Consider the following 144179-nt stretch of genomic DNA (forward strand, 5'->3'; position numbering starts at 1 on the left):
GTTCAATTCCTCGGTCACATAGTGAACAAAGAAGGTATCCAGGTGGACCCGGCAAAGATCGAAACCGTTGAAAAGTGGGAAACCCCAAAAACTCCGAAGCATATACGTCAATTTTTAGAATTGGCTGGTTACTACAGAAGATTCATCCAAGATTTCTCCAAAATAGCAAAACCCTTGACTGCATTAACGCATAAAGGGAAGAAATTTGAATGGAAGGATGAACAAGAGAAGGCGTTTCAATTATTGAAGAAAAAGCTAACTACGGCACCTATATTGTCATTGCCTGAAGGGAATGATGATTTTGTAATTTATTGTGACGCATCAAAGCAAGGTCTCGGTTGTGTATTAATGCAACGAACGAAGGTGATTGCTTATGCGTCTAGAAAATTGAAGATTCACGAGTAAAATTATACGACGCATGATTTGGAATTAGGCGCGGTTGTTTTTGCATTAAAGACTTGGAGGCACTACTTATATGGGGTTAAAAGTATTATATATACCGACCACAAAAGTGTTCAACACATATTTAATCAGAAACAACTGAATATGAGGCAGCGTAGGTGGATTGAATTGTTGAATGATTACGACTTTGAGATTCGTTACCACCCGGGGAAGGCAAATGTGGTAGCCGACGCCTTGAGCAGAAAGGACAGAGAACCCATTTGAGTAAAATCTATGAATATAATGATTCACACTAACCTTACTACTCAAATAAAGGAGGCGCAACAAGGAGTTTTAAAAGAGGGAAATTTAAAGGATGAAATACCCAAAGGATTGGAGAAGCATCTTAATATTTGGAAAGACGAAACCTGGTATAGGGTTGAAAGAATTTGGGTACCAAAATTTGGAGATATAAGAGAAATGGTACTTAGAGAAGCTCATAAAACCAGATACTCAATACATCCTGGAACGGGGAAGATGTACAAGGATCTTAAGAAACATTTTTGGTGGCCAGGTATGAAAGCCGATATTGTTAAATATGTAGGAGAATGTTTGACGTGTTCTAAGGTCAAAGCTGAACATCAGAAACCATCAGGTCTACTACAACAACCTGAAATCCGGAATGGAAATGGGAAAACATTACCATAGATTTCATCACTAAATTGCCAAGGACTGCAAGTGGTTTTGATACTATTTGGGTAATAGTTGATCGTCTCACCAAATCAGCACACTTCCTGCCAATAAGAGAAGATGACAAGATGGAGAAGTTAGCACGACTGTATTTGAAGGAAGTCGTCTCCAGACATGGAATACCAATCTCTATTATCTCTGATAGGGATGGCAGATTTATTTCAAGATTCTGGCAGACATTACAGCAAGCATTAGGAACACGTCTAGACATGAGTACTGCCTATCATCCACAAACTGATGGGCAGAGCGAAAGGATGATACAAACTCCTGAGGACATGCTACGAGCATGTGTTATTGATTTCGAAAACAGTTGGGATAGACATCTACCGTTAGCAGAATTTTCCTACAACAACATCTACCATTCAAGCATTGAGATGGCGCCGTTTGAAGCACTTTATGGTAGAAAGTGCAGGTCTCTGATTTGTTGGAGTGAAGTAGGGGATAGACAGATTACGGGTCCGGAGATAATACAAGAAACTACCGAGAAGATCATCCAAATTCAACAACGGTTGAAAACCGCCCAAAGTCGACAAAAGATGTAGTGACCCGAACTTTTCCATGTTTATATATATTAATTGAGATTGATATTTACATGATTAAATGTTTCCAACATGTTAAGCAATCAAACTTGTTAAGACTTGATTAATTGAAATAGGTTTCATATAGACAATTGACCACCCAAGTTGACCGGTGATTCACGAACGTTAAAACTTGTAAAAAATTATATGATGACATATATATGGTTATATATATAGTTAACATGATATTATGATAAGTAAACATATCATTAATTATATTAACAATGAACTACATATGTAAAAACAAGACTACTAACTTAATGATTTTGAAACGAGACATATATGTAACGTTTATCGTTGTAACGACATTTAATGTATATATATCATATTAAGAGATATTCGTACATCATAATATCATGATAATATAATAATTTAAAATCTCTTTTGTTATTATAAACATTGGGTTAACAATATTTAACAAGATCGTTAACCTAAAGGTTTCAAAACAACACTTACATGTAACGACTAACGATGACTTAACGACTCAGTTAAAATGTATATACATGTAGTGTTTTAATATGTATTTATACACTTTTGAAAGACTTCAATACACTTATCAAAATACTTCTACTTAACAAAAATGCTTACAATTACATTCTCGTTCAGTTTCATCAACAATTCTACTCGTATGCACCCGTATTCGTACTCGTACAATACACAGCTTTTAGATGTATGTACTATTGGTATATACACTCCAATGATCAGCTCTTAGCAGCCCATGTGAGTCACCTAACACATGTGGGAACCATCATTTGGCAACTAGCATGAAATATCTCATAAGATTACAAAAATATGAGTAATCATTCATGACTTATTTACATGAAAACAAAATTACATATCCTTTATATCTAATCCATACACCAACGACCAAAAACACCTACAAACACTTTCATTCTTCAATTTTCTTCATCTAATTGAACTCTCTCAAGTTCTATCTTCAAGTTCTAAGTGTTCTTCATAAATTCCAAAAGTTCTAGTTTCATAAAATCAAGAATACTTTCAAGTTTGCTAGCTCACTTCCAATCTTGTAAGGTGATCATCCAACCTCAAGAAATCTTTGTTTCTTACAGTAGGTTATCATTCTAATACAAGGTAATAATCATATTCAAACTTTGGTTCAATTTCTATAACTATAACAATCTTATTTCAAGTGATGATCTTACTTGAACTTGTTTTCGTGTCATGATTTTGCTTCAAGAACTTTGAGCCATCCAAGGATCCATTGAAGCTAGATCCATTTTTCTCTTTTCCAGTAGGTTCATCCAAGGAACTTAAGGTAGTAATAATGTTCATAACATCATTCGATTCATACATATAAAGCTATCTTATTCGAAGGTTTAAACTTGTAATCACTAGAACATAGTTTAGTTAATTCTAAACTTGTTCGCAAACAAAAGTTAATCCTTCTAACTTGACTTTTAAAATCAACTAAACACATGTTCTATATCTATATGATATGCTAACTTAATGATTTAAAACCTGGAAACACGAAAAACACCGTAAAACCGGATTTACGCCGTCGTAGTAACACCGCGGGCTGTTTTGGGTTAGTTAATTAAAAACTATGATAAACTTTGATTTAAAAGTTGTTATTCTGAGAAAATGATTTTTATTATGAACATGAAACTATATCCAAAAATTATGGTTAAACTCAAAGTGGAAGTATGTTTTCTAAAATGGTCATCTAGACGTCGTTCTTTCGACTGAAATGACTACCTTTACAAAAACGACTTGTAACTTATTTTTCCGACTAGAAACCTATACTTTTTTTGTTTAGATTCATAAAATAGAGTTCAATATGAAACCATAGCAATTTGATTCACTCAAAACGGATTTAAAATGAAGAAGTTATGGGTAAAACAAGATTGGATAATTTTTCTCATTTTAGCTACGTGAAAATTGGTAACAAATCTATTCCAACCATAACTTAATCAACTTGTATTGTATATTATGTAATCTTGAGATACCATAGACACGTATACAATGTTTCGACCTATCATGTCGACACATCTATATATATTTCGGAACAACCATAGACACTCTATATGTGAATGTTGGAGTTAGCTATACAGGGTTGAGGTTGATTCCAAAATATATATAGTTTGAGTTGTGATCAATACTGAGATACGTATACACTGGGTCGTGGATTGATTCAAGATAATATTTATCGATTTATTTCTGTACATCTAACTGTGGACAACTAGTTGTAGGTTACTAACGAGGACAGCTGACTTAATAAACTTAAAACATCAAAATATATTAAAAGTGTTGTAAATATATTTAAATATATCTTGAACATACTTTGATATATATGTATATATTGTTATAGGTTCGTGAATCAACCAGTGGCCAAGTCTTACTTCCCGACGAAGTAAAAATCTGTGAAAGTGAGTTATAGTCCCACTTTTAAAATCTAATATTTTTGGGATGAGAATACATGCAGGTTTTATAAATGATTTACAAAATAGACACAAGTACGTGAAACTACATTCTATGGTTGAATTATCGAAATCGAATATGCCCCTTTTTATTAAGTCTGGTAATCTAAGAATTAGGGAACAGACACCCTAATTGACGCGAATCCTAAAGATAGATCTATTGGGCCTAACAAACCCCATCCAAAGTACCGGATGCTTTAGTACTTCGAAATTTATATCATATCCGAAGGGTGTCCCAGAATGATGGGGATATTCTTATATATGCATCTTGTTAATGTCGGTTACCAGGTGTTCACCATATGAATGATTTTTATCTCTATGTATGGGATGTGTATTGAAATATGAAATCTTGTGGTCTATTATTATGATTTGATATATATAGGTTAAACCTATAACTCACCAACATTTTTGTTGACGTTTTAAGCATGTTTATTCTCAGGTGATTATTAAGAGCTTCCGCTGTCGCATAGTTAAATAAGGACGAGATTTGGAGTCCATGCTTGTATGATATTGTGTAAAAACTGCATTCAAGAAACTTATTTTGTTGTAACATATTTGTATTGTAAACCATTATGTAATGGTCGTGTGTAAACAGGATATTTTAGATTATCATTATTTGATAATCTACGTAAAGCTTTTTAAAACCTTTATCTATGAAATAAAGGTTATGGTTTGTTTTAAAAATGAATGCAGTCTTTGAAAAACGTCTCATATAGAGGTCAAAACCTCGCAACGAAATCAATTAATATGGAACGTTTTTAATCAATAAGAACGGGACATTTCAGTTGGTATCAGAGCGTTGGTCTTAGAGAACCAGAAAATTTGCATTAGTGTGTCTTATCGAGTTTGTTAGGATGCATTAGTGATTCTGGACTTCGACCGTGTTTTCTTTAAAAATGATTGCTTAACATTTTTGTTGGAAACTATATATTTTTAACATATGAATATTATGTGATATATTAATCTCTTAACGTGTTTGATATTATGTGATAGATGTCTACCTCTAGAACAAGTCCCATTGACTCACCTAATAATAATGAAGAGTCAAATGTAAATTGGAATGATTCATGGACTGATTCACAAGTTCCCGAAGAGGAACCGGAAGAAGAGTCGGAACCGGAAGAAGAATCGGAACCGGACGAAGAATCGGAACCGGAAGAAGAATCGGAACCGGTGGGGGAAATAATAAAACGGTTAAGTAAAAGAGAATCCTCAACCAACCGACCAAGGTTAATTATGGTCAATGGTGTTTCCGCCAAGGAAGCAAAATATTGGGAGGATTACCAATTCTCCGATGAATCGGATCCCGACGAGAATTCCAATGATGTTATAGAAATTACCCCAACTGAATTTAAAAAGGCAAAAGAAAATAATAAGGGAAAGGGCATAAAAATAGAGAAATCTAATTCCAACCCCGATGAACTGTATATGTATCGTCAACCCCCGAAGTCCTTAAGTTGTAACAATGACCCGGGAACCTCTAAACCACCAGGTTTTTCTAAACCAATGTGGATAACGACGGCTCGTATTAGGGGAACATCATATATCCCTAGAAACTTGGCAAAACGAACCAAAACCGAAGAAGAAGAAACAAGCGAGTCGGAATAAGATAGTTGTATTCGTGTGGTATAATATATGTAATATAGTGTGCTTATGCTTTATGATATATGAAAAAATTGCTTGTATTAATAAGTATTTTTTTTATGAATCTAACTCTTGTCTATTTTACAGTTTAAAAACACAAAATGGATAGACAACCCAATATTTTAAGAGACCTACCCGGAGACATGATTGATGAAATCTTGTCTAGAGTCGGCCAGAATTCCTCGGCACAACTATTTAAGGCGAGATCAGTTTGTAAGACATTCGAAGAACGTTCCAAGAATGTCTTGGTTTATAAGAGACTTTCGTTTGAAAGATGGGGGATATCACATTGGGAAACCCATAAGTTACGATGTGTTTACTTTGACGCATATATTGCGGGGAACCCAAATGCTATTTTACGCAACGGGTTAAGAAATTATTTTGACTCAATATATCCGAATATTGGACTTCGTGATTTAGAAAAAGCGGCTAGCATGCAACATAAAGAAGCATGTTATGCTTACGGATTAGTAATGTTCGCTTCTCACCAAAGTGAGAACAAGAACATCGGGCTACAACTATTAAACAAAACATTTCCACAAGTGACGGAGTCGGTAATTGGGGTAAGAAATGAGGTTTTTAGGTTATTACGAGACTGTTGGACATTACGTAACCCTCGTCCCTTTGACAACGTTACAACACGCTGTCTTATCAACGGCCATAACGGTTATGTTCCACAAGACCAAGGATGGGAAGTAATCCTAGTAAAACCAGAATGCATGACTTGTTTCTGGACGTATGAATTACGTGTCTTTATTGCCTTTGCTGAACGACTTGTGTACTAGCTAGAATTATCTTCACAACCATCTTGTATCAAATTTATTGTGTGCTATATTTCATGCTATATGTAAAATAAGCGGTATTGTAAGTTTGTAAAATATTGTATAAAAGTTTGAACGCGAAATATTATTATAATCAGTTTTTCATATAGAATTGTAGTAGTTGAATTGTATATTAGCTACTAAGTATGAACTTAACGGGTAGGTACTACCCGAATTTAAACTTATAAAACGCTAATATGAAGAAAAAGCTTTTATAAATGAGTTCATATTATGCTACGAAATACTATTAACTACTCTTAATATTCTATATGATTAACTTGTTCCATTTGACTATTTTGAAGGAAATGGCACCGACTACTCGACACACCGTGAATATGAATGAAGAGGAATTCCGTACTTTTCTAGCTTCAAACATAGCCGCAGTACAGGCTGCGCTACATACCAACAATAACCTTGGATCTAGCAGTACAGGAAATCGTGTAGGATGCACCTACAAAGAATTCACTACCTGCAAACCTTTGGAATTTGATGGAACCGAAGGACCGATCGGATTGAAACGGTGGACCGAGAAGGTCGAATCGGTGTTTGCCATAAGTAAGTGTACTGAAGAGGACAAAGTAAAGTACGCTACGCATACCTTCACAGGTTCTGCGTTAACATGGTGGAATACCTATCTAGAGCAAGTGGGACAAGACGATGCGTACGCACTACCGTGGTCAGCATTCAAGCACTTGATGAACGAGAAGTACCGTCCCAGAACCGAGGTCAATAAGCTCAAGACAGAACTTAGAGGGTTACGAACCCAAGGATTTGATATTACCACGTACGAAAGACGATTCACAGAATTGTGCCTATTGTGTCCGGGAGCATTCGAAGATGAGGAAGAGAAGATCGACGCGTTTGTGAAAGGATTACCGGAAAGAATCCAAGAAGATATAAGTTCACACGAGCCCGCCTCCATACAACAGGCATGTAGAATGGCTCACAAACTAGTGAACCAGATTGAAGAAAGAATTAAAGAACAGACTGCTGAAGAGGCCAATGTGAAGCAAGTCAAAAGAAAGTGGGAGGAAAATGGTGATAAGAATCACCAATACAACAACAACAACAATCGCAACATCAATCGCAACTACAACAAACGGTCCAACAACAACAACAACAACAACAACAACAACAGCAACTACAACAATCATCCCAACAACAATAATAACCGCAACAACAACAACAATCAGAAGCAGCTATGCCAAAGGTGTGAAAAGAATCACTCGGGGTTCTGCACCAAATTTTGCAACAAGTGTAAAAGAAATGGTCATAGCGCGGCGAAGTGTGAGGTCTACGGACCAGGGGTTAATAGAACGAAAGGAACAAATGGTGCCGGAACGAGTAATGGCGGAGCAAGTAGTGTCGGAGCAAGTTATGCCAATGTAGTTTGTTATAAATGTGGAAAACCAGGCCACATTATTAGAAATTGCCCGAACCAGGAGAACACGAATGGACAAGGCCGTGGAAGAGTTTTCAATATTAATGCGGTAGAGGCACAGGAAGACCCGGAGCTTGTTACGAGTACGTTTCTTATTGACAATAAATCTGCTTACGTTTTATTTGATTCGGGTGCGGATAGAAGCTATATGAGTAGAGATTTTTGTGCTAAATTAAGTTGTCCATTGACGCCTTTGGATAGTAAATTTTTACTCGAATTAGCAAATGGTAAATTAATTTCAACAGATAATATATGTCGGAATCGAGAAATTAAACTGGTTAGCGAAACATTTAAGATTGATTTGATACCAGTAGAGTTAGGGAGTTTTGATGTGATAATCGGTATGGACTGGTTGAAAGAAGTGAAAGCAGAGATCGTTTGTTACAAAAATGCAATTCGCATTATACGAGAAAAAGGAAAACCCTTAATGGTGTACGGAGAAAAGGGCAACACGAAGCTACATCTTATTAGTAATTTGAAGGCACAAAAACTAATAAGAAAAGGTTGCTATGCTGTTCTAGCACACGTCGAGAAAGTACAAACTGAAGAAAAGAGCATCAATGATGTTCCCATTGCAAAAGAATTTCCCGATGTATTTCCGAAAGAATTACCGGGATTACCCCCACAGCGATCCGTTGAATTTCAAATAGATCTTGTACCAGGAGCTGCACCAATAGCTCGTGCTCCTTACAGACTCGCACCCAGTGAGATGAAAGAACTGCAAAGCCAATTACAAGAACTTTTAGAGCATGGTTTCATTCGACCAAGCACATCACCGTGGGGAGCTCCTGTTTTGTTTGTCAAGAAGAAAGATGGTACATTCAGGTTGTGTATCGACTACCGAGAGTTGAACAAACTTACCATCAAGAACCGCTACCCCCTACCGAGAATTGACGACTTATTTGATCAACTACAAGGCTCGTCTGTTTATTCAAAGATTGACTTACGTTCCGGGTATCATCAAATGCGGGTGAAAGAAGATGATATTCCAAAGACTGCTTTCAGAACACGTTACGGTCATTACGAGTTTATGGTCATGCCGTTTGGTTTAACTAATGCACCAGCTGTGTTCATGGACCTTATGAACCGAGTGTGTGGACCATACCTTGACAAGTTTGTCATTGTTTTCATTGATGACATACTTATTTACTCAAAGAATGACCAAGAACACGGTGAACATTTGAGAAAGGTGTTAGAAGTATTGAGGAAGGAAGAATTGTATGCTAAGTTTTCAAAGTGTGCATTTTGGTTGGAAGAAGTTCAATTCCTCGGTCACATAGTGAACAAAGAAGGTATTAAAGTGGATCCGGCAAAGATAGAAACTGTTGAAAAGTGGGAAACCCCGAAAACTCCGAAACACATACGCCAATTTTTAGGACTAGCTGGTTACTACAGAAGGTTCATCCAAGACTTTTCCAGGATAGCAAAACCCTTGACTGCATTAACGCATAAAGGGAAGAAATTTGAATGGAAGGATGAACAAGAGAAAGCGTTTCAGTTATTGAAGAAAAAGCTAACTACGGCACCTATATTGTCATTGCCTGAAGGGAATGATGATTTTGTGATTTATTGTGACGCATCAAAGCAAGGTCTCGGTTGTGTATTAATGCAACGAACGAAGGTGATTGCTTATGCGTCTAGACAATTAAAGATTCACGAGCAAAATTATACGACGCATGATTTGGAATTAGGCGCGGTTGTTTTTGCATTAAAGACTTGGAGGCACTACTTATATGGGGTCAAAAGTATTATATATACCGACCACAAAAGTCTTCAACACATATTTAATCAGAAACAACTGAATATGAGGCAGCGTAGGTGGATTGAATTGTTGAATGATTACGACTTTGAGATTCGTTACCACCCGGGGAAGGCAAATGTGGTAGCCGATGCCTTGAGCAGGAAGGACAGAGAACCCATTCGAGTAAAATCTATGAATATAATGATTCATAATAACCTTACTACTCAAATAAAGGAGGCGCAACAAGGAGTTTTAAAAGAAGGAAATTTAAAGGATGAAATACCCAAAGGATCAGAACAGCATCTTAATATTCGGGAAGACGGAACCCGGTATAGGGCTGAAAGGATTTGGGTACCAAAATTTGGAGATATGAGAGAAATGGTACTTAGAGAAGCTCATAAAACCAGATACTCAATACATCCTGGAACGGGGAAGATGTACAAGGATCTCAAGAAACATTTTTGGTGGCCGGGTATGAAAGCCGATGTTGCTAAATACGTAGGAGAATGTTTGACGTGTTCTAAGGTCAAAGCTGAGCATCAGAAACCATCAGGTCTACTTCAACAACCCGAAATCCCGGAATGGAAATGGGAAAACATTACCATGGATTTCATCACTAAATTGCCAAGGACTGCAAGTGGTTTTGATACTATTTGGGTAATAGTTGATCGTCTCACCAAATCAGCACACTTCCTGCCAATAAGAGAAGATGACAAGATGGAGAAGTTAGCACGACTGTATTTGAAGGAAGTCATCTCCAGACATGGAATACCAATCTCTATTATCTCTGATAGGGATGGCAGATTTATTTCAAGATTCTGGCAGACATTACAGCAAGCATTAGGAACTCGTCTAGACATGAGTACTGCCTATCATCCACAAACTGATGGGCAGAGCGAAAGGACGATACAAACGCTTGAAGACATGCTACGAGCATGTGTTATTGATTTCGGAAACAGTTGGGATCGACATCTACCGTTAGCAGAATTTTCCTACAACAACAGCTACCATTCAAGCATTGAGATGGCGCCGTTTGAAGCACTTTATGGTAGAAAGTGCAGGTCTCCGATTTGTTGGAGTGAAGTGGGGGATAGACAGATTACGGGTCCGGAGATTATACAAGAAACTACCGAGAAGATCATCCAAATTCAACAACGGTTGAAAACCGCCCAAAGTCGACAAAAGAGCTACGCTGACATTAAAAGAAAAGATATAGAATTTGAAATTGGAGAGATGGTCATGCTTAAAGTTGCACCTTGGAAAGGCGTTGTTCGATTTGGTAAGCGAGGGAAATTAAATCCAAGGTATATTGGACCATTCAAGATTATTGATCGTGTCGGACCAGTAGCTTACCGACTTGAGTTACCTCAACAACTCGCGGCTGTACATAACACTTTCCACGTCTCGAATTTGAAGAAATGTTTTGCTAAAGAAGATCTCACTATTCCGTTAGATGAAATCCAAATCAACGAAAAACTTCAATTCATCGAAGAACCCGTCGAAATAATGGATCGTGAGGTTAAAAGACTTAAGCAAAACAAGATACCAATTGTTAAGGTTCGATGGAATGCTCGTAGAGGACCCGAGTTCACCTGGGAGCGTGAAGATCAGATGAAGAAGAAATACCCGCATCTATTTCCAGAAGATTCGTCAACACCTTCAACAGCTTAAAATTTCGGGACGAAATTTATTTAACGGGTAGGTACTGTAGTGACCCGAACTTTTCCATGTTTATATATATTAATTGAGATTGATATTTACATGATTAAATGTTTCCAACATGTTAAGCAATCAAACTTGTTAAGACTTGATTAATTGAAATAGGTTTCATATAGACAATTGACCACCCAAGTTGACCGGTGATTCACGAACGTTAAAACTTGTAAAAAATTATATGATGACATATATATGGTTATATATATAGTTAACATGATATTATGATAAGTAAACATATCATTAATTATATTAACAATGAACTACATATGTAAAAACAAGACTACTAACTTAATGATTTTGAAACGAGACATATATGTAACGTTTATCGTTGTAACGACATTTAATGTATATATATCATATTAAGAGATATTCGTACATCATAATATCATGATAATATAATAATTTAAAATCTCTTTTGTTATTATAAACATTGGGTTAACAATATTTAACAAGATCGTTAACCTAAAGGTTTCAAAACAACACTTACATGTAACGACTAACGATGACTTAACGACTCAGTTAAAATGTATATACATGTAGTGTTTTAATATGTATTTATACACTTTTGAAAGACTTCAATACACTTATCAAAATACTTCTACTTAACAAAAATGCTTACAATTACATTCTCGTTCAGTTTCATCAACAATTCTACTCGTATGCACCCGTATTCGTACTCGTACAATACACAGCTTTTAGATGTATGTACTATTGGTATATACACTCCAATGATCAGCTCTTAGCAGCCCATGTGAGTCACCTAACACATGTGGGAACCATCATTTGGCAACTAGCATGAAATATCTCATAAGATTACAAAAATATGAGTAATCATTCATGACTTATTTACATGAAAACAAAATTACATATCCTTTATATCTAATCCATACACCAACGACCAAAAACACCTACAAACACTTTCATTCTTCAATTTTCTTCATCTAATTGAACTCTCTCAAGTTCTATCTTCAAGTTCTAAGTGTTCTTCATAAATTCCAAAAGTTCTAGTTTCATAAAATCAAGAATACTTTCAAGTTTGCTAGCTCAATTCCAATCTTGTAAGGTGATCATCCAACCTCAAGAAATCTTTGTTTCTTACAGTAGGTTATCATTCTAATACAAGGTAATAATCATATTCAAACTTTGGTTCAATTTCTATAACTATAACAATCTTATTTCAAGTGATGATCTTACTTGAACTTGTTTTCGTGTCATGATTTTGCTTCAAGAACTTTGAGCCATCCAAGGATCCATTGAAGCTAGATCCATTTTTCTCTTTTCCAGTAGGTTCATCCAAGGAACTTAAGGTAGTAATAATGTTCATAACATCATTCGATTCATACATATAAAGCTATCTTATTCGAAGGTTTAAACTTGTAATCACTAGAACATAGTTTAGTTAATTCTAAACTTGTTCGCAAACAAAAGTTAATCCTTCTAACTTGACTTTTAAAATCAACTAAACACATGTTCTATATCTATATGATATGCTAACTTAATGATTTAAAACCTGGAAACACGAAAAACACCGTAAAACCGGATTTACGCCGTCGTAGTAACACCGCGGGCTGTTTTGGGTTAGTTAATTAAAAACTATGATAAACTTTGATTTAAAAGTTGTTATTCTGAGAAAATGATTTTTATTATGAACATGAAACTATATCCAAAAATTATGGTTAAACTCAAAGTGGAAGTATGTTTTCTAAAATGGTCATCTAGACGTCGTTCTTTCGACTGAAATGACTACCTTTACAAAAACGACTTGTAACTTATTTTTCCGACTAGAAACCTATACTTTTTTTGTTTAGATTCATAAAATAGAGTTCAATATGAAACCATAGCAATTTGATTCACTCAAAACGGATTTAAAATGAAGAAGTTATGGGTAAAACAAGATTGGATAATTTTTCTCATTTTAGCTACGTGAAAATTGGTAACAAATCTATTCCAACCATAACTTAATCAACTTGTATTGTATATTATGTAATCTTGAGATACCATAGACACGTATACAATGTTTCGACCTATCATGTCGACACATCTATATATATTTCGGAACAACCATAGACACTCTATATGTGAATGTTGGAGTTAGCTATACAGGGTTGAGGTTGATTCCAAAATATATATAGTTTGAGTTGTGATCAATACTGAGATACGTATACACTGGGTCGTGGATTGATTCAAGATAATATTTATCGATTTATTTCTGTACATCTAACTGTGGACAACTAGTTGTAGGTTACTAACGAGGACAGCTGACTTAAAACATCAAAATATATTAAAAGTGTTGTAAATATATTTAAATATATCTTGAACATACTTTGATAAATATGTATATATTGTTATAGGTTCGTGAATCAACCAGTGGCCAAGTCTTACTTCCCGACGAAGTAAAAATCTGTGAAAGTGAGTTATAGTCCCACTTTTAAAATCTAATATTTTTGGGATGAGAATACATGCAGGTTTTATAAATGATTTACAAAATAGACACAAGTACGTGAAACTACATTCTATGGTTGAATTATCGAAATCGAATATGCCCCTTTTTATTAAGTCTGGTAATCTAAGAATTAGGGAACAGACACCCTAATTGACGCGAATCCTAAAGATAGATCTATTGGGCCTAACAAACCCCATCCAAAGTACCGGATGCTTTAGTACTTCGAAATTTATATCATATCCGAAGGGTGTCCCGGAATGATGGGGATATTCTTATATATGCATCTTGTTAATGTCGGTTACCAGGTGTTCACCATATGAATGATTTTTATCTCTATGTATGGGATGTGTATTGAAATATGAAATCTTGTGGTCTATTATTATGATTTGATATATATAGGTTAAACCTATAACTCACCAACATTTTTGTTGACGTTTTAAGCATGTTTATTCTCAGGTGATTATTAAGAGCTTCCGCTGTCGCATAGTTAAATAAGGACGAGATTTGGAGTCCATGCTTGTATGATATTGTGTAAAAACTGCATTCAAGAAACTTATTTTGTTGTAACATATTTGTATTGTAAACCATTATGTAATGGTCGTGTGTAAACAGGATATTTTAGATTATCATTATTTGATAATCTATGTAAAGCTTTTTAAAACCTTTATCTATGAAATAAAGGTTATGGTTTGTTTTAAAAATGAATGCAGTCTTTGAAAAACGTCTCATATAGAGGTCAAAACCTCGCAACGAAATCAATTAATATGGAACGTTTTTAATCAATAAGAACGGGACATTTCAAAAGAGCTACGCTGACATTAAAAGAAAAGATATAGAATTTGAAATTAGAGAGATGGTCATGCTTAAAGTTGTACCTTGGAAAGGCGTTGTTCGATTTGGTAAACGAGGGAAATTAAATCCAAGGTATATTGGACCATTCAAGATTATTGATCGTGTCGGACCAGTAGTTTATCGACTTGAGTTACCTCAACAACTCGCGGCTGTACATAACACTTTCCACGTCTCGAATTTTGTAACATCCCGCGTTTTTCCGTTAAATTTAATTTTAACACCGTCTTTTTTTTTAAAACATAATCTTTCGTATTTAAATTAATAGCTTCCGTGAGTAACGTTCATTATATTTCCGCTATTTAATTTTGACATCACCCGTTTACTCGAGCGTTATAAAAATATTCGTTTGGTTAAATCCCGCACCCGCTTTGAAACTCGAGGGACCGGAGTTGCCAAATGGGCAAACTAGTTGACTAGGTCAACTAGTCAACCCATTTCACCACCATTCAATCACCCTCCCTCTCCCTCTCTTTCTTTCTTTTTTTCTCTCAAGAACACAAACATAATTCATCATCTAAATTCGGATCGGGAAGCAAACTTCAAAACAAATTACATATTCGTGATCCTCTCATCATCCTCTTCGATTTGGTACCAATTTCATCCATTTTGGGTAACATTTCTAAAACACTAAATTTCTCTAAATTCGTGTTTTTGATTTGAAATGGTGTTAGTTAGTGTCTATGGCTCAAGTCTAACATGAATATATGTTTGGTTTGCTCGATTTGTTGTTTTTGGAGTAACTAGCATGAACTTGAAATGGGTGTGCTTAATCCTTGATTTTGGATGAGTTAATGTTGTTAGATTGTTAAAGTGCATGTTTTAATTGTGTTACTAGTATCACTAGCTTCGTTTTGATGCGTAGGTTGATTAAGAAAACTTCAAAAACATGAATATTGATTTTGTGATGTTTGACTAGGGTTTAATAGTTCTTGACATGAACTTTTGATGCTTGAATGCCATGGAATGTTAATTGTTAGTGATTAGTTGTAATGTATGCTTAATTACCTTCGAAACGGCATATAGTATGTGTAAATTGGATTCCCGAATCATAAAATACGTTTTACGAACTTGAAACCTTGAAAATAAACCTTTCTTGATCAATTGACGAGAAATCGGTTATGGAAAATGTTGTTTTTGTTTGATGAAACATGTTTAGTTGTGTTCCTTGTCAAAAGAGCTTTCCAACGGTATAAGATACGCTTTCTAATTGTTTACGGTTTGAGTTTTGCGTTTGTTTGAAATTTTATCAAGACTTGAACTTTTGAAACTGACCAGGCACCAGGCCACGCCCATTGTCGCGGCGCGGCCACCATATGTCGCGGCGCGACATTTGCCTTGTTCAGGGGCTGACCAACTTTGCACTTTTTCGTTTAATTCCAACTATGCTACGCACCTCCGATTAACATGTAACTTGGCCAACATGCTCATATATGACTTCTAAGCTTAGAAAAATAGTTTGGGACCCGACCCGAACGTGTTGACTTTTTCGTTGACTTTGACCAAGTTTGACTTTTAGTCAAACTTAACAAAACACTTATGCAATCGTTCTAGTCTTTCTTTTATACTTGTTTCTTGTATGAAACTTGACAACGTGATTCACATGCTATACTTAATCGAGTCGTAACGAGCCATAGGACTAATTGAACACATTTCACCCGACCTTGTGTCGTAACCGGTTAATTGATATAACTTACTTGTTTAGGTCAAGGCTAAGCAACTTTCATGCATACGTTACTTTGTGAAGTACTTTTATACTCGTGCACTCGAGGTGAGATCATAGTCCCACCTTTTCAACAACTTTTATTCTTTTAAATCGTGGGCTGAGAAACATATACATTACATACTTATATACATTTCACATGTATATATACTTTTCATACTTTTATACTTTGAACACAATACGAATACAAGGATAAAGACGAGTTAGAACAAAAGTCCTCAATCCAATTATCATTAGTTCCACTTGCAGGGTGTAAGTGTAAGCGAGTGATTATGTTGTGTGGCCATACGGGTTTAACGAACCCTCATTCAGACGGTTCGCTACCGTTAGTGGATGAAATATAATTTCAACGTGCATAGTGTATGTTCTAACACTATATTCAAAATTCAGAGGGAAGATTCAGTTAAGCTTTGGTAATTGGGTGCTCGCAATACAAACTACATTCTTCGGAATAAATACGATTTGGATAATCAGCTATACAAACTATTGTGGTTCAAAGTATACTTTTACAAATACATTTATGATCTCACCAACGTTTTTCGTTGACAGTTTTCTACATGTTTTCTCAGGTTCATACTTGGCTACTTGATACATGCTTCCGCACTCTGTGATTCTTGCTTGGGGTCAAGCATACATACATACATACGCTAGGGATAGCACTTTTGGATTCAAACTTTTGTTTGCATACTTACGCTATTTATAGCAACTGTGTTTTTAAACTAATTATGTCGCAAGCTATTTCATTTATACTTTATGACTTTGTAAACTTAGACTTGTTGTCGAACGGTTTTGTAAACTAAACTTGCAAGTCTTGTACCTTTCAAATGGATGCGACATAATTTTGGTCAAACGAGTCTCATATAGGGACTACGACCACGCAACGGGACCTAAGTTAACGGCGCCGTCAATAACGGTTTTGGTCGGGTCGTTACAAGTGGTATCAGAGCGTTGGTTGTAGGGAACTAGGACGTGCATTAGTGTGTCTAGCAGAGTTGTTAGGACGCATTAGTGAGTCTAGACTACAACCGGATAGTTAGCCATTGCATTCTGACATACATTTGCTATAGATAGCACTTACTTGACTACTTGTGCATTATATTTGAATCATTCTTAGGCAAACTTCTTGATGGTACCAAGTTTTCATCTTACGAACTCGTATTCCGCCACTTTTTGGTAACACACGTAAATTCATGACTCATACACGTATGGATGACGACGACTTCATTAGTCACACTTGGTCGGGAACTCTGTCTCCCGGATTGTTATTTGCCACCGTTTCAACTTACTATCGGTTTCCCACTGGTGTTTCTTACTATCTACTTTTTGGTGTTACTACCATCACTACTCTAGGTGAGTATCGTCATCAACATTTATCACTACGGTTGCATGCTACTCGTTATCATGACTCGTTACTCTTTTCATACCTGAATACATTTTTGTCTGACTCGAACCGCATTGACGTGAACAATCATTTATACACTTCCCTCGGGGAACGCATCTTCAGAGTTGCACCAATTCTTTCGATTTAATACGAGTCACGTTTGAGACGTCGTTACATTTAGTTCATTTTAGATTTTCGCGATTACACGAACTTGAATCTATAGAGTGATGTGGGAATGGAAGTATGAGTTAGCGTAATATAACGACACTCGATCAACGTGGTTATATTACGGTAAGACATACCAAAGTTCTAGTGACGCGTGATGGTGGTTAGACTCGATCAACCTAAACACCACCATGTGCCATGTACATGACTTCATCTTTTCAGGTTTGGACATCCGAAAACTCCGAGAATATTTATAACAACCATACCGGGGACACACCTTCAATTATTGACAAATTATATTTATGCTTCCGAATGAATTACCGATTCCATTCGACTTCAACCGTATGTCACACGGGTATACTATCTCGTCCTCGCACAGTCTTATTGACTAACTACAATTTACTCGTTATGCTCACATCGGGGCGGAAACTTCTCTTGCATCACCCTCGTACTTCCGGTTCAGGAGGTCCTTATTCTAAATTCTCAATGGAGAGCGACTCTTCACGTCATACAAGTATTCGCCGCGAGGGTGGATAGTCCTAACAATCGTTTTCAGAACCCGATAAGAACTTGCCCCGACGAACGTTTTTGGAAACCGATAAATCTTCCGCGACGCGAATTTTTCTTGAGAAACTTGTCCTAGCTAACGTTTTCAATTCCTAGCAAACTTGTTCAATATACCTTACGGAATGTACTCCGTTTTGGACCGATATCCTCGTTTCACTTCTAGATTTTGGAGTGCCTCACAAAAAGTCTCGGGACCACGTTTAGACATGAGTACCGCACATCAACCATAACCCGACGGACCAAGCAAACATACGATTTAAGTCTTGAAAACCATAATACGAATTTGTATTACCAACTTCAAATTTACTTGAGAAAAGTATTTTCCTTAAACCGAATCCTCGTACTACAATGATTTTCATTCGAGTTTTAACGTCACTCCTTTTGAAACCACATGTGACCGGAAACGTCATTCTCCTTTGTCGAACCAAGTAAACGATGATCAATTCACCGGGGCCGAGGTTATTCATGAGCAACCGAGAAAATTTATTCATATTCAGGTAAAACCCTACGCGACTCGTAATCACCAAGAGCTACGCCGATGTTAGACGTAAACATTTCAAATTCCACATGAGAAACCGCGTCACGTTAAGAGTCGCACCTTGGAAAGGTGCAATCCGTTTCGGGAAAACGTAGGAAGCTAAATCCGCGATATTTTGATCCTTTAAATTCTTGGGGTGTTTTGGACCCGTCGCTAGCCGTTTAGACTTTTCCGACTCATTTTGGGTCTCCGTTTATCCTACATTCGATGTATCAACTCAAAGACGTGTTTTGCGAAACGAGAACTTGTTATCTCCTTTTATGAACTCACTATCGACGATAACCCTCACTTCCTAGGAGGACCGGTTGAAACCATAAATCGTGAAACCAAACTTTAAACCAACGTAAAATCCCGACTGTCAAAATTCGTGGAAATACTCAAGGACGTACCTTCACTTATTCGTAGAATTTACAACGCAAGATCTCGAGTAAGATTCAACAACTACTACTTCCAACTAAATTTCGGGACGAAATTTCTTTTGAGGTGTGGATAATGTAACATCCCGCGTTTTTCCGTTAAATTTAATTTTAACACCGTCTTTTTTTTTTAAAACATAATCTTTCGTATTTAAATTAATAGCTTCCGTGAGTAACGTTCATTATATTTCCGCTATTTAATTTTGACATCACCCGTTTACTCGAGCGTTATAAAAATATTCGTTTGGTTAAATCCCGCACCCGCTTTGAAACTCGAGGGACCGGAGTTGCCAAATGGGCAAACTAGTTGACTAGGTCAACTAGTCAACCCATTTCACCACCATTCAATCACCCTCCCTCTCCCTCTCTTTCTTTCTTTTTTTCTCTCAAAAACACAAACATAATTCATCATCTAAATTCGGATCGGGAAGCAAACTTCAAAACAAATTACATATTCGTGATCCTCTCATCATCCTCTTCGATTTGGTACCAATTTCATCCATTTTGGGTAACATTTCTAAAACACTAAATTTCTCTAAATTCGTGTTTTTGATTTGAAATGGTGTTAGTTAGTGTCTATGGCTCAAGTCTAACATGAATATATGTTTGGTTTGCTCGATTTGTTGTTTTTGGAGTAACTAGCATGAACTTGAAATGGGTGTGCTTAATCCTTGATTTTGGATGAGTTAATGTTGTTAGATTGTTAAAGTGCATGTTTTAATTGTGTTACTAGTATCACTAGCTTCGTTTTGATGCGTAGGTTGATTAAGAAAACTTCAAAAACATGAATATTGATTTTGTGATGTTTGACTAGGGTTTAATAGTTCTTGACATGAACTTTTGATGCTTGAATGCCATGGAATGTTAATTGTTAGTGATTAGTTGTAATGTATGCTTAATTACCTTCGAAACGGCATATAGTATGTGTAAATTGGATTCCCGAATCATAAAATACGTTTTACGAACTTGAAACCTTGAAAATAAACCTTTCTTGATCAATTGACGAGAAATCGGTTATGGAAAATGTTGTTTTTGTTTGATGAAACATGTTTAGTTGTGTTCCTTGTCAAAAGAGCTTTCCAACGGTATAAGATACGCTTTCTAATTGTTTACGGTTTGAGTTTTGCGTTTGTTTGAAATTTTATCAAGACTTGAACTTTTGAAACTGACCAGGCACCAGGCCACGCCCATTGTCGCGGCGCGGCCACCATATGTCGCGGCGCGACATTTGCCTTGTTCAGGGGCTGACCAACTTTGCACTTTTTCGTTTAATTCCAACTATGCTACGCACCTCCGATTAACATGTAACTTGGCCAACATGCTCATATATGACTTCTAAGCTTAGAAAAATAGTTTGGGACCCGACCCGAACGTGTTGACTTTTTCGTTGACTTTGACCAAGTTTGACTTTTAGTCAAACTTAACAAAACACTTATGCAATCGTTCTAGTCTTTCTTTTATACTTGTTTCTTGTATGAAACTTGACAACGTGATTCACATGCTATACTTAATCGAGTCGTAACGAGCCATAGGACTAATTGAACACATTTCACCCGACCTTGTGTCGTAACCGGTTAATTGATATAACTTACTTGTTTAGGTCAAGGCTAAGCAACTTTCATGCATACGTTACTTTGTGAAGTACTTTTATACTCGTGCACTCGAGGTGAGATCATAGTCCCACCTTTTCAACAACTTTTATTCTTTTAAATCGTGGGCTGAGAAACATATACATTACATACTTATATACATTTCACATGTATATATACTTTTCATACTTTTATACTTTGAACACAATACGAATACAAGGATACAGACGAGTTAGAACAAAAGTCCTCAATCCAATTATCATTAGTTCCACTTGCAGGGTGTAAGTGTAAGCGAGTGATTATGTTGTGTGGCCATACGGGTTTAACGAACCCTCATTCAGACGGTTCGCTACCGTTAGTGGATGAAATATAATTTCAACGTGCATAGTGTATGTTCTAACACTATATTCAAAATTCAGAGGGAAGATTCAGTTAAGCTTTGGTAATTGGGTGCTCGCAATACAAACTACATTCTTCGGAATAAATACGATTTGGATAATCAGCTATACAAACTATTGTGGTTCAAAGTATACTTTTACAAATACATTTATGATCTCACCAACGTTTTTCGTTGACAGTTTTCTACATGTTTTCTCAGGTTCATACTTGGCTACTTGATACATGCTTCCGCACTCTGTGATTCTTGCTTGGGGTCAAGCATACATACATACATACGCTAGGGATAGCACTTTTGGATTCAAACTTTTGTTTGCATACTTACGCTATTTATAGCAACTGTGTTTTTAAACTAATTATGTCGCAAGCTATTTCATTTATACTTTATGACTTTGTAAACTTAGACTTGTTGTCGAACGGTTTTGTAAACTAAACTTGCAAGTCTTGTACCTTTCAAATGGATGCGACATAATTTTGGTCAAACGAGTCTCATATAGGGACTACGACCACGCAACGGGACCTAAGTTAACGGCGCCGTCAATAACGGTTTTGGTCGGGTCGTTACAAATTTGAAGAAATGTTTTGCTAAATAAGATCTCACTATTCCATTAGATGAAATCCAAATCAACGAAAAACTTCAATTCATTGAAGAACCCGTCGAAATAATGGATCGTGAGGTTAAGAGACTTAAACTAAACAAGATACCGATTGTTAAGTTTTGATGGAATGCTCGTAGAGGACCCGAGTTCACCTGGGAGCGTGAAGATCAGATGAATAAGAAATACCCGCATCTATTTCCAGAAGATTCGTCAACACTTTCAACAGCTTAAAATTTCGGGACGAAATTTATTTAACGGGTAGGTACTGTAGTGACCCGAACATTTCCATGTTTATATATATATATATTAAATGAAATTGTTATTTAAATGATTAAGTGTTTCAAATATGTTAAGCAATCAAACTTGTTAAGACTTGATTAATTGAAATAGGTTTCATATAGACAATTGACCACCCAAGTTGACCGGCGATTCACGAACGTTAAAACTTGTAAAAACTATATGATGACATATATATGGATATATATATATATATATAGTTAACATGATATTATGATAAGTAAACATATCATTAAGTATATTAACAATGAACTACATATGTAAAAACAAGACTACTAACTTAATGATTTTGAAACGAGACATATATGTAACGATTATCGTTGTAACGACATTTAATGTATATATATCATATTAAGATATATTAATACATCATGATATAATGATAATGTAATAATTTAACATCTCATTTGATTTAATAAACAATGGGTTAACAACATTTAACAAGATCGTTAACCTAAAGGTTTCAAAACAACACTTACATGTAACGACTAACGATGACTTAACGACTCAGTTAAAATGTATATACATGTAGTGTTTTAATATGTATTTATATACTTTTGAAAGACTTCAAGACACTTATCAAAATACTTCTACTTAACAAAAATGCTTACAATTACATCCTCGTTTAGTTTCATCAACAATTCTACTCGTATGCACCCGTATTCGTACTCGTACAATACACAGCTTTTAGATGTATGTACTATTGGTATATACACTCCAATGATAAGCTCTTAGCAGCCCATGTGAGTTACCTAACACATTTGGGAACCATCATTTGGCAACTAGCATGAAATATCTCATAAAATTACAAAAATATGAGTAATCATTCATGACTTATTTACATGAAAACAAAATTACATATCCTTTATATCTAATCCATACACCAACGACCAAAAACACCTACAAACACTTACATTCTTAAATTTTCTTCATCTAATTGATCTCTGTCAAGTTCTATCTTCAAGTTCTAAGTGTTCTTCATAAATTCTACAAGTTCTAGTTTCATAAAATCAAGAATACTTCCAAGTTTGCTAGCTTACTTCTAATCTTGTAGAGTGATCATCCAACCTCAAGAAATCTTTCTTATTTATAGTAAGATATCTTTCTAATATAAGGTAATACTCATATTCAAACTTTGATTCAATTTCTATAACTATAACAATCTTATTTCGAGTGGAAATCTTACTTGAACTTGTTTTCGTGTCATGATTCTACTTCAATATGAAACCATAGCAATTTGATTCACTCAAAACGGATTTAAAATAAAGAAGTTATGGGTAAAACAAGATTGGATATTTTTTATTTTTGTAGCTATGGGAAATATTAACAATTCTATACAAATCATATCCTAGCTAACTTATATTGTATTATACATGTATTCTAATATATTATGTAATCTTGGGATACCATAGACACGTATGCAAATGTTTTGACATATCATATCGACCCATGTATATATATTATTTGGAACAACCATAGACACTCTATATGCAGTAATGTTGGAGTTAGCTATACAGGGTTGAGGTTTATTCCAAAAATATATATACTTTGAGTTGTGATCTTGCCTGAGATGTGTATACACTGGGTCGTGGATTGATCCAAGATAATATATATCGATTTATTTCTGTACATTTAACTGTGGACAACTAGTTATAGGTTACTAACAAGGACAACTGACTTAATAAACTTAAAATATCAAAATGTATTAAAAGTGTTGTAGATATATTTTGAACATACTTTGATATATATGTACATATTTGTTATAGGTTCGTGAATCGACCAGTGGCCAAGACTTACTTCCCGACGAAGTAAAAATCTGTGAAAGTGAGTTATAGTCCCACTTTTAAAATCTAATATTTTTGGTATGAGAATACATGCAGGTTTTATAAATTATTTACAAAATAGACACAAGTACGTGAAACTACATTCTATGGTTGAATTATCAAAATCGAATATGCCCCTTTTTATTAAGTATGGTAATCTAAGAATTAGGGAACAGACACCCTAATTGATGCGAATCCTAAAGATAGATCTATTGGGCCTAACAAACCCCATCAAAAGTACCGGATGCTTTAGTACTTCAAAATTTATATCATATCCGAAGGGTGTCCCGGAATGATGGGGAAATTCTTATATATGCATCTTGTTAATGTTGGTTACCAGGTGTTCACCATATGAATGATTATTATATCTATGTATGGGATGTGTATTGAAATATAAAATCTTGTGGTCTATTGTTACGATTTGATATATATATAGGTTAAACCTATAACTCACCAACATTTTTGTTAACGTTTAAAGCATGTTTATTCTCAGGTGAATACTAAGAGCTTCCGCTGTTGCATACTAAAATAAGGACAAGATTTGGAGTCCATGTTTGTATGATATTGTGTAAAAACTGCATTTAAGAAACATATGTCGATATAATATATTTCTATTGTAAACCATTATGTAATGGTCGTGTGTAAACAGTATATTTTAGATTATCATTATTTGATAATCCACGTAATGCTTTTGAAACCTTTATTGATAAAATAAAGGTTATGGTTGTTTTAAAAATGAATGCAGTCTTTGAAAAATGTCTCATATAGAGGTCAAAACCTCGCAATGAAATCAATTAATATGGAACGTTTATAATCAATATGAATGGGACATTTCACTTTTGGTGAGTTTATTTGTGTTCATGACGAATTCAATCGAGTCGTAGCAGTAACGAGTAATATGTGATTAAAAAATAATGATGGTTATATTCGACCAATCCCATAAACAGAAGAGTATAACAGAAACAGCTGAAATTATGAGGTGTTTGGCCATCTTAATCTTACAGAGAAAATTAAGAGAGAGAGAGAGAGAGAGAGAGAGAAGGAAAGAGATTGAGGGTGATGGTTGTGGTGTTTTTCAAACCGAAACAAAGCAGTTTAATAGATGATGAGTGTGGTGGCGGTAATTGGTAGTGATTGTAGGTTGGTTGAGCAGTTTAGGGTGGCGAGTGAGTGGTGATTCTCGGTCACAACTTAGGAGCGAGAGATATGAAGAAAGAAAGGTGACAGCTTATTATGGTGGTTTCATTTTGGACTGGAAACAGAAGCAAGAAAACACTGTTACAGTAGTTGTAGCAGGTGATAGTGGTTGGTGGTCTTCATCGATGGTGTGGTGGTTTCATGGTTGTAGCATGGTGGTAGTTGGTGATGTTAACGAGGTGGTAAGTCGTGGTTTTCTTACTCGTTTCCCATAAACAGAAAATGAAAGAGGGAAATATAGTGATGCTGGTGGCGTTTGATTTGAAAAGAAGTGTAGTGATTGGTGAAACATGATGATCATGGTGGTGTTACGAGTTAAAGATAGTGGTTAAATGGGTTTCAAATGGTGATGACTCGATGGTGTTTGTGTTAGGTTTATTGTGGGTCAAGGTGGTGATCGAAGGTGTTAAGTGGCGGTTTGTGGTCCAACAGTGTGATGGTTCTTGTGATGGCGAGTTATGGTGATTGTCGTATGGTTGTGATGGCTCACGGTGGTTGTTAAGATGAAGGCGAAGGATGATATAGATTGAAAAATGTAAAACTGATGCATACACAAATGCATGTGAATGAGACGTATGATCCATGCTTAAGACACATAACAAGTAGAGATTGTTTGGGTTGCAAAATAAGGATACGATCATGGTGTTGGAAAGTGTGGTTGTAGGTGTTGGTAACCAAAGGCAGAAATAGAAAAATGGGATATTTGTTGATCGTATAAGAATATGAATCATATATCTAGAGATATAGATATTGAACATAGATATAATATAGAATATAGAATAATCAATATCAGTATACAGTAAGATATATCAATCACTTCTTCAATCAGTGCATATTATAATAATAATAATAATAACAGAAATGTGAATTCAATTTAAAATAGTAAAGCCATCGATGAGTTTGGATTATTCTGAGTCGACATGAATAAATAATTAGATAGATGACGGAGTGTTATATCGTGTCCATTGCTAAAAAGTTAATATATAAAAGTGGTCCTAAAAATCCCCAATTTTTAAATTAAGTCCATTTATTTGTTTTGGTTATTAACTGTTTGAAACCTGATCAAAAAGGTTCGTCTAATATTTATTTTTAGTTCCAAGTAATATGTACGGAGTATTAATATTCAAACTAAAAAGATAAAAAAAATAGTTTTTGTCAAACCTATAATCTTCGTAATCGAATTACAGACCAACTTTTATTTTAATCTTTCATATATATGTATTAAATCTATTTAAACATTAACGAGATGTCAACCGAGTGTTAGAATTAATTAATAAATATATTCAATAAACTTTTATACCTATATATAGATTCATTTTAATAATAAATTTTATTATATCTTATATTATTTTATTTTATAAAATTAATTCTAATAACTAAATAATATAATATTTTAAATTATATTTTGAACTAATATTTATATTTATATTTTTTTTAAAATATTTGTATCTATTTACAAATAGTTGTTCGTGAATCGTCGAGAGCAGTCGAAGGTCAATTGAATATATGAACATCGTTTCAAAATTTTCTAGACTCAACATTACATACTTTGCTTATCGTGTCGAAAACATATAAAGATTAAGTTTAAATTTGGTCGGAAATTCCCGGGTCGTCACAGTACCTACCCGTTAAAGAAATTTCATCCCGAAATTTGAGTGAGATGTTCATGGCTAACAATAAAAATGTTTTCATGACGAATATGAGTTGATAAATAGAGTTTTATCATCATTGAGTGATATAGATAAAACAATTCGATTATTCGAAGCGTACGAGTGAAGCTATTACAAAAGAGTGAAATGAGTAATTGCAGATTTCACTTAACCGGTGACGTAGTCACGGTTAATTTAGAAAAATAAGGTGCGTCTTAACTTTTGACGTTGTCTAGGTTGAATTCCGAAATTCCAGGGATTTTAAAGAAAATCTTCAAAATCTAAAAGATTTGATTCTTCGGCGAATAAGAAAATTAAGATCTCTATAATTAAATACGGTGATCTTCCTTGATTACTCTGTCTGATATTTTCATTATAAATTAAACTTTTTCCGTTCCATTATTTTCACCATTCCTATACCTTCTTTCTTAATTCTTACATCCAAAAGATTGTGAAAATGCTTAATCCAGTTATAATCCTCGATATTTTCCTAATTATTATTTCTGTCATCTTTCTTTTCAATCTTCCACCAGAAAAATATGTTTACTTCTACTATTACCTTGGGTGATACTATTCTTAATTATACCGTGTCTTTATATTGCTATTCGTATTAATACCCACGGTTTGTAACTTCCCTGTTGTTGTTGTTACTGGGCTTTATATTTTCTCTTATATTTTGGAGCTCTTTGCCTTTTTATTCTCTTCTCGACCTCTAGTAAAGCAAGTAATGGTCCAGAATTCGTAAGTATGGAGTTTCGAATGATTAGAATATTCTAAGCAGAGAGAAACGTAATAGCACGATTTGATTTGTTAAAATACCAGAATCACGAAAGTTAGAAGTATCAAGAATATATGTTCTTGATATGTTTAATGATTAGATGAAATGTAAGAGTCGTGTAATATGGCACATGATGACGTTATAATCTGTGAATCATTACGTTCCATTAGAAACTCAGCATGACTTACGGTAATATAATCACGTTGATCAAGTGTCATTATATTATACTAACTCATGCTTCAGTTCCCAACACTTCTTCAAAAACATTCATAATTTAAACTCGAAGGTTTATAGAATATAGAAACTATACAGTTTCCTTTATGATGTAATACTGATAACGCGAGAAAATAGATGATTTCGGATAAGAATATTTATGAAGATATCTCCAGAAATATTGAGGATATTAATATTGAAAGATACGATAATGTCTTAGAATTTTAGAATCAAATTGTGATGAAGAAATTCATTCACGATGATTTAGAGCGATTAAGGAGCAAGGTATTCGCTAAAGATTTCATCAGAAACAGCATCATTAGGATTCTTTATATACAAGTTTAGTCCTTGTGATTTGTTCAGAGTTTCAGAATGAGAGATCATAATTCTAAGAGATAAATGTTATATGTATATATAACTTTTGATGTAGATACGCTGCGAGATTCAAAATACTGATTGCTGATTTCCCGATACTTGGTATGGCAATTCCCGTTGCAAGATGCCGATGAGTTCATGATAAGACTTCAATAGATAAATATAGTGTTTTGTTGAAGAGATTTAAGCCAAGGAGCAACGAGGTTGCTGGTACGTCTGCTGGTAATATGATGGAATATTAAAAGTTCCCCGGTAAAAATAAAAGAGCACACATATATATCAAAGTTATAATAAGGTTGTTTCGAACAAAAAATCGAAGTTGACTTGTTGGAGCTGTGACAAAATTGGCTAATTTGGAAAGAGATTGCAAAGTTATTTTTGGTACAAATAACACTAAAGAAATTAGCATAGCTACGCGTTAAACGTTTACTCAGTTTTCGAGTGTGCATAACTATATGCATCAATCTTTTCTTCTGTAGATGAAGTGCGGTTGTTTCATCCTCTCGATTGAGGTGTTTTTAAGAATCATGAAAGGTTTGAACGCATATTGTAATCGTTAAGATACAAATGAGGTTTAAGATGAAATCAAGTGGCAAACTTGAAGAATTATTTAGTTTCATATGTTATAATCAATATTTTAATTCATTTTAATTGTCCAATGTTGGCAGTCCATAGTCTATAGTCCACAGTTAACAGTCCAATAATTCATATATAGTTTAATATATAATATTCGAATTGATTAATACGTATCGTGACCTGTGTACATGTCTCAGACTCGATCACAACTCAAAGTATATATATTATTTGAGAATCAACCTCAACCCTGTATAGCTAACTTTATCATTACTGCATATAGAGTGTCTATGGTTATTCCAAATAATATATATAGATGCGTCGATATGATATGTCAAAACCTTGTATACGTGTCCCGATATTTAAAATACGTAAATAACCGTAATTAAATGACAATAAATAAAGTGCGTAAAATAAATAACAGAAATTAAATAACGATAAATAAAATTGCGAGAATTAAAATTACGATAATTAAATTGCGATAAATAAAATGTAATACGGAATTAACAGTTAGCTAGGAGCAGTTAGCTAGGATTTCGTTAGCGTGGTTTCTTAACAAATTTTCTCATAGTTAATATGTTTGTTTCTAACAAATTTTATTTTGTCAAATGTTATCTTCATTATGCCACTCGTTGGATTCTGATAGGTCAAAATCCAAATATGAAATTGAAGGAAAATGGTTATTCTGTGGTAAACGAATACGTATATCTGTGAATGTAAGTAGGATAGTAAATGACTGTTGAATCAGATTCGAAGAATGTACAGTATAACATGTTAATATGAAAGTTAAATATTTTCTCGGGTATTACCTACCCGTTAAAATATTTTCACCATTAACAGTTTGTACAAAAGAATTTATAATTACAATCTTTATGAAAACATATATACGTATATATTTTCTTCAGATGTAAATCGTGGATTTAATGAGTTAATATGATATTAAACTCATCTGATTTATGGCTAGAATTAGAGTACATAATCTCTAAAACATTAGAGATTACATAATCCCCATGAAGAACGAAGATAATTGATATAGAACGATACGTAGAATGATGATTATACTCGAGGTACAGAATGAGATGTTGAGGCATGGATTGTTGATGCTTGGGTTGTTGGTGGTACTGGTATTGATATTGGTGATACTGTTGGTGCCGGTGATATTGCTGAAGCTGGTACGTTTTGCACTATATTTTTCAATGCTACAACTCAGGCACGAAGCTCGTTGACTTCTTCTATTATACCGGGATGATTGTCGGTTCGAACGAGCAGATGAATGAGGTTTAGAATCTGAGATAGTATATGATCGTGAAGAGATACTCTGGAAATGAGAGAGAAAATGGTGTCTCGAACAGGTTCGCCGGTAAGCGCTTCAGGTTCATTGTCAAGAGGTGAATTTGGTTGATGAAAAGGATCACCTTCTTTTTGTCTCCAATGACTAAGTAGGCTACGAACCCATCAGATGAATTGGTTGATTCATTTTGGTGACACTGCTTTCGGAGCTTAGGTGAAACTCCATATCAGAATAGCTGTCGGAATCCGAGGAATTCGAACTGGTTGAGGGATTCATCTCGTACGATCAGATAAAGGATTTTCGATAAGAAATAGATTGTAGGATGTAGATTAGTACCCTGCAATACATAGTTTACATAGGCATATATAATACTAAAATCCCATAAGTTACGGAGGAATCTACGGAAGCCGTCAGGCAAAGGTAACAATAACAGATACGCTAAGATATGAATTTATCTATACACTGTCTATGCAATAGAGGTAGTAAGACATGTCTAGACTTTAAGGATGATAAGCAAATAATTTTCAACACTAAATGATAAGCAAAACTTTTGAAATGCAGACACGGTCGAAGTCCAGACTCACTAATGCATCCTAACGACTTATCAGTTAGATACACTAATGCAGACCTGGTTCGCTAAGACCACTGCTCTGATACCACATGTAAAGACCCGTCCTAATCTATAAGAACGAATACAATAACATATGATTACATCGCGAGATATTTGACCTCTATATGATACATTTTACAAACATTGCATTCGTTTTAAAAGACAAACTATTATTACATCGAAAGTTGACAGGCATGCATACCATTTCATAATATCCATCTATAAATGATCTAATCTGTCATTTACTTAATCATAATCTTTATTGAACTCAACGACTCGAATGCAACGTCTTTCGAAATATGCCATGAATGACTCCAAGTAATATCCTTAAAATGAGCTAATGCACAGCGGAAGATTTCTTTAGTACCTGAGAATAAACATGCTTTAAGTGTCAACCAAAAGGTTGGTGAGTTCATTAGTTTAACATAAATAATCATTTCCTTCATTTTAATAGACTACAAGATTTTCATTTCCATTTCTCATAAATATACGTCCCATGCATAGAGACAAAAATCATTCATATGGATTGAACACCTGGTAACCGACATTAACAAGATGCATATAAGAATATCTCCGTCATTTCGGGACACCCATCAGACATGATAAAATGGAAGTACTAAAGCATTTCAAATTCCAGAATGGGGCTTGTTGGGCCCAATAGATCTATCTTTAGGATTCGCGTCAATTAGGGGTGCACTAATTCTCAAAATTAGTGATGTTCCCTAATTCTTAGATTACCAGGCTAAAAGGGGCATATTTGATTTCGATAATCCAACCATAGAATGTAGTTTCGATTACTTGTGTCTATTCCGTAAAACATTTATAAAAGCAGCGCATGTATTCTAAGTCCCAAAAATATATATTGCAAAAGCATTTAAAAAGGGAGCTAATGAAACTCATAATACTGTATTTTGTAGTAAAAATACATATGACGACATTGAACAATGCAAGGTTGGCCTCGGATTCACGAACCTATATCATTTATATATATTAACACATATACTTTTAATCGAACGACTAAATATACATATTATTAGTAATATAATTGTTACATTATATATTTTATAATAAGTAATTTAAATATTTCTATTTTATGTACTTTAACTAAATAATTAGTATTTATTATAAATCGTTAATATAGATAGGTTATATGTTTTAACTATAGTGTTATGTAACTAAAAATCATTTGATAAAATAATATTATTAATAATACATAAAAGGTTGTATTATTGTTACAATAAGAATTATAATTTTGATCTTAACTCTTAATACTAATAATACTTATTAATAATACTAGATAGTAATTAATGTTAATAATAATAATAATAACAACAATATTAATAATAATAATAATAATAATAATAATAATAATAATAATAATAATAATAATAATAATAATAATAATAATAATAATAATAATAATAATAATAATAATAATAATAATAATAATAATAATAATAAGTAATAAGTAAACTACCTCAAGAAGTAGTCCTTAAAAAAATTGTCTGAGTCCGGGTTTGAACCCGCGACATCCCGCTAACCCAAAATACTCTTAACCATTCATCCATCATTGTTATTCTGAAATTATGCCAACTAAAATCTATATAACCTGCTTATTTTTATTTCGGCCCAACAAATTAAACCCTACACGGCCCAACAGAAACCATGTAATATCTCTACCCAACTGCTCGTTTCTGGCCCAACCCTTAACACATCTTTTATTGAAAAAAAAATGTATGCTGATGCCTGGTTTCAAACCTACGACCTCATGTTCAACTTCCACACTCCAAACCGTTCCTCCATTTCTTCTTTTCTGCTTTAGTTACTAACTTAAATTTATCTAAGTTATTCCTTCCGTCATCTCCTTCTTCTTTGTCTTCCCTAGTCACCATCATAATCATTCTTCAATTATAACCGTTATCATCACTATCTCTTCATAATCATACAGTAATCATCGCCTAACATCATATTCTTAACATTCTCATGATCATTATCATGATCATCATCAATCCTTCATCGTCATCGTCATCAACAAATCCACGATCACATCTACCATCATAACCATTATTAACATCTTAACACCATAATCATCCTAATCATGTTCTTCACAGAATCATCATCAATATCATCAAAATTCAACTCATCATCACCCTGATTATAATCATCATTCATCATAACATCATACATCATCATCATTTATCATGTATCATCATATACATCATTCGCTATCACCATAAACAAAATTACTTAACCTAAGATCATAACATCATCTTCATGATCTTTATCATCACTATCTAGTGGTTTCAGTTTATACATGTTTGGATAGATATAATAGCAGCAGCTCTATCAGAAGACCTCGAGTAGTATCACAATCCTTATGGAAATCGAGAAAAGCTGATAGTAACTCAAACTAACAGCCAAAAGTTATTTAAGCCTAGCCCATTTAAAAACCCCACTAGTTTCTTGAGCCCACTTAATAAATAAATAAAAAATATCACGGCTTCTAAAGGGAAACATGGTGGCCTTAGAAATAATACTGTACAGCACGATTTCTTCCCAAATTAAAATCAAGTGGGTTTACATTGTTTTATATTAGCTATATGACTCGTGAATTAAAAAACTGGAAATCATAATCTTGTGGGGTTCGCTTTTTAAACGAAAACAACAAAATCATTCATCATTATCCAGGTCATTATCACTATCATGTTTCATCATTGTCTTCATCACCATAGGAGCAGAAATCAAAGAAAACAGTGGGTACTTTTGGTGAGTTTATTTGTGTTCATGACGAATTCAATCGAGTCGTAGCAGTAACAAGTAATATGTGATTAGAAAATAATGATGGTTATATTCGACCAATCCCATAAACAGAAGAGTATAACAGAAACAGCTGAAATTATGAGGTGTTTGGCCATCTTAAACTTACAGAGAAAATTAAGAGAGAGAGAGAGAGAGAGAGAAGGAAAGAGATTGAGGGTGGTGGTTGTGGTGTTTTTCAAACCGAAACAAAGCAGTTTAATAGATGATGAGTGTGGTGGCGGCAGTTGGTAGTGATTACAGGTTGGTTGAGCAGTTTAGGGTGGCGAGTGAGTGGTGATTCTCGGTCACAACTTAGGAGCGAGAGATATGAAGAAACAAAGGTGACAGCTTGTTATGGTGGTTTCATTTTGGACTAGAAACAGAAGCAAGATAACACCGTTACAGCAGTTTTAGCAGGTGACAGTGGTTAGTGGTCTTCATCGACGGTGTGGTGGTTTCATCGTTGTAGCATGGTGGTAGTTGGTGATGTTAGCGAGGTGGTAAGTCGTGGTTTTCTTAATCGTTTTCTATAAATAGAAAACGAAAGAGGGAAATATAGTGATGGTGGTGGCGTTTGATTTGAAAAGAAGTGTAGTGATTGGTGAAAAATGATGATCATGGTAGTGTTACGAGTTGAAGAGAGTGGTTAAATGGGTTTCAAATGGTGATGACTCGATGGTGTTTGTGTTCGGTTTATTGTGGGTCAAGGTGGTGATTGAAGGTGTTAAGTGGCGGTTTGTGGTCTAAAAGTGTGATGGTTCTTGTGATGGCAAGTTATGGTGATTGCCGTATGGTTGCGATGGCTCACGGTGGTTGTTAAGATGAAGGCGAAGGATGATATAGATTGAAAAACCTAAACCTGATGCATACACAAATGCATGTGAATGAGACATATGATCCATGCTTAAGACATATAACAAGTAGAGATTGTTTGGGTTGCAAAATAAGGATACGATCATGGTGTTGGAAAGTGTGGTTGTAGGTGTTGGTAACCAAAGGCAGAAATAGAAAAATGGGATATTTGTTGATCGTATAAGAATATGAATCATATATCTAGAGATATAGATATTGAACATAGATATAATATAGAATATAGAATAATCAATATCAATATACAGTAAGATATATCAATCACTTCTTCAATCAGTGCATATTATAATAATAATAATAACAGAAATGTGAATTCAATTTAAAATAGTAAAGCCATCGACGAGTTTGGATTATTCTGAGTCGACATGAATAAATAATTAGATAGATGACGGAGTGTTATATCGTGTCCATTGCTAAACAGTTAATATATAAAAGTGGTCCTAAAAATCCCTAATTTTTAAATTAAGTCCATTTATTTGTTTTGGTTATTAACTGTTTGAAACCTGATCAAAAAGATTCGTCTAATATTTATTTTTAGTTCCAAGTAATATGTCAAACCTATAATCTTCGTAATCGAATTACAGTCCAACTTTTATTTTAATCTTTCATATATATGTATTAAATCTATTTAAACATTAACGAGATGTCAACCGAGTGTTACAATTAATTAATAAATATATTCAATAAACTTTTATACCTATATATAGATTCATTTTAATAATAAATTTTCTTATGTCTTATATTATTTTATTTTAAAAAATTAATTCTAATAACTAAATAATATAATATTTTAAATTATATTTTGAACTAATATTTATATTTATATTTTTTTTAAAAATATATGTATCTATTTACAAATAGTTGTTCGTGAATAGTCGAGAGCAGTCGAAGGTCAATTGAATATATGAACATCGTTTCAAAATTTTCTAGACTCAACATTACATACTTTGCTTATCGTGTCGGAAACATATAAAGATTAAGTTTAAATTTGGTCAGAAATTCCCGGGTCGTCACATCAAGCGTTGTCTAAAATGCTAAAAGATATCCTGATTCAAGAAAGGATTGTGAAAACTTTCCCAGATCCACCACCGCTATCAGAAAACAACAGACGCGATAAGTCTAAGTTTTGTGTCTGTCATGATGATTACGGTCATGACACAAACAGATGCCACGATCTAGTTTAGCTGGCTGCAGAAGCAACAACGCAAGGCAAGATGGATCATTTGTTAATTGAAAAAACAACAGGCACCACAGATGCAATGATTGCGCCAATTTTGTCCAACACACCTAAGACGGCAAAATGTTAGCGCAACTGTCCAGCAAGAACGAAAGGCTCCCGAAGTCAAAAATTTGGGCGCAAAGGTTGTTGGAAAGAAAGAAAATCTACAAGAAATCAAAGTAATAAATATGGTTCAAATCAACAATAGGATATGGACAAGTGGCAGTTTGCGGATTCAGATTGTCTGATGAGCCAATAATTATTTCATGCAGATTGCGGATTGTCTGATGAACCAATAATTATTTCATGCAAAGATTGCAGATTCGGCAATTGTTATCAGAAAAAGTACACATTTATACAGGTAGCAGCGTTGATGTCATGTACGAGCAATGTTTCAACAAATTGCCAGAGTACATCAAAGCAAAATTGCTACCAACCGCAGTGTCACTCTCTGGATTTTCTGGTGAAGCAACATGGCCTTTAGGGCAATTGAAACTGAACATCGAGCTGGTTGATGAAGTAGATGCAAAAAGAGCAAGAAAGGCATCTTTGAATTTATATGTTATGCGTTCCATTTCACGCTTCAATGTCTTGTTAGGGCGCACTGCAAGGATTTAACAAGTTTGCATACTCTAGTATCACTTCTATCAAAATAACCTTCAATAAAGACATGTAAACATCTTCTGTTAAGTCACCATAAAGGAAAACATTATTAAAATCAACTTGATATAAGGACCAATTATTTTTACAAGCAATAGATAAAATAAGTCCAACAGTAACCATTTTAACAACATGAGAAAAGGTTTCATCAAAATCTTAACCTTCTCTTTAGTTAAAACCTTTAGCTACTAATCTAGCTTTATATCTATCTATCTCACATGTTGACTTATACTTAATCATATATACCCATTTACTACCAATAGGTTTTCTTCCTTCGGGTAATTAAGTTAAAATCCAAATATTGTTTTTATTTAAAGCCTCCATTCGTCATTCATGGCATTAACCCAGTTTTGATCATGACAAGCCTCTTTGAATGATTTGTTCAAGACCTTTATTTAAACTTGTGACAAAATAGAAATTTTCAGATCCCAATTTAGATTAGTTCAAGTAATCATTGACAATGTACTTAACACTATTGTTAAGTACATAATCTTGGAATTTTGAAGGAAGATTAGTTTTTCTACTTGACCTTCTTGATTGAGGTGTACAGTTATGTATATTATCAGTAAAATTTCCCTCAGGGACAGTTTGTGTCTCAATACCATCAGTATTGGATGTTAATGGTACACCATCACTTTGTGACTCAATTGAGTCATTAAGTAAGGCATGATTTTCATCATCCTTAGTACTGTCTCTCCCTTCATCAATGGGACTTAAAGACTCAGTGGACTCAAAATCATTAATTCTAGTTTTTTGTTTTAAAAACAACAGTAGTATCCTCATAACAGTCAAAAAAGTTTTGATAATTAACATTATCTTCAGTAAAAATAGTTTTGAAAACAGAATCTAACTTGAAAGGAAACATATTTTCATAAAACTTAACATCTCTTGAAAAAACAAAGCTTTTATTATCTAAACAAAACAAATTGTAACCTTTATGAAAATTTGAATATCCCAAGAAAACACATTTTAAAGCTCTACTAGAAAATTTGTCATGGTTATTTAAAACAGTTTCAAAACAAAGACAACTAAAAGTCCTTAAATGGGAGAGATTAGGACACTTTTCATAAATCAATTCATAAGGACACTTGCCAGACAAAACATAAGAAGGAAGCCTGTTAATCAAATAAGTAGCAGTTAGAATGCATTTAGACCATAAATACAAAGGTAATCCCCCCTGAAACATAAGGGATCTGGAAACATTTAGAAGATGCCTATGTTTCCTTTCAGCAATCTCATTTTGTTGTGGGGTGTAAGTACAAGATGTTTGATGTATAATGCCTTTATGCTTAACAAACTACTCATTCTATTATTTAAAAACTCTGTTCCATTATCAATTCTAATGATTTTTATAGTTATACCAAACTGGTTTAAAATTAAGTTGTAAAATATTTCAAAACAACTAAAAACCTCCTCTTTTGTCTTTAACAAGTAAGTCCAAACAGCCTTAGAAAAATCATCAACAATAGTTAGAAAATATATAAGCCCCTCTTTAATTTTTATTTTATAAGGTCCCCAAGTGTCAAGATGAATTAAGTCACCTAAGTTTTTTGTTTTATGATCACACAAAGGAAAAAGATCTCTTGTTTGTTTTGCTTTGCGACATGTTTCACATGGTTCATTACTATCATTACCCTTGTCAAAACCTAGTTTATCACTTAATTCATTTAGAGCCTGATTAGCAGGATTTCCAAGTCTTTCATGCCACAGTTATGTTTAGACAAATTTGAATAAACCATATTGCACTTAAACATCTTACCATTGAAACTTTCATCAAAGAAGTAAAGACCATCAAACTCACTACCATTCCCCATCAGTCTTTTTTGAATTAAATCCTGAATGTAACATTTATTTGCATCAAAACTAACAACTAAGTTGCTATCTGTAATCATTTTATTCACAGACAGTAAACTAACACAGAATTGAGGGATAATCAACACATCATACAGTTCAATATTATCAGACAATTTTAAGTTTCCCATTTGTAAAATTCTAGCAACGGTGCCATTTGAATGATTAACAGTTAAGTTTAAATCAGAAACATCAATCACTTTGTTTAACTTTTGAGAATTTGAAACCATGTGTTGGTTTGCACCTGAATCAATAATCCATCCTTTTGAATCAATTTTATATTGAAAACTAGAGAAAAAATTTTCAAAATGTGAATTAAAAAATACATTATTATTTTGTATACTACCTGACATATTTGACTCCACTTGATTGTAAACATGTTTCTCATTAACAAGATTAAGAAGCTTCATAATCTGATCACTAGTCAATTGAGCATTAGTACCACAAGAATCATGTTTTTCAGTAACACAGTTATTATTACTATTAAACTTAGGAGCACCTTGATTGAATGGTTTCTTAATATAACCTGGTGGGTATCCTATTAATTCAAAACATCTTTCAACAGTATGACCAAGCATGTTACAGTTAGTACACTCAAAGGTGAATTTTTATATATATATTTTTTTGTTATTAGTAGGATTATTACTATTAACAAAATTATCACTTTTAGAATTAAAAGTAGATGATTGTATCTTATTAAAATTTGAACTAGATGCAGTATGCAACCTATGAGACTCATCCCTGAAAATAATTGAAAAAGCAGTGTTAACAGATGGAACAGGATCAGAAGTAAGAATTTGACTTCTAATAGACACATAAACATCATCAAGACCCATTAAAAACTGCATAAGCTTTAGAAATTGATTATGTTCTTGGAATGATTTATTAGCAGATACAATATCATCAATTTTAATCATATCACCAAATTGTCTCCACATAGCATTTCACTTATGATAATAATCAGACAATGGTTGACCAAATTGACTACATGAATTTATTTTTTGACATAGATTAAATGTAACAGAAGCATCTATCTTATCATAGGTTTCTTTTAACTCATTCTAAACAGATTCAACAGTTTTTGAAAAAAAATTTGACCATTGTACACATCTTCAGATAGTGACATTAAGATCTAAGTAAGAACTACAAAATTACATCTATCCCATTGACCTAATAACACTTCATCATTCTCATACTCATATCTAACACATGTACCATCAATGAAACCTAGTTTATTTTTAGTTTGTAAAGCAAGTTTCATAACACATGACCACACATTATAATTTTCAGTTCCTTGTAATTTTTGTGTGATTAAAGATGCACCAGATGTGTCACTAGGATGCAGATACAAAAGGATCATTAAATTCAAGTTTACTAATCGTAGTAATACCAACAGAACTAACAGAACTATCATTAGACATGGTTACAGCAACAAGAAGAGATCAAATAACAATAAAAAGAAATAGTATACACACAAAATATAAATAAATCTAGACAAATAGTAAACAAATAATCATGCAATGATTCAAATAGCACATAAAATCACAACAAATCCACGATTCAGACACCTGTAAGGAAAAAAAAAAACCACAATGGACTGGCTACTTGCCAGGCAACCTGTGGAGATGATTTACAGCAATAATGGTCAAGATCAATCTACGCCTGATCAGGTATTCATAGACCTCAAATGAACTAGATCAAGAGTTGGACGTAGAGATCTGGTCTGGGTAAAATATTAAAAGAAAACACAAATAAACACGAGACTCCCTTTTGAAGATTAATATGTAGCAGAAGAACAAAGAAGAACAAACCCTAATTGAATAAATTAGGGCTCCTCACAGAGAAGCTTTTGATTAACAGCAAAATCAGCCAAAAAAAAAAAAACTTAATCCACATGTCGTTGTTGAACCCAAACACAGTGATAGAAATAAAACCTTCAACCGATCTTGAAAGAAAAAGTCGAAGAAAAGAAACCCTAATTTTCAGATCTGAAATTAGAACCAATTAAACACTGGATCGAACAAAATCAATCGTGTCGCTCTGATACCATGAACAAACACACAGATAAATCTTCCAATCACAGGAAGAAGAAACTTCCAATCACGGGAAGTTAAAATCAACTAAACAAGATTCACAATAAAAAAACGATCATGAACCAAAATACAAACCAAATCACACAGTAATCCTCTCAAAACAGGTTCAACAACTTTGAATCTGATTAACACTCACAATAAATACAAACTTGAAGAATCAAGATCAAAACCCTAAAATGAATCGAGAGAGAATAGAATACAGATGCAGTTCACAATAATAAGTAAATATGAAAAAAATTAAAATATATATATAAATAAGTTAATTTGCAGAGAGGCCCTTGAAGTCTTGATGCTTCAAACACTAATCTTTTCCTTTTTGCAGTTCAGCCACAAAGCTTCAATTTTAGAAATGGCAACTTCAGTCCCTGCACAAACTTAACTCGGAAATAAATACAAAAACAAACAAAAAAACGTTTAGATTAAATTTGTATAATTAAATAATAACTAGTGGGGACAATCTAGCGTTGCGTCGAGTTTGTGAAATATCAATAGTTTGTGTTTAGGTAGACGTTTTGTTGAAGTTTTAATAACTGATTTTTTTAACGTCATATGTGATTATAACTTAGTTAAAAAAGATTTATAGATCATATTATTAAAAATTGTTGTGACATCTTGCATTTGACCCTCATCCGAGGTTTTTTAACACAACCGATCCCGAAGTAAATGGATTTCGACATCGCGTTCAAATCCTAAATATGTGACTTCTAATCGTAATTAACAAATAAATAAATAAACATAATAGTGTAACTTATTACGCTAATAGATAGTAAAAGACCATATTTATATGTTAAAAATGAGCCTTAGCTATTTAATATTATTAGTCATTAGTAAAATAACATTTTTGTATTAAAAATTTCTCATTTATATTTTAATAATCAGCTTTAAATTTTATAATATTCGCCATTAGTACTACATGTATTATTTGTTGTACCATTTTTATGTTTTAGTAATGATGGTAATAGTTGTATATTAGCATGCTAATTAAACTTGTACATCAATACTTTTAATAAAATAAACATCCACCATAAATCTTAAAATTTTATCATGGAAAAAGAATACAATTTACATAATATATCAAACTTATAGATTAAACAAGCAAGAAACATTAACTTTTTCTTTCAGTTTAATTACAGAATACACCATTCGATTGAGTTAGAAAAAGTATAATTGATTGATGATATATAATAATTATTAATATCCGTTATTTTTAATTTTCACAAGTTAAGGTAATTAGAAAAACCTATCAATTGAAGGGCAATGAAAACAATTGACATTTCTATCACAAAACATTATTATTTTTTTTTTTTTGTTGTGGTACCTTTATTTTAAAAGGGATGGGAGTAATACTATACTATCTTAGTTCTTATTTGTCGAATAAAATGAAACAACCTCTAAAATGTTTTTCATGGTAGGAAACTAGGAGTTTCGTTAATATATAATTGTACCCAAAAAACGCAAACACATCTTGACCAAATCTCAAACAAATCTAACATTCATGTATCAAGTAAACCAATCAGAAAACATAAAAACAAAAGTGTGCACATATATGTATGATTACAACTTATCACATTGAGTTGGAATGAATGACAATGTCTCCTTCTCAAGATCATGAACCACCATCATATTGTGTTGTTGTAGATTCCCAAATATTGATATCCCTGCATTTGAACCCCTCATTGCCAAACACACTAAACCACTTTTAGCATCTTCTACCATATAATTCTCTCCAGGCGAATCCAAACTTGCACCATCAAAATGAAACACCAGTTTCGGTATCTCAATCGATATCTGGCCCCAACCATCATCAGCTGGCAACTCAAAACACAAATCTAAACCCGTAATATCCGAATTATCAACATTCAACTTAGTTTGAGCAACAAACTCTTTTTTCACCAAACTAAAAGCCGATTCTTCAAGTATAGTAATTGTGGTGCCTGAATCAATAATCATTCCACCACGTCCATCGGAAGCAATTGCGAAACTAGAATTTTTAATAGGTAAATCAACGTTGCCCACTGATATTCCAATTAGTGAAATATAGTAAGAAGATGGTTCTGAAGGGTTTTTAATCAATGGGGGTGGTGAAAACTTTAATATCATTTGATAATTGTGTTGATAAAGATCCTAACATTAAACTACTTTCACTATTTTCTGATGATGTGTCATCATTAATTGAGGTTAGTCAATAAGACTGTTTCTAACCCTAACGGTGATTTTAAAAGCAAGTTATGTACTTTTTGGTGATTTGAAAGGTCAAAAGATGAAGTTAAATAAATGAGAGTGTCAAATTTGAGGGTTAAATTTGTAAATAGGTGATGTGGTACAATTTTATTGGTAGTTGAGTATATAATTTATTAATTAATAATATATAAAAATAAGTGTTAAAATCTGATTGGCTGAAAAATAGTTGACACCACCGTCAACTTTTAGACTGACGCCCCGGGCGTCAGGGCGTCAAAAAATTGCCAAATGGGATGACTAACGCTGCGTTTGGATCAGTCTAAGAAAAAACTGATGTTTTTAATTGTGACACTAATGATAAAGGTCCTCTTCCTAATCCTACTAACCCACCACTTTCATCAAACCCACCTCCTTCATTATCTTCTCCACAACCAAACCCTACCTCTTTAATACTAATGTTGTTAAAAGTAAACGTTTCAGTTGCTAAAACACCTTGAGTGAACGAATATTCGCCATACGGATGGAAATACTCACACCCATCTTTCCCACAACCAGATATCGGTAATTCTAGACACAAATTATCAGTATATGATCAAGCCAAAATTGACTTGAGTGCAAAGTGGTATGAGATGGCTAACCTTCGGAAAGAGTTCCTCCGGTATGCGTAATGAATATAAAGGGTGTTGTGGTGGTTGACTTTTGCCAAGCCTCCAAGGTGAGCTAAGAAGATTGATTATTGTGGTAAGTGTGTGATTAACCTTCAAATGACTTATTAAGGCCAGTATTTATAGGCATTAAGCGACGGTTATTGAGGATAACCACCTTTAAGCCACTAATCCATGATCACCACTCCTGTAATCTTCTAATCATGCCAACTACCTACTCCATATTCTCCTAAACTCTCGGACAATCAAATTACTGAACAGACCAAGTCAACAACATTATAGCCGGTACACTACGGGTGGCGTAGCGTACGTAGGATTAACTTGGTTTAGAGTTGCATAAGGCCGACTCTTAGTAATGTTAGTGGAGCTAACAGCAAAAGCAGCTAAGTGTTCATCTATAAGATACGCCATGCGCCGTACGTGACGGGCCTGGCGGGATGTACGTCATTATGTTCCCCCAGTTTGGTTAGAATCTAATTGCCTTTGATTGTAACCAAATTAGAATAAAATATCATAAATAATCATCATTACTGACACACCGTAAACATCAAATCATGTTCCCCCGCAGGTCAATTCAAGGGATGATTTCAGCAAACGTCACTTTTACAGCAGTTAAAAATGAAACGTCACGAATCCAACGGTTGTGGTTCGACATTCAAAGGACACGTGTTCGTTCATGATCAGAGCCCAGTGTTCAGGCCCACGGTAAGTTTTTCCTATAAATACGGCGTTTTTACCTCTTCATTTTTCACACCTTCTCTCCGCCTCCCAATTATTAAATAATTTCTTTCCTGCAATTTCTACTACGCGTGCTGCCTATTTTAAAAGGTAGTTTGTTGCTGTAAAAATGTCTAAGGCAAACGTAGCTTACGAAAATACAACCGTTACGTCAGAAATGATTTAAAAGATTATGGATGATTATCCGCCGCTAAAAAACGTACAAACAATGGTTGCGATTCCCGGGGAACGTGCCGACCAACCGCCGAAAGACCACTTTACCTTATATTGGAAGGCGGTTGCCATAGGCAACCTACGTTTCCCGTTGACCCCTTTCATTGTTTCTATATTGGAACACTACCGTGTTGGTGTGTCGCAATTACATCCACACGCGTGGCAGCGTGTTATTATTTTTGAAATGTTCTTCAAGAGTCAGGATAGACCGGCAAGTTTGAACGTGTTTCGAGCAACGTTCAAGCTTACGGTGTCAGGGAAGGGTTGGTACACTTTTGAGAAAAAGTGTAATTTTACGATAAAAAAGTCTCCGTCCCTCCACGATTGGGAAGACATTTTTTTCTATGCTCACACCGACTTACTGCGTGAAGGGTGTGCCCACCTCGCTCAGTGGCATTCTGTACGTCCATCTGATGTGTCGAAGACCCCAGACCTTAACCAAGGTGAACGTGAGTTGTTTGACTTGTGCAAAGACGCGTTGCTTGAAATGCGTCCGTATGGCGAAGTCATGCTGAAACTTTGTAAAGTTCAACATTATTGGCCATGGAATGACAAGGTGCCATTGGTTATATGCGACGGAATGGGTATGCTCTTCTTGCCGTAGGATCATTAATTCCGTAAGCGTTCCTATCTTCAATCTTTTAACTTTGAACAATTGTTTGCAGAGATGGAGTTTAACAGAGTTCTCCACCACCCTAATCTTGACGGCCTATCATTCAAGAGATTCCCTAAAGCCAATCTTCCTGACGGCCATCCCTTGAAGGATGGGGAGGCACGCGTCGAATCCTCCACTAACGTTGTCAGTGACGTGGCAACAACTCATCAGACGATTGGGTCAACTCCCGTTAACAACCCAAATCCGATTTCCATTGCTGCTCTCGAAGTTCCACCGGAGCAACAGCAACAGCAAAAACTCCCCCGTTCTCCCTGATAGTGCTCCAAATAAACATATAATTAGTTACAATATCCTTTCAATATGTAAAGCTTTTAGTTACTATTGTTTTATTTTTATGTAATAATCGTTTAAATAAATAAGTGCGAAGATAAAAGAAGAAAACGACGATTTGAAGATGCAAATGACCAAAAAACTAAAAAGTACAAAGTACAATCCAAGTGGTTCGAATTATTGATTGGAAACGTCTAATACAAGAGTACGAGCCGCGGAACGCAAAGTACAAGATATCTCCGCGTACGAAAGGACGTTCGAAAATCCGGAACCGGGACCAGAGTCAACTCTCAACGCGCGACGCAATGGAGCTAAAATTACAAGTCAACTATGCACATAAATATAATATAATATATAAATAATTCTTAAAATTATATATATATATATATATATATTATATTATATAATAAAACGTCAGCAAAACTAGAAAACAAAAGTAGGTGGCCTGATCCAGCTGGCCATGCGATCGCATGGCCAGGAAGACCATTTTTCATGCGATCGCATGAGCCCAAAAGTATGGCCACATCTATAAATTTCGAAGTTTTCGGCCGAATATCACACACCTTTTTCTTTTCCTTCATATGTAACGTAAATATATATATATTTATAATTTCAAGTTTAATTTTAAGTTAATAATAATAATGTTATTTTAAGAATGTTTTACGGGTTTTAAGTCGAAATTTTGTCCGTGCAACGCTACGCGATTAATCACCACTGTAAGCTATGTTCTTCCTTTTTAAATTAATGTCTCGTAACTAAGTTATTATTATGCTTATTTGAGCCAAAGTAATCGTGATGTTAGACTAAATATTAAGACGGGGATATTAGACTTTGTACCATAATTAAGGTTTGGACAAAAGACCGACACTTGTGGACATTGGACTATTGACTATTAATAGATAGGGGGTATTGTCTAATCGAATGACAACTCATTAGAATCTGTCAAACCTATCTTCAAATTAGTTAATCTAATAATTATTAAAATGATTATGTATGTTCTATTTAGTGACGTTTATACGATATCTTTTACGATCATTTAATTAATTATTCGGGTTGGGTAATTGATTATTCGTTCTGATCAAGTGGGTAAATTAATATTCATATCTCATTAAAACAGGAGTGGATTACATACAAGGATAATTGGTGTAATTGTTAATAAAGTATTAAAACCTTGGATTACACGCAGTCAATAACCTGGTGTAATTATTAACAAAGTATTAAAATCTTGTTACAGTTCGAATCCCTAATTAGTTAGAATATTTGACTTCAGGAATAAGGTTAATTTGACGAGCATTTTATAATTATGACCGATGGACTATTATGGACAAAAACCAGATAGGTATCAAATAAACCAGGACAAAGGACAATTAACCCGGGTAACAATTAATTAAAATCAAAACGTCAAACATCATGATTACGGAAGTTTAAATAAGCATAATACTTTTATTTCATATTTCATCGTACCTTTATTTACTGTCATTTTAATTACTGCAATTTACTTTATCGCAATTTAAATTATATCATTTTTATTATCGTCATTTTTCTTTACGCTTAAAATATAAAATCGACAAACCGGTCATTAAACGGTAAAAACCCTCTTTTATAATAATATTACTATATATAATTATATATATTTTATATAAATATAGTTGTAAAAAATATAGCGTTAAACTCGGCTAGCTCCCTGTGGAACGAACCGGACTTACTAAAAACTACACTAATCTACGATTAGGTACACTGCCTATAAGTGTTGTAGCAAGGTTTAGGTATATCCCAATCTAAATAAATAAATAAAACTTGTGTAATTTGTATCATATTTTGTAGTAAAAATATAGTATATTTCGTATACGCTGCTGCACACATCAACTTTTTGGCGCCGCTGCCGGGGACTCGACGAAACGCTATATCTTTATGCTATATTTTAGTAAAACTATATTTTTGTAAAAATATATTATTTCTTATTTCATAAAAATATTTTTTATTTATAATAAGTGTTAAAAATAATATATATATATATATATATATATATATATATATATATACATATATATATATATACATATATATATATATACATATATATATATATATATATATATATATATATATATATATATATATATATATATATATATATTTTAAGACTTTATTTATTAAATTAAAAAGTACTTTTATTTTTAAGATTTTAAAATATCAGCTAATTATATTTTATATAAATATTCTATAAATATTTTCTTTATTAAAATCAAAAATCAAATAAAAATATAATTTGGGCCGAAACTGGTACCAGCCCGAATCAGTTCTGGAATTCCTGGGCCATGCGATCGCATGACCCCAACGCTAAAAAATCATGCGGTCGCATGAGTCTACCTGACAGGTCACAAACCTGGTACGCATTTATGACGGTAGGGTTTATTAATATTTATTATTATTTATTAATTAGGGTTTAATTATTTATTATTAATTAGCTAGTATTTAGTTTTAATAATAATTAGTAATTTTTAATGTAATTATTATTTTTAATTATATATTTTAATATTTTTATATAATATAAATATAAAAATAATATTTTTATAAAATTTGTATTTCTATCATTTTAGTAATAAATTGTATATTTTAATCATTTAATTTGTAATTTGTATATTTATCGTTCGTAATTAATTTTAAGATTAGTTTTTGCCGTAGTTATTTTTATATTTCTTGTTTTTAGGCTTTGCCGTAAAATCCCTTAAGTGCTTTTTCTTTAGATTAAGATTTAGGCACTTTAGAATTTTGCGACGCCGTTTATATATTTTAGTGCCTTTGAAGTTATTTCCGTTTTGGATATAGATTTCCTTTTAAGCTTTAATACCTTTAGACGCAACTTTTAATATTTAGTTTTTAGACTTTTAAGTTTCGACGTTTTTCTTTCTTATTTTTATTTTTCGACCTTTTATTTTTCGACGTTTTACGACGCACTCTTTTTCTTTCTTATTTCTCGACGCTCTAGTTTTTAGGGCATAGATTTTATTTTCTTTAAACTTCGACGAAAAATTATTTTAAGCGGTTAAATTGATAGACATCCAAAATTTTCTGGTTCGTAGTAATAGTTGGATTTGTTAGTGGCGAGTTGTGGGCTTCCGATTTAAAGGGGCCTGACTACCTGCTGCATCTATTGGCTATTCGAAACGTGGGCAAAATCAGAAAAGTCTATTAATTTGATAACTTATATAATTTTTATCTTTATAACTAATAGGATATTCAGTGAATGCACCGAGCAAAACGTTCACCACCTTTCATACGTTCACCACCTGTAACTCGATCAAGACATCTAGCCAATATTGTCATTGATTTTTCTTTAGAATCGTCATCTAGTCGACCAAGTACTCCAATTCAAATTTTCGATAATCCATTTTTTGAACCCGACTTCACTACCTAACCCGGAGGATATTCAAGGACAATTCCATGATCCTGAACGACTAATCATTCCTCCTGAACCACAAACCGTTAAATCAGAATCCTCTAGAGATTCGTATTCAACAATTTCAATTATGGAAGTAACGGAACCTCTAAGTATGGAAGATCGAATGAGAGCCACACGTACGGGCCAAGGTCACGCCATTATTAAGCCAGACATTAATGTGCCAGATTATGAAATCAAAGGACAAATCCTACACATGGTAACTAATCAATGCCGATATAGTGGTACGCCGAAGGAAGATCCAAACGAACATCTTCGAACCTTTAATAAGATATGTACTCTATTTATAATCCGAGAAGTGGAGGATGAACAAATCTATCTCATGTTATTTCTCTGGACTTTAAAGGGAGAAGCCAAAGATTGGTTAGAATCGTTACCTGAAGGGGCGATTGATACATGGGACGTTTTAGTTGAAAAATTTCTTAAACAATTCTTTCCGGCATCTAAAGCCGTGAGACTTCAAGGAGAAATTGTTAATGTTCGCGCAAAAGCCAAATAAAACATTATATGAGGCATGGACAAGATTTGGAAAGTTGTTGAGAGGATGTCCGCAACATGGTTTAGATACTTATCAAATAGTACAAATATTCTACCAAGGATGCGACATTGCTACACGAAAAGACATCGACATAACAGCTGGTGGTTCCATTATGAAGAAAACCTCAACCGAAGCTCACAAAATTATTGATAACACAGCCTCCCACTCGCATGAGTGGCACCAGGAAAAAGATATCTTTCGTTCATCTAAAGCGGCTAGAGCCGATTCTATCCATGACTTTGATTCCGTTTCCGCAAAAATAGATGCTTTCGAAAGACGAATGGAAAAAATGACTAAAGATATTCACGCAATACGAATCAGTTGTGAGCAATGCGGTGGACCACACTTAATGAAAGATTGTCACATTGAGCAAACTATGGAACAACGTGAGAATGTTTCCTACATGAACCAAAGGCCGGGAAATAATTATCAAAATAATTATCAACCGCCAAGGCCGAACTTTAATCGAAATCAAAACATTCTTTACAATCCAAATGGACCCAACAATAACTCGTACAACCAACAAGGTCCGAATAACCAACCAACTCAAAACAACACTTTCAATCAACAAAGACCTAGCTTGTATAAACCACCACAATAAACCGAAGAGAAAAAGCCAAATCTAGAAGAAATGATGGCAAAGCTAATGGAATCTCAAACACAATTTATTACATCTCAAACCCAAACAAATGAGAGGTTTGATCAGTCATTAAGAACTCAACAAGCTTCCATTTTGAATCTAGAAAAATACGTAGGTACTCTTGCTAGCATGATAAGTGAGAGGGAATAAGGAAAGCTACCGAGTAATACTGAAGTAAATCCTCAGAATGAGAATGTTAATATGGTATCAACAAATTCTGAAAACTAGCTCCAAAAGATGGGAAGGTTTTAGATGTGAGTAACAATGAAGAAGTTACACCAACACCATGACCCTAGTATGTAAAGTCAGTGGTGGCACCCTACAGACCACCCATCCCGTTTCCAAGAAAAGGAGTTGAGTATGAGCAAGTGATATGTAGTGACCCGAACTTTTCCATGTTTATATATATTAATTGAGATTGATGTTTACATGATTAAATGTTTTTCAAAATGTTAAGCAATCATACTTGTTAAGACTTGATTAATTGAAATAGGTTTCATATAGACAATTGACCACCCAAGTTGACCGGTGATTCACGAACGTTAAAACTTGTAAAAAAACTATATGATGACATATATATGGTTATATATATAGTTAACATGATATTATGATAAGTAAACATATCATTAATTATATTAACAATGAACTACATATGTAAAAACAAGACTACTAACTTAATGATTTTGAAACGAGACATATATATAACGTTTATCGTTGTAACGACATTTAATGTATATATATCATATTAAGAGATATTCGTACATCATAATATCATGATAATATAATAATTTAAAATCTCTTTTGATATTATAAACATTGGGTTAACAACATTTAACAAGATCGTTAACCTAAAGGTTTCAAAACAACACTTACATGTAACGACTAACGATGGCTTAACGACTCAGTTAAAATGTATATACATGTAGTGTTTTAATATGTATTTATACACTTTTGAAAGACTTCAATACACTTATCAAAATACTTCTACTTAACAAAAATTCTTACAATTACATTCTCGTTCAGTTTCATCAACAATTCTACTCGTATGCACCCGTATTCGTACTCGTACAATACACAGCTTTTAGATGTATGTACTATTGGTATATACACTCCAATGATCAGCTCTTAGCAGCCCATGTGAGTCACCTAACATATGTGGGAACCATCATTTGGCAACTAGCATGAAATATCTCATAAGATTACAAAAATATGAGTAATCATTCATGACTTATTTACATGAAAACAAAATTACATATCCTTTATATCTAATCCATACACCAACGACCAAGAACACCTACAAACACTTTCATTCTTCAATTTTCTTCATCTAATTGAACTCTCTCAAGTTCTATCTTCAAGTTCTAAGTGTTCTTCATAAATTCCAAAAGTTCTAGTTTCATAAAATCAAGAATACTTTCAAGTTTGCTAGCTCACTTCCAATCTTGTAAGGTGATCATCCAACCTCAAGAAATCTTTGTTTCTTACAGTAGGTTATCATTCTAATACAAGGTAATAATCATATTCAAACTTTGGTTCAATTTCTATAACTATAACAATCTTATTTCAAGTGATGATCTTACTTGAACTTGTTTTCGTGTCATGATTTTGCTTCAAGAACTTTGAGCCATCCAAGGATCCATTGAAGCTAGATCCATTTTTCACTTTTCCAGTAGGTTCATCCAAGGAACTTAAGGTAGTAATGATGTTCATAACATCATTCGATTCATACATATAAAGCTATCTTATTCGAAGGTTTAAACTTGTAATCACTAGAACATAGTGTAGTTAATTCTAAACTTGTTCGCAAACAAAAGTTAATCCTTCTAACTTGACTTTTAAAATCAACTAAACACATGTTATATATCTATATGATATGCTAACTTAATGATTTAAAACCTGGAAACACGAAAAACACCGTAAAACCGGATTTACGCCGTCGTAGTAACACCGCGGGCTGTTTTGGGTTAGTTAATTAAAAACTATGATAAACTTTGATTTAAAAGTTGTTATTCTGAGAAAATGATTTTTATTATGAACATGAAACTATATCCAAAAATTATGGTTAAACTCAAAGTGAAAGTATGTTTTCTAAAATGGTCATCTAGACGTCGTTCTTTCGACTGAAATGACTACCTTTACAAAAACGACTTGTAACTTATTTTTCCGACTAGAAACCTATACTTTTTTTGTTTAGATTCATAAAATAGAGTTCAATATGAAACCATAGCAATTTGATTCACTCAAAACGGATTTAAAATGAAGAAGTTATGGGTAAAACAAGATTGGATAATTTTTCTCATTTTAGCTACGTGAAAATTGGTAACAAATCTATTCCAACCATAACTTAATCAACTTGTATTGTATATTATGTAATCTTGAGATACCATAGACACGTATACAATGTTTCGACCTATCATGTCGACACATCTATATATATTTCGGAACAACCATAGACACTCTATATGTGAATGTTGGAGTTAGCTATACAGGGTTGAGGTTGATTCCAAAATATATATAGTTTGAGTTGTGATCAATACTGAGATACGTATACAATGGGTCGTGGATTGATTCAAGATAATATTTATGGATTTATTTCTGTACATCTAACTGTGGACAACTAGTTGTAGGTTACTAACGAGGACAGCTGACTTAATAAACTTAAAACATCAAAATATATTAAAAGTGTTGTAAATATATTTTGAACATACTTTGATATATATGTATATATTGTTATAGGTTCGTGAATCAACCAGTGGCCAAGTCTTACTTCCCGACGAAGTAAAAAATCTGTGAAAGTGAGTTATAGTCCCACTTTTAAAATCTAATATTTTTGGGATGAGAATACATGCAGGTTTTATAAATGATTTACAAAATAGACACAAGTACGTGAAACTACATTCTATGGTTGAATTATCGAAATCGAATATGCCCCTTTTTATTAAGTCTGGTAATCTAAGAATTAGGGAACAGACACCCTAATTGACGCGAATCCTAAAGATAGATCTATTGGGCCTAACAAACCCCATCCAAAGTACCGGATGCTTTAGTACTTCGAAATTTATATCATATCCGAAGGGTGTCCCGGAATGATGGGGATATTCTTATATATGCATCTTGTTATTGTCGGTTACCAGGTGTTCACCATATGAATGATTTTTATCTCTATGTATGGGATGTGTATTGAAATATGAAATCTTGTGGTCTATTGTTACGATTTGATATATATAGGTTAAACCTATAACTCACCAACATTTTTGTTGACGTTTTAAGCATGTTTATTCTCAGGTGATTATTAAGAGCTTCCGCTGTCGCATACTTAAATAAGGACAAGATTTGGAGTCCATGCTTGTATGATATTGTGTAAAAACTGCATTCAAGAAACTTATTTTGTTGTAACATATTTGTATTGTAAACCATTATGTAATGGTCGTGTGTAAACAGGATATTTTAGATTATCATTATTTGATAATCTACGTAAAGTTTTTTTAAACCTTTATTGATGAAATAAAGGTATGGTTTGTTTAAAAAATGAATGCAGTCTTTGAAAAACGTCTCATATAGAGGTCAAAACCTCGCAACGAAATCAATTAATATGGAACGTTTTTAATCAATAAGAACGGGACATTTCAGTTGGTATCCGAGCGTTGGTCTTAGAGAACCAGAAAATTTGCATTAGTGTGTCTTATCGAGTTTGTTAGGATGCATTAGTGAGTCTGGACTTCGACCGTGTTTTCTTTAAAAATGATTGCTTAACATTTTTGTTGGAAACTATATATTTTTAACATATGAATATTATGTGATATATTAATCTCTTAACGTGTTTGATATTATGTGATAGATGTCTACCTCTAGAACAAGTCCCATTGACTCACCTAATAATAATGAAGAGTCAAATGTAAATTGGAATGATTTGTGGACTGATTCACAAGTTTCCGAAGAGGAACCGGAAGAAGAGTCGGAACCGGAAGAAGAATCGGAACCGGAAGAAGAATCGGAACCGGATGAAGAAATAGAACCGGTGGGGGAAATAATAAAACGGTTAAGTAAAAGAAAATCCTCAACCAACCGACCAAAGTTAATTATGGTCAATGGTGTTTCCGCCAAGGAAGCAAAATATTGGGAGGATTACCAATTCTCCGATGAATCGGATTCCGACGAGAATTCCGATGATGTTATAGAAATTACCCCAACTGAATTTAAAAAGGCAAAAGAAAATAATAAGGGAAAGGGCATAAAAATAGAGAAATCTAATTCCAACCCCGATGAACTTTATATGTATCGTCAACCGCCGAAGTCCTTAAGTTGTAACAATGACCCGGGAACCTCTAAACCACCAGGTTTTTCTAAACCAATGTGGACAACGACGGCTCGTATTAGGGGAACATCATATATCCCTAGAAACTTGGCAAAACGAACCAAAACAGAAGAAGAAGAAACGAGCGAGTCGGAATAAGATAGTTGTATTCGTGTGGTGTAATATATGGAATATAGTGTTCTTATGCTTTATGATATATGTAAAAATTGCTTGTATTAATAAGTATTTTTTTTATGAATCTAACTCTTGTCTATTTTACAGTTTAAAAACACAAAATGGATAGACAACCCAATATTTTAAGAGACCTACCCAGAGACATGATTGATGAAATCTTGTCTAGAGTCGGCCAGAATTCTTCGGCACAACTATTTAAGGCGAGATCAGTTTGTAAGACATTCGAAGAACGTTCCAAGAATGTCTTGGTTTATAAGAGACTTTCGTTTGAAAGATGGGGGATATCACATTGGGAAACCCATAAGTTACGATGTGTTTACTTTGACGCATATATTGCGGGGAACCCAAATGCTATTTTACGCAACGGGTTAAGAAATTATTTTGACTCAATATATCCGAATATTGGACTTCGTGATTTAGAAAAAGCGGCTAACATGCAACATAAAGAAGCATGTTATGCTTACGGATTAGTAATGTTCGCTTCTCACCAAAGTGAGAACAAGAACATCGGGCTACAACTATTAAACAAAACATTTCCACAAGTGACGGAGTCGGTAATTGGGGTAAGAAATGAGGTTTTTAGATTATTACGGGACTGATGGACATTACGTAACCCTCGTCCCTTTGATGATGTTACAACACGCTGTCTTATCAACGGCCATAACGGTTATGTTGCACAAGACCAAGGATGGGAAGTAGTCCTAGTAAAACCAGAATGCATGACTTGTTTCTGGACGTATGAATTACGTGTCTTTATTGCCTTTGCTGAACGACTTGTGTACTAGCTAGAATTGTCTTCACAACTATCTTGTATCAAAGTTATTGTGTGCTATATTTCATGCTTTATGTAAAATAAGCGGTATTGTAAGTTTGTAAAATATTGTATAAAAGTTTGAACGCGAAATATTATTATAATCAGTTTTTCATATAGAATTGTAGTAGTTGAATTGTATATTAGCTACTAAGTATGAACTTAACGGGTAGGTACTACCCGAATTTAAACTTATAAAACGCTAATATGAAGAAAAAGCTTTTATAAATGAGTTCATATTATGCTACGAAATACTATTAACTACTCTTAATATTCTGTATGATTAACTTGTTCCATTTAACTATTTTGAAGGAAATGGCACCGACTACTCGACACACCGTGAATATGAATGAAGAGGAAATCCGTACTTTTCTAGCTTCAAACATAGCCGCAGTACAGGCTGTGCTACATACCAACAATAACCTTGGATCTAGCAGTACAGGAAATCGTGTAGGATGCACCTACAAAGAATTCACTGCCTGCAAACCTTTGGAATTTGATGGAACCGAAGGACCGATCGGATTGAAACGGTGGACCGAGAAGGTTGAATCGGTGTTTGCCATAAGTAAGTGTACTGAAGAGGACAAAGTGAAGTACGCTACACATACCTTCACAGGTTCTGCATTAACATGGTGGAATACCTATCTAGAGCAAGTGGGACAAGATGATGCGTACGCACTACCGTGGTCAGCATTCAAGCACTTGATGAACGAGAAGTACCGTCCCAGAACCGAGGTCAATAAGCTCAAGACAGAACTTAGAGGGTTACGAACCCAAGGATTTGATATTACCACGTACGAAAGACGATTCACAGAATTGTGCCTATTGTGTCCGGGAGCATTCGAAGATGAGGAAGAGAAGATCGACGCGTTTGTGAAAGGATTACCGGAAAGAATCCAAGAAGATATAAGTTCACACGAGCCCGCCTCCATACAACAGGCATGTAGAATGGCTCACAAACTAGTGAACCAGATTGAAGAAAGAATTAAAGAACAGACTGCTGAAGAGGCCAATGTGAAGCAAGTCAAAAGAAAGTGGGAGGAAAACGGTGATAAGAATCACCAATACAACAACAACAGCAATTACAACAATAATCGCAACAATTATCCCAACAATCGCAACATCAATCGCAACTACAACAAACGGCCAAACAACAACAACAACAACAACAACAACAACAGCAACTACAACAATCATCCCAACAACAATAATAACCGCAACAACAACAACAATCAGAAGCAACTATGCCAAAGGTGTGAAAAGAATCACTCGGGGTTCTGCACCAAATTTTGCAACAAGTGTAAAAGAAATGGTCATAGCGCGGCGAAGTGTGAGGTCTACGGACCAGGGGTTAATAGAACGAAAGGAACAAATGGTGTCGGAACGAGTAATGGCGGAGCAAGTAGTGTCGGAGCAAGTTATGCCAATGTAGTTTGTTATAAATGTGGAAAACCAGGCCACATTATTAGAAATTGCCCGAACCAAGAGAACACGAATGGACAAGGCCGTGGAAGAGTTTTCAATATTAATGCGGTAGAGGCACAGGAAGACCCGGAGCTTGTTACGGGTACGTTTCTTATTGACAATAAATCTGCTTACGTTTTATTTGATTCGGGTGCGGATAGAAGCTATATGAGTAGAGATTTTTGTGCTAAATTAAGTTGTCCATTGACGCCTTTGGATAGTAAATTTTTACTCGAATTAGCAAATGGTAAATTAATTTCAGCAGATAATATATGTCGGAATCGAGAAATTAAACTGGTTAGCGAAACATTTAAGATTGATTTGATACCAGTAGAGTTAGGGAGTTTTGATGTGATAATCGGTATGGACTGGTTGAAAGAAGTGAAAGCGGAGATCGTTTGTTACAAAAATGCAATTCGCATTATACGAGAAAAAGGAAAACCCTTAATGGTGTACGGAGAAAAGGGAAACACGAAGCTACATCTTATTAGTAATTTGAAGGCACAAAAACTAATAAGAAAAGGTTGCTATGCTGTTCTAGCACACGTCGAGAAAGTACAAACTGAAGAAAAGAGCATCAATGATGTTCCCATTGCAAAAGAATTTCCCGATGTATTTCCGAAAGAATTACCGGGATTACCCCCACATCGATCCGTTGAATTTCAAATAGATCTTGTACCAGGAGCTGCACCAATAGCTCGTGCTCCTTACAGACTCGCACCCAGCGAGATGAAAGAACTGCAAAGCCAATTACAAGAACTTTTAGAGCGTGGTTTCATTCGACCAAGCACATCACCGTGGGGAGCTCCTGTTTTGTTTGTCAAGAAGAAAGATGGTACATTCAGGTTGTGTATCGACTACCGAGAGTTGAACAAACTTACCATCAAGAACCGCTACCCACTACCGAGAATCGACGACTTATTTGATCAACTACAAGGCTCGTCTGTTTATTCAAAGATTGACTTACGTTCCGGGTATCATCAAATGCGGGTGAAAGAAGATGATATTCCAAAGACTGCTTTCAGAACACGTTACGGTCATTACGAGTTTATGGTCATGCCGTTTGGTTTAACTAATGCACCAGCTGTGTTCATGGACCTTATGAACCGAGTGTGTGGACCATACCTTGACAAGTTTGTCATTGTTTTCATTGATGACATACTTATTTACTCAAAGAATGACCAAGAACACGGTGAACATTTGAGAAAGGTGTTAGAAGTATTGAGGAAGGAAGAATTGTACGCTAAGTTTTCAAAGTGTGCATTTTGGTTGGAAGAAGTTCAATTCCTCGGTCACATAGTGAACAAAGAAGGTATTAAGGTGGATCCGGCAAAGATAGAAACTGTTGAAAAGTGGGAAACCCCGAAAACTCCGAAACACATACGCCAGTTTTTAGGACTAGCTGGTTACTACAGAAGGTTCATCCAAGACTTTTCCAGAATAGCAAAACCCTTGACTGCATTAACGCATAAAGGGAAGAAATTTGAATGGAATGATGAACAAGAGAAAGCGTTTCAGTTATTGAAGAAAAAGCTAACTACGGCACCTATATTGTCATTGCCTGAAGGGAATGATGATTTTGTGATTTATTGTGACGCATCAAAGCAAGGTCTCGGTTGTGTATTAATGCAACGAACGAAGGTGATTGCTTATTCGTCTAGACAATTGAAGATTCACGAACAAAATTATACGACGCATGATTTGGAATTAGGCGCGGTTGTTTTTGCATTAAAGACTTGGAGGCACTACTTATATGGGGTCAAAAGTATTATATATACCGACCACAAAAGTCTTCAACACATATTTAATCAGAAACAACTGAATATGAGGCAGCGTAGGTGGATTGAATTATTGAATGATTACGATTTTGAGATTCGTTACCACCCGGGGAAGGCAAATGTGGTAGCCGATGCCTTGAGCAGGAAGGATAGAGAACCCATTCGAGTAAAATCTATGAATATAATGATTCATAATAACATTACTACTCAAATAAAGGAGGCGCAACAAGGAGTTTTAAAAGAGGGAAATTTAAAGGATGAAATACCCAAAGGATCGGAGAAGCATCTTAATATTCGGGAAGACAGAACCCGGTATAGGGCTGAAAGGATTTGGGTACCAAAATTTGGAGATATGAGAGAAATGGTACTTAGAGAAGCTCATAAAACCAGATACTCAATACATCCTGGAACGGGGAAGATGTACAAGGATCTCAAGAAACATTTTTGGTGGCCGGGTATGAAAGCCGATGTTGCTAAATACGTAGGAGAATGTTTGACGTGTTCTAAGGTCAAAGCTGAGCATCAGAAACCATCAGGTCTACTTCAACAACCTGAAATCCCGGAATGGAAATGGGAAAACATTACCATGGATTTCATCACTAAATTGCCAAGGACTGCAAGTGGTTTTGATACTATTTGGGTAATAGTTGATCGTCTCACCAAATCAGCACACTTCCTACCAATAAGAGAAGATGACAAGATGGAGAAGTTAGCACGACTGTATTTGAAGGAAGTCATCTCCAGACATGGAATACCAATCTCTATTATCTCTGATAGGGATGGCAGATTTATTTCAAGATTCTGGCAGACATTACAGCAAGCATTAGGAACTCGTCTAGACATGAGTACTGCCTATCATCCACAAACTGATGGGCAGAGCGAAAGGACGATACAAACGCTTGAAGACATGCTACGAGCATGTGTTATTGATTTCGGAAACAGTTGGGATCGACATCTACCGTTAGCAGAATTTTCCTACAACAACAGCTACCATTCAAGCATTGAGATGGCGCTGTTTGAAGCACTTTATGGTAGAAAGTGCAGGTCTCCGATTTGTTGGAGTGAGGTGGGGGATAGACAGATTACGGGTCCGGAGATTATACAAGAAACTACCGAGAAGATCATCCAAATTCAACAACGGTTGAAAACCGCCCAAAGTCGACAAAAGAGCTACGCTGACATTAAAAGAAAAGATATAGAATTTGAAATTGGAGAGATGGTCATGCTTAAAGTTTCACCTTGGAAAGGCGTTGTTCGATTTGGTAAACGAGGGAAATTAAATCCAAGGTATATTGGACCATTCAAGATTATTGATCGTGTCGGACCAGTAGCTTACCGACTTGAGTTACCTCAACAACTCGCGGCTGTACATAACACTTTCCACGTCTCGAATTTGAAGAAATGTTTTACTAAAGAAGATCTCACTATTCCGTTAGATGAAATCCAAATCAACGAAAAACTCCAATTCATCGAAGAACCCGTCGAAATAATGGATCGTGAGGTTAAAAGACTTAAGCAAAACAAGATACCAATTGTTAAGGTTCGATGGAATGCTAGTAGAGGACCCGAGTTCACCTGGGAGCGTGAAGATCAGATGAAGAAGAAATACCCGCATCTATTTCCAGAAGATTCGTCAACACCTTCAACAGCTTAAAATTTCGGGACGAAATTTATTTAACGGGTAGGTACTGTAGTGACCCGAACTTTTCCATGTTTATATATATTAATTGAGATTGATGTTTACATGATTAAATGTTTTCCAACATGTTAAGCAATCATACTTGTTAAGACTTGATTAATTGAAATAGGTTTCATATAGACAATTGACCACCCAAGTTGACCGGTGATTCACGAACGTTAAAACTTGTAAAAAAACTATATGATGACATATATATGGTTATATATATAGTTAACATGATATTATGATAAGTAAACATATCATTAATTATATTAACAATGAACTACATATGTAAAAACAAGACTACTAACTTAATGATTTTGAAACGAGACATATATATAACGTTTATCGTTGTAACGACATTTAATGTATATATATCATATTAAGAGATATTCGTACATCATAATATCATGATAATATAATAATTTAAAATCTCTTTTGATATTATAAACATTGGGTTAACAACATTTAACAAGATCGTTAACCTAAAGGTTTCAAAACAACACTTACATGTAACGACTAACGATGACTTAACGACTCAGTTAAAATGTATATACATGTAGTGTTTTAATATGTATTTATACACTTTTGAAAGACTTCAATACACTTATCAAAATACTTCTACTTAACAAAAATGCTTACAATTACATTCTCGTTCAGTTTCATCAACAATTCTACTCGTATGCACCCGTATTCGTACTCGTACAATACACAGCTTTTAGATGTATGTACTATTGGTATATACACTCCAATGATCAGCTCTTAGCAGCCCATGTGAGTCACCTAACATATGTGGGAACCATCATTTGGCAACTAGCATGAAATATCTCATAAGATTACAAAAATATGAGTAATCATTCATGACTTATTTACATGAAAACAAAATTACATATCCTTTATATCTAATCCATACACCAACGACCAAGAACACCTACAAACACTTTCATTCTTCAATTTTCTTCATCTAATTGAACTCTCTCAAGTTCTATCTTCAAGTTCTAAGTGTTCTTCATAAATTCCAAAAGTTCTAGTTTCATAAAATCAAGAATACTTTCAAGTTTGCTAGCTCACTTCCAATCTTGTAAGGTGATCATCCAACCTCAAGAAATCTTTGTTTCTTACAGTAGGTTATCATTCTAATACAAGGTAATAATCATATTCAAACTTTGGTTCAATTTCTATAACTATAACAATCTTATTTCAAGTGATGATCTTACTTGAACTTGTTTTCGTGTCATGATTTTGCTTCAAGAACTTTGAGCCATCCAAGGATCCATTGAAGCTAGATCCATTTTTCACTTTTCCAGTAGGTTCATCCAAGGAACTTAAGGTAGTAATGATGTTCATAACATCATTCGATTCATACATATAAAGCTATCTTATTCGAAGGTTTAAACTTGTAATCACTAGAACATAGTTTAGTTAATTCTAAACTTGTTCGCAAACAAAAGTTAATCCTTCTAACTTGACTTTTAAAATCAACTAAACACATGTTCTATATCTATATTATATGCTAACTTAATGATTTAAAACCTGGAAACACGAAAAACACCGTAAAACCGGATTTACGCCGTCGTAGTAACACCGCGGGCTGTTTTGGGTTAGTTAATTAAAAACTATGATAAACTTTGATTTAAAAGTTGTTATTCTGAGAAAATGATTTTTATTATGAACATGAAACTATATCCAAAAATTATGGTTAAACTCAAAGTGAAAGTATGTTTTCTAAAATGGTCATCTAGACGTCGTTCTTTCGACTGAAATGACTACCTTTACAAAAACGACTTGTAACTTATTTTTCCGACTAGAAACCTATACTTTTTTTGTTTAGATTCATAAAATAGAGTTCAATATGAAACCATAGCAATTTGATTCACTCAAAACGGATTTAAAATGAAGAAGTTATGGGTAAAACAAGATTGGATAATTTTTCTCATTTTAGCTACGTGAAAATTGGTAACAAATCTATTCCAACCATAACTTAATCAACTTGTATTATATATTATGTAATCTTGAGATACCATAGACACGTATACAATGTTTCGACCTATCATGTCGACACATCTATATATATTTCGGAACAACCATAGACACTCTATATGTGAATGTTGGAGTTAGCTATACAGGGTTGAGGTTGATTCCAAAATATATATAGTTTGAGTTGTGATCAATACTGAGATACGTATACAATGGGTCGTGGATTGATTCAAGATAATATTTATCGATTTATTTCTGTACATCTAACTGTGGACAACTAGTTGTAGGTTACTAACGAGGACAGCTGACTTAATAAACTTAAAACATCAAAATATATTAAAAGTGTTGTAAATATATTTTGAACATACTTTGATATATATGTATATATTGTTATAGGTTCGTGAATCAACCAGTGGCCAAGTCTTACTTTCCGACGAAGTAAAAAATCTGTGAAAGTGAGTTATAGTCCCACTTTTAAAATCTAATATTTTTGGGATGAGAATACATGCAGGTTTTATAAATGATTTACAAAATAGACACAAGTACGTGAAACTACATTCTATGGTTGAATTATCGAAATCGAATATGCCCCTTTTTATTAAGTCTGGTAATCTAAGAATTAGGGAACAGACACCCTAATTGACGCGAATCCTAAAGATAGATCTATTGGGCCTAACAAACCCCATCCAAAGTACCGGATGCTTTAGTACTTCGAAATTTATATCATATCCGAAGGGTGTCCCGGAATGATGGGGATATTCTTATATATGCATCTTGTTATTGTCGGTTACCAGGTGTTCACCATATGAATGATTTTTATCTCTATGTATGGGATGTGTATTGAAATATGAAATCTTGTGGTCTATTGTTACGATTTGATATATATAGGTTAAACCTATAACTCACCAACATTTTTGTTGACGTTTTAAGCATGTTTATTCTCAGGTGATTATTAAGAGCTTCCGCTGTCGCATACTTAAATAAGGACAAGATTTGGAGTCCATGCTTGTATGATATTGTGTAAAAACTGCATTCAAGAAACTTATTTTGTTGTAACATATTTGTATTGTAAACCATTATGTAATGGTCGTGTGTAAACAGGATATTTTAGATTATCATTATTTGATAATCTACGTAAAGTTTTTTTAAACCTTTATTGATGAAATAAATGTTATGGTTTGTTTAAAAAATGAATGCAGTCTTTGAAAAACGTCTCATATAGAGGTCAAAACCTCGCAACGAAATCAATTAATATGGAACGTTTTTAATCAATAAGAACGGGACATTTCATGATAGGTAATAAAGTTTGTAATACCTCTGGAAAGAAGAAGAAGAATAAGAAAGTGCAAGAAATAAAAACCGTAAAGATAAACTCGGTGAAGACAGTTCCACCAAAACCTCCACCCAGGTTGGGTGATCCGGGTGAATTTATTGTTCCTTGTCTACTTAGTGATTGTGTCATGTATGATGCACTAGCAGATTAAGGTGCGAGTGTGAGTGTTATGCCTCTTTCATTATATAAGAGATTAGGAGTATGTGAGTTAAGTCCAATAGAGATGAGTGTCCGACTCTTTGATCAAACCATTAGGCCCCCAGTTGGAATTGCTGACAACCTACCCGTTGAAGTGGGAAATTTAACCTTTTTAGTCGAATTTATTGTCATTGACATAGAAGAGGACTCAAACATACCTCTAATTTTAGGTCGACCATTCTTAGCATCCACCAGGACGTTATTTGATGTAAGAGAGGGTAGAATGACACTTAGTGATGGTGAAAAATCGACCACCTTTGTGAGTCGAAAGTCTAAATATCTACCAACCAAAACCGTTGAACCAACAAAAACGATTGGTAAGAACCATGTTATTTTACCAACTCCAACGGTAGTGCTTAACAATAATAAAACGCCTAAGTGTGGGGAAGATGAAGTAACACCTAATGATGACTTGATAACAAAGAACCCCGTTGTTGATACGAAATTAAATGACTCTGTTATTAACAGTTCAATGAAGAAACTTATTAAATGGATTCGCGATGCTAGAACCAAGGGGAACTTTAAGTTATGTAACCGGTTAGTATCCAATCTATCGCCTAAAGAAAAGGCGTAACTAGTTGAATTTGTGGATGTTACACAGGAATCAGACCAATGGCTTAAAGCAAAAGTCACAGATATGCAAGTTGATTATGGTCCAAAAGAAATTGACGATGAAGTTAATCACAATTTCGATACCACAGCTACCTAAGTGTGGGGAGATTCAAATGTTCTAAAGAGAAAACGTTGTCTAGAGTTAGTTGTTCTGTTCTCGTGTAGTTTTGAGAATGGAATTTGATTGGTCTTTTCCACTAGCAGACACTAAAGAACTAGTTTTCTTCCCCATTCTGAATTTTTGTTTTGTAGGTATTGTATGAAATTAATACGCTTTTTCAATTTAAGTTTTGTGTGAATTTAAAAATAAAATTTACTTTATTTCATTAAGTTTAAAAAAAATGATTTCTAAAATTCATCGTAAGTTGAAGACTAGGTCATGGAACCGAAATTTCTTTAACCGAGGGCGGGGCGAAAAATTTTGTTATCATTATTTTTAATTTTATTGATCTAAATTATACCAAAAAAATTAAAAAATTAAAAATCTTTACTTTTAAAACAATCGCTTTAAAAATGACAAATTTTAAATTTTGTCGAGGGACGGACTAGGTAAACATACCGAAACTACCTAAAGTAAAAGAAAACAAAATTTTAAAAAATTATTCATTTAAATTGTTTTAATAAATAAAGGTTATATATATATATATATATATATATATATATATATATATATATATATATATATATATATATATATATATATATTTGTAGTTTATCTTATGTACAAAACAGGGTAAAACAACGCATTTTCAAAGACTGGCATTAAAGTTCAGCAAAAGCTACTAATTTTATCGACAAGACGTAAAATATCAAATGTGTTATAAAACAATATGTTTGCAAACTAGGTGTTTTTAATCATTTTTCTACACTAATCACCCTCATGAATTTAAATTTTTACTGATTTCTTGCAAATGAGGGCATTGCATGATCTCAAGTGTGGGGAAGGGTTATAAATTCTCTCGGGTTTACACTTAGTTTAATTGCCAAATTTTGTGAAAATTTGTAAAAATTTCAACTAAATTAATTCAAAATCATGTTTATACATATTTATGAACGATAAAACTTGGTGTTAATACCGAAATTATTGTTACCTCGGAGAGAACATAAATGGAGAAATAACCCAAAACGTTAGAATTCATTTAAAATAGAATAGAGGAGAATAAAAAGGCAAAAAATAAATAAATAAAAGCTAAGTGTGGGAAGAATTTACCAAGTTATTTAAAAACACATATCACATATGTTTGTACAAGATTATTACAGGTACTTTTGCTTTGGACTAAACTAATCAGTTTTACCCGATTTACTGTAATATATTTGAAAGAAAGATGGATCTACACGATGAATCAATTCCATCATTAAAAAAAAGTAAAGTCTTCTGAAAAAGACACGCGCTTCTTGATTTAGGTCAAGAATTTGTCGTCCAGACTAGCTGTACGTTGACGAAAAATCTATAAAAGTCATCTCCAAAATTAGCAGAAAATCCACGGACCTCAGCATCAAACAGGGTCGCCAAGTGGTCAGACTTATCCTAACCATGAGAGGATCTGTCTCGTAAAATAGGGAGGGCGCCGTGGAAATTAGCTTGATAAGACTAATGAATCAGACCCCCAGAAAGGATAATCTCCTTAAAGATTAAAAATCAGCTTTTAAGCCTGATATTACTCAATCATTGAGATTGACTTTAAAGATTGAGAATTACAAACTCATGGAATTCGATGATATCTAAACTCGAGTTTGAACGAGAAAATATTTTGAACAAATTAAAACAAATTTGTTTTCTGAAAACCTATTTTCAATGCGTTCATTACCATTGAACGTAAAATCTTAAGAATTCACCAGAATTCATTAGGTCACCTGAACCAAATCGGGTGTCAACCGTAAGAATGGTGGTTGCATAGCATGGTCGAAGACAGGACCTTGTGCTAGACCGAAAAACTATAGGGTGATCTTTACTATTGCTCCTACAAAGGATAGTAATTGCATCTGACACGATATAGACCATAATCAAAAGCATGTCACGGGACATTGCCTTAACAGTTGCTTGTTCAACGCTTTCCTTTACAACCGGATGGTAGTTTACCGAAAGGTAATATACGGAGCAAGTATACTCGAAGTGTTGCTTTCCCAATACAAGGTTAGCAAGTGGGTGACACAAAACCATAAGTTTTGAGCTAAAATTTTCAAATCTGAAACCCACCAAATCCACAAAAACAATTTGCAAACACCGGTGAAGGGTTATTCCGGAAAACTTATCTAGGGTAAAAGCTAGAATGAATTTTCAAAAGATTAAATGTTTTCATAAAGATCCAATTTCCTTAAAGGATCTAAATTTTCATAGTCATGTGGGACTGTAAACCACATCGTTACTATCATTGTTTATACTGCCGTATTAAAATCACTGATGTATAAAGTGTGAGAATAAAAAAGTGATTCAAGTGAAGTGTGATTTTATTTTAAGTTCTGTATTGCTTGAGGACAAGCAACGCTTAAGTGTGGGGATATCTGATAGTGCTCCAAATAAACAGATAATTAGGCACAATATCCTTTCAGTATGTAAAGCTTTTAGTTACTATTGTTCTATTTTTTTGTAATAATCGTTTAAATAAATAAGTGCGAAGACAAAAGAAGAAAAAGACGATTTAAAGACGCAAATGACCAAAAAGCTAAAAAGTACAAAGTACAATCCAAGTGGTTCGAATTATTGATGAGAAACGTCTAAAAATTACAAGAGTACGAGCCGCGGAATGCAAAGTACAAGATATCTCCGCGTACGAAAGGACGTTCAAAAATTCGGAACCGGGACCAGAGTCAACTCTCAACGCGCGACGCAACGGAGCTAAAATTACAAGTCAACTATGCGCATAAATATAATATAATATATAAATAATTCTTAAAATTATATATATATATATATATATATATATATATATATATATATATATATATATATATATATATATATATATATATATATATATATATTATATAATAAAACGTCGGCAAAACTAGAAAACAAAAGTAGGTGGCCTGATCCAGCTGACCATGCGATCGCATGGCCAGGAAGACCATTTTTCATGCGATCGCATGAGCCCAAAAGTCTGGCCACATCTATAAATTTCGCAGTTTTCAGCCGAATATCACACACCTTTTTCTTTTCCTTCATATGTAACGTAAATTATATATATATATATATATATATATATATATATATATATATATATATATATATATATATATATATATATATATATATATATATATATATATATATATATATATAATTAAAAGTTAGTTTTAAGTTAATAATAATAAGGTTATTTTAAGAATGTTTTACGGGTTTTAAGTCGAAATTCTGTCCGTGCAACGCTACGCGATTAATCACCACTGTAAGCTATGTTCTTCCTTTTTAAATTAATGTCTCGTAACTAAGTTATTAATATGCTTATTTGAGCCAAAGTAATCGTGATGTTAGACTAAATATTAAGACGGGGTTATTAGATTTTGTACCATAATTAAGGTTTGGACAAAAGACAGATACTTGTGGACATTGGACTATTGACTCTTAATAGATAGGGGGTATTGTCTAATCGAATGATAACTCATTAGAATCTGTCGAACCTATCTTCAAATTAGTTAATTTAATAATTATTAAAATGATTATGTATGTTCTATTTAGTGACGTTTATACGAGATCTTTTACGATCATTTAATTAATTATTCGGGTTGGGTAATTGATTATTCATTCTGATCAAGTGGGTAAATTAATATTCATATCTCATTAAAACAGGGGTGGATTACATACAAGGATAATTGGTGTAATTGTTAACAAAGTATTAAAAACTTGGATTACACGCAGTCGATAACCTGGTGTAATTATTAACAAAGAATTAAAATCTTGTTACAGTTCGAATCCCTAATTAGTTAGAATATTTGACTTTGGGAATAAGGTTAATTTGACGAGCATTTTATAATTATGACCGATGGACTATTATGGACAAAAACCAGATAGATATCAAATAAACCAGGACAAAGGACAATTAACCCGGGTAACAATTAATTAAAATTAAAACGTCAAACATCATGATTACGGAAGTTTAAATAAGCATAATACTTTTATTTCATATTTCATCGTACCTTTATTTACTGTCATTTTAATTACTGCAATTTACTTTATCGCAATTTAAATTATATCATTTTTATTATCGTCATTTTTCTTTACGATTAAAATATAAAATCGATAAACCGGTCATTAAACGGTAAAAATCCCCTTTTATAATAATATTACTATATATAATTATATATATTTTATATAAATATAGTTGTAAAAAATATAGCGTTAAACTCAGCTAGCTCCCTGTGGAACGAACTGGACTTAGTAAAAACTACACTACTCTACGATTAGGTACACTGCCTATAAGTGTTGTAGTAAGGTTTAGGTATATCCCAATCTAAATAAATAAATAAAACTCGTGTAATTTGTATCATATTTTGTAGTAAAAATATCGTATATTTCGTATACGCTGCTGCACACATCCCTCCCCCTAAAGAGACCATCACGCCTGGCGGTCACAAAAAGAAGAAAACGGCCCGTGAGGTTGCAGAGAGCAACTTAAAGAACTTTGAAGAGGTGCCCAGTTCAGGTGGGTATTTCGATAATCCTGATAACAACCTTGCGTCACCAGAGTCTCAATGGGAGAAACTAATCAAGTTTGTTATTTCTCCAGGGTTACGCTTGGGGGTCCCCGTCATACAGCTTCAGGATTCCTCTGATGTTAATGACAAGGCGTCGGAAAAAGATAAACAAGTGCTTTCTGGTTCCGGTAGCGCATCCGGTCAACAATCCACTTCCAAAGAGATCCCTTATTCTCCTGGCTATGGGAAACAACCAACTTTCAGTCACATTGAGACCATGTGGAACATACCCTACAGTGACGCGTTGTCACAATATGAATATCTGTAGTGGATCTGCCCAACAATGCGTTATGATGAAATCAGGAAGATGCCTGATGGCGCCTCCCGTCATGCCAGGATTTAGCATGTGTATGAGGGTTTGGCGTTGACCCGCGATGAAATTCAACGGTCCATTGATTTATACCAACGCCCATCGCCCTGAAAATACTTCTAAAAAGCTCAACGGTGAAATAGTCAAGTTGAGGGAAGAGTTGCAGTGCATCAACCAAACCGTTGCTGAAGCTGAAGGTCAAAAGAAACAGGCCCTTATAGAGGCGCAGAAGGCCATCAAAGAAATGGTTGTGCACGCTGAGGAAGAACAAACTGCCCTCAAAGATCTTGAAGCGGCGCAGAAGGATCTTGAGGAGGAAAAAGCAAGCAAAGTGCTTATCGTTTCACAGAACCAAGAGTTGTCTGCTGCCCAAAAGAAGGAAACGGACGATTTTCATGAACTTTGCTCCCTCAACCCTACCATTTTCTTTAAGGCTCTCAAGGCACCAGAAGTCAAGCAACCGTTTCAGGGTTTCATTGATGCTATAAAGAAGGTGGAGCATCTAGACGCTTACACCGTGTTTATGAAGAACATCGAAGTGCCCGATCTGATTCCGGAGGCACTTCAAGATATGGCGGATGAGGACACCTATGATCTCCATGATGTGGTGGTGAATGCTTGTGCAGCGATTACGGTGCCGTTTATCGAGCAAATTGGGTCAACGCCGGACCTTGATTTGCAGAAGGTGAAGAAGATGACCCCTTAGCTTGTTGTAGGGACTTGTCTTTTTATTTTGATAGTTAGCATCGTTGTAATTAATTTCAGTGTGTAATGGACGTAATTAATAAAATTTCGTTTCTTCACAATGTATGTGATTTACCTTATGTTAGCCTAATTAAATGTTCATAGCTTGTTCATAGGTATCAACATATGTATAAAGGTATGTACGCCCCGTCATCACGGTAGCGTAACGTTTCTCAAGGTAACACTTGATAATTGTCATGACAGTGCATTCATCTACTTCATGCTGGGATTATTGCGACGGATACGAAATACTGAGGTGTCCTGTTCCGACGCGAAGGCGTACCTCTAATACGTATGCGCCGCCTATGTTGTTCAAAAATTAGATGATATCTTTATTCATGGCATAAGTAACATGTGAATGGACTTACGTTTATAATGCTGAAGCGCAGCCATAATAGCTACACAACAAATTAAATATTAATACGGAAAATGCATTGAATTGGAAAAAACCGAAACAATCATGTTTAATGCGATCGCGCTTACATTATCAATCACAAACTTAGGTAAACTGAAAGTTTTCTAATAATGTGGAATGAAAAATTTTGAAATACTCAGACATAAAACTTCCTTAGATTTGTTGAGTGGCAAGTGCGTGGCACGAACTTGCCATCATGCGTCTTTAGGTTGTACGCTCTGTTGCCAAGAGCCTCAACAACCACGTACTGTCCTTCCCAGTTAGGTCCCAATTTTCCAGTATCTTCGACCCGGCTAGCATTATTATTATGCCACACATAGTCGTCGGGACGGAAAGTACGTTCCCTTACGTGTTGCTTGTAGTACTTGGCAATTTTCTGCTTGTTAGATGTTTCCCTAATAGCGGCGGTTTCACGCCATTCTTCCAACAGATCTAAATTTTCTTTCAAATTAATAACATTGGACTCATCATTGAACTCAAAAACGGCTGTGTTGGAACGACAATTTCTGCCGGTATTACCGCTTTGGAACCATACACGAGGCTGAAAGGCGTTTCTCTGTTACTGCCTTTAGGTGTGGTTCAGAACGCCTACAAAACTTGCGGTATCTCATCAGCCCAACCTTTCCTATCCGTGTCCAACCTTGCCCTAATCCCTGCAATAATGTCTCTGTTGGTAACTTCTACATGCCCGTTTGCTTATGGATGGGCAACAGAACTGAAGGTTTGTTTGATATTTAACCCGTCACACCAAGAGCGAAATGGGTCGTGAGCAAACTGCTTGCCATTGTCACTTACAACTTCATGTGGTACCCTGAAACGGCACAATATCTCCTCCCAAACAAAATTCACAATTTGTTTTCCCGTTATGCTTTTCAAAGGTTTGGCTTCAACCCACTTGCTAAAGAGATCAATTGTAACGACCAAGTGTTTTCCATCTGGGAAAGGTCCTACTAAATCAATTGCCCATTTGTAGAAGGGCCAAGCAGACGTGACGCGTATTAACTCATGCGACGACATGTGAATTTGTGGAGCGTGACGCTGGCATGAAGCACAAACTTTAATGATTTCTTTGTGTCGCAGTACATCGATGTCCAAAAGTACCCCAACTGCATTATCTTTCCCACAACGGTTCTAAACCCTGCATGCATACCACAAGTCCCCTCATGTACTTCCCTTATAATTGTTTCTGCCTCATTCAGACCGACGCATCTTAATAGCGGTGCAGTAAAGTACTTTTTGAACAAGATACCATCCCTTAGCATGTACGAGGGTGCCTTCATTCATATTTTTCTCACCGCCACCCCATCAATTGGTAGCGTACCGTGCTTGAGATACATGATGATTGGACTCATCCATGTATCGACCTCCTCAACAGGAGTGACTTCCTGTAACACGTTATGTTGCAAGAAAATTAGTATATGCTAGATTGCGTTGTGTTTTATAATGGTTATGCGTATAGTGTATTTGTTATCGAAGAGCGTCGATACCTGTACCACGTCAGTGGATTTTGAACTTAGGAGTTTTACCCAAACGTCCTTGGCGAAGTGGCTGAACACGCTTGTTGCAAGTTTACTTAGCGCATCGGCCTTCTTGTTCATGGACCGTGGCACTTGCGTGATTGAGAAAAGTTCAAATTTGTTGGCCATGTCTTCTGTCAATTTTAGATATTTTTGCATAGCCGGATTCCTAGTTTCAAACGTCTTGTTCATTTGATTCGATACGAGCTGAGAATCAACCGAGATTTTGAGGGCTTTTGTCCCCATCTTTTCAGCCATTCTCAAGCCAGACAGAAGTGCCTCGTATTCGGCTTCATTATTGGAAGCAGGGAACTCAAAACGCGATGCGTAAGTGTGTTCCTCCCCCTCGGGACTTATCAAAATTAGTCCTGCACTAAACAGCTCCCACGCGATGGTATTAGGCACTTCTTCAATTACCGGCTTTGGTGGTGTGGCACATATAAATTCAACCTTAAAATCTGCCATGATCTGGCCTATAACAGTGGTACGAGGGCGTAATTAATTTCATGTTTGCTGAGTTCGATTGCCCACTTTGCTAACCTGCTAGAAACCTCTGGCTTGTTTAGTACCTGTATGTAAATTTTTTTAGAGAATTCCTCCAAGGTGACCTAGCCTCAATCGTCATACCGTACCTGTTTGATAGGCGAATCTGTTAACACCAGCATCGGGTGCTCCTGGAAGTACCGTCTCAACCGCCTCGCAGTATGGACTAATGCAAAAATAAGTTTCTCAATCGGTTTGTAATTGAATTCGGCGTGTTGCAGCACTTTGCTAACAAAATAAACGGGCATCTGCATGCCGCTTCTCTCCGCGATGAGTACCGAGCTGATCGGTTCGGCTCCCGCTGCCAGGTAAATTGTCAAAGTTTCTCCTGAAAGCTTGATATGTTAACATCAAAAGATTCATTTTATAAGAGAACGTGTAAAGAGTAAGTTGAAACGACTACTTTACCCGGTACTGGGGCAGTTAGTGTCAGCAGCGTCCTGATTAGGGCCTTCATTTCCTGAAAGACCTGTTCTGCCTCGGGTGTTTAATTAAAGTTCCGGCCAACGCTTTCTTTCAATACTTTGAAGAATGGTAACGATCTTTCTGCTGCCTTGGACAAGAACGTAGACAATGTCGCAAGCTTGCCGTTTAGGCTTTGCACTTCTTTTTTCGTTCTTGGAGCAGCCATTTCATCGATGGCTTGGATCTTCTTGTGATTTGCCCTGATGCCGCGTGTCATCACAACGTATCCCAAGAATTTCCCTTCTTCGGATCCGAAACTACACTTCTCTGGATTTAGCTTCATGTTATTTTTTCGTAACGAGTCAAACGTCTCATGGATGTCCTTCAAAAGATCCGCTTCGGTGTGACTTTTGATCACGATGTCATCGACATATGCTTCAACGTTGTGACCAATCTATTCTTTGAACTCAGCGTCTATTACCCTTTGATACGTTGTGCCTGCATTCTTCAACCCGGAAGGCATCTTCTTGTAACAAAAAATACCATGATCAGTGTGAAACGCAGTTTTATCCTCTTCACGTTATGCCATTTGGATCTGGTAATAACCCTTATACGCATCGAGGAAACATTTGAAACGGAAGTCGACCAACGATTCAACCTTCCAGTCAATTTTTGGCAACGGATAATTGTCCTTGGGATAAGCTTTATTGATATCTTTGAAATCTACACATATTCTCCATGATCCGTTAGCCTTTTTGACAAGTACCGGATTAGCAACCCACATCTGATACTTGACTTTCCTCAATATGTCAGCTTGTACCAGTTTCTCCACCCCGTTTTAAGAAAAACGCTGCGTTCCGATGCCATGCCTCGTTTTTTCTGCCGTACCGGAGTCAGGCTGGGGTTAGCTTTTAAACGGTGCTCTACGACGCTACATGGCACCCCTGTCATATCTGATTCCTGCCACGCAAACACGTCAGTGTTGTTTGCTAAAAGTTCACATAATGTGCTTTTCATTTCGTTAGATAATGTGTTCCCAATCTGTATAACTTTTTCCGGAAAAGAGTGGTTGATAACAACGTTTCCTCCCTATTCAATCGGCGTCGCCAGCTGCTGTGGTGATTCAACTTGACCTACAATAGGTACCCGGTCCGAAAAATAGTTGCAACGCCTAGGGGTGATGGGAACTTCATCATTCCATGTACAGTGGATACAATTACGCCAAACTCACAAAGATCTTCCCGTCGCATAATGATGTTGTATCTTGACTGACTTCTAACAACCATAAAGTTTAGAGCCACCGTTCGATGCTTTTTATTTTCTTCCAACGTAACGTCAATACTTACCTGACCAATGGGCCAAGTAGTTTCACCTGTGAATCCCGCGACGGGATATAGTGGCGGCTTCAGCTTATCATGTACGTCTTGGGGTAGTTGCAAGAAACAGTGCTCGTACAAGACATCAACTGCACTTCTCATGTCAACATAAATTCTGGAAACCTTGCAGCGTCCCACCGTTGCAGTTATCGTAACGGGTAGGTCAGTTGGGTAGACCCGCCCGAAAGCAGGGAACGTGATAGGGGCGCATGCCCATTCTTTCAACACTTCCACTTTTCGAACGTGGCCAGCATGCCACATCTGTATCATGTGGATATGCTTCTCGGGAGCCTTTTATTTTTCCCGTTGCCAAGCGAATTTTTTTGTTCCGGGAGTGTTGACACGCGACGGTTTTAGGTGATCAAGTTCTCCCAGTTTTAATCTTTCAATTATCACTTTCTTAAGTTCCCTGCAGTCGTCAACGTCGTGACCTTTATCCTCATGAAAAATGCACCATTTATTTTTGTCAACAGCGAAACGCGGCTGCATTGGTTTTGGATGCAGCAAATGCTTGCTTACCTCCTCCGTTGCCAAAATTTCTTTTGGAGTTTTGGATAACGACTTTATCAAACTTTCCTCCTCAGGTGACAACCTCTTAGAACCGTACCGTTCATCGGGCGGTAGTTGCGGCGGTCACCGGACTTGTGACTAGAACGTCCGTAGCTACCGCTGCTACTGCTGCCGTTTCCCTTATGCTTGTTGCTCGCGTGTCCCTTAACATTGCCTTTGTCATCCTTATCGCTTCGGTCCGTTGATCTGTGATCCCTGATGGCGGCGTCAACGAACTCCTCTGACCGTACATAATCCCTCACCATCTTTACTGCATCAACATACATTTTTGGTAACTTACCCAGCATTGTTTTTACCAAAGATAAATGCCCAATCTGACAGATCCCCATAATGTACGCAGAAATTTGCTGCGTCTCCGGAAAATCAGGAATTTTCTTGCATTCCGCCGTGAAGCGGGTGGTAAAATTCATCAGAGACTCGCGTGGCCTCATCTTGATGCTGTACGCATCCAAGTGAGTCAATTCTTTGCATTTAAAGTTCTGGAAGCGTTGAACAAACTTGGTTCCAAGGTCTGTAAAGCTGGTGATGCCTAAAGCGGGTAACTTGGCGAACCACTCCCTGGCGACGGATTGAAGCTGTCCCGGGAACATGTGACACGTCGTGGGATTGTCCCAATGCTGCGTCTTGACAGCCTATTCAAATTTTTGTAAAAGTTCCTCCAGATCCGTGATGTCGTCATACATCCCCAGTGTGAGGGGGTGGTGAGGACGGTGGGCAGCGGATGAGTAGCTATTTTTCGAGTAAACTTTTCCAACGTCGCAGAAACTTCGAATGGTTATTTCACTTTGTCTCCTCCCATCATGGCGTACTAGTTCTTCAATATGTTGTCTGCCACGCCTGGCTGTTCGACTTGGGCACTCATGGACTCTAGCGCGGTCAGAATCAAGTTCTGAATCAAGTCATTACGGGCCTCCTCCCTGGTTTTTCTGGAACTCTTACCAGTCTCAGACACCGAGCGTGTAGAGCTATGGGGCGGAGCTTTGGACATGCCAATTGGCTTCTCATCACCTTTGGTCATGAGTGAGGGCAAGATGAATCCTCCCTTAGCCAGGAAGTGTATGGCTTCCTCACCGTTGAAGGCTTGAGTTGACTTACAAATCATTCTATAGTTTCCATCTCCTCCACGTCACGTTGATCGATTTCATCTTCTTCAGCGTCAAAATGAAACCTGGTGCATTTGCTGGAGTCATTCTGTAACGACCCGGAAATTTCCGACCAAATTTAAACCCAAACCTCTATACGTTTCCGACACGATAAGCAAAAACCCTAATGTTGAGTCTAGAAAGTCTAAAATCTATATTCGGATAATTAGTTACCAGATGATCATGCCTGACGATTCACGAACTAGTGTGTGTGTAATTAAATATGTAATATATATATATATATATATATATATATATATATATATATATATATATATATATATATATATATATATATATATATATATATATATATATATATATATATATATATAAATGTATATGAATACGATTTCTATATAATGGTTATATGTATATTATTTATAAATATTAATTATTAAATGTATGTTATTATATGTTATATAACTAGCAAATATTACTTAATTAATAAATTAAAAATATTGTTATATCTAATTACAAGTTAAGATGAATGTTATATAAATACTATTATTATCTGTATTATAGATTTTATTATTTGTAAAAAAAATGTAAATATAAAGTTTGATATATATATAACATGTTATATTCTAATTATAAATTTTAAAATTATCAGATGTTATTATTATCTTTTTCATTATGAAAAATAATTATTAACATTATTAAAAAAATATACAATTTAGTAATTGTATCATTAGGAATATTATTATTATCATTTTATTTTCAATTACTAATAAATTTATTAAGATCATTATTATTATGAAGATTATCATATTATTATTATAAATCCTATTATTATTTGTACTACTATAAAAATTAACAAAATTAATGATTTCTATTAATAAATTTATAATATTAATTAATATTACAAAGTTAATATAATAAATATATAAAATTCAGATTTTATATAAATATAAAAACAGATTTAAATAAATACAAGAATAAATATAGATATATATCGCGTATACTGTCTTTATCTTATATCTGTTTCATTTTATCTCCTTCTGTTATATACTGTGGTACTCGTGACCCTGTGTCTGAGTTGGGTGCAAGTCGACATTAGATAGCAAACAAACAGATCTTTTTCATCTGCTTATATATTCGATTTACATTAATATGGGATGTTATCTCTTTGCAACTGGAATCTTAAAAACAGAAACAAAAGTTTATATAGTTCGATACCTCTGTTCCTTATTCAATTCTTCAAAACAGCAAAATTGGTGTTTAATTTCAAAATCTGTTAATGCAATTTATATTCTAAATGCATCATTTAAATTGTCTGTAAGTTTTTAAAATCTAAATCCTTGTATCAGATAAGAATTCGAGAGTCACAGTTTCGATAAAAAAAAAATAATTTATTTGTTCTTCGTAAAATTCGGACTTTTTGTTAGAATTCAAGTCTAATTAATGATTTCAAAAGTTTATAGAGATGATTTAGCAACTATTTCATGTTATAATTATAACCCAATTGTGTTCACATATTAAAATCGGATTTGGAGTTCATAATGTAATTTTACGGGGTTCAATATTTGATGTTTTTATTCGGTTAAATATTTAACTGATTAAAGAATCTGATATGGGTCGGTTTTATATCAATTGAAGTTCTTAAAACAGATTTAATGTTTGTATTGATTAGTGTCTGTCGAATTGGGGAAGAAGAAGAAATAAGGAACAGATAAAAATACGGTTTACATATATAAGAAACTAGATTAAAACAGATAAAAACATACGGAGCAATGGCTTGAGGGAGGTGTCGGGGAACGGAAGGTCACGGGTTCAAATCCCGTTACAAGCAAAAATTTTTGGAAAAACATACTAAAGGGTATAACTATTTTTCTTTATTTCTTTATTATTATTATTATTATTATTATTATTATGATCTTAGTTAACATTATTATTATTAATAATTATTATTTTCACAATTATATTATTATTATTATTATTATCATTATTACTATTATTATTATCATATCATTATTAAGAAAATAATTATTATTATTATTATCATTATCATTAATTAAAAATTAACATGATATCAAGATTAACATTATTAGTTAAATTATTATTTTTATCATTATTATCATAATTAGTATTATTACTACTCAATATTAGAATTAAGTATTATTATCAATATTATTGTACATTATAAAAATAAAATAAATTACTTATTATCATTAAAGATTATTATTATCATTTATTATTAGTATCATCATTATTAATAAAAATTAGTATTATTAATATTAGTAAATCTTTATTTCTAAAACTATCATTTTACCGAATAACTATATATAACATATAACTAATGATATAATATAAGCATACGTTTAAAATGAAATTTTGTATAAATTCTATATAATCACAAAAATATAATTAATATATATAAATAACTGAAATTATGTGATTTCCATTTTATGTTTTAATATATATATATATGAATAATATATAGGTTCGTGAATCCGAGGCCAACCTTATATTTGATCAATGATGTTATATGTATTTTTACTACAAAATACATTAGGTGAGTATATAGTCCCTTTTAAACTTTAAATATTTTTGGGCTGAGAATACATGCGCTATTTTTATAAATGATTTACGTTATGGACACAAGTGACTAAAATTACGTTCTACATGGGTTTGAATCAAAAATCCCCTAGCTTGGTAACTTTAACTATTGGTTTATGAACCGGTAGGCGCGAATCCTAAAGATAGATCTATCGGGTTTTACACCCCCACCCAGATGTTGTTCTAGTCACTACTAAACTAGAAGAACGGGTGTTTAGTACTTCGAGGTTAACGGAACGCACTTGATTCGGTGCACATATTATTATAACTCAGGGGTACACACTCTTGTTAAGGCTAGTTACCGGGTGCCCACTGCTTGGAATGCTTTTCATACACTTGCGAGTGTATTATATTTTTATATATGAAATCTTGTGGTCCATAGTTATAACGCTGCTAGCATCAAACCTATATATCTCACCAACTTTATGTTGACTTTTTAAAGCATATTATTCTCAGGTACAAATTAAGTCTTCCGCTGTGCATTTGCTCATGTTAAGGACATTACTTGGAGTCGATCATCGCAATGGGACCAACTGTTGAAGACTCTGTCTGGATGGATTAGTTCGGGTTTCTACAGTTGGTATCAGAGCGTTGGTCTTAGTGAACCAGGTCTTGCGTTAGTGTGTCTGACTAGTAGTTGTTAGAATACATTAATGAGTCTGGACTTTGACCGTGTCTATATGTCAAAAGTTTTGCTTATCATATTTAGTCGGAAATCATCTGCTTATCATCCTTAGGAATTGCCTGCTTAGTATTCTTAAGTCTAGACACGTCTTACTGCTTTTAGTGCATCGATAGTGTATAGACAAAATTCGTATCCTAGCGTATCTGTTGCTATAGACATTGCCTGACGAATTTCAAAGATTCTCCGCAAATCACGGGATTTTGAGTATTATAAATACATATGTAAGTTATGTATTGAAGAATATCAAACCCAACTCCTATAATTTATCCCAAACCAAAAATTCATTTCCCGACTATACAAGATGAACTCCGCGTCCAGTTCGAATTCCTCCGACTCCGACAGCTACGCTGATATGGATTTTCATTCGGGCTCCGAAGGCAGCGTCACTGGAATGGATCAACCAATTTCCCATCATCTATTCTGGATGAATTGGGGATGGGTTCGTAGTGTACTAAATTATTGGAGGCAAGAAGAAGGTGATCCCTTTCACCTACCGAATTGCCCTATTGACGACAAACCTGAAGCACTTACCGGTGAACCTGTTCGAGAAACCATTTTCTCTCTCATTTCTCGAGTATCTCGTCACGATTATATTCTATCCCATATTTCGGATCTTGTTCATTCGCTCACCCCAACCGCCAATCATCCTGGTGTACTAGCAGAAATTAACGAACTTCGCGCTCGTGTGACGGCTTTGGAGAACACGGTGCGAAGGTTACAAACATCAGCAGCAGCACCAGCAGTATAATCTGTATCATCATCATCAACACCGACAATACTCTTAACACCCAACCACAATCACGTCGTAAATCTCAACGTCACGATCTGTACCTCGGATATCAACATCACACGATTCAATATCATCATCTGTACTTCAAGTATACTCCTTGTTTTACATATCATTCTACATTGATTAATTTCGTTCTACGTATTGTTCTGCCTCATTTACCTTCGTCCGGCATGGCAATTATGTAATCTCTAAAGTTTTAGAGATCATGTAATCAAGTGCTAACAATAAATCAAATGAGTATAAAATCTTATTGACTCATTAAATCTATAATTACATCTGAAGAAAATATATATGCAAGTATATTTTCATAAAGATCGTAATTAAAAATTCTTTTGTATAAACTGATAATGATGAAAATATTTTAACGGGTGGGTAGTACCCAAGGAATATTTAAAATTCACATTAACAAGTTACACTGTACATTCTTCGAATCTGATTCAACGGTCATTTACTATCCTACTTACAACTATCGATATACGTATCCGTTCATCACAGAATAACCATCTCTATTCAAAATTTCATATTTGGATTTTGACTTATCAGAATCCAACAAGTGGCATAACGAAGAAAACTTTGGACAAAAATAAAAAGTGTTAGAAACAAACGGATTAATTAATTGAAATTGTGATAGGAATCCACGCTAACTGTTCCGGCTAACTATTTCCAGCTAACTGATTAACATTTAATTTATCGCAATTTATATTATGGCAAATTACATTATCGCAATTTTATTTATCGTCATTTAATTTCTGTTGTTTACTTTTACGCACTTTAAATAACGGGACACGTATGCAAGGTTTCGACTTATCATATCGACCCATCTATATATATATTTCGGAACAACCGCAGACACTCTATATGCGAAGGTGGGAGTTGGCTATACAGGGTTGGAGTTGATTCCAAAATATATATATACTTTGAGTTGTGATCGACACCGAGACCGGTACACGGGTAACGATACGTATTAATTAAATCGAATATTATATATATTTAATTTATATATGAATATATCGGACTATTGGACTGCTAACTTTGGATAATTAAAAATGAATTAAAATGTTGATTATAACATATGAAACTAAACAATTCTTCAAGTTTGCCACTTGATTTTATTCTAAACCTCATTTGTACCTCGAAAATTACAATTCGCGTTCAAACCTATCATGATTCTTAAAAACACCTCGATCGAGAAGTTGAACTAGCCGCACCTCGTTTACGGAAGAAAGATCTATGCATACAGATATGCACCTGAAAAACTTTCGAAACCAAAGTTATAGTTAAAACGTATCCGCGTCAAATTCCTTATCATTTATTAGCAAAAACAACCTTACAATTCTTTTTTAAAGTAATCAATTTTGTTACAGCTCCACTTCGATTTCTCAGAAAGACTAGCCTTATTATCATTTCAATATATATATATACATCATCCTTTCGCTGTCGTTATCGGAGAATCTTTCATATTTCACGACATCATCAGCAAATGTATCAGCAGCTTGTCATCCCTTTGGCAGAATCAACAACCGGTATTTTGAAAATATCGCAGAACTTCTCCAGTTATACCTATAACGTTTATCCCTAAGAATTTCATATACCAAATGTGAAGTTTCTGAAAAACACCCTGAACTATGAAGTAGTTCTTGAAATGCTAATGAAGCAGCAACAACTGTAAACGAATTCAGCAGTCAAAAGTTGACGATAAAGTATAATGTGTTGGAAAAACCCAGAAAAAGAGAAGGGTTGAAACTGGGAAACGGATTGAGCAAAGTATGAAGGAGACCGTAGACAAATCGTGGAAAATTTAAACCCGACTTCAAATGATTTAGTGCCTGCTGAAACCGTTAGTAAGAACCCTATTCCTTATTCCAAACCTATCCAGATGATATTCTTCATCATCATCTTATCTTAAATAAGATATCTTCATATTTTCCGTTATACATATTCTCCATACTCCTGGAGATATTTTCACAACTACCCTTATCTGAAATCATTAATCTCTCCGTAATATCTGCGTTACAACATAAAAGAAACTGTGTTAGTTTCTAAGTTCTAAAACCTTCGAGTTTAAAATAAGAATGTTCTGAAGCAGTGTTGGGAATTGATGCATGAATTAGTATAATATAATGAAACTTGATCAACTTCATTATATTACAGTAATACATGATGAGTTTCTAATGGAATGTGATGATTCACAGTACCATCATCATGTGCCATGTTACACGACTCTTACATTATATTCAGTTTCTAGATGATTCGGTCTTTTCCAGGATACTCTGGTAATTTGACAAATCAAAATCGTGCCATTACCATTCTTTTCTAAGAGCATTAGCTATGTTCATTCCAAATTTCATACATACGAATTCCGGACCATTGCTCGCTTGACTCGAAGTCGGGAAGATAAAATGGAAGCATGAAGTTCCGAAAAATAATGAAGGATATAAAACCCAACAACCACCTAGAATTTACAAACTGTGTATATCGATGCAGATAGTAAAATAGAGACACGGGAGAACTAGAAACACTATAAACACAAGAGTATAGTAGAAGTAAATAGATTCTTCTGGTGGTAGATGAAAAAGAAAAATGACAGATGTGAAAATTTAGAGTATATCGAGAATCAGAATGGGATGGAACCTATTGACGAACGTTTAAAGTAAGAATTTAGGAGAAAAAGTAGAAGATGTGGGATATGGAAATAAGGAAACGAAGGGGGTAGATTTATAGTGAAATATCCGACAGAGAAATCGAAACAGATTGCCGCATTAAATCAAAGAAAATCCTGATCGCCGAAGAACCAAATCTTATTACATAAGATTTTCTTTAAATCCTATAAATTCCGGAAATCAATCCTAATCATGTCATCGGTTAAAACAATTCCATATTTACTCATTTCACTCTTTTGTGATAACTTCACTCGTACGCTTCACATGATCGAATCGTTTTATTTAATATCTTTCGATACGGATAAAACTTTATTATTATCTCATATTCGTCATGAAAACATTCCTATTGTTATTTATGACAACCTCTACCAAATTTCGGGGACGAAATTTCTTTAACGGGTGGGTACTGTAACGACCCGGAAATTTCCGACCAAATTTAAACCCAAATCTCTATACGTTTCCGACACGATAAGCAAAAACCCTAATGTTGAGTCTAGAAAGTCTAAAATCTATATTCGGATAATTAGTTACCAGATGATCATGCCTGACGATTCACGAACTAGTGTGTGTGTAATTAAATATGTAATATATATATATATATATATATATATATATATATATATATATATATATATATATATATATATATATATATATATATATATATATATATAAATGTATATGAATACGATTTCTATATAATGGTTATATGTATATTATTTATAAATATTAATTATTAAATGTATGTTATTATATGTTATATAACTAGCAAATATTACTTAATTAATAAATTAAAAATATTGTTATATCTAATTACAAGTTAAGATGAATGTTATATAAATACTATTATTATCTGTATTATAGATTTTATTATTTGTAAAAAAAAATGTAAATATAAAGTTTGATATATATATAACATGTTATATTCTAATTATAAATTTTAAAATTATCAGATGTTATTATTATCTTTTTCATTATGAAAAATAATTATTAACATTATTAAAAAAATATACAATTTAGTAATTGTATCATTAGGAATATTATTATTATCATTTTATTTTCAATTACTAATAAATTTATTAAGATCATTATTATTATGAAGATTATCATATTATTATTATAAATCCTATTATTATTTGTACTACTATAAAAATTAACAAAATTAATGATTTCTATTAATAAATTTATAATATTAATTAATATTACAAAGTTAATATAATAAATATATAAAATTCAGATTTTATATAAATATAAAAACAGATTTAAATAAATACAAGAATAAATATAGATATATATCGCGTATACTGTCTTTATCTTATATCTGTTTCATTTTATCTCCTTCTGTTATATACTGTGGTACTCGTGACCCTGTGTCTGAGTTGGGTGCAAGTCGACATTAGATAGCAAACAAACAGATCTTTTTCATCTGCTTATATATTCAATTTACATTAATATGGGATGTTATCTCTTTGCAACTGGAATCTTAAAAACAGAAACAAAAGTTTATATAGTTCGATACCTCTGTTCCTTATTCAATTCTTCAAAACAGCAAAATTGGTGTTTAATTTCAAAATCTGTTAATGCAATTTATATTCTAAATGCATCGTTTAAATTGTCTGTAAGTTTTTAAAACCTAAATCCTTGTATCAGATAAGAATTCGAGAGTCACAGTTTCGATAAAAAAAAAATAATTTATTTGTTCTTCGTAAAATTCGGACTTTTTGTTAGAATTCAAGTCTAATTAATGATTTCAAAAGTTTATAGAGATGATTTAGCAACTATTTCATGTTATAATTATAACCTAATTGTGTTCACATATTAAAATCGGATTTGGAGTTCATAATGTAATTTTACGGGGTTCAATATTTGATGTTTTTATTCGGTTAAATATTTAACTGATTAAAGAATCTGATATGGGTCGGTTTTATATCAATTGAAGTTCTTAAAACAGATTTAATGTTTGTATTGATTAGTGTCTGTCGAATTGGGGAAGAAGAAGAAATAAGGAACAGATAAAAATACGGTTTACATATATAAGAAACTAGATTAAAATAGATAAAAACATACGGAGCAATGGCTTGAGGGAGGTGTCGGGGAACGGAAGGTCACGGGTTCAAATCCCGTTACAAGCAAAAATTTTTGGAAAAACATACTAAAGGGTATAACTATTTTTCTTTATTTCTTTATTATTATTATTATTATTATTATTATTATTATTATTATTATTATTATTATTATTATGATCTTAGTTAACATTATTATTATTAATAATTATTATTTTCACAATTATATTATTATTATTATTATTATTATCATTATTACTATTAGTATTATCATATCATTATTAAGAAAATAAGTATTATTATTATCATTATCATTAATTAAAAATTAACATGATATCAAGATTAACATTATTAGTTAAATTATTATTTTTATCATTATTATCATAATTAGTATTATTACTACTCAATATTAGAATTAAGTATTATTATCAATATTATTGTACATTATAAAAATAAAATAAATTACTTATTATCATTAAAGATTATTATTATCATTTATTATTAGTATCATCATTATTAATAAAAATTAGTATTATTAATATTAGTAAATCTTTATTTCCAAAACTATCATTTTACCGAATAACTATATATAACATATAACTATTGATATAATATAAGCATACGTTTAAAATGAAATTTTGTATAAATTCTATATAATCACAAAAATATAATTAATATATATAAATAACTGAAATTATGTGATTTCCATTTTATGTTTTAATATATATATATATGAATAATATATAGGTTCGTGAATCCGAGGCCAACCTTATATTTGATCAATGATGTTATATGTATTTTTACTACAAAATACATTAGGTGAGTATATAGTCCCTTTTAAACTTTAAATATTTTTGGGCTGAGAATACATGCGCTATTTTTATAAATGATTTACGTTATGGACACAAGTGACTAAAATTACGTTCTACATGGGTTTGAATCAAAAATCCCCTAGCTTGGTAACTTTAACTATTGGTTTATGAACCGGTAGGCGCGAATCCTAAAGATAGATCTATCGGGTTTTACACCCCCACCCAGATGTTGTTCTAGTCACTACTAAACTAGAAGAACGGGTGTTTAGTACTTCGAGGTTAACGGAACGCACTTGATTCGGTGCACATATTATTATAACTCAGGGGTACACACTCTTGTTAAGGCTAGTTACCGGGTGCCCACTGCTTGGAATGCTTTTCATACACTTGCGAGTGTATTATATTTTTATATATGAAATCTTGTGGTCTATAGTTATAACGCTGCTAGCATCAAACCTATATATCTCACCAACTTTATGTTGACTTTTTAAAGCATATTATTCTCAGGTACAAATTAAGTCTTCCGCTGTGCATTTGCTCATGTTAAGGACATTACTTGGAGTCGATCATCGCAATGGGACCAACTGTTGAAGACTCCGTCTGGATGGATTAGTTCGTGTTTCTACACATTCGGAGTTTCAAAGGCGCTATCGTCATTAGGGTCATATGGTTCTTTGTCAACGTTTGCAGTTGGTGGTGGGTTGGAACCTCCTATCATCTTGTTCGAAAGAGCGATCAAAGGGTCCCATGGATGGCGCCAAATGATCAAGCCAAAATTAACTTGAGTGCAAAGTGGTATGAGATGGCTAAACTTTGAAAAGAGTTCCTCCGGTATGCGTGATGAATATGAAAGGTGTTGTGGTGGTTGACTTTTGCCGAGCCTCCAAGGTGAGCTATGAAGATTGATTATTGTGGTAAGTGTGTGATTAACCTTCAAATGATTGATTAAGGCCGGTATTTATAGGCATAAATAGACGGTTATTGAGGATAACCACCTTTAAGCCACTAATCTATGATCACCACCCTTGGAATCTTCTAATAATGCCCACTACCTACTCCATGTTCTCCTAAACTCTCAGACAAGCAAATTACTGAACAGACCAAGTCAACAACATTATAGCCGGTACGCTACGGGTGGCATAGCGTAGGATTAACTTGGTTTAGAGTTTCGTAAGGCTGACTCTCTCAGTAATGTTAGCCGAGCTAACAGCTAAAACAGCTAAGTGTTCAGCTAGAAGATACGTCATGCGCCGCACGTGACGGGCCTGACAGGACGTATGTCATTTGATCATATATCTAGGCATATATATGTATTTTTCAAGTGCAAAAGGCAACTTTAATGCAAGTACAAACAGAACCGCGGATACGATGAAGCATTTACGCCCTGCGCCTAAAATATTGCGGAATCCCACAGAAAGAAAGTGTGCGAAGATGTCCCGCACAAACATTGCGGATATGTCGGTGTTGCACGAACATTGATTCCGCGGATATCCGAAGCCTATAAATAGGGAGCTTGGCCTCTCATTTTAGGTTGTTGATTCTGTGCAATTGCCAAGGTTTTTATGGTTCGCTTGTGAATACGCCCAAGCCTTAATCATAATCAAGCCAAGGTAATGCAATCAAGACTGGGATGTGGTGATTGATCACTTGAACCTAAGTGAAAGACGATCATAAGGTCCCAAAAACATTATCCACACCACCATCCACCCCTCACTGCACTCAATTCCTAAATTAGATCTAAACATCTAATTTAGGATTGATCAATTGGTGCCATCCGTGGGACATGAATTAAAAATTGAATTCGATAGATCTATTAAGTATTATTGAATGATTTAATTGCGAATTCAATTGTAGTCATGTTCTTGTTTAATGATTTGTAGGATTGCACGTTTACAGTAACTGGTTATCTGATTTGAGAAGAAAATGAAAAAGTTAAATGACGATGCAGTTTCTTGGAAAACTACAAAGTTGTCAAAGATTCATTGTCAACGGAATCACAGATTTAAAAATGATTTGAAGGCTAGTAATCTTACAAAATCAAATTGAAAATGCTCAATGGAGCCAAATTCGTGCAAAAATGATTCAGCTTGTGTGAGCAGGCAACAAATGCACGAAGTAAGATAGTAGGTATGGTTTATAAGCGAAAGAAAGCTCACAAGAGAAAAGCTGTGGAAATGCTTGAAAAATGGCAATTCGCGCCAATAATGTTTCCGCGAACACAGATTTATGGCATGATTGATTCGCCAATAATTGTATCTTGCAAAATTACAAACACTGGAATCACAATTATGAAAGTACATGTGGACACAAGAACCAGTGTAGATATCATATATGAGCAATGCTTTCGCAGACTACCAAAAAGTATAAAAGCAGAGTTGATACCTACTGCAGTTTCACTATCAGGTTTCGCATAAGAATCCGCATGGCCGGTTGGATAATTATTGATCAAAATTGAGCTTGTTGATGAAGCAGATGCAAAATTAATGCGACAAGCATGTTTAGATCTGTATGTTATGCGCTCTGCTTCGCGCTATAATATGTTGCTAGGTCGCGCTGCATTATCGAAGCTGGGAATAATTCTCTCAACTATACACGGAATGATAAAATTTGCAACATGCAAAGGTGTTGCAACTATGAGCTCTGCAATGATACAACCAAATTGCTCAAATGTTAATATGGAAGGTGCAGTAAATGAAAATGCAAGCGCGGAAGATAGTTTGGTTGTCATAAACCGCGCTTATCCATAACATACAATCAAAATTGGCGATAATCTGGATGCGGATATCAAACGCCAGTTAGTACAATTGCTCATTGCAAATATGGATGTTTTTGCGTGCTGTGAGCAAGATATGACTGGTGTTCCACGAGAAATAGTGGAGCATAGACTTAATTCAAACCCTGCGCTAAAACCAATTGTTCAAGAGCACAGAGGTATGGCTCCAGATCGCATGAAGTGGTTATGCGAAGAAGTAAATTAATATGTTAATGCTGGGATTTTGCGTGAAGTTAAATATTAAACATGAGTTGCGAACCTCGTGCTTGTTAAAAAGCCCGATGGATTGTGGCGAATGTGCATTAATTTCAAGGATATCAATAAGGCATGTCCTAAGGATAATTATCCGCTGTCGGAAATTGATTGGAAAGTTGAATCGCTGAATGAGTATCCTTTTAAGTGCTTTCTTGATGCTTATAAAGGATACCACCAAATACCGATGGCAGAAGAGGATGAAGATAAAACTGCATTTCACACAGGTAAAGGTATATACTGCTATATCAAGATGCCATTTGGACTTAAGAATCCTGGCGCAACATATCAACGCTTGATAGATAGCGCATTTGAAAGTAAAATTGGGCCCAATCTTGAAGCATATGTAGATGATTTGGTCATAAAAAGTAAAATGCAAGATCAAATGCTGAAAGATATTGCGAAAACATTTCAAAATCTGCGCAGAATAAATATGAAGTTAAATCCGTCCAATTGTAGTTTTGGCGAAAAGGAGGGAAAATTTTTGGGATACTATGTTACTGAACAAGGCATTAAGGCTAATCCAAAAAATATAGCCGTAATTAAAAACATGACTGCGCCAAAAACAATAAAAGAAGTGCAAAGCTTTACAGGAAAATTGGCGACTTTGACCAGATTTTTGTCAAAGGCTGCGGAAAGGCAACTGCCATTCTTTAAAGCGCTTAAAGGATGTTTAAATCAGAAGAACTTTGTATGGACTGCAGAAGTGGATAGCACATTTCAGGAAATGAAACAATTGTTGGCAACATTACCTATGCTAACTGGGCCAATAAAGGGCAAAATTTTGTACTTATATGTTTCAATTGCGAATGAGGCTTTTGTCTCGGTGTTGGTTGTGGAACGTGATAAAACGCAAAAGCCAAATTATTTTGTAAGTAAGGAATTTACAGTAAGCGAGATCAATTATGCGCCAATGGAAAAGTTTGTCTATGCATTGTTGTTAACATCAAGAAGGTTGCGGAGATATTTTTAGGGGCATCCTATTCACGTATTAACTGATTTTCCTGTTAAACATGTTCTCAATAAGCCTGAAGTAGCTGGAAGGCTTGCTAAATGGGCAATTAAATTAGGATCTTATGAAATAACATATCTTCCACGAACTTCTGTGAAGGGAAAAGTTTTGGCGGATTATCTGGCAGAAATGATAGGCGAATTAGAGTTAATTCACGAACGAACAGAATTGAAGCTTGTTCAAGGTGAAATATGAGATTTGTTCACAGATGGCGCATCATGCGCAGAAGGTGCAGGTGCGGGGTTAATTCTGACAAGCCCAAACGGTGAATTTTGATGTTACGTTTCAATTTTGATGTTACAAATAATGAAGCTGAATATGAGGCGCTACTTACTGGATTAAACATTGTGCTCAAACTAAACATCACTAAGTTACGCGCATATGTTGATTCGCAGTTAGTCTCCAATCAGTTCAATGGATCCTTTGATGCGCATGAGCTTTCTATGCAGAAGTATTTAAAATTTCTAAAAGAAACTGCAGAGAAGTTTGAGCATTTTGAGCTCGTACAAATTTCAAGAAGCCAAAACAAAAAGGCAGACGCGTTAAGCAAACTTGCGGCCTTAAATTTTTCACATTTTCAAAAGCATGTCTGGGTAGAAGAGTTGCCCGGCAAAGCAATTGATGGCAGTTTAGTTGTTGCGGCAGTCGAGGAAGTACAACCAAATTGGATGAATCCAATCATTGAAAATCTGCGCAATAACATACTGTCAGAAGATAAAGATGAGGCAAGATTAGTGCGCATAAGGTCGCTTACGTATACCATTGAAAATGATACATTGTATCTCAAATCTTACAACGGGCGTGTCGGCCCCGCAGAGGTTGAGATGATTATTGGAGAAGTTCATAGTGGTTCTTGCGCGCTACATTCTGGATATAAAACTATTGCGTCTAAGATCATGTGGTTGGGCTACTTCTGGCCAACCCTATATCGCGATGAGGCAAAAATAGTGAAAAGATGCAAAAGTAATCAGAGGTACATGCCGCAGAACAGGAAATCAAGGCATGACATGATACTAGTGAACTCGCCTTGGCCATTCTATAAATAGGCGATCGATATTGTAGGACCATTTCCTGTAGGAGCAGGAAATGTGAAGTTCCTAATCATAGCAATCGATTATTTTACCAAATAGGAAGAGGCAAAAGCATTGCGCACAATTACAGGAGTATAAGGGCGAAATTTTGTTTGGGAGCACATTATTTACCGATTTGGGATTCCCCGCGGCATTGTAAGTGATAATGGGGTGCAGATAGCAAACGATCCCTTTAAAAGTTGGTGCGAGGAACTCAACATTGTGCAAAAATTGACTTCTGTGGCACATCCGCAAGCTAATGGGCTATGTGAAATTACTAACCGCGATATTGTTAACGGCATTAAAAAATGCTTAAATGAAAAGTGAACAGGATGGGTTGATGAGTTATCCAATGTGCTGCGGGTGCATCGCACAACATTTAAGAAAAGCACCGGCGAAACATCCTTTAGTTTAGTGTATGGCTCGGAGGCAATGATTCCTGCAGAAATTTTTGTGCCAACACATAGGGCTGCCAATTTTGATGAAACATCAAATAATGATGCTTTGTGCGAAAATTTGAATTTAGTGGAGGAACGCAGATTAATGGCTGCAATAAGAGAAGCGAATAATAAACAAAAAATTGCGAAATATTATAACAAAAAGGTGCGTGCTTTAGCCTTCGATGTTGGCGAGTAGGTTCTGCGTAATAATGAAGCAAGCCGCGCAGAAAATGTTGGTAATTTAGGACCTCATTGGGAAGGTCCCTACCAAATAATAGCAACCAATGCGGTTGGCTCTTACAAGCTTGCAGACATTGATGGAAGAATCATCCCTAATGCATGGCACGCTACGCTGTGAAAAAGATATTACGCATAAGTTGTTGGTCACAATGATTTAAGAGCAGTGAAATTCAGAAGTATTATTAAAATTCTGTAATAAGGAACTTGTATGCAATTATTTGCAGATTAAATAATCAATGTTTACTTTTTTCATGATAGATGATAATTTGTTTGCGGTTTAGTGTTATTTACAAAAATGGTTAAAGTCCATGTGAATACTTAAATGCGCAATATTTAAAATGGTGAAGGAAAAGCCCGCTATAATAGAACGTATTTTCAAATGTTAGCAAAATGATGGAACTTGTATATATTAAGTTAATATCCTAAGTTGTGAATTTTCCCAACTTAGATGTTTCGCTATAACACATTTGGCGTATTCTTAAATGCAATATTTTACCCAAGGATCGTTTCGGCGGACTTGGAAGATTCGTAAGGTATATTGATTATACAATTAAAAGATTGTTTCGCGTAAGTAAATATTTATTATGTACACAATAATGAATATTGAAATTGCAAAGGACAAGTCTAGCGATTACGAATCTAAATTGGAACAAAGCGCTATAAAAATAAACAATTACAATTGATTACGGTAAATGGAACTTTATTAATATTAATAAAATGCAGAGACAGCTGCACAGCTGCATTAAACTGTTACAAAATATAAAGCGCGTAAATCTACTGCGCTTGTTCGCTATCCTTTTTGCTGAGATCAAGCTTCATTATATCTTCAGCAGTTGCATCCCTGTTTTTGCTGATAGCAACAACCTTCGGGATGGGAATCTCAGCAATATCCACCTGGGCAAGTTAATATATTTCATCAGCCTCTTTGCTACTACAGAGCATATTTGCTATATCTTCAGGCAGTGGCTCTGGTAGCTCGCAAACTTCACCAAGGCGAGAATAAAATTTCACGCGTTCACGTTGCTGGAGTGCAGCAACGTAAACATCAAATCCCTCGAAAACAGGGTGAGAATCCATAACTTTTTGCACAAAAAGAGGCAAATGTTGGCGCAGTCTTGTAAACTCCAGTTGTGCAGCAACTTTGGAAAATTTTGCTTCATCGAGCTCTGAAGTGCGCTCTTTAATTACTTTTTTGGCATCTTCAAGCACCGCCTTTAGTTTATTTTCTTCAGTTGCCTTTTTAGACAACTGTTTTTTAAGATCCTCCACAGCCTCGTTTGCAAGCTTGAGGTCTGTAGTAAGGGTAGAGCATTGTTATTGAGCAAGGATGGTTTTCTTGCGTTCTTCTTCCAGTTTGAGCTTCTCGCTATTCAATAAGCTATAAAATTGCTCTTGACGAGAAATCATATCTGCGGCTGAATTAAAAGCCATATAAAAATTTTACATAAATGAATTGTGTGCATTAACAGAAGTAAGTTTTGCAAATTGTGTCAGGAATTGCAAGCTTCATCTTTTCATACTGCTCCTCTGCAGCAGAGGGAGAAGCGCAAAAGTAACCAGGCAGACCATCAATTCGTACTGAACTAATGGGGGTTGGAGGAGTGCGGAAAGCATCCTCATTGAGCAAGTGGGAGAAGACCAGATGCGGGCGGTGTACTGGATTGCTCAGCTGCAAAATAAAATGCATCTCAAAATTGAATACGGGAAATACATGCAAAAACAAATCGTGGAATTACTATGAGAATGAAAGAGACAAATAAGCTTACGAGTTATTGTCTCAGATGAGTAATTGGATACAATTGGAGTTTCAGTCAAACCTTTGGTGTTTGACCTAGTTTGCCTTGGCTCAGATGAGGATGGGGCAACGTATTTACGCTTCTTTCCTGCGTTGGCAGCAGAAGGCGTCTCCGCGATCTTTTTCGCAGAAGATGAGGGAGATTTAGCTTCAGGGCTTCTAAGCCTAGCAATGAAAGATTTTGGGTAATCCTTTTGGCTGAGCTCTTGAATCTTCATAATTAATAACTGAATAAGTTGTAAAGATTGATTAGGAAATTGGTGATTGAAGTGATGAGATTATGAGGATAAGCGAGTTGGCAATGTGAATTTTGCTAAATGAAGTTTAGTTGATATTTATAGGTGAAATTAAGTTGCAACGGTTCACTTTAACGGTTATAAAACGCACAAAATACTTCGGGAAGCTATATAGTCGTTGCTATGTTGAAGAGTTTAACAGTCACAAAACTATTGCGAAAAAACTCATCACGGCATAAAAGATTGCGGATCGTATGGGGAACACATTTTAAACTACATTTTTTAGAGTTTATTATGTTATATTTTCTGCGAAAATATAGCGCAATAAACCGGGGGGACTTGATCATATATATATAGGCATATATATGTATTTTTCAAGTGCAAAAGGCAACTTTAATGCAAGTACAAACAGAACCGTAGATATGAGTTAGCATTTACGCCCTGCACCTAAATCATTGAGGAAGCCCGTAGAAAGAAAGTGTGCGAAGATGTCCCGCACAAACATTGCGGATATGTCGGTGCTGCGCGAACATTGATTCCGCGGATATCCGAAGCCTATAAATAGGGAGTTTGGCCTCTCATTTTAGGTTGTTGATTCTGTGCAATTACTAAGGTTTTTATGGTTCGCTTGTGAATACGCCCAAGCCTTAATCATAATCAAGCCAAGGTAATGCAATCAAGACAGGGACGTTGTAGTGACCCGAACTTTTCCATGTTTATATATATTAATTGAGATTGATATTTACATGATTAAATGTTTCCAACATGTTAAGCAATCAAACTTGTTAAGACTTGATTAATTGAAATATGTTTCATATAGACAATTGACCACCCAAGTTGATCGATGATTCACGAACGTTAAAACTTGTAAAAACTATATGATGACATATATATGGTTATATATATAGTTAACATGATATTATGATAAGTAAACATATTATTAATTATATTAACAATGAACTACATATGTAAAAACAAGACTACTAACTTAATGATTTTGAAACGAGACATATATGTAACGTTTATCGTTGTAACGACATTTAATGTATATATATCATATTAAGAGATATTTGTACATCATAATATCATGATAATATAATAATTTAAAATCTCTTTTGTTATTATAAACATTGGGTTAACAACATTTAACAAGATCGTTAACCTAAAGGTTTCAAAACAACACTTACATGTAACGACTAACGATGACTTAACGACTCAGTTAAAATGTATATACATGTAGTGTTTTAATATGTATTTATACACTTTTGAAAGACTTCAATACACTTATCAAAATACTTCTACTTAACAAAAATGCTTACAATTACATCCTCGTTCAGTTTCATCAACAATTCTACTCGTATGCACCCGTATTCGTACTCGTACAATACACAGCTTTTAGATGTATGTACTATTGGTATATACACTCCAATGATCAGCTCTTAGCAGCCCATGTGAGTCACCTAACACATGTGGGAACCATCATTTGGCAACTAGCATGAAATATCTCATAAAATTACTAAAATATGAGTAATCATTCATGACTTATTTACATGAAAACAAAATTACATATCCTTTATATCTAATCCATACACCAACGACCAAAAACACCTACAAACACTTTCATTCTTCAATTTTCTTCATCTAATTGATCTCTCTCAAGTTCTATCTTCAAGTTCTAAGTGTTCTTCATAAATTCCAAAAGTTCTAGTTTCATAAAATCAAGAATACTTTCAAGTTTGCTAGCTCACTTCCAATCTTGTAAGGAGATCATCCAACCTCAAGAAATCTTTGTTTCTTACAGTAGGTTATCATTCTAATACAAGGTAATAATCATATTCAAACTTTGGTTCAATTTCTATAACTATAACAATCTTATTTCAAGTGATGATCTTACTTGAACTTGTTTTCGTGTCATGATTTTGCTTCAAGAACTTTGAGCCATCCAAGGATCCATTGAAGCTAGATCCATTTTTCTCTTTTCCAGTAGGTTCATCCAAGGAACTTAAGGTAGTAATGATGTTCATAACATCATTCGATTCATACATATAAAGCTATCTTATTCGAAGGTTTAAACTTGTAATCACTAGAACATAGTTTAGTTAATTCTAAACTTGTTCGCAAACAAAAGTTAATCCTTCTAACTTGACTTTTAAAATCAACTAAACACATGTTCTATATCTATATGATATGCTAACTTAATGATTTAAAACCTGGAAACACGAAAAACACCGTAAAACCGGATTTACGCCGTCGTAGTAACACCGCGGGCTGTTTTGGGTTAGTTAATTAAAAACTATGATAAACTTTGATTTAAAAGTTGTTATTCTGAGAAAATGATTTTTATTATGAACATGAAACTATATCCAAAAATTATGGTTAAACTCAAAGTGGAAGTATGTTTTCTAAAATGGTCATCTAGACGTCGTTCTTTCGACTGAAATGACTACCTTTACAAAAACGACTTGTAACTTATTTTTCCGACTAGAAACCTATACTTTTTTTGTTTAGATTCATAAAATAGAGTTCAATATGAAACCATAGCAATTTGATTCACTCAAAACGGATTTAAAATGAAGAAGTTATGGGTAAAACAAGATTGGATAATTTTTCTCATTTTAGCTACGTGAAAATTGGTAACAAATCTATTCCAACCATAACTTAATCAACTTGTATTATATATTATGTAATCTTGAGATACCATAGACACGTATACAATGTTTCGACCTATCATGTCGACACATCTATATATATTTCGGAACAACCATAGACACTCTATATGTGAATGTTGGAGTTAGCTATACAGGGTTGAGGTTGATTCCAAAATATATATAGTTTGAGTTGTGATCAATACTGAGATACGTATACACTGGGTCGTGGATTGATTCAAGATAATATTTATCAATTTATTTCTGTACATCTAACTGTGGACAACTAGTTGTAGGTTACTAACGAGGACAGCTGACTTAATAAACTTAAAACATCAAAATATATTAAAAGTGTTGTAAATATATTTTGAACATACTTTGATATATATGTATATATTGTTATAGGTTCGTGAATCAACCAGTGGCCAAGTCTTACTTCCCGACGAAGTAAAAATCTGTGAAAGTGAGTTATAGTCCCACTTTTAAAATCTAATATTTTTGGGATGAGAATACATGCAGGTATTATAAATGATTTACAAAATAGACACAAGTATGTGAAACTACATTCTATGGTTGAATTATCGAAATCGAATATACCCCTTTTTTATTAAGTCTGGTAATCTAAGAATTAGGGAACAGACACCCTAATTGACGCGAATCCTAAAGATAGATCTATTGGGCCTAACAAACCCCATCCAAAGTACCGGATGCTTTAGTACTTCGAAATTTATATCATATCCGAAGGGTGTCCCGGAATGATGGGGATATTCTTATATATGCATCTTGTTATTGTCGGTTACCAGGTGTTCACCATATGAATGATTTTTATCTCTATGTATGGGATGTGTATTGAAATATGAAATCTTGTGGTCTATTGTTACGATTTGATATATATAGGTTAAACCTATAACTCACCAACATTTTTGTTGACGTTTTAAGCATGTTTATTCTCAGGTGATTATTAAGAGCTTCCGCTGTCGCATACTTAAATAAGTACAAGATTTGGAGTCCATGCTTGTATGATATTGTGTAAAAACTGCATTCAAGAAACTTATTTTGTTGTAACATATTTGTATTGTAAACCATTATGTAATGGTCGTGTGTAAACAGGATATTTTAGATTATCATTATTTGATAATCTACGTAAAGCTTTTTAAACCTTTATTGATGAAATAAAGGTTATGGTTTGTTTAAAAATGAATGCAGTCTTTGAAAAACGTCTCATATAGAGGTCAAAACCTCGCAACGAAATCAATTAATATGGAACGTTTTTAATCAATAAGAACGGGACATTTCAGACGTGGTGATTGATCACTTGAACCTAAGTGAAAGACGATCATAAGGTCCCAAAAACATTATCAACACCACCATCCACCCCTCATTGCACTCAATTCCTAAATTAAATCTAAACATCTAATTTAGGAGATCATCATTAGTACACAAAACTTTCGTAAAAGTGGAAGACTTTTTAGGATCGAAAATAGGTGTTGGTGTATCAAAACATTTAGTGCACGGCTTACATTGTGTCCATATGAGGTCACTACCTGTATCCATAATAGCTGAATAAGTTTTTGGAGGTGTTCCAATGGGTAAATTCATTAAAAATCGCCTTGTCCAGCGTGAACCGGTGATACTATTTGAGAGTTCGAATGATCAGTTGAAGTAGCAGTCATCATCATGTTGTTTATGAGTCTTTGTAACCTTAAGTTTCCTCTCATGACACCACGTTGTAGACGCTCAATTTTTGTCAAGTTTTTGCCTGAATCAACATGCTTCAGGGCTACTCGAAAGCCCATATCATGATCGTTGAGGACATGGTTATTAATGAGTCGTCTTGATGTCGAAAAAATGGGAGAAATAAAGATGAATTGTAGTGAAAAAATGATCAATACAAAAGAAGAGAGTGAGAGTAGATAGGAAGCCATTAGAGGTTGATTATGGTATATACGGTAGTGTTTATGTTTATTTGTATAAATGAATGTATATGAGATTTATATATGATGTTGATTCAACAATTTTCCAAATAAATAGGGCGAGGGTGGGTTGCAAAACAATTGAATTGATGTGGTCAAATGAAGAAGATAATACAAATCGTTATCAATATATTCAAAATTTAAATAAAATACTCGTATTATCTATAGTTTTTAAAAACCTGATAGGATATTTTAACAACTTTTACGGATAAGCAGAGTAGCAAATATATATAGTCTAATAAACTTCTAAAATTATGACATTATCATTAAGCTAAATTACTTTTTACTTTTCATAATGATGATGTCATAATTATATATTAATTTAATTAAAAAATAATACAAATTTTTTTATAAAAGGAAATATTAATCTCTCCTAAATTGTAATTTTATTTTTCTAAAAAAATTTAAAAGGCATTTATTATTATTATTATTATTATTATTATTATTATTATTATTATTGTTATTATTAATTATTATTATTAAAAATATAAATATAAATATTCAACTTTGAGCGAACTTTATGTTTTTAAAATTAACGACAAGTTTCTTAGTTGGAATTTGTAGTTCCACGAGGCAATAAACTAAATGAATTTAACATTTACATTCACTTAATACCTAAAACATATCATTAAAATATTTTGTTTAAACAAACCCGTGTTTTCACGGGTCATTTCACTAGTTTAGATTAAAAACTTAGAGTTGTAATCCTTTGAATGCAACAATTTGCTTGGAATCCAACGGACCAATCAGAGCGCGACAATCACATGTGATTTAAAAAAAATCCAAAAAAATTATTTTTTTTTTGAAAAAAATATTAAAAAAATTTAGCATGTCAAAATTTATCACATGTGATTGTAAAAACTCAATCACATCGTGATTCTGCATATGAAATCCAATCACATGCGATTGAAAAAAATTATTTTTTTTTGCTCAATGACATGTGATTGGATTTGACTTGCAAAATAACATGTGTTTGAGTTTTACAATCACATGTGATTGGCATGCAGAATTACATGTGATTTAATGCACGTCAAATCCAATCACATGTGATTGGAAAAAAAATTTGAAAAAAAAAATTTCAAAAAAAAAAGGTTTTTAATTTTTTTTTTCAATCACATGTGATTGTCGCGCTGAAACAACCCAACCCGTATTTTATATGATAATTTTTTTTATAATACACATTTATGCGCCAATTAAATGATATAACATTTCCCCACGTTCCATTAGAACATACAATAAGTTTAATGCTTTACAAAAGGCACAAAGGCCATTAACAAATGTAATACAAGTTTGACCCTTTCAAAAACGATAGTTTTAATCCAAACAATACTTCGAGCATGGTTTGGGGCTAAACTACCTAAAACGTTGGGCCAACTTCAACAGCTTCACAATAATCCAACACGGGGAACTAGTATCCAATAACCCCCTTCCCTTTGTCCGCACCTGCATCTAAAAAGATAAACAACGAGAGGGGTAAGCTAACGCTTAGTGAATGCAATAATTATACATGTTCATATATAACCTACTTACTTGCAATCACGTACCATACCACAAACAAGCTAGAAATTCGATAACCATGCAAACATCATGCATAAACTACTATCCGCAATTCACAATAAGCTAGCAATAACAATAGCATATAGTTCACAATTTAATATGCTAAATACGAATTCACACAACCATGGTTAACCAATTGTACAAGGGAACGGTACTCGTAAAAGACCGACGGAGTTCATAACATCTATTAGTGTTACTTAAACACCGCGTAATCACTAATCCCCCAGGTGATGTCTTGAACAACGCAACTAACTCACCCCCATGACAATGTGGAGTCTTGAACACCGCGACGATTTCACATGTCAATCAAAACCATGAATGGTGCCTTGAACACCGCAGCATCCACTCCCATGACATTGTGGTGTCTTAAACACCGAGACAATACCACATGTCAATCAAACAATGAGTAGTGTCTTGAACACCGCGACAATACTACTCGTTACTTAGAATGTGGTGTCTTGAATACCGCGACAATGCCACATTCGTACAAGGATGATGGTTATGCACTTCTGAACTTCAAAGCAATGTACCTAATACATTAAGTACACTTTCAATATACAAACTAGTGGAACTAACCACATTACCTACACTTGAGCATTTAATGAGCCAATTCGCATTAAATAACCCAACTACACAAAAACCGCCCATAAATGGCCAAGACACATATTAAATCACTAAAGCTAGTGATTTAAAGTCTACTAACTTTAACTAACGCAAACTTAGGGTAATTCATACCCATTTCGCCCAAACTAGGTTAACATTACTCTTTGACCCATTTTAATACTTAAACTTACAATTTTAGTCAAACATGACCCATTTACAATTCTTCCTTCAATTACAAGTGTATTAGTGACTAAAAACACCATTTAACACTTTCAATCTCAAATCATAAGACCAACCCTAGATTATAGTTATTTTAGGGTTTACTTTCGTCAATCTAACCCAAAACCCACCCATTTAACCTCCAAATGGGTCATACAAGTTCCAAATGAGCCAAACCCTAGCATACACTAATTAAAACTCAAAACATAGAGTTAAGACTTACCAAGACTATCAAAGTGTAGCTAGAGACGTAAGGAACAACTTTAAAACTTGGGTTCGGGTGAGATTCAGCCTTCTTATTCACCAAAGTGAGCTCTCTCTCACTAGAAACTCAACTCTCTCTCTAAAATTGAATTTTGGTAGATGAAGATGTGATAAATGAGTATAGGATAAGCTTGAAACAGTTTTATGAAATGTCCCGTTCTTATTGATTAAAAATGTTCGATATTAATTGATTTCGTTGCGAGGTTTTGACCTCTATATGAGATGTTTTTCAAAGACTGCATTCATTTTTAAAACAAACCATAACCTTTATTTCATAAATAAAGGTTTAAAAAGCTTTACGTAGATTATCAAATAATGATAATCTAAAATATCCTGTTTACACACGACCATTACATAATGGTTTACAATACAAATATGTTACATCGAACTCAGTTTCTTGAATGCAGTTTTTACACAATATCATACAAACATGAACTCCAAATCTTGTCCTTATTTTAGTATGCAATAGCGGAAGCTCTTAGTATTCACCTGAGAATAAACATGCTTTAAACGTCAACAAAAATGTTGGTGAGTTATAGGTTTAACCTATATATATCAAATCGTAACAATAGACCACAAGATTTCATATTTCAATACACATCCCATACATAGAGATAAAAATCATTCATATGGTGAACACCTGGTAATCGACGTTAACAAGATGCATATATAAGAATATCCCCATCATTCCGGGACACCCTTCGGATATGATATAAATTTCGAAGTACTAAAGCATCCGGTACTTTGGATGGGGTTTGTTAGGCCCAATAGATCTATCTTTAGTATTCGCGTCAATTAGGGTGTCTGTTCCCTAATTCTTAGATTACCAGACTTAATAAAAAGTGGCATATTCGATTTCGATAATTCAACCATAGAATGTAGTTTCACGTACTTGTGTCTATTTTGTAAATCATTTATAAAACCTGCATGTATTCTCATCCCAAAAATATTAGATTTTAAAAGTGGGACTATAACTCACTTTCACAGATTTTTACTTCGTCGGGAAGTAAGACTTGGCCACTGGTTGATTCACGAACCTATAACAATATATACATATATATCAAAGTATGTTCAAAATATATTTACAACACTTTTAATATATTTTGATGTTTTAAGTTTATTAAGTCAGCTGTCCTCGTTAGTAACCTACAACTAGTAGTCCACAGTTAGATGTACAGAAATAAATCGATAAATATTATCTTGAATCAATCCACGACCCAGTGTATACGTATCTCAGTATTGATCACAACTCAAACTATATATATTTTGGAATCAACCTCAACCCTGTATAGCTAACTCCAACATTCACATATAGAGTGTCTATGGTTGTTCCGAAATATATATAGATGTGTCGACATGATAGGTCGAAACATTGTATACGTGTCTATGGTATCTCAAGATTACATAATATACAATACAAGTTGATTAAGTTATGATTGGAATAGATTTGTTACCAATTTTCACGTAGCTAAAATGAGAAAAATTATCCAATCTTGTTTTACCCATAACTTCTTAATTTTAAATCCGTTTTGAGTGAATCAAATTGCTATGGTTTCATATTGAACTCTATTTTATGAATCTAAACAGAAAAAGTATAGGTTTATAGTCGGAAAAATAAGTTACATGTCATTTTTGTAAAGGTAGTCATTTCAGTCGAAAGAATGACGTCTAGATGACCATTTTAGAAAACATACTTCCACTTTGAGTTTAACCATAATTTTTGGATATAGTTTCATGTTCATAATAAAAATCATTTTCCCAAAATAACAACTTTTAAATCAAAGTTTATCATAGTTTTAAATTAACTAACCCAAAACAGCCCGCGGTGTTACTACGACGGCGTAAATCCGATTTTACGGTGTTTTTCGTGTTTCCAGGTTTTAAATCATTAAGTTAGCATATCATATAGATATAGAACATGTGTTTAGTTGATTTTAAAACTCAAGTTAGAAAGATTAACTTTTATTTGCGAACAAGTTTAGAATTAACTAAACTATGTTCTAGTGATTACAAGTTTAAACCTTCGAATAAGATAGCTTTATATGTATGAATCGAATGATGTTATGAACATCATTACTACCTCAAGTTCCTTGGATAAACCTACTATAAATTAGAAAAATAGATCTAGCTTCAAAGGATCCTTGGATGGCATGAAAGTTCTTGAAGCAGAATCATGACACGAAAACAATTTCAAGTAAGATTTCCACTCGAAATAAGATTGTTATAGTTATAGAAATTGAATTAAAGTTTGAATATGATTATTACCTTGTATTAGAAAGATAACCTACTGTAATTAACAAAGGTTTCTTGATCTTGGATGATTACTTGGAATGGATTTAGAAAACTTGGAAGTAAACTTGCAATCTTGGAAGTATTCTTGATTTTATGAAACTATAACTTTTGGAATTTATGAAGAACACTTAGAACTTGAAGATAGAACTTGAGAGAGATCAATTATATGAAGAAAATTGAAGAATGAAAGTGTTTGTAGGTGTTTTTGGTCGTTGGTGTATGGATTAGATATAAAGGATATGTAATTTTGCTTTCATGTAAATAAGTCATGAATGATTACTCATATTTTTGTAATTTTATGAGATATTTCATGCTAGTTGCCAAATGATGATTCCCACATGTGTTAGGTGACTCAAATGGTCTGCTAAGAGCTGATCATTGGAGTGTATATACCAATAGTACATACATCTAAAAGCTGTGTATTGTACGAGTACGAATACGGGTGCATACGAGTAGAATTGTTGATGAAACTGAACGAGGATGTAATTGTAAGCATTTTTGTTAAGTAGAAGTATTTTGATAAGTGTCTTGAAGTCTTTCAAAAGTGTATGAATACATATTAAAACACTACATGTATATACATTTTAACTGAGTCGTTAAGTCATCGTTAGTCGTTACATGTAAGTGTTGTTTTGAACCCTTTAGGTTAACGATCTTGTTAAATGTTGTTAACCCAATGTTTATAATATAAAATGAGATTTTAAATTATTATATTATCATGATGTATGAATATCTCTTAATATGATATATATACATTAAATGTCGTTACAACGATAATCGTTGCATATATGTCTCGTTTCAAAATCATTAAGTTAGTTGTCTTGTTTTTACATATGTAGTTCATTGTTAATATACTTAATGATATGTTTACTTATCATAATATCATGTTAACTATATATATATATCCATATATATGTCATCATATAGTTTTTACAAGTTTTAAAGTTCGTGAATCACCGGTCAACTTGGGTGGTCAATTGTCTATATGAAACCTATTTCAATTAATCAAGTCTTAACAAGTTTGATTTCTTAACATGTTGGAAACATTTAATCATGTAAATATAGTTTTCATTAAACATATAATCATAGAAAGGTTCGGAAAAGTTCGGGTCACTACAGTAGCTACCCGTTAAATAAATTTCGTCCCGAAATTTTAAGCGATTGGAGGTGTTGGCTCATCTTCTGGAAATAAGTGCGGGTACTTCTTCTTCATCTGGTCTTCTCGTTCCCAGGTGAACTCGAGTTGTCTACAAGCATTCCATCGAACCTTAACAATCGGTATCTTGTTTTGTTTAAGTCTCTTAACCTCACGATCCATTATTTCAATGGGTTCTTCAATGAATTGAAGTTTTTCATTGATTTGAATTTCGTCCAACGGAATAGTGAGATCTTCTTTAGCAAAACATTTCTTCAAATTTGAGACTTGGAAAGTGTTATGTACAGCCGCAAGTTGTTGAGGTAGCTCCATTTGTAAGCTACTGGTCCGACACGATCTATAATCTTGAATGGTCCAATGTACCTTGGATTTACTTTCCCCCGTTTACCAAATCGAACAACGCCTTTCCAAGGTGAAACCTTAAGCATGACCATTTCTCTAATTTCAAACTCTATATCTTTTCTTTTACTGTCCGCGTAGCTCTTTTGTCGACTCTGGGCGGTTTTCAATCTTTGTTGAATTTGGATGATTTTCTCGGTAGTTTCTTGTATTATCTCCGGACCCGTAATCTGTCTATCCCCTACTTCACTCCAACAAATCGGAGACCTGTACTTTCTACCATAAAGTGCTTCAAACGGAGCCATCTCAATGCTAGAATGGTAGCTGTTGTTGTAGGAAAATTCTGCTAACGGTAGATGTCGATCCCAACTATTTCCGAAATCAATAACACAAGCTCATAGCATGTCTTCAAGAGTTTGTATCGTCCTTTCGCTCTGCCCATCAGTTTGTGGATGATAGGCACTACTCATGTCTAGACGAGTTCCCAATGCTTGCTGTAATGTCTGCCAGAATCTTGAAATAAATCTGCCATCCCTATCAGAGATAATAGAGATTGGTATTCCATGTCTGGAGACGACTTCCTTCAAATACAATCGTGCTAACTTCTCCATCTTGTCATCTTCTCTTATTGGCAGGAAGTGTGCTGACTTGGTGAGACAATCAACTATTACCCAAATAGTATCATAACCACTTGCAGTCCTTGGCAATTTAGTAATGAAATCCATGGTAATGTTTTCCCATTTCCATTCCTGGATTTCACGTTGTTGTAGTAGACCTGATGGTTTCTGATGTTCAGCTTTGACCTTAGAACACGTCAAACATTCTCCTACATATTTAGCAATATCGGCTTTCATACCTGGCCACCAAAAATGTTTCTTAAGATCCTTGTACATCTTCCCCGTTCCAGGATGTATTGAGTATCTGGTTTTATGAGCTTCTCTAAGTACCATTTCTCTCATATCTCCAAATTTTGGTACCCAAATTCTTTCAGCCCTATACCGGGTTCCGTCTTCCCGAATATTAAGATGCTTCTCCGATCCTTTGGGTATTTCATCCTTTAAATTTCCCTCTTTTAAAACTCCTTGTTGCGCCTCCTTTATTTGAGTAGTAAGGCTAGTGTGAATCATTATATTCATAGATTTTACTTGAATAGGTTCTCTGTCCTTTCTGCTCAAGGCGTCGGCTACCACATTTGCCTTCCTCGGGTGGTAACGAATCTCAAAGTCGTAATCATTCAACAATTCAATCCACCTACGCTGCCTCATATTCAGTTGTTTTTGATTAAATATGTGTTGAAGACTTTTGTGGTCGGTATATATAATATATTTGACCCCATATAAGTAGTGCCTCCAAGTCTTTAATGCAAAAACAACCGCGCCTAATTCCAAATCATGCGTCGTATAATTTTGCTCGTGAATCTTCAATTGTCTAGATGCATAAGCAATCACCTTCGTCCGTTGCATTAATACACAACCGAGACCTTGCTTTGATGCGTCACAATAAATCACAAAATAGTCATTCCCTTCAGGCAATGACAATATAGGTGCTGTAGTTAGATTTTTCTTCAATAATTGAAACGCCTTCTCTTGTTTATCCTTCCATTCAAATTTCTTCCCTTTATGCGTTAATGAAGTCAAGGGTTTTGCTATTTTGGAGAAATCTTGGATGAATCTTCTGTAGTAACCAGCCAATCCTAAAAATTGACGTATATGCTTCGGAGTTTTTGGGGTTTCCCACTTTTCAACGGTTTCGAACTTTGCTGAGTCCACCTGGATACCTTCTTTGTTCACTATGTGACCGAGGAATTGAACTTCTTCCAACCAAAATGCACACTTTGAAAACTTAGCGTACAGTTTTTCTTTCCTCAATACTTCTAGCACTTTTCTCAAATGTTCTTCGTACTCTTGATCATTCTTTGAGTAAATAAGTATGTCATCGATGAAAACAATGACAAACTTGTCAAGATATGGCCCACACACTCGGTTCATAAGGTCCATGAACACAGCTGGTGCGTTAGTCAATCCAAACGGCATAACCATAAACTCGTAATGACCATAACGCGTCCTAAAAGCAGTTTTTGGAATATCATCCTCCTTTACTCGCATTTGATGATATCCAGAACGTAAATCGATCTTCGAATAAACCGACGAGCCTTGTAGTTGATCAAATAAGTCGTCAATTCTCGGCAGTGTATAACGGTTTTTGATGGTAAGTTTGTTCAACTCTCTGTAGTCAATACACAACCTAAATGTACCATCCTTCTTCTTGACAAACAAAACAGGAGCTCCCCATGGTGATGTGCTTGGTCGAATGAAACCACGTTCTAATAGTTCTTGCAGTTGGCTTTGCAGTTCTTTCATCTCGTTGGGTGCGAGTCTATAAGGAGCACGAGCTATTGGTGCAGATCCTGGTACAAGATCTATTTGAAATTCAACAGATCGATGTGGAGGTAGTCCCGGTAATTCTTTCGGAAATACATCGGGAAATTCTTTTGCGACGGGAACATCATTGATGCTCTTTTCTTCAGTTTGTACGTTCTCGACGTGTGCTAGAACAGCATAGAAAACTTTTCTTATTAGTTTTTGTGCCTTCAAATTACTAATAAGATGTAGCTTCATGTTGCCCTTTTCTCCGTACACCATTAAGGGTTCTCCTTCTTCTCGTACAATGCGAATTGCATTTTTATAACATACAATCTCTGCTTTCACCTTCTTCAGCCAGTCCATGCTAACTATTACATCAAAACTCCCTAACTCTACTGGTATCAAATCAATCTTAAATATTTCGCTACCCAGTTTAATTTCTCGATTCCGGCGTATATTATCTGCTGAAATTAATTTACCGTTTGCTAATTCGAGTAAAAATTTACTAACCAACGGTGTCAATGGACAACTTAATTTAGCACAAAAATCTCTACTCATATATCTTCTATCCGCACCCGAATCAAATAAAACGTAAGCAGATTTATTGTCAATAAGAAACGTACCTGTAACAAGCTCCGGGTCTTCCTGTGCCTCTGCCGCATTAATATTGAAAACTCTTCCGCGGCCTTGTCCATTCGTGTTCTCCTGGTTCGGGCAATTTCTAATAATGTGGCCCGGTTTTCCACATTTATAACAAACTACATTGGCATAACTTGCTCCGACACTACTTGCTACGCCATTACTCGTTCCGACACCATTTGTTCCTTTCGTTCTGTTAACCCCTGGTCCGTAGACCTCACACTTCACCGCGCTATGACCATTTCTTTTACACTTGTTGCAAAATTTGGTGCAGAACCCCGAGTGATACTTTTCACACCTTTGGCATAGCTGCTTCTGATTGTTGTTGTTGTTGCGGTTGTTATTGTTGTTGGGATGATTGTTGTAGTTGCTGTTGTTGTTGTTGTTGTTGTTGTTGTTGTTGTTGTTGTTGGGTCATTTGTTGTAGTTGCGATTGATGTTGCGATTGTCGGGATAATTGTTGCGATTATTATTGTAATTGCTGTTGTTGTTGTATTGGTGATTCTTATCACCGTTTTTCTCCCACTTTCTTTTGACTTGCTTCACATTGGCCTCTTCAGCCGCCTGTTCTTTAATTCTTTCCTCAATCTGGTTCACTAGTTTGTGAGCCATTCTACATGACTGTTGTATGGAGGCGGGCTCGTGTGAACTTATATCTTCTTGTATTCTTTCCGGTAATCCTTTCACAAACGCATCGATCTTCTCTTCCTCATCTTCGAACGCTCCCGGACACAATAGGCACAATTCTGTGAATCGTCTTTCATATGTGGTAATATCAAATCCTTGGGTTCGTAACCCTCTAAGTTCTGTCTTGAGCTTATTGACCTCGGTTCTGGGACGGTACTTCTCGTTTATCAAGTGCTTGAATGCTGACCACGGTAGTGCGTACGCATCATCTTGTCCCACTTGCTCTAGATATGTATTCCACCATGTTAACGCAGAACCTGTGAAGGTATGCGTAGCGTACTTCACTTTGTCCTCTTCAGTACACTTACTTATGGAAAACACCGATTCGACCTTCTCGGTCCACCGTTTCAATCCGATCGGTCCTTCGGTTCCATCAAATTCCAAAGGTTTGCAGGCAGTGAATTCTTTGTAGGTGCATCCTACATGATTTCCTGTACTGCTAGATCCAAGGTTATTGTTGGTATGTAGCGCAGCCTGTACTGCGGCTATGTTTGAAGCTAGAAAAGTACGGAATTCCTCTTCATTCATATTCACGGTGTGTCGAGTAGTCGGTGCCATTTCCTTCAAAATAGTCAAATGGAACAAGTTAATCATACAGAATATTAAGAGTAGTTAATAGTATTTCGTAGCATAATATGAACTCATTTATAAAAGCTTTTTCTTCATATTAGCATTTTATAAGTTTAAATTTGGGTAGTACCTACCCGTTAAGTTCATACTTAGTAGCTAATATACAATTCAACTACTACAATTCTATATGAAAAACTGATTATAATAATATTTCGCGTTCAAACTTTTATACAATATTTTACAAACTTACAATACCGCTTATTTTACATAAAGCATGAAATATAGCACACAATAACTTTGATACAAGATAGTTGTCAAGATAATTCTAGCTAGTACACAAGTCGTTCAGAAAAGGCAATAAAGACACGTAATTCATACGTCCAGAAACAAGTCATGCATTCTGGTTTTACTAGGACTACTTCCATCCTTGGTCTTGTGGAACATAACCGTTATGGCCGTTGATAAGACAGCGTGTTGTAACGTCGTCAAAGGGACGAGGGTTACGTAATGACCAACAGTCTCGTAATAACCTAAAAACCTCATTTCTTACCCCAATTACCGACTCCGTCACTTGTGGGAACGTTTTGTTTAATAGTTGTAGCCCGATGTTCTTTTTCTCACTTTGGTGAAAAGCGAACATTACTAACCCGTAAGCATAGCATGCTTCTTTATGTTGCATGTTAGCCGCTTTTTCTAAATCATGAAGTCCTATATTCGGATACATTGAGTCAAAATAATTTCTTAACCCGTTGTGTAAAATAGAATTTGGGTTCCCCGCAATATATGCGTCAAAGTAAACACATCGTAACTTATGGGTTTCCCAATGTGATATCCCCCATCTTTCAAATGAAAGTCTCTTATAAACCATGACATTCTTGGAACGTTCTTCGAATGTCTTACAAACTGATCTCGCCTTAAATAGTTGTGCCGAGGAATTCTGACCGACTCTAGACAAGATTTCATCAATCATGTCTCCGGGTAGGTCTCTTAAAATATTGGGTTGTCTATCCATTTTGTGTTTTTATACTGTAAAATAGACAAGAGTTAGATTCATAAAAAATACTTATTAATACAAGCAATTTTTACATATATCATAAAGCATAAGCATACTATATTACATATATTTCACCACACGAATACAACTATCTTATTCCGACTCGCTCGTTTCTTCTTCTTTGGTTTTGGTTTGTTTTGCCAAGTTTCTAGGGATATATGATGTTCCCCTAATACGAGCTGTCGTTTTCCACATTGGTTTAGAAAAACCTGATGGTTTAGAGGTTCCCGGGTTATTGTCACAACTTAAGGACTTCGGGGGTTGACGATACATATAAAGTTAATCGGGGTTGGAATTAGGTTTCTCTATTTTTATGCCCTTTCCCTTATTATTTTCTTTTGCCTTTTTAAATTCAGTTGGGGTAATTTCTATAACATCATCGGAATTCTCGTCGGAATCCGATTCATCGGAGAATTGGTAATCCTCCCAATATTTTGCTTCCTTGGCGGAAACACCATTGACCATAATTAACCTTGGTCGGTTGGTTGAGGATTTTCTTTTACTTAACCATTTTATTATTTCCCCCACTTGTTCTATTTCTTCTTCCGGTTCTGATTCTTCTTCCGGTTCCGATTCTTCTTCTGATTCCGACTCTTCTTCCGGTTCCTCTTCGGGAACTTGTGAATCAGTCCACGAATCATTCCAATTTACATTTGACTCTTCATTATTATTAGGTGAGTCAATGAGACTTGTTCTAGAGGTAGACTTCTATCACATAATATCAAACACGTTAAGAGATTAATATATCACATAATATTCACATGTTAAAAATATATAGTTTCCAACAAAATTTGTTAAGCAATCATTTTTCAAGAAAACACGGTCGAAGTCCAGACTCACTAATGCATCCTAACAAACTCGATAAGACACACTAATGCAAATTTTCTGGTTCTCTAAGACCAACGCTCGGATACCAACTGAAATGTCCCGTTCTTATTGATTAAAAACGTTCCATATTAATTGATTTCTTTGCCAGGTTTTGACCTTTATATGAGACGTTTTTCAAAGACTGCATTCATTTTTAAAACTAACCATAACCTTTATTTCATAAATAAAGGTTTAAAAAGCTTTACGTAGATTATCAAATAATGATAATCTAAAATATCCTGTTTACACACGACCATTACATAATGGTTTACAATACAAATATGTTACATCGAAATCAGTTTCTTGAATGCAGTTTTTACACAATATCATACAAACATGGACTCCAAATCTTGTCCTTATTTTATTATGCAACATCGGAAGCTCTTAGTATTCACCTGAGAATAAACATGCTTTAAACGTCAACAAAAATGTTGGTGAGTTATAGGTTTAACCTATATATATCAAATCGTAACAATAGACCACAAGATTTCTTTTTTCAATACACATCCCATACATAGAGATAAAAATCATTCATATGGTGAACACCTGGTAATCGACATTAACAAGATGCATATATAAGAATATCCCCATCATTCCTGGACACCCTTCGGATATGATATAAATTTCGAAGTACTAAAGCATCCGGTACTTTGGATGGGGTTTGTTAGGCCCAATAGATCTATTTTTAGGATTCACATCAATTAGGGTGTCTGTTCCCTAATTCTTAGATTACCAGACTTAATAAAAAGGGGCATATTCGATTTCGATAATTCAACCATAGAATGTAGTTTCACGTACTTGTGTCTATTTTGTAAATCATTTATAAAACCTGCATGTATTCTCATCCCAAAAATATTAGATTTTAAAAGTGGGACTATAACTCACTTTCACAGATTTTTACTTCGTCGGGAAGTAAGACTTGGCCACTGGTTGATTCACGAACCTATAACAATATATACATATATATCAAAGTATGTTCAAAATATATTTACAACACTTTTAATATATTTTGATGTTTTAAGTTTATTAAGTCAGCTGTCCTCGTTAGTAACCTACAACTAGTTGTCCACAGTTAGATGTACAGAAATAAATCAATAAATATTATCTTGAATCAATCCACGACCCAGTGTATACGTATCTCAGTATTGATCACAACTCAAACTATATATATTTTGGAATCAACCTCAACCCTGTATAGCTAACTCCAACATTCACATATAGAGTGTCTATGGTTGTTCCGAAATATATATAGATGTGTCGACATGATAGGTCGAAACATTGTATACGTGTCTATGGTATCTCAAGATTACATAATATACAATACAAGTTGATTAAGTTATGGTTGGAATAGATTTGTTACCAATTTTCACGTAGCTAAAATGAGAAAAATTATCCAATCTTGTTTTAAACATAACTTCTTCATTTTAAATCCGTTTTGAGTGAATCAAATTGCTATGGTTTCATATTGAACTCTATTTTATTAATCTAAACAGAAAAAGTATAGGTTTATAGTCAGAAAAATAAGTTACAAGTCATTTTTATAAAGGTAGTCATTTCAGTCAGAAAAATAAACATACTTTTATAAAGTTACAAGTCATTTTTAGAAAACATACTTCCACTTTGAGTTTAACCATAATTTTTGGATATAGTTTCATGTTCATAATAAAAATCATTTTCCCAAAATAACAACTTTTAAATCAAAGTTTATCATAGTTTTTAATTAACTAACCCAAAACAGCCCGCGGTGTTACTACGACGGCGTAAATCCAATTTTACGTTGTTTTTCGTGTTTCCAGGTTTTAAATCATTAAGTTAGCATATCATATAGATATAGAACACGTGTTTAGTTGATTTTAAAAGTCAAGTTAGAAGGATTAACTTTTATTTGCGAACAAGTTTAGAATTAACTAAACTATGTTCTAGTGATTACATGTTTAAACCTTCGAATAAGATAGCTTTATATGTATGAATCGAATGATGTTACGAACATCATTACTACCTCAAGTTCCTTGGATAAACCTACTGTAAATGAGAAAAATAGATCTAGCTTCAAAGGATCCTTGGATGGCTTGAAAGTTCTTGAAGCAGAATCATGACACGAAAACAATTTCAAGTAAGATTTCCACTCGAAATAAGATTGTTATAGTTATAGAAATTGAATTAAAGATTGAATATGATTATTACCTTGTATTAGAAAGATAACCTACTATAAGTAACAAAGGTTTCATTATCTTGGATGATTACTTGGAATGGATTTAGAAAACTTGAAAGTAAACTTGCAATCTTGGAAGTATTCTTGATTTTATGAAACTAGAACTTTTGGAATTTATGAAGAACACTTAGAACTTGAAGATAGAACTGGAGAGAGATCAATTAGATGAAGAAAATTGAAGAATGAAAGTGTTTGTAGGTGTTTTTTGTCATTGGCGTATGGATTAGATATAAAGGATATGTAATTTTGTTTTCATGTAAATAAGTTATGAATGATTACTCATATTTTTGTAATTTTATGAGATATTTCATGCTTGTTGCCAAATGATGATTCCCACATGTGTTAGGTGACTCACATGGGCTGCTAAGAGCTGATCATTGTAGTGTATATACTAATAGTACATACATCTAAAAGCTGTGTATTGTACGAGTACGAATACGGGTGCATACGAGTAGAATTGTTGATGAAACTGAATGAGGATGTAATTGTAAGCATTTTTGTTAAGTAGAAGTATTTTGATAAGTGTCTTGAAGTCTTTAAAAAGTGTATGAATACATATTAAAACACTATATGTATATACATTTTAACTGAGTCGTTAAGTCATCGTTAGTCGTTACATGTAAGTGTTGTTTTGAACCCTTTAGGTTAACGATCTTGTTAAATGTTGTTAACCTAATGTTTATAATATAAAATGAGATTTTAAATTATTATATTATCATGATATTATGATGTATGAATATCTCTTAATATGATATATATATATTAAATGTCGTTACAACGATAATCGTTGCATATATATCTCGTTTCAAAATCATTAAGTTAGTAGTCTTGTTTTTACATATGTAGTTCATTGTTAATATACTTAATGATATGTTTACTTATCATAATATCATGTTAACTATATATATATCCGTATATATGTCATCATATAGTTTTTACAATTTTTAACGTTCGTGAATCACCGGTCAACTTGGGTGGTCAATTTTCTATATGAAACCTATTTCAATTAATCAAGTCTTAACAAGTTTGATTGCTTAACATGTTGGAAACATTTAATCATGTAAATATAGTTTTCATTAAACATATAATCATAGAAAGGTTCGGAAAAGTTCGGGTCACTACATTTTAGACTCCCCAAAACCGGCCACAATGAAAAGACTAAAGTGCCCCCAAAAGATGCCATTTAAAATGGCTAAAATTGTCAAACATCGACATTTATCGCGTTTCACGACAACATATCACGTTACGCGACAACCAAGATGCGACAAACCTCACCAGAACGCGACAAAGTGGACCTGTTGCAGGATTTTAACCTGTCGCGTTCCAGCCTGACCGGTCGCGTTTCGCGACGAGCTGAAACGTGATACATAGGCCCCAAACGTGATAGGAGGACTGATCACACCATTTCCAACTTTTCTAACATTTAAACTATACACAATCGTTTGTGGTTTATATTAAACATTTACAAGGTAAAATACGTACCTTTAGTTTATGAATGAGGAAAACGGGATGTTACAACTCTCCCCCACTTGAATCGGAGCGCGTCCTCGCAATCCAAGCCGCATGACAAGCCGGAAGATAAACCAAAACAAACTATTCGGATTCCCACTTAAATTCGGAACCCTTTCGATGACGCCATTAGAATTTAAAGGTCCTCACCTCTTTGTTACGCAACTATTTAACCTTTTCATCAAGAATAGCTATCGGTTCTTCAACATACTCTAGCTTGTTGTTTAAGGTAATATCATCTAATGGCACCCAAGTCGAGTCATCCACAAGATACTTACGGAGATGGGAAATATGAAACATGTTATGGATCCCCGCAAGCTCTTCGGGCAACTCTAGTCGATAAGCAACCTCACCAACACGTTCCAAAACCTTGAAAGGACCAATAAATCAAGGAGCTAACTTTCCTCGCTTTCGAAAGCGGATAACACCCTTCCATGGAGAAACCTTAAGCATCACCATGTTACCTTCTTGAAATTCGATCGTTCGTCTACCTTTATCGGCATAAGATTTTTGTCTATCTTGCGCCGCCTTAAGTCGAGCCCGAATCATCTCAATTTTACTATTCGTCTCTAGGACCAAATCGGTACTCCCGATTTCTCGTTGTCCCACTTCACCCCAACAAATAGGAGTTCGACACCTACGCCCATAAAGCATCTCATAAGGTGGCATTCCAATACTAGTGTGGTAACTATTATTGTACGAGAATTCCACCAATGGTAAGTGCTCATCCCAACTACCTCCAAAATTAATAATACATGCCCTTAACATATCCTCCAACGTTTGGTTCGTACACTTGGTTTGACCGTCCGTTTGAGGATGATACGCCGTGCTCATTTTCAATTGAGTACCCATATCTTCATGAAACTTATTCCAAAACTGAGACGTGAAACAAGTATCTCGATCTGAAACAATAGATATAGGAACCCCATGTCTTGATATCACCTCTTTGATAAACAACTTGGACAAGGTCTCTGACGATATCGTTTTCCGAATGGGAAGAAACAAAGCACTCTTCGTCAATCAATCAACTATCACCCAAATCGTATCATATTGGGTTCTCGCCGTCTTTGGAAACTTGGTAATGTAGTCCATGGTAATGTACTCCCATCTCCATTTCGGGACTTCCAATGGTTGTAACTTACCGTACGGCTTTTGGTGTTCGTCTTTAACTTGCAAACATGTGACGCATTGTTCAACATACTTAACAACATCACGTTTCATGCCCGGCCACCAATACTCCTTCTTTAAATCAAGGTACATTTTCGTTGCACCTGGATGAATGGAATACTTCGACTTATGTGCTTCATCAAGGACCACTTGTCGGTAACCACCCATCTTAGGCATCCATACTCTTCCTTGAAAAGACAACAAGTCGTGCGGGCCTAAAGTAATAGACTCTGTTTCCCCACGATTCGTTCCTCATGCTTGTGGTTGACAAAATCCTCAATTTAAATTTCACCATGCTTTACAAGGAAATCGTTAGTAATAATCATGCGTAACTATCCTACTCGTATCGCCGGATGTTGATTCTTTCTACTTAACGCATCCGCAACCACGTCTGCCTTGCCCGGATGATAAAGTATCTCACAATCATCCACCTACGTTGATGATAATTCAAATCTCTTTGATTAATGAGATGTTTCAAACTCTTGTGATCCGAATAAATCATACACTTGATACCATACAAGTAGTGGTGCCAAATTTTCAATGCATGAACCACCGCCGCCAATTCAAGATCATGAGTCGGGTATCTCTTTTCGTGTTCCTTTAATTGTCAAGAGGCGTAAGCGATGACTTTACCCCTTTGCATTAGAACACACCCGAGCCCATTTAAAGAAGCATCACAATAAACCGTCATGTCTTCTACCCATTCCGGTAACACTAACACCGGAGCTTGACACAACTTCTCTTTTAACAATTGAAAAGCAATTTCTTGTTCGTTTTCCCAATTGAACTTTACGTTCTTCCTTGTCAACTTCCTCAAAGGAGAAGCAATCTTAGAAAAGTATTGGATAAACCGATGATAATAACCGGCCAATTCGAGAAAACTTCGAATTTCCGTAGGCGTAGTCAGTTTCCCCCAACTCTTCACCGTCTCAATCTTCCCCGGATCTACTTGGATACCTTCTTTATTCACGATATGACCAAGGAATTGAACTTCCCTTAGCCAAAATTCATATTTGGAGAATTTTGCATACAACTTCTCCTTCCGCAACGTCTTCAATACTTGGCGCAAATGGTGCTCATGTTCCTTCATACTCTTAGAATAAAAAAGTATGTCGTCAATGAACACAATTACTGACTTGTCCAACATAGGTTGGCACACTCGGTTCATGAGATCCATGAATGCCGCCGGTGCATTCGTAAGACCAAAAGGCATAACTACGAACTCAAAATGCCCATAACGCGTTCGAAAAGCCGTTTTCTCTATGTCTTCCTCACGGACCCGTACTTGATGATAGCCGGACCGTAAGTCAATCTTAGAAAAATACGTTGCACCTTGGGGTTGGTCAAACAAATCATCAATCCTAGGCAATGGATAATGATTCTTGATCATCACTTTGTTCAACTCCCGATAATCGATGCACATCCGCATACTACCGTCTTTTTTCTTCACAAATAAAACCGGAGCACCCCATGGCGAGGAACTCGGTCGAATAAAACCCTTTTCAAGCAACTCTTGGGTTTGATTTAACAACTCTTGCATTTCCGTCGGCGCTAAACGATAAGGAGTTTTAGCAATGGGGGTAGCCCCCGGAACCAACTCAGTGCGAAATTCAACTTGTCTTTCCGCCGGGACACCCGGTAACTCATCCGAAATAACGTCTTCAAATTCGTTAACCACCGGAATTTCACGAATGGGTGGTGGCTCATCACGAGTATCAACTACATGGGCAAGAAAAGCCATGCCACCACTAACATGGAAACGACGTGCCCGTGCAAAAGCGCATATCGGCACAAGTCTTCTTCGCTTATCGCCATGAATAATTAACTCTCCCCCACTTGGGGTCTTCACACGAATGAATTTATCATGGCATGCAATATCGGCTCTGTTACGATCGAGCCAATCCATAACAACAACAATATCAAAATCACCCAAAGTCATCGGAATGAGATCGATTTCAGAAGTTTCGGTACCAAACATCAACCCCTAGCACCATTTTACCATCCGCTATTTCGACTTCTACCAGATGACTTAACTTAGCTAGCGGTTTATTCAACTTAGGCACAAATCTTGGAGATACAAACCACAAGTTAGCACCACTATAAAAAAGTATACGTACCGGACTAGAGTTAACCATGAAAGTACCTGAGACGACTTCATTTGATTGTTTGGCTTCTTCATCCGTCATCAAGTAGTTGCAACCCCTAGCCGTACCCACTACCTTCTCCAAATTCTTAACATGATCATTGTTCAAATTGGGACATTCCGGCCTCTTATGCCCTTCTTTACCACAATTATAGCAAGTGAGTTTGGTTGTAGAAGGAGGGTTGGTGCAATCACGGGCCATATGTCCCTTTCGTCCACAATTGTGACAAGAATAACAGAACTCTCCGGGAACACTTTTCTTCACACTACCGACAATCTCGGTTGCACCCTTATTCTTCTTGTTCGAATGACTTATAGCTTCGAACTTCCTCTTGCCAAAAGTAAAACCACTCTTTCTTAACACGAGTGCCTCAAAACCTTTGGCCATATTAAACAACTCATCGAAACTCTTTACCACGTTCACACTAATCTTCTCTTGATAACTATCATTCAAGATTCGATAGAAATCTTCTTTCAACATTTTATAATTCCCGACATACTCCGGGCAAAATTGGGTCTTAGACAAAAACACGGATTTGAGAGTGTTCAAATCCATTGACCCTTGCCTCAAGGAACGTAACTCATCCTTAAGCCTAGTAAGATTAGCCGGAGTTCGGTATTCATCGAAAAACTCCACCTTGAACTCGTCCCAAGTAAAATCCATGCATTGTTCTTCATCATAGACTTAGATTTTCGCATCCCACCACAATTTAGCATCGCCTCTTAACATGCTACAACCATATCTCATCTTTTTATCGAGAGGGCATTCACATGTACGAAAGGCCCCCTCCATATCGGAGATCCAACGACCACTCTTAAGTGGGTCCCGTTCACCATCAAAGGTGAGAGGTTGAGAGTCCTTGAAATTCTTATAAAAGAAGTCCCGTCTCCCCACATTTTCTCCTTATAGAACAAGCTTAACTTATTCCCTAACCACATTAACTAGTTTCTCGTCGATCGTATCTAGAAACATCTTCTTAACGTCTTCGAGAAACTCCGCTTTTTGACGTTTAAAGATGGCCTCAACTTTGGCCGTGAACTCGGGGTCCTCGCTCGTGCCCCCATTATCGGTGTCGTGTCCATTCCTCATCTTCATTCTATTAAACGAAAGAGGTTAAACAACGAATGAAAAGACATGACACACATATATATACATATACACCTTACTGCCCCATCTTGCTCAACAATCATCTTACATCGCTTGTTTGACACGATTTGCACCCGTAACAATGGTAGCTAGTCATTACTACGCGAGCAAGTCGCATTAACTCGTTAGTACAACGTCTATCTCGCTTGATGATTACAAATACAACACAAAACAAATAGTGCAAGGTTAGTTCACATAAACCTATGCACTAACAATTTTCAATCCGACCCGAACTCCTACAAGTCCCGCATAAAGCGCACACACAATAAAGTCTAAGTCTAGGCACCTATCTCAAGTCGCCTAAATCCCTTAGACCATGCTCTGATACCACTTGAAACAACCCAACCCGTATTCAATACGATAATTTTTTTTATAATACACATTTACGCGCCAATTAAATGATATAACATTTCCCCACGTTCCATTAGAACATACAATAAGTTTAATGCTTTACAAAAGGCACAAAGGCCATTAACAAATGTAATACAAGTTTGACCCTTTCAAAAACGATAGTTTTAATCCAAACAACACTTCGAGCATGGTTTGGGGCTAAACTGTAGTGACCCGAACTTTTCCATGTTTATATATATTAATTGAGATTGATATTTACATGATTAAATGTTTCCAACATGTTAAGAAATGAAACTTGTTAAGACTTGATTAATTGAAATATGTTTCATATAGACAATTGACCACCCAAGTTGACCGGTGATTCACGAACGTTAAAACTTGTAAAAACTATATGATGACATATATATGGATATATATATATATATAGTTAACATGATACTATGATAAGTAAACATATCATTAAGTATATTAACAATGAACTACATATGTAAAAACAAGACTACTAACTTAATGATTTTTAAACGAGACATATATGTAACGATTATCGTTATAAAGACATTTAATGTATATATATCATATTAAGAGATATTCATACATGATAATATCATGATAATATAATAATTTAAAATCTCATTTGATATTATAAACATTGGGTTAACAACATTTAACAAGATCGTTAACCTAAAGGTTTCAAAACAACACTTACATGTAACGACTAACGATGACTTAACGACTCAGTTAAAATGTATATACATGTAGTGTTTTAATATGTATTTATACACTTTAGAAAGAATTCAATACACTTATTAAAATACTTCTACTTAACAAAAATGCTTACAATTACATCCTCGTTCAGTTTCATCAACAATTCTACTCGTATGCACCCATATTCGTACTTGTACAATACACAGCTTTTAGATGTATGTACTATTGGTATATACACTCCAATGATCAGCTCTTAGCAGCCCATGTGAGTCACCTAACACATGTGGGAACCATCATTTGGCAACTAGCATAAAATATCTCATAAAATTACAAAAATATGAGTAATCATTCATGACTTATTTACATGAAAACAAAATTACATATCCTTTATATCTAATCCATACACCAACGACCAAAAACACCTACAAACACTTTCATTCTTCAATTTTCTTCATCTAATTGATCTCTCTCAAGTTCTATCTTCAAGTTCTAAGTGTTCTTCATATATTCTACAAGTTCTAGTTACATAAAATCAAGAATACTTTCAAGTTTGCTAGCTCACTTCCAATCTTGTAAGGTGATCATCAACCTCAAGAAATCTTTGTTTCTTATAGTAGGTTATCATTCTAATACAAGGTAATAATCATATTCAAACTTTGGTTCAATTTCTATAACTATAACAATCTTATTTCAATTGATGATCTTACTTGAACTTGTTTTCGTGTCATGATTCTGCTTCAAGAACTTCGAGCCATCCAAGGATCCGTTGAAGCTAGATCCATTTTTCTCTTTTCCAGTAGGTTTATCCAAGGAACTTAAGGTAGTAATGATGTTCATAACATCATTCGATTCATACATATAAGGCTATCTTATTCGAAGATTTAAACTTGTAATCACTAGAACATAGTTTAGTTAATTCTAAACTTGTTCACAAACAAAAGTTAATCCTTCTAACTTGACTTTTAAAATCAACTAAAAACATGTTCTATATCTATATGATATGCTAACTTAATGATTTAAAACCTAGAAACACGAAAAACATCGTAAAACCGTATTTACGCCGTCGTAGTAACACCGCGGGCTGTTTTGGGTTAGTTAATTAAAAACTATGATAAACTTTGATTTAAAAGTTGTTATTCTGAGAAAATGATTTTTATTATGAACACGAAACTATATCCAAAAATTATGGTTAAACTCAAAGTGGAAGTATGTTTTCTAAAATGGTCATCTAGACGTCGTTCTTTCGACTAAAATGACTACCTTTACAAAAACGACTTGTAACTTATTTTTCTGACTATAAACCTATACTTTTTCTGTTTAGATTCATAAAATAGAGTTCAATATGAAACCATATCAATTTGATTCACTCAAAACGGATTTAAAATGAAGAAGTTATGGGTAAAACAAGATTGAATAATTTTTCTCATTTTAGCTACGTGAAAATTGGTAACAAATCTATTCCAACCATAACTTAATCAACTTGTATTGTATATTATGTAATCTTGAGATACCATAGAGACGTATACAATGTTTCGACCTATCATGTCGACACATCTATATATATTTCGGAACAACCATAGACACTCTATATATGAATGTTGGAGTTAGCTATACAGGGTTGAGGTTGATTCCAAAATATATATAGTTTAAGTTGTGATCAATACTAAGATACGTATACACTGGGTCGTGGATTGATTCAAGATAATATTTATCGATTTATTTCTGTACATCTAACTGTGGACAACTAGTTGTAGGTTACTAACGAGGACAGCTGACTTAATAAACTTAAAACATCAAAATATATTAAAAGTGTTGTAAATATATTTTGAACATACTTTGATATATATATGTATATATTGTTATAGGTTCGTAAATCAACCAGTGGCCAAGTCTTACTTCCAGACGAAGTAAAAATCTGTGAAAGTGAGTTATAGTCCCACTTTTAAAATCTAATATTTTTGTGATGAGAATACATGCAGGTTTTATAAATGATTTACAAAATAGACACAAGTACGTGAAACTACATTCTATGGTTGAATTATCGAAATCGAATATGCCCCTTTTTATTAAGTCTGGTAATCTAAGAATTAGGGAACAGACACCCTAATTGACGCGAATCCTAAAGATAGATCTATTGGGCCTAACAAACCCCATCCAAAGTACCGGATGCTTTAGTACTTTGAAATTTATATCATATCCGAAGGGTGTCCCGGAATGATGGGGATATACTTATATATGCATCTTGTTAATGTCGATTACCAGGTGTTCACCATATGAATAATTTTTATCTCTATGTATGGGATGTATATTAAAATATGAAATCTTGTGGTCTATTGTAACGATTTGATATATATAGGTTAAACCTATAACTCACCAACATTTTTGTTGACGTTTTAAGCATGTTTATTCTCAGGTGATTATTAAGAGCTTCCGCTGTAGCATACTTAATTAAGGACGAGATTTGGAGTCCATACTTGTATGATATTGTGTAAAAACTGCATTCAAGAAACTTATTTTGTTGTAACATATTTGTATTGTAAACCATTATGTAATGGTCGTGTGTAAACAGGATATTTTAGATTATCATTATTTGATAATCTACGTAAAGCTTTTTAAACCTTTATTGATGAAATAAAGGTTATGGTTTGTTTTAAAATGAATGCAGTCTTTGAAAAACGTCTCATATAGAGGTCAAAACCTCGCAACGAAATCAATTAATATGGAACATTTTTAATCAATAAGAACGGGACATTTCAGTTGGTATCCGAGCGTTGGTCTTAGAGAACCAGAATTTTGCATTAGTGTGTCTTATCGAGTTTGTTAGGATGCATTAGTGAGTCTGGACTTTAACCGTGTTTACTTGAAAAATGATTGCTTAACAAGTTTTGTTGGAAACTATATATTTTTAACATGTGAATATTATGTGATATATTAATCTCTTAACGCGTTTGATATTATGTGATAGATGTCTACCTATAGAACAAGTCCCATTGACTCACCTAATAATAATGAAGAGTCAAATGTAAATTGGAATGATTCGTGAACTGATTCACAAGTTCCCGAAGAGGAACCGGAAGAAGAGTCGGAACCGGAAGAAGAGTCGGAACCGGAAGAAGAGTCAGAACCGGATGAAGAAATAGAACCGGTGGGGGAAATAATAAAACGGTTAAGTAAAAGAAAATCCTCAACCAACCGACCAAGGTTAATTATGGTCAATGGTGTTTCCGCCAAGGAAGCAAAATATTGGGAGGATTACCAATTCTCCGATGAATCGGATTCCGACGAGAATTCCGATGATGTTATAGAAATTACCCCAACTGAATTTAAAAAGGCAAAAGAAAATAATAAGGGAAAGGGCATAAAAATAGAGAAATCTAATTCCAACCCCGATGAACTTTATATGTATTGTCAACCCCCGAAGTCCTTAAGTTGTAACAATGACCCGGGAACCTCTAAACCACCAGGTTTTTCTAAACCAATGTGGAAAACGACGGCTCGTATTAGGGGAACATCATATATCCCTAGAAACTTGGAAAAACGAACCAAAACCGAATAAGAAGAAACAAGCGAGTTGGAATAAGATAGTTGTATTCGTGTGGTGTAATATATGTAATATAGTGTGCTTATGCTTTATGATATATGTAAAAATTGCTTGTATTAATAAGTATTTTTTTTATGAATCTAACTCTTGTCTATTTTACAGTATAAAAACACAAAATGGATAGACAACCCAATATTTTAAGAGACTTACCCGGAGACATGATTGATGAAATCTTGTCTAGAGTCGGTCAGAATTCTTCGGCACAACTATTTAAGGCGAGATCAGTTTGTAAGACATTCGAAGAACGTTCCAAGAATGCCTTGGTTTATAAAAGGCTTTCGTTCGAAAGATGGGGGATATCACATTGGGAAATCCATAAGTTACGATGTGTTTACTTTGACGCATATATTGCGGGGAACCCAAATGCTATTTTACGCAATGGGTTAAGAAATTATTTTGACTCAATATATCTGAATATTGGACTTCGTGATTTAGAAAAAGAGATTAACATGCAACATAAAGAAGCATGTTATGCTTACGGATTAGTAATGTTCGCTTCTCACCAAAGTGAGAACAAGAACATCGGGATACAACTATTAAACAAAACGTTCCCACAAGTGACGGAGTCAGTAATTGGGGTAAGAAATGAGGTTTTTAGATTGTTACGGGACTGTTGGACATTACGTAACCCTCGTCCCTTTGACGACGTTACAACACGCTGTCTTATCAACGGCCATAACGGTTATGTTCGACAAGACCAAGGATGGGAAGTAATCCTAGTAAAACCAAAATGCATTACTTGTTTCTGGACGTATGAATTACGTGTCTTTATTGCCTTTGCTGAACGACTTGTGTACTAGCTAGAATTATCTTCACAACCATCTTGTATCAAATTTATTGTGTGCTATATTTCATGCTATATGTAAAATAAGCGGTATTGTAAGTTTGTAAAATATTGTGTAAAAGTTTGAACGCGAAATATTATTATAATCAGTTTTTCATATAGAATTGTAGTAGTTGAATTGTATATTAGCTACTAAGTATGAACTTAACGGGTAGGTACTACCCGAATTTAAACTTATAAAACGCTAATATGAAGAAAAAGCTTTTATAAATGAGTTCATATTATGCTACGAAATACTATTAACTACTCTTAATATTCTGTATGATTAACTTGTTCCATTTGACTATTTTGAAGGAAATGGCACCGACTACTCGACACACCGTGAATATGAATGAAGAGGAATTCCGTACTTTTCTAGCTTCAAACATAACCGCAGTACAGGCTGCGCTACATACCAACAATAACCTTGGATCTAGCAGTACAGGAAATCGTGTAGGATGCACCTACAAAGAATTCACTGCCTGCAAACCTTTGGAATTTGATGGAACCGAAGGACCGATCGGATTGAAACGGTGGACCGAGAAGGTCGAATCGGTGTTTGCCATAAGTAAGTGTACTGAAGAGGACAAAGTGAAGTACGCTACGCATACCTTCACAGGTTCTGCATTAACATGGTGGAATACCTATCTAGAGCAAGTGGGACAAGACGATGTGTACGCACTACCATGGTCAGCATTCAAGCACTTGATGAACGAGAAGTACCGTCCCAGAACGGAGGTCAATAAGCTCAAGACAGAACTTAGAGGGTTACGAACCCAAGAATTTGATATTACCACGTACGAAAGACGATTCACAGAATTGTGCCTATTGTGTCCGGGAGCATTCGAAGATGAGGAAGAGAAGATCGACGCGTTTGTGAAAGGATTACCGGAAAGAATCCAAGAAGATATAAGTTCACACGAGCCCGCCTCCATACAACAGGCATGTAGAATGGTTCACAAACTAGTGAACCAGATTGAAGAAAGAATTAAAGAACAGACTGCTGAAGAGGCCAATGTGAAGCAAGTCAAAAGAAAGTGGGAGTAAAACGGTGATAAGAATCACCAATACAACAACAACAGCAATTACAACAATAACCGCAACAATTATCCCAACAATCGCAACATCAATCGCAACTACAACAAACGGCCCAACAACAACAACAACAGCAACAGCAACTACAACAATCATCCCAACAACAATAATAACCGCAACAACAACAACAACAATCAGAAGCAGCTATGCCAAAGGTGTGAAAAGTATCACTCGGGGTTCTGCACCAAATTTTGAAACAAGTGTAAAAGAAATGGTCATAGCGCGGCGAAGTGTGAGGTCTACGGACCAGGGGTTAATAGAACAAAAGGAACAAATGGTGTCGGAACGAGTAATGGCGGAGCAAGTAGTGTCGGAGCAAGTTATGCCAATGTAGTTTGTTATAAATGTGGAAAACCGGGCCACATTATTAGAAATTGTCCGAACCAGGAGAACACGAATGGACAAGGCCGCGGAAGAGTTTTCAATATTATTTCGGCAGAGGCACAGGAAGACCCGGAGCTTGTTACGGGTACGTTTCTTATTGACAATAAATCTGCTTACGTTTTATTTGATTCGGGTGCGGATAGAAGCTATATGATTAGAGATTTTTGTGCTAAATTAAGTTGTCCATTGACGCCTTTGGATAGTAAATTTTTACTCGAATTAGCAAATGGTAAATTAATTTCAGCAGATAATATATGTCGGAATCGAGAAATTAAACTGGTTAGCGAAACATTTAAGATTGATTTGATACCAGTAGAGTTAGGGAGTTTTGATGTGATAATCGGTATGGACTGGTTGAAAGAAGTGAAAGCAGAGATCGTTTGTTACAAAAATGCAATTCGCATTATACGAGAAAAAGGAAAACCCTTAATGGTGTACGGAGAAAAGGGCAACACGAAGCTACATCTTATTAGTAATTTGAAGGCACAAAAACTAATAAGAAAAGGTTGCTATGCTATTCTAGCACACGTCGAGAAAGTACAAACTGAAGAAAAGAGCATCAATGATGTTCCCATTGCAAAAGAATTTCCCGATGTATTTCCGAAAGAATTACCGGGATTACCCCCACATCGATCCGTTGAATTTCAAATAGATCTTGTACCAGGAGCTGCACCAATAGCTCGTGCTCCTTACAGACTCGCACCCAGCGAGATGAAAGAACTGCAAAGCCAATTACAAGAACTTTTAGAGCGTGGTTTCATTCGACCAAGCACATCACCATGGGGAGCTCCTGTTTTGTTTGTCAAGAAGAAAGATGGTACATTCAGGTTGTGTATCGACTACCGAGAGTTGAACAAACTTACCATCAAGAACCGCTACCCACTACCAAGAATCGATGACTTATTTGATCAACTACAAGGCTCGTCTGTTTATTCAAATATTGACTTACATTCCGGGTATCATTAAATGCGGGTGAAAGACGATGATATTCCAAAGACTGCTTTCTGAACACGCTACGGTCATTACGAGTTTATGGTCATGCCGTTTGGTTTAACTAATGCACCAGCTGTGTTCATGGACCTTATGAACCGAGTGTGTGGACCATACCTTGACAAGTTTGTCATTGTTTTCATTGATGACATACTTATTTACTCAAAGAATGACCAAGAACACGGTGAACATTTGAGAAAGGTGTTAGAAGTATTGAGGAAGGAAGAATTGTACGCTAAGTTTTCAAAGTGTGCATTTTGGTTGGAGGAAGTTCAATTCCTCGGTCACATAGTGAACAAAGAAGGTATTAAGGTGGATCCGGCAAAGATAGAAACTGTTGAAAAGTGGGAAACCCCGAAAACTCCGAAACACATACGCCAGTTTTTAGGACTAGCTGGTTACTACAGAAGGTTCATCTAAGACTTTCCCAGAATAGCAAAACCCTGGACTGCATTAACGCATAAAGGGAAGAAATTTGAATGGAATGATGAACAAGAGAAAGCATTTCAGTTATTGAAGAAAAAGCTAACTACGGCACCTATATTGTCATTGCCTGAAGGGAATGATGATTTTGTGATTTATTGTGACGCATCAAAGCAAGGTCTCGGTTGTGTATTAATGCAACGAACGAAGGTGATTGCTTATGCGTCTAGACAATTGAAGATTCACGAACAAAATTATACGACGCATGATTTGGAATTAGGCGCGGTTGTTTTTGCATTAAAGACTTGGAGGCACTACTTATATGGGGTCAAAAGTATTATATATACCGACCACAAAAGTCTTCAACACATATTTAATCAGAAACAACTGAATATGAGGCAGCGTAGGTGGATTGAATTATTGAATGATTACGACTTTGAGATTCGTTACCACCCGGGAAAGGCAAATGTGGTAGCCGATGCCTTGAGCAGGAAGGACAGAGAACCCATTCGAGTAAAATCTATGAATATTATGATTCATAATAACCTTACTACTTAAATAAAGGAGGCGCAACAAGGAGTTTTAAGAGAGGGAAATTTAAAGGATGAAATACTCAAAGGATCGGAGAAGCATCTTAATATTCGGGAAGACGGAACCCGGTATAGGGCTGAAAGGATTTGGGTACCAAAATTTGGAGATATGAGAGAAATGGTACTTAGAGAAGCTCATAAAACAAGATACTCAATACATCCTGGAACGGGGAAGATGTACAAGGATCTCAAGAAACATTTTTGGTGGCCGGGTATGAAAGCCGATGTTGCTAAATACGTAGGAGAATGTTAGACGTGTTCTAAGGTCAAAGCTGAGCATCAGAAACCATCAGGTTTACTTCAACAACCCGAAATCCCGGAATGGAAATGGGAAAACATTACCATTGATTTCATCACTAAATTGCCAAGGACTGCAAGTGGTTTTGATACTATTTGGGTAATAGTTGATCGTCTCACCAAATCAGCACATTTTCTGCCAATAAGAGAAGATGACAAGATGGAGAAGTTAGCATGACTGTATTTGAAGGAAGTCGTCTCCAGACATGGAATACCAATCTCTATTATCTCTGATAGGGATGGTAGATTTATTTCAAGATTCTGGCAGACATTACAGCAAGCATTAGGAACTCGTCTAGATATGAGTACTGCCTATCATCCACAAACTGATGGGCAGAGCGAAAGGACGATACAAACACTTGAAGACATGCTACGAGCATGTGTTATTGATTTCGGAAACAGTTGGGATCGACATCTACCGTTAGCAGAATTTTCCTACAACAACAGCTACCATTCAAGCATTGAGATGGCGCCGTTTGAAGCACTTTATGGTAGAAAGTGCAGGTCTCTGATTTGTTGGAGTGAAGTGGGGGATAGACAGATTACGGGTCCGGAGATAATACAAGAAACTACCGAGAAGATCATCCAAATTCAACAACGGTTGAAAACCGCCCAAAGTCGACAAAAGAGCTACGCTGACATTAAAAGAAAAGATATAGAATTTGAAATTGGAGAGATGGTCATGCTTAAAGTTGCACCTTGGAAAGGCGTTGTTCGATTTGGTAAACGAGGGAAATTAAATCCAAGGTATATTGGACCATTCAAGATTATTGATCGTGTCGGACCAGTAGCTTACCGACTTGAGTTACCTCAACAACTCGCGGCTGTACATAACACTTTCCACGTCTCGAATTTGAAGAAATGTTTTGCTAAAGAAGATCTCACTATTCCGTTAGATGAAATCCAAATCAACGAAAAACTTCAATTCATCGAAGAACCCGTCGAAATAATGGATCGTGAGTTTAAAAGACTTAACCAAAACAAGATACCAATTGTTAAGGTTCGATGGAATGCTCGTAGAGGACCCAAGTTCACCTGGGAGCGTGAAGATCAGATGAAGAAGAAATACCCGCATCTATTTCCAGAAGATTCGTCAACACCTTCAACAGCTTAAAATTTCGGGACGAAATTTATTTAACGGGTAGGTACTGTAGTGACCCGAACTTTTCCATGTTTATATATATTAATTGAGATTGATATTTACATGATTAAATGTTTCCAACATGTTAAGCAATCAAACTTGTTAAGACTTGATTAATTGAAATATGTTTCATATAGACAATTGACCACCCAAGTTGACCGGTGATTCACGAACGTTAAAACTTGTAAAAACTATATGATGACATATATATGGATATATATAGTTAACATGATACTATGATAAGTAAACATATCATTAAGTATATTAACAATGAACTACATATGTAAAAACAAGACTACTAACTTAATGATTTTTAATCGAGACATATATGTAACGATTATCGTTGTAAAGACATTTAATGTATATATATATCATATTAAGAGATATTTATACATGATAATATCATGATAATATAATAATTTAAAATCTCATTTGATATTATAAACATTGGGTTAACAACATTTAACAAGATCGTTAACCTAAAGGTTTCAAAACAACACTTACATGTAACGACTAACGATAACTTAACGACTCAGTTAAAATGTATATACATGTAGTGTTTTAATATGTATTTATACACTTTTGAAAGAATTCAATACACTTATCAAAATACTTCTACTTAACAAAAATGCTTACAATTACATCCTCGTTCAGTTTCATCAACAATTCTACTCGTATGCACCCGTATTCGTACTCGTACAATACACAGCTTTTAGATGTATGTACTATTGGTATATACACTCCAATGATCAGCTCTTAGCAGCCCATGTGAGTCATCTAACACATGTGGGAACCATCATTTGGCAACTAGCATGAAATATCTCATAAAATTACAAAAATATGAGTAATCATTCATGACTTATTTACATGAAAACAAAATTACATATCCTTTATATCTAATCCATACACCAACGACCAAAAACACCTACAAACACTTTAATTCTTCAATTTTCTTCATCTAATTGATCTCTCTCAAGTTCTATCTTCAAGTTCGAAGTGTTCTTCATATATTCTACAAGTTCTAGTTACATAAAATCAAGAATACTTTCAAGTTTGCTAGCTCACTTCCAATCTTGTAAGGTGATCATCCAACCTCAAGAAATCTTTGTTTCTTATAGTAGGTTATCATTCTAATACAAGGTAATAATCATATTCAAACTTTGGTTCAATTTCTATAACTATAACAATCTTATTTCAAGTGATGATCTTACTTGAACTTGTTTTCGTGTCATGATTCTGCTTCAAGAACTTCGAACCATCCAAGGATCCGTTGAAGCTAGATCCATTTTTCTCTTTTCTAGTAGGTTTATCCAAGGAACTTAAGGTAGTAATGATGTTCATAACATCATTCGATTCATACATATAAAGCTGTCTTATTCGAAGGTTTAAACTTGTAATCACTAGAACATAGTTTAGTTAATTCTAAACTTGTTCGCAAACAAAAGTTAATCCTTCTAACTTGACTTTTAAAATCAACTAAAAACATGTTCTATATCTATATGATATGCTAACTTAATGATTTAAAGCCTGGAAACATGAAAAACATCGTAAAACCGGATTTACGCCGTCGTAGTAACACCGCGGGCTGTTTTGGGTTAGTAAATTAAAAAGTATGATAAACTTTGATTTAAAAGTTGTTATTCTGAGAAAATTATTTTTATTATGAACATGAAACTATATCCAAAAATTATGGTTAAACTCAAAGTGGAAGTATGTTTTCTAAAATGGTCATCTAGACGTCGTTCTTTCGTCTGAAATGACTATCTTTACAAAAACGACTTTTAACTTATTTTTCCGACTATAAACCTATACTTTTTCTGTTTGGATTCATAAAATACAGTTCAATATGAAACCATAGCAATTTGATTTACTCAAAACGGATTTAAAATGAAGAAGTTATGGGTAAAACAATATTGAATAATTTTTCTCATTTTAGCTACGTGAAAATTGGTAACAAATCTATTCTAACCATAACTTAATCAACTTGTATTGTATATTATGTAATCTTGAGATACTATAGACACGTATACAATGTTTTGACCTATCATGTCGACACATCTATATATATTTCGGAACAACCATAGACACTCTATATGTGAATGTTGGAGTTAGCTATACAGGGTTGATGTTGATTCCAAAATATATATAGTTTGAGTTGTGATCAATACTGAGATACGTATACACTGGGTCGTGGATTGATTCAAGATAATATTTATCGATTTATTTCTGTACATCTAACTGTGGACAACTAGTTGTAGGTTACTAACGAGGACAGCCGACTTAATAAACTTAAAATATCAAAATATATTAAAAGTGTTGTAAATATATTTTGAACATACTTTGATATATATGTATATATTGTTATAGGTTCGTGAATCAACCAATGGCCAAGTCTTACTTTCCGACGAAGTAAAAATCTGTGAAAGTGAGTTATAGTCCCACTTTTAAAATCTAATATTTTCGGGATGAGAATACATGCAGGTTTTATAAATGATTTACAAAATAGACACAAGTACGTGAAACTACATTCTATGGTTGAATTATCGAAATCGAATATGCCCCTTTTTATTAAGTCTGGTAATCTAAGAATTAGGGAACAGACACCCTAATTGACGTGAATCCTAAAGATAGACCTATTGGGCCTAACAAACCCCATCCAAAGTACCAGATGCTTTAGTACTTCGAAATTTATATCATATCCGAAGGGTGTCCCGGAATGATGGGGATATTCTTATATATGCATCTTGTTAATGTCGATTACCAGGTGTTCACCATATGAATAATTTTTATGTCTATGTATAGGATGTATATTAAAATATGAAATCTTGTGGTCTATTGTTACGATTTGATATATATAGGTTAAACCTATAACTCACCAACATTTTTGTTGACGTTTTAAGCATGTTTATTCTCAGGTGATTATTAAGAGCTTCCGCTGTAGCATACTTAAATAAGGACGAGATTTGGAGTCCATGCTTGTATGATATTGTGTAAAAACTGCATTCAAGAAACTTATTTTGTTGTAACATATTTGTATTGTAAACCATTATGTAATGGTCGTGTGTAAACAGGATATTTTAGATTATCATTATTTGATAATCTACGTAAAGCTTTTTAAACCTTTATTGATGAAATAAAGGTTATGGTTTGTTTTAAAATGAATGCAGTCTTTGAAAAACGTCTCATATAGAGGTCAAAACCTCGCAACGAAATCAATTAATATGGAACGTTTTTAATCAATAAGAACATGACATTTCATAAACTACCCAAAACGTTGGGCCAACTTCAAGAGCTTCACAATAATCCAACACGGGGAACTAGTATCCAATAACCCCCTTCTCTTTGTCCGCACCTGCATCTAAAAAGATAAACAACGAGAGGGGTAAGCTAACGCTTACTGAATGCAATAATTATACATGTTCATATATAGCCTACTTACTTGCAATCACATACCATACCGCATACAAGCTAGCAATTCGATAACCATGCAAATATCATGCATAAACTACTATACGCAATTCACAATAAGCTAGCAATAACAATAGCATATAGTTCACAATTTAATATGCTAAATACGAATTCACACAACCATGGTTAACCAATTATACAAGGGAACGGTACTCGTAAAAGACTGACAGAGTTCATAACATCCATTAGTGTTACTTAAACACCGCGTAATCACTAATCCCCTGGGTGAAGTCTTGAACAACGCGACTAACTCACCCCCATGACAATGTGGCGTCTTAAACACCGCGACGATTCCACATGTCAATCAAAACCATGAATGGTGCCTTGAACACCGCGGCATCCACTCCCATGACAATGTGGTGTCTTAAACACCGCGACAATACCACATGTCAATCAAACAATGAGTAGTGTCTTGAACACCGCGACAATACTACTCGTTACTTAGAATGTGGTGTCTTGAACACCGCGACAATGCCACATTCGTACAACACAAATAAATACATTATATACGTACACGCATAATTATTCCACTCACCTTAATACAAGGATGATGATTATGCACTTCCGAACTTTAAAGCAATGTACCTAATACATTAAGTACACTTTCAATACACAAACTAGTGGAACTAACCAAATTACCTAGACTTGAGCATTTAATGACTCAATTCGCATTAAATAACCCAACTACACAAAAACCGCCCATAAATGGCCAAGACATATATTAAATCACTAAAGCTAGTGATTTAAAGTCTACTAACTTTAACTAACGCAAACTTAGGGTAATTTATACCCATTTCGCCCAAACTAGATCAACTTTACTCTTTGACCCATTTTAATACTTAAACTTACAATTTTAGTCAAACATGACCCATTTACAATTCTTCCTTCAATTATAAGTGTATTAGTGACTAAAAACACCATTTAACACTTTCAATCTCAAATCATAAGACCAAACCCTAGATTATAGCTATTTAGGGTTTATTTTCATCAATCTAACCCAAAACCCACCCATTTAACCTCCAAATGGGTCATACAAGTTCCAAATGAACCAAACCCTAGCATACACTAATTAAAACTCAAAACATAAAGTTAAGACTTACCAAGACTATCAAAGTGTAGCTAGAGACGTAAGGAACAACTTTAATACTTGGGTTCGGGTGAGATTCGGCCTTCTTCTTCACCAAAGTGAGCTCTCTCTCACTAGAAACTCAACTCTCTCTCTAAAATTGAATTTTGGTAGATGAAGATGTGATAAATGAGTATAGGATAAGCTTGAACCAGTTTTAGACACCCCAAAACCGGACACAATGAAAAGACTAAAGTGCCCCTAAAAGATGCCATTTAAAATGGTTAAAATTTTCAAACAGCGATATTTATCACGTTTCGCGACAACATATCACGTTTCGCGACAACCAAGACGTGACAAACCTCACCAGAATGCGACAAAGTGGACAGGTTGAAGGATTTTAACCTGTCGCGTTCCAACCTGACCGGTAGCGTTTCGCGACGAGCTGAAACGTGATACATAGGCCCCAAACGCGCTAGGAGGCCTGATCACACCATTTCCAACTTTTCTAACATTTAAACTATACACAATCGTTTGTGGTTTATATTAAACATTTACAAGGTAAAATATGTAACTTTAGTTTATGAATGAGGAAAACGGGATGTTACACGCGCCACATGTCGAACTTTGATTGGTCCCTTGGATTTCAACTTGAAAGTTGGATTCATTTGAATAATCCTCTAAAAACTTATACTTAAACTAAAGATATATCATTACCCTTTAATCAATGGACCACATTCATTATCTAACTCTATTAGCTAATAAATCATCAACTTTCCATTAAGTACCTAAACTACCCTTGACCGAATTTTAAAAAGTACGGAGTCATTAGTTTAAGGCTTTGGAGTTTTCTTTGCAACCCTAGAATTTTCCCAAATTTTCCTCGAATCAAAATCAAACCAACAAACATCTATTGGAATGCGATCATCAACCAATTAGACGATTATTTCATTTTCATCATCTTCCTTCATCACAATTATCTTCGCTAGTAATTGTTTCAGTTTTTACTTTTTTATAAGATTGTATTCTTGCAAAAATTAGGGCTTTTGATTGCATCAATTGAAATGTCCCGTTCTTATTGATTAAAAACGTTCCATATTAATTGATTTCGTTGCGAGGCTTTGACCTCTATATGAGACGTTTTTCAAAGACTGCATTCATTTTAAAACAAACCATAACCTTTATTTCATCAATAAATGTTTAAAAAGCTTTACGTAGATTATCAAATAATGATAATCTAAAATATCCTGTTTACACACGACCATTACATAATGGTTTACAATACAAATATGTTACAACAAAATAAGTTTCTTGAATGCAGTTTTTACACAATATCATACAAGCATGAACTCCAAATCTCGTCCTTATTTAAGTATGCGACAGCGGAAGCTCTTAATAATCACCTGAGAATAAACATGCTTAAAACGTCAACAAAAATGTTGGTGAGTTATAGGTTTAACCTATATATATCAAATCATAATAATAGACCACAAGATTTCATATTTCAATACACATCCCATACATAGAGATAAAAATCATTCATATGGTGAACACCTGGTAACCGACATTAACAAGATGCATATATAAGAATATCCCCATCATTCTGGGACACCCTTCGGATATGATATAAATTTCGAAGTACTAAAGCATCCGGTACTTTGGATGGGGTTTGTTAGGCCCAATAGATCTATCTTTAGGATTCGCGTCAATTAGGGTGTCTGTTCCCTAATTCTTAGATTACCAGACTTAATAAAAAGGGGCATATTCGATTTCGATAATTCAACCATAGAATGTAGTTTCACGTACTTGTGTCTATTTTGTAAATCATTTATAAAACCTGCATGTATTCTCATCCCAAAAATATTAGATTTTAAAAGTGGGACTATAACTCACTTTCACAGATTTTTACTTCGTTGGGAAGTAAGACTTGGCCACTGGTTGATTCACGAACCTATAACAATATATACATATATATCAAAGTATGTTCAAAATATATTTACAACACTTTTAATATATTTTGATGTTTTAAGTTTATTAAGTCAGCTGTCCTCGTTAGTAACCTACAACTAGTTGTCCACAGTTAGATGTACAGAAATAAATCGATAAATATTATCTTGAATCAATCCACGACCTAGTGTATACGTATCTCAGTATTGATCACAACTCAAACTATATATATTTTGGAATCAACCTCAACCCTGTATAGCTAATTCCAACATTCACATATAGAGTGTCTATGGTTGTTCCGAAATATATATAGATGTGTCGACATGATAGGTCGAAACATTATATACGTGTCTATGGTATCTCAAGATTATATAATATACAATACAAGTTGATTAAGTTATGGTTGGAATAGATTTGTTACCAATTTTCACGTAGCTAAAATGAGAAAAATTATCCAATCTTGTTTTACCCATAACTTCTTCATTTTAAATCCGTTTTGAGTGAATCAAATTGCTATGGTTTCATATTGAACTCTATTTTATGAATCTAGACAGAAAAAGTATAGGTTTATAGTCGGAAAAATAAGTTACAATTCGTTTTTGTAAAGGTAGTCATTTCAGTCGAAAGAACAACGTCTAGATGACCATTTTAGAAAACATATACTTTCACTTTGAGTTTAACCATAATTTTTGGATATAGTTTCATGTTCATAATAAAAATCATTTTCTCAGAATAACAACTTTTAAATCAAAGTTTATCATAGTTTTTAATTAACTAACCCAAAACAGCCCGCGGTGTTACTACGACGGCGTAAATCCGGTTTTACGTTGTTTTTCGTGTTTCCAGGTTTTAAATCATTAAGTTAGCATATCATATAGATATAGAACATGTGTTTAGTTGATTTTAAAAGTCAAGTTAGAAGGATTAACTTTTGTTTACGAACAAGTTTAGAATTAACTAAACTATGTTCCAGTGATTACAAGTTTAAACCTTCGAATAAGATAGCTTTATATGTATGAATTGAATGATGTTATGAACATCATTACTACCTTAAGTTCCTTGGATAAACCTACCGGAAAAGAGAAAAATGGATCTAGCTTCAACGGATCCTTGGATGGCTCGAAGTTCTTGAAGCAGAATCATGACACGAAAACAAGTTCAAGTAAGATCATCACTTGAAATAAGATTGTTATAGTTATAGAAATTGAACCAAATTTTGAATATGATTATTACCTTGTATTAGAATGATAACCTACTGTAAGAAACAAAGATTTCTTGAGGTTGGATGATCACCTTACAAGATTGGAAGTGAGCTAGCAAACTTGAAAGTATTCTTGATTTTATGTAACTAGAACTTGTAGAATTTATGAAGAACACTTAGAACTTGAAGATAGAACTTGAGAGAGATCAATTAGATGAAGAAAATTGAAGAATGAAAGTGTTTTTAGGTGTTTTTGGTCGTTGGTGTATGGATTAGATATAAAGGATATGTAATTTTGTTTTCATGTAAATAAGTCATGAAGGATTACTCATATTTTTGTTATTTTATGAGATATTTCATGCTAGTTGCCAAATGATGGTTCCCACATGTGTTAGGTGACTCACATGGGCTACTAATATCTGATCATTGGAGTGTATATACTAATAGTACATACATCTAAAAGCTGTGTATTGTACGAGTACGAATACGGGTGCATACGAGTAGAATTGTTGATGAAACTGAACGAGGATGTAATTGTAAGAATTTTTGTTAAGTAGAAGTATTTTGATAAGTGTATTGAAGTCTTTAAAAAGTGTATAAATACATATTAAAACACTACATGTATATACATTTTAACTGAGTAGTTAAGTCATCGTTAGTCGTTACATGTAAGTGTTGTTTTGAAACCTTTAGGTTAACGATCTTGTTAAATGTTGTTAACCCAATGTTTATAATATCAAATGAGATTTTAAATTATTATATTATCATGATATTATCATGTATGAATATCTCTTAATATGATATATATACATTAAATGTCTTTACAACGATAATCGTTACATATATGTCTCGTTTAAAAATCATTAAGTTAGTAGTCTTGTTTTTACATATGTAGTTCTTTGTTAATATACTTAATGATATGTTTACTTATCATAGTATCATGTTAACTATATATAAATCCATATATATGTCATCATATAGTTTTTTCAAGTTTTAACGTTCGTGAATCACCGGTCAACTTGGGTGGTCAATTGTCTATATGAAACATATTTCAATTAATCAAGTCTTAACAAGTTTGATTGCTTAACATGTTGGAAACATTTAATCATGTAAATATCAATCTCAATTAATATATATATATACATGGAAAAGTTCGGGTCACTACAGTACCTACCCGTTAAATAAATTTCGTCTCGAAATTTTAAGCTGTTGAAGGTGTTGACGAATCTTCTGGAAATAGATGCGGGTATTTCTTCTTCATCTGATCTTCACGCTCCCAGGTAAACTCGGGTCCTCTACGAGCATTCTATCGAACCTTAACAATTGGTATCTTGTTTTGCTTAAGTCTTTTAACCTCACAATCCATTATTTCGACGGGTTCTTTGATGAATTGAAGTTTTTCGTTGATTTAGATTTCATCTAACGGAATAGTGAGATCTTCTTTAGCAAAACATTTCTTCAAATTCGAGACGTGGAAAGTGTTATGTACAGCCGCGAGTTGTTGAGGTAACTCAAGTCGGTAAGCTACTGGTCCGACACGATCAATAATCTTGAATGGTCCAATATACCTTGGATTTAATTTCCCTCGTTTACCAAATCGAACAACGCCTTTCCAAGGTGCAACTTTAAGCATGACCATCTCTCCAATTTCAAATTCTATATCTTTTCTTTTAATGTCAGCGTAGCTCTTTTGTCGACTTTGGGCGGTTTTCAACCGTTGTTGAATTTGGATGATCTTCTCGGTAGTTTCTTGAATAATCTCCGGACCCGTAATCTGTCTATCCCCCACTTCACTCCAACAAATCAGAGACTTGCACTTTCTACCATAAAGTGCTTCAAACGGCGCCATCTCAATGCTTGAATGGTAGCTGTTGTTGTAGGAAAATTCTGCTAACGGTAGATGTCGATCCCAACTGTTTCCGAAATCAATAACACATGCTCGTAGCATGTCTTCAAGCGTTTGTATCGTCCTTTCGCTCTGCCCATCAGTTTGTGGATGATAGGCAGTACTCATGTCTAGACGAGTTCCTAATGCTTTCTGTAATGTCTTCCAGAATCTTGAAATAAATCTGCCATCCCTATCAGAGATAATAGAGATTGGTATTCCATGTCTGGACACGAATTCCTTCAAATACAGTCGTGCTAACTTCTCCATCTTGTCATCTTCACTTATGAATCATTATATTCATAGATTTTACTCGAATGGGTTCCCTATCCTTCCTGCTCAAGGCATCGGCTACCACATTTGCCTTCCCCTGGTGGTAACGAATCTCAAAATCGTAATCATTCAACAATTCAATCCACCTACGCTGCCTCATATTCAGTTGTTTCTGATTAAATATGTGTTGAAGACTTTTGTGGTCGGTATATATGATACTTTTGACCCCATATAAGTAGTGCCTCCAAGTCTTTAATGCAAAAACAACCGCGCCTAATTCCAAATCATGCGTCGTATAATTTTGTTCGTGAATCTTCAATTGTCTAGACGCATAAGCAATCACCTTCGTTCGTTGCATTAATACACGACCGAGACCTTGCTTTGATGCGTCACAATAAATCACAAAATCATCATTCCCTTCAGGCAATGACAATATAGGTGCCGTAGTTAGCTTTTTCTTCAATAACAGAAACGCTTTCTCTTGTTCATCATTCCATTCAAATTTCTTCCCTTTATGCGTTAATGCAGTCAAGGGTTTTGCCATTCTGGAAAAGTCTTGGATGAACCATCTGTAGTAACCAGCTAGTCCTAAAAACTGGCGTATGTGTTTCGGAGTTTTCGAGGTTTCCCACTTTTCAACAGTTTCTATCTTTGCCGGATCCACCTTAATACCTTCTTTGTTCACTATGTGACCGAGGAATTGAACTTCTTCCAACCAAAATGAACACTTTGAAAACTTAGTGTACAATTCTTCCTTCCTCAATACTTCTAACACCTTTCTCAAATGTTCACCGTGTTCTTGGTCATTCTTTGAGTAAATAAGTATGTCATCAATGAAAACAATGACAAACTTGTCAAGGTATGGTCCACACGCTCGGTTCATAAGGTCCATGAACACAGCTGGTGCATTAGTTAAACCAAACGGCATGACCTTAAACTCGTAATGACCGTAACGTGTTCTGAAAGCAGTCTTTGGAATATCATCTTCTTTCACCCGCATTTGATGATACCCGGAACGTAAGTCAATCTTTGAATAAACAGACGAGCCTTGTAGTTGATCAAATAAGTCGTCGATTCTCGGTAGTGGGTAGCGGTTCTTGATGGTAAGTTTGTTCAACTCTCGGTAGTCGATACACAACCTGAATGTACCATCTTTCTTCTTGACAAACAAAACAGGAGCTCCCCACGGTGATGTGCTTGGTCGAATGAAACCACGCTCTAAAAGTTCTTGTAATTGGCTTTGCAGTTCTTTCATCTCACTGGGTGCAAGTCTGTAAGGAGTACGAGCTATTGGTGCAGCTCCTGGTACAAGATCTATTTGAAATTCAACGGATCGATGTGGGGGTAATCCCGGTAATTCTTTCGGAAATACATCGGGAAATTCTTTTGCAATGGGAACATCATTGATGCTCTTTTCTTCAGTTTGTACTTTCTCGACGTGTGCTAGAACAGCATAGCAACCTTTTCTTATTAGTTTTTGTGCCTTCAAATTACTAATAAGATGTAGCTTCATGTTTCCCTTTTCTTCGTACACCATTAAGGGTTTTCCTTTTTCTCGTATAATGCGAATTGCATTTTCGTAACAAACGATCTCTGTTTTCACTTCTTTCAACCAGTCCATACCGATTATCACATCAAAACTCCCTAACTCTACTGGTATCAAATCAATCTTAAATGTTTCGCTAACCAGTTTAATTTCTCGATTCCGACATATATTATCTGCTGAAATTAATTTACCATTTGCTAATTCGAGTAAAAATTTACTATCCAAAGGCGTCAATGGACAACTTCATTTAGTACAAAAATCTCTACTCATATAGATTCTATCAGCACCCGAATCAAATAAAACGTAAGCAGATTTATTGTCAATAAGAAACGTACCCGTAACAAGCTCCGGGTCTTCCTGTGCCTCTGCCGCATTAATATTGAAAACTCTTCCGCGGCCTTGTCCATTCGTGTTCTCCTGGTTCGGCCAATTTCTAATAATGTGGCCCGGTTTTCCACATTTATAACAAACTACATTGGCATAACTTGCTCCGACACTACTTGCTCCGCCATTACTCGTTCCGACACCATTTGTTCCTTTCGTTCTATTAACCCCTGGTCCGTAGACCTCACACTTCGCTGCGCTATGACCATTTCTTTTACACTTGTTGCAAAATTTGGTGCAGAACCCCGAGTGATACTTTTCACACCTTTGGCATAACTGCTTCTGATTGTTGTTGTTGTTGCGGTTATTATTGTTGTTGGGATGATTGTTGTAGTTGCTGTTGTTGTTGTTGTTGTTGTTGGGCTGTTTGTTGTAGTTGCGATTGATGTTGCGATTGTTGGGATAATTGTTGCGATTATTGTTGTAATTGCTGTTGTTGTTGTATTAGTGATTCTTATCACCGTTTTCCTCCCACTTTCTTTTGACTTGCTTCACATTGGCCTCTTCAGCAGTCTGTTCTTTAATTCTTTCTTCAATCTGGTTGACTAGTTTGTGAGCCATTCTACATGCCTGTTGTATGGAGGCGGGCTCGTGTGAAATTATATCTTCTTGGATTCTTTCTGATAATCCTTTCACAAACGCGTCGATCTTCTCTTCCTCATCTTCGATTGCTCCCGGACACAATAGGCACAATTCTGTGAATTGTCTTTCGTATGTGGTAATATCAAATCCTTGGGTTCGTAACCCTCTAAGTTCTGTCTTGAGCTTATTGACCTCGGTTCTGGGACGGTACTTCTCGTTCATCAAGTGCTTGAATGCTGACCACGATAGTGCGTACGCATCGTCTTGTCCTACTTGCTCTAGATAGGTATTCCACCATGTTAACGCAGAACCTATGAAGGTATGCGTAGCGTACTTCACTTTGTCCTCTTCAGTACACTTAGTTATGGCAAACACCGATTCGACCTTCTCGGTCCACCGTTTCAATCCGATCAGTCCTTCGGTTCCATCAAATTCCAAAGGTTTGCAGGCAGTGAATTCTTTGTAGGTGCATCCTACACGATTTCCTGTACTGCTAGATCCAAGGTTATTGTTGGTATGTAGCGCAGCCTGTACTGCGGCTATGTTTGAAGCTAGAAATGTACGGAATTCCTCTTCATTCATATTCACGGTGTGTCGAGTAGTCGGTGCCATTTCCTTCAAAATAGTCAAATGGAACAAGTTAATCATACAGAATATTAAGAGTAGTTAATAGTATTTCGTAGCATAATATGAACTCGTTTATAAAATCTTTTTCTTCATATTAGCATTTTATAAGTTTAAATTCAGGTAGTACCTACCCGTTAAGTTCATACTTAGTAGCTAATATACAATTCAACTACTACAATTCTATATGAAAAACTGATTATAATAATATTTCGCGTTCAAACTTTTACACAATATTTTACAAACTTACAATACCGCTTATTTTACATATAGCATAAAATATAGCACACAATAAATTTGATACAAGATGGTTGTGAAGATAATTCTAGCTAGTACACAAGTCGTTCAGCAAAGGCAATAAAGACACGTAATTCATACGTCCAGAAACAAGTCATGCATTCTGGTTTTACTAGGACTACTTCCCATCCTTGGTCTTGTGGAACATAACCGTTATGGCCGTTGATAAGACAGCGTGTTGTAACGTCGTCAAAGGGACGAGGGTTACGTAATGTCCAACAGTCCCGTAACAATCAAAAAACCTCATTTCTTACCCCAATTACCGACTCCGTCACTTGTGGGAACGTTTTGTTTAATAGTTGTAACCCGATGTTCTTGTTCTCACTTTGGTGAGAAGCGAACATTACTAATCCGTAAGCATAACATGCTTCTTTATGTTGCATGTTAGCCGCTTTTTCTAAATCACGAACTCCAATATTCGGATATATTGAGTCAAAATAATTTCTTAACCCATTGCGTAAAATAGCATTTGGGTTCCCCGCAATATATGCGTCAAAGTAAACACATCGTAACTTATGGATTTCCCAATGTGATATCCCCCATCTTTCGAACGAAAGCCTTTTATAAACCAAGGCATTCTTGGAACGTTCTTCGAATGTCTTACAAACTGATCTCGCCTTAAATAGTTGTGCTGGAGAATTCTGACCTACTCTAGACAAGATTTCATCAATCATGTCTCCGGGTAGGTCTCTTAAAATATTGGGTTGTCTATCCATTTTGTGTTTTTATACTGTAAAATAGACAAGAGTTAGATTCATAAAAAAAAAAATACTTATTAATACAAGCAATTTTTACATATATCATAAAGCATAAGCACACTATATTACATATATTACACCACACGAATACAACTATCTTATTCCGACTCGCTTGTTTCTTCTTCTTCGGTTTTGGTTCATTTTGCCAAGTTTCTAGGGATATATGATGTTCCCCTAATACGAGCCGTAGTTTTCCACATTGGTTTAGAAAAACCTGGTGGTTTAGAGGTTCCCGGGTCATTGTTACAACTTAAGGACTTCGGGGGTTGACGATACATATAAAGTTCATCGGGGTTGGAATTAGATTTCTCTATTTTTATGCCCTTTCCCTTATTATTTTCTTTTGCCTTTTTAAATTCAGTTGGGGTAATTTCTATAACATCATCGGAATTCTCGTCGGAATCCGATTCATCGGAGAATTGGTAATCCTCCCAATATTTTGCTTCTTTGGCGGAAACACCATTGACATAATTAACCTTGGTCGGTTGGTTGAGGATTTTCTTTTACTTAACCGTTTTATTATTTCCCCCACCGGTTCTATTTCGTCATCCGGTTCCGATTCTTCTTCCGGTTTCGATTCTTCTTCCGATTCTGACTCTTCTTCCGGTTCCTCTTCGGGAACTTGTGAATCAGTCCACGAATCATTCCAATTTACATTTGACTCTTCATTATTATTAGGTGAGTCAATGGGACTTATTCTAGAGGTAGACATCTATCACATAATATCAAACGCGTTAAGAGATTAATATATCACATAATATTCACATGTTAAAAATATATAGTTTCCAACAAAATTTGTTAAGCAATCATTTTTCAAGTAAACACGTTCGAAGTCCAGACTCACTAATGCATCCTAATAAACTCGATAAGACACACTAATGCAAAATTCTGGTTCTCTAAGACCAACGCTCGGATACCAACTGAAATGTCCCGTTCTTATTGATTAAAAACGTTCCATATTAATTGATTTCGTTGCGAGGTTTTGACCTCTATATGAGACGTTTTTCAAATACTGCATTCATTTTAAAACAAACCATAACCTTTAT

At 34.7% G+C, this 144179-nt stretch overlaps 1 pseudogene; it reads right to left on the bottom strand.

Annotated features, from left to right (window-relative positions):
- Positions 1 to 42028: 42028 nt before the first annotated feature.
- On the bottom strand, positions 42029 to 97866 carry LOC139856145 (aspartic proteinase nepenthesin-1-like; annotated as a pseudogene).
- Between the last annotated feature and the right edge of the window lie 46313 nt (positions 97867 to 144179).

Source organism: Rutidosis leptorrhynchoides, chromosome 6, assembly GCF_046630445.1.
Source record: "Rutidosis leptorrhynchoides isolate AG116_Rl617_1_P2 chromosome 6, CSIRO_AGI_Rlap_v1, whole genome shotgun sequence".
NCBI classification, from domain to species: Eukaryota; Viridiplantae; Streptophyta; class Magnoliopsida; order Asterales; family Asteraceae; genus Rutidosis; species Rutidosis leptorrhynchoides.